This window comes from Mercurialis annua, linkage group LG7 (assembly GCF_937616625.2).
Source record: "Mercurialis annua linkage group LG7, ddMerAnnu1.2, whole genome shotgun sequence".
In the NCBI taxonomy this organism is placed as follows: domain Eukaryota; kingdom Viridiplantae; phylum Streptophyta; class Magnoliopsida; order Malpighiales; family Euphorbiaceae; genus Mercurialis; species Mercurialis annua.
In genome coordinates this window covers 8,326,803-8,470,981 of record NC_065576.1, presented here as the reverse complement: position 1 = coordinate 8,470,981, position 144,179 = coordinate 8,326,803, and the positions used below count along the sequence as shown (strand labels likewise).

At 32.3% G+C, this 144,179-nt stretch overlaps 12 protein-coding genes, 2 long non-coding RNA genes and 3 other non-coding genes across 21 annotated transcripts; 9 read left to right on the top strand and 8 right to left on the bottom strand.

The window, feature by feature from the left end:
- The first annotated feature begins 779 nt into the window (after window positions 1-779).
- Window positions 780-1,057, top strand: LOC126656722 (uncharacterized). Its single transcript, XM_050351326.2, has one exon. The coding sequence runs from the start codon at window positions 782-784 to the stop codon at window positions 1,055-1,057; it is 276 nt and encodes a 91-aa protein (XP_050207283.1). The 5' UTR covers window positions 780-781.
- Window positions 1,058-14,519: 13,462 nt separating this feature from the next.
- On the bottom strand, window positions 14,520-22,908 carry LOC126655154 (probable LRR receptor-like serine/threonine-protein kinase At5g10290). Of its 4 annotated transcripts, none has more exons than XM_050349172.2 (12): window positions 22,651-22,908; window positions 21,479-21,683; window positions 19,509-19,638; window positions 19,304-19,375; window positions 18,810-18,953; window positions 18,632-18,703; window positions 17,790-17,855; window positions 17,552-17,622; window positions 17,333-17,476; window positions 16,484-16,825; window positions 15,520-15,914; window positions 14,520-15,093 (listed from the first exon to the last, which is right to left on the bottom strand). In XM_050349172.2, the coding sequence occupies exons 2-12, from the start codon at window positions 21,555-21,557 to the stop codon at window positions 14,779-14,781; spliced, it is 1,830 nt and encodes a 609-aa protein (XP_050205129.1). In that variant the 5' UTR covers window positions 21,558-21,683; window positions 22,651-22,908; the 3' UTR covers window positions 14,520-14,778. The 4 variants fall into 4 exon arrangements, with proteins under 4 accessions (XP_050205129.1, XP_050205128.1, XP_050205127.1 ...); XM_050349171.2 differs by having other exon boundaries at window positions 21,479-21,613; XM_050349170.2 differs by lacking the exon at window positions 22,651-22,908 and adding an exon at window positions 22,225-22,341 and having other exon boundaries at window positions 21,479-21,613.
- Window positions 22,909-39,320: 16,412 nt separating this feature from the next.
- LOC126655155 (uncharacterized) lies at window positions 39,321-44,230 on the bottom strand. Of its 2 annotated transcripts, none has more exons than XR_008789582.1 (4): window positions 43,744-44,230; window positions 42,859-42,993; window positions 41,325-42,268; window positions 39,321-39,510 (listed from the first exon to the last, which is right to left on the bottom strand). It is a non-coding gene; the product is annotated as an uncharacterized LOC126655155 (long non-coding RNA). The 2 variants fall into 2 exon arrangements; XR_008789581.1 differs by having other exon boundaries at window positions 41,339-42,268; window positions 43,744-44,229.
- LOC126658973 (U11 spliceosomal RNA) lies at window positions 44,073-44,203 on the top strand. Its single transcript, XR_007634537.1, has one exon. It is a non-coding gene; the product is annotated as a U11 spliceosomal RNA (small nuclear RNA).
- Window positions 44,231-52,538: 8,308 nt separating the features above from the next.
- On the top strand, window positions 52,539-54,616 carry LOC126656720 (exopolygalacturonase-like). The gene is made up of 3 exons (XM_050351325.1): window positions 52,539-52,979; window positions 53,153-53,668; window positions 54,315-54,616. The coding sequence occupies exons 1-3, from the start codon at window positions 52,539-52,541 to the stop codon at window positions 54,531-54,533; spliced, it is 1,176 nt and encodes a 391-aa protein (XP_050207282.1). The 3' UTR covers window positions 54,534-54,616.
- A 4,620-nt stretch (window positions 54,617-59,236) lies between these two features.
- Window positions 59,237-61,656, top strand: LOC126657592 (uncharacterized). The gene is made up of 4 exons (XM_050352300.2): window positions 59,237-59,911; window positions 60,686-60,778; window positions 60,907-60,974; window positions 61,180-61,656. Exons 1-4 carry the CDS (start codon window positions 59,288-59,290, stop codon window positions 61,334-61,336), a joined length of 942 nt encoding a protein of 313 aa, XP_050208257.1. The 5' UTR covers window positions 59,237-59,287; the 3' UTR covers window positions 61,337-61,656.
- An 11,113-nt stretch (window positions 61,657-72,769) lies between these two features.
- Window positions 72,770-72,854, bottom strand: TRNAM-CAU (transfer RNA methionine (anticodon CAU)). Its single transcript is given in 2 exon segments — window positions 72,770-72,805; window positions 72,817-72,854. It is a non-coding gene; the product is annotated as a tRNA-Met (tRNA).
- Window positions 72,855-75,828: 2,974 nt separating this feature from the next.
- LOC126655843 (linamarin synthase 1-like) lies at window positions 75,829-81,389 on the top strand. Its single transcript, XM_050350173.2, has 2 exons — window positions 75,829-76,414; window positions 80,247-81,389. The coding sequence occupies exons 1-2, from the start codon at window positions 75,901-75,903 to the stop codon at window positions 81,218-81,220; spliced, it is 1,488 nt and encodes a 495-aa protein (XP_050206130.1). The 5' UTR covers window positions 75,829-75,900; the 3' UTR covers window positions 81,221-81,389.
- Window positions 81,390-81,610: 221 nt separating this feature from the next.
- LOC130014794 (multiple organellar RNA editing factor 2, chloroplastic) lies at window positions 81,611-85,900 on the bottom strand. Its single transcript, XM_056103714.1, has 4 exons — window positions 85,423-85,900; window positions 85,240-85,337; window positions 85,096-85,161; window positions 81,611-81,990 (listed from the first exon to the last, which is right to left on the bottom strand). Exons 1-4 carry the CDS (start codon window positions 85,536-85,538, stop codon window positions 81,848-81,850), a joined length of 423 nt encoding a protein of 140 aa, XP_055959689.1. The 5' UTR covers window positions 85,539-85,900; the 3' UTR covers window positions 81,611-81,847.
- On the top strand, window positions 85,867-85,997 carry LOC126658972 (U11 spliceosomal RNA). The gene has a single exon (XR_007634536.1). It is a non-coding gene; the product is annotated as a U11 spliceosomal RNA (small nuclear RNA).
- Window positions 85,998-87,684: 1,687 nt separating this feature from the next.
- On the top strand, window positions 87,685-90,282 carry LOC130014807 (uncharacterized). The gene is made up of 4 exons (XM_056103740.1): window positions 87,685-87,970; window positions 88,073-88,870; window positions 88,944-89,378; window positions 89,456-90,282. Exons 1-4 carry the CDS (start codon window positions 87,685-87,687, stop codon window positions 90,280-90,282), a joined length of 2,346 nt encoding a protein of 781 aa, XP_055959715.1.
- Window positions 90,283-92,510: 2,228 nt separating this feature from the next.
- LOC130014806 (uncharacterized) lies at window positions 92,511-93,125 on the top strand. Its single transcript, XM_056103739.1, has one exon. It carries the CDS (start codon window positions 92,511-92,513, stop codon window positions 93,123-93,125), a length of 615 nt encoding a protein of 204 aa, XP_055959714.1.
- Window positions 93,126-95,440: 2,315 nt separating this feature from the next.
- On the bottom strand, window positions 95,441-98,024 carry LOC126655849 (uncharacterized). The gene is made up of 3 exons (XR_007633107.2): window positions 97,754-98,024; window positions 96,631-96,716; window positions 95,441-95,787 (listed from the first exon to the last, which is right to left on the bottom strand). It is a non-coding gene; the product is annotated as an uncharacterized LOC126655849 (long non-coding RNA).
- A 14,584-nt stretch (window positions 98,025-112,608) lies between these two features.
- LOC126655845 (uncharacterized) lies at window positions 112,609-115,077 on the bottom strand. Its single transcript, XM_050350175.2, has 4 exons — window positions 114,395-115,077; window positions 113,476-113,568; window positions 113,317-113,384; window positions 112,609-113,103 (listed from the first exon to the last, which is right to left on the bottom strand). The coding sequence occupies exons 1-4, from the start codon at window positions 115,016-115,018 to the stop codon at window positions 112,947-112,949; spliced, it is 942 nt and encodes a 313-aa protein (XP_050206132.1). The 5' UTR covers window positions 115,019-115,077; the 3' UTR covers window positions 112,609-112,946.
- Window positions 115,078-119,334: 4,257 nt separating this feature from the next.
- LOC130014805 (zinc finger BED domain-containing protein RICESLEEPER 4-like) lies at window positions 119,335-123,160 on the bottom strand. Its single transcript, XM_056103738.1, has 6 exons — window positions 123,133-123,160; window positions 122,417-122,547; window positions 120,933-121,734; window positions 120,781-120,891; window positions 119,608-120,723; window positions 119,335-119,522 (listed from the first exon to the last, which is right to left on the bottom strand). Exons 1-6 carry the CDS (start codon window positions 123,158-123,160, stop codon window positions 119,335-119,337), a joined length of 2,376 nt encoding a protein of 791 aa, XP_055959713.1.
- An 8,735-nt stretch (window positions 123,161-131,895) lies between these two features.
- LOC126655846 (uncharacterized) lies at window positions 131,896-134,784 on the top strand. The gene is made up of 5 exons (XM_056106486.1): window positions 131,896-133,121; window positions 133,328-133,603; window positions 133,840-133,962; window positions 134,042-134,143; window positions 134,544-134,784. The coding sequence occupies exons 2-5, from the start codon at window positions 133,516-133,518 to the stop codon at window positions 134,546-134,548; spliced, it is 318 nt and encodes a 105-aa protein (XP_055962461.1). The 5' UTR covers window positions 131,896-133,121; window positions 133,328-133,515; the 3' UTR covers window positions 134,549-134,784.
- Window positions 134,785-135,664: 880 nt separating this feature from the next.
- On the bottom strand, window positions 135,665-138,736 carry LOC126655842 (uncharacterized). Its single transcript, XM_050350171.2, has 2 exons — window positions 138,097-138,736; window positions 135,665-137,493 (listed from the first exon to the last, which is right to left on the bottom strand). Exons 1-2 carry the CDS (start codon window positions 138,694-138,696, stop codon window positions 136,009-136,011), a joined length of 2,085 nt encoding a protein of 694 aa, XP_050206128.1. The 5' UTR covers window positions 138,697-138,736; the 3' UTR covers window positions 135,665-136,008.
- Between the last annotated feature and the right edge of the window lie 5,443 nt (window positions 138,737-144,179).

Here is a 144,179-nt window from a genome sequence, read left to right as displayed (position 1 = left end):
TTCAATTTTATAGGATATAAAATTTGAATCTAGTGGGTTTATTATTTTTTCTATTCTTCTACTCCTTTTGTCATTATTTTCTTTTAATTGTTTTATTTCACTCCTTTTTTTTGCACTCACCAATCACAGAAATTCTTATGTAGACTCGGTTTACCACGTTATCCGTGGACTAAATCAATCATATCATAACACCTCATTAAAATGAGGGTATTCTTGTAATTTCTTTTGTTATTTGCATACACTTTTGAATGATGATATTACAAGAATACCCTCATTTTAATGAAGTGTTATGATATGATTGGCTTAGTCCACAGATGACGTGGTAGACCAAGTCTATCTAAGAATTTCTCAATCAACTATATCATCTTCAATTCATCAAAAACAAAAAACTATATCCTCTTCTCTTACTTTTTTAATCATCTTCCTATTTTCTTGTTCGTCACTCCTTCATGTGTGATGACTACGTACGTACCAACCAATTTAGAATTTATAAGTTATAACAGTTGACGGTCCAAATATAGAACGATGATCACGAGAACATTGCTTCTCTCAATAACAATATGCATAAAACTTAAAATGTTCATCTCTTAATTTAAATGGCTAAATTCATGAATTGAATCTTCTATTTGCATGACTTGAAAAGTAATAACACCCGTGAGTGTACGTACATCATCTTGTACTTGTCATACCATAATCAAACTTGTCATCCTGCATGCAGGATCTCACTATAAATAGAATTTAGTTCATTATCATCATTACTTTAAAGATCAAAACGGAAACAATGTCGGTTTCATTCGAAGCTTTAGCAATGGCCGGTGTAGATCATCTCGAATGGGGAATGGACTTCGATGAATGGGAGCGGAACGAGTTAGACGAACCACCTCCGCCTCATTTACTTCTTGATGATGAAGATGATGAGATTACTAAAGATTTCCAGAAGGAAGTGATGCAAATCAGAAATGTTGAGAAGCATATACCACAATGGTTTAGGGTTGTTCTATTAATGGTGAAAGTTATTGTTAATCTTTTGATAATTACAGAGGTGGATTTTGTCTAGAAATAAGAGTCAAGTGTGTAATATGAGTGTTTTTTCTTTACGTTTTAAATTTATTTAGTCAAAAATTCTTTCGTTCATTTAATTTTGTAGTAAAGAATATACATGTAATTATATATTCAATATATACAATAGTTTAAGATAATTACTTGCCTAGAGTATGGTATGTTTTCTTGAATGTTTTATATTTTGGCATTAGATTGACTTATAAATATGCCAATCATTAATAAAAACTACTAAAATATATCCAGTCTTTAGTGTAACTGACAAATTAATAGTGAATTTATTATAAAATAGACCTTAATATTTCAAAGGAAACAAACTATTTGTCTGATCCAACAAACAGTATTGAGATATATTAGGAGTATATCTTAGAGTTTTATTTTATTTAGTAATTTACTTTGATTTTAAAAATATTTGAGTTCAGACGATCTGGTTCATTGTGAGCGATACTTCCATATTATTGTGATTTGTTTTATTATGGGAGATAATTGTACTTCACATACTGATGAGAAAAAATTCGTTTTAAGAAAAGCATGTAATATATGTGACTCGAATAGATTCCGTTTGTATTCTTAATTTTCAATTTAATTTTATTATTAATTATTAATTCTGCTCATTTAAATATATTTATGTACATATATTTTATAATTTTTTCCTAACACAAATACTGCCTTTTGAAATCATCACCCCGACTGATTCAAATCGAGCCGTTAGAACTTTTATTTTATTTTATTTTGGTAAATCGGCAGAACTTATTATAGCATAGAATTTTTAGAGTTGCTCTATATTCAGAATATAAATTTAAAACTTCTAGTTAATGAAAATGAAATCCTTATAATTATATGTCAGCTACCGTCGGTTTATTTTATTTTTAATTCAACTATAGTGTCCGTACATGATGATTAACTAGTTAGAATTGATAGTAGTCGACGGTCAAATTTGAGGAAGATCATCACGAGTTCACCGTTTCTTTCAATAACATATTAACAATATGCATAAACTTAATTAGAATATCTCTCACATATTAAAAAAAAAAAAACTAAATTCATGAATGGAATCTTCTACTTTGATTTGTAAAAGGCTTAATATATAGTTTGACCCCTAAACTTTTATTCTTTTACCCATCTAACCCCTAAATTTACGTCTCAGCTATCGAACTTTTGAATTTATTAAATAATCCGATTTGACCTCTGAACTTGATAAATACGTACGTAAACATTAAATCTTTCCGTGTCCACCTGACACTTAAAATATTCTAAAAAAATTTATATACGTAAGGGTTCAATGTTTACGTATTTATTAGATTCAGAGGTCCAATCGGATTATTTAAGAAGTTCATATGTTCGATAGATGAGGCATTAAATTTAGAGATTATAAAGATGAAATAGTTCAAGTTCAGAGGTTAAACTATGTATTTAACCATTTATAAAATTTAATACCCGTGAATTTTACTAAGAAAAAGAAAACCGTACATGACCATGTTGTACTTGTCATAGCATAATCAAATCAGGATCTCATTATAAATATAATTAGGAGAAATTCTTATTATTTTGTCTTAATTCGTTATTATTACATTAAACTGAAGAATTGCCAATCTATTACACCTCCTAATCCTTATAGGACTTGAACACATATATTTACTTGTAGTTAACTCACTCTAACTATATATACAAATCATATTGCAAATTATCATTATCAACTACAAATTATTACTACAATTAGTTATTCCATTGAAGATCAAAACTGAAACAATGTCCGTTTCATTAGAAGCGTTAGCAATGGCGGGTGTCGACTATCACGAATGGGGAATGGATGTCGACGAATGGGAGCGGAAAGAGATCGACGAACCTCCTCCGCCTTATCTATTACTTGACGATGAAGATAATAAGATTACTAACGAATTGCGTAAGGAAGATAAACAAATTACAAAAGTTGAGAAGCAGATGCCACATTGGTTCGATGTTCAATTAATGGTGGAGGTTACTGTAAATTGTTTTATGGGTGGATTTTGTTCAGAAACAAGTGTCAAGTGGGATCATTATTTTCAAAATTAATGTTTCTTTTAATACTTTTAGGGTTTTTTAGTCCTTGGAAAATAAATATTATTTCACTTAATTCGGAGCGCAAATATATAAATGTAATCATAAAATTCCAGTATAATGATAGTTTGGGGTAATTACTTGCCAATGAATATATTACGTACCGATCATTATTTATTTCTATGAAAAAAATATTGCTCAATTTCAAATTTTTTATGTGTTTACATGTCGTGAAATTTATACGTGCAGTAAAACGGTAGCAATAACATTTTCCGAAAGATAAAAAAAATTTGTAAAATATATTTTGAACAAGTTCAGCAATTTCCTTATGTTTTCAAACATCAGCATAGAGTTTCTATTTATATCAAATCAAAGATTGCAGAACCTAATCCTAAAGCACATGTGAGTTGATAAGACGTTTTTTTGATTTAATTGATGTTGTGGATTCAAACCGTATTCATGTATGCAGATGTTTAAAACGTGAGTTATTACAGATTACATATCCTGCTGTGTTCATGCTGCTGTGTTCATGCTTCTTCCTCTCTTCTGTTGCTTAGTCAGCAAGCTATCTGTTTGCTCATTGGTTGACTTCAGCTCACACGGATTCCTCCTTGCTCATTGGTTGACATCAGCTCACATTGGATTCCTCCAGCTATCCATCCAGCTGTATCCAGCTGTATCCAGTTGTCAGCATGTGTAGTGTGTGTTGTTAGTTAGTGAGATAGAGATTAGTGTGTTAGTTAGTTAAAATGAAGAGTAGCAGTTATCATTGTCTATATAAAGTGATAACCGCTTAATCTTCTAGGTTGTAATCAAGATTTTGTGATTAATAAAGATTTACTTTCTCTCTCAATTTTCATCATGAGTCAGAATTTTCCTCCCGTAAGGGACCTACAATAAAAATAGAGTCTCAATGCCCCCGAGTAAAATAATAAATAAAAACAAATCTTATTCGGAAAAGACCAAAAAATCTGTACCGACCCTGACCTGACCTCCAAACCGGATCTCTAAGTAGAATTAATTGTAGATCCGATTCCTTTTCGTCCAAAACAGGAGCATGATCTTATTTGTTATAGTCAAAATTGTGCAAATGAAATAGAAGTTAACAAATTGTAGACCCAATTATGATCACGAGCATCTTATTTGCATTTTATTATTCAAAACGTTTACCAATTCTTTTCTCTTTTCAAACCCATCACATGCCTCACATTTTAATTTCTCTCTATATAATGGCAAATCTTGCATAATTGGTATCTTAAAACTACATTTCTTAGAACCAAAAAAACTCGCAGGATCATATAATATTTACACTTCCGGAAAATCATGTCAGCATCTATAGATGCATTAGCTATGGCGGGAGCGGATTATCATGACGTACCGCATGATAGAAATGCCGAAGATTCAGATGATGCGGATTCGGAGCTACCTCCGCCGCACTTGCTAGCTGAAGGGGAGGAACAAGAGGTATTTCTGCTGGGAGATGCCAATTTTAACTACACCTTACATCTAACTACTAGTTGTTCAGAATAAGGAATATTTGGAAAGTTGCCAAAGACCATGATTGCGATTATGGAGATGTTAGGATCAATATGTCAGGGTTGCTCCAAGAGACTTGCACTTAACTTGAGAACAGCGGCACAGTTGGGAAAATTTCGTCGCAAGGACAGACTGTAAAAGAAGAAATTTTAGTCGACGATTTATTCATATCAATAAAATTTAGAATCGAAAAAGATTTTGCGTCTCCGACTAAAACAGAATACAGATCTGCCTGTAAATAGTTTCGCCACTGCTTAAGGTGAAGCTCAGAATCAAGGACAAAAGATGATTGTGCTACAAATAGCCATTAATTAGTTATCTACAATTATTTATTTATGTATTTATAAAAATAAGATAAGTCGGGATAGTATCTGTTGTTCATGAGTCTAGGTATATGTTAAAATTTTAAAATAATAATTAAAAAATTAATTTTTTAAAAAATAAAAATATTTTTTAATTTGAAATTATCTTAATTTAATTAAAATATTATTCTAGGAAGATCATGGCTTCAATTTCTCCACAAACGCTCTCCCTCCATAATTAAATAAAACTAAAGCATTTATTTTATCAAAATAGTTTTTGTATGTATATTATTAATTTCCTTTAACATATTAAAATTTTAAAATTCATTCAAAAAATCAATTTTAATAGAATTTAAAATAGATATAACAAATTTTATTTATTTAAAAAATAAAATATATGAAATTTTATGAATCATTATTTTTTTATAACTGAAGAGGAGGAACACTTTTGAAAAAATTTAAACACACGACCTTAACAAGTGTTGTCCAACACTTATACCATTTGAGTTATAACTTGTTGTTGTGAATCATTACTATATATTAGATGATGTTAACGAAGCAACACATATATGATCAAGATGCACAAATGTTGCAGTCACTAAACCAATAAAATTTTAACATTATAAACTTAGACATCGATTATATCAAAATTAAAATAAATAAAATTGTAGGAGACTTTTTATTTATAATGAATGTAAATTAAAAAATTTATAATACATGTAACATGTTCGATAAAATACTCAAGAGGCTATTTGAACTTAATTTGGTGCTTTGAATATATATTTGAATTATTCATTAAATCTCTCAAATCTTAAATTTTGTTAAAAGATAACAGAAAAAATATCCAGAAACTAGATATTGCACATTCTAGAAAATAAAAATTTCATGATATCTTAAATTACAATTTCTTAAATAGTATTTTTTGGTTTAATGTTTAGTTGATCGTTAGTTGATTTAGTTGCTCATTATTTTTTGTTACTTTTTAGTAGCTCATTAGTTGTTTTTCAGTTGAACATTGGTAGTGCCTCCTCTATACGGTATGGAAAATTTTTAGTGTTTGATTCTGAATGAAAGATTTAAATTCTTTTTAGCGGAATTAAGAACTTAAAGAGAGTTTAAGAGATTAAAAGATTGACATAAGAATTTAAAATGGTTCGTATCATAACTCAATCCTACTCCACTATCCAATTAAAAATTGAAATTTAAAATCCACTAATCAAGATTCACGAAGAGTATTCTAAACTAACTCTAAACTTAGTGTTTTAAAGTTAAGCACCAACTATGAGATTTTCTAAATCTAATATTTAACTTACAAGAGTTGATTTTTCTAAAAACTAACTCTAACTTACAATGATTAGGAGCTTACAAGCTCATTTCAAAACTATAACAAATTAGGATAATTTAAAATTGAGAGTTTATTGTTTTAAGGTTTGTAAATCATTAACATGGAAACATTCCAAATGAATTTATATTTATAACCAAAGCAAAAGCCAAGAAAAGCACAAAAAACTAAAAAAACTTTTGATGGCAAACAGAGTGTCACGAGCGCGTACGCGACCCTTGCTCCAAGACAAAACCTTCAACGGCTAATATCACATGTTATCGCTTCATTGGGGCTTCTGAAATGTATTTGTTGGATCTTCAATGGTCATGAATGTTGCGCCCCTGATCATCAATGAAATACTTAAGGTTTGATCACCACTGATGTCGCAACCGTGATAGAGGGATCCACGCCCATGACTTGTCTGTCACGCCCGTGACACACTTCTATCATGGACGCGAAAAACCATTGTTTCTTCAAAATAAAAAATCTCGTTTTTTCGCTTGAAGGCTCTGAATTAACATCTGAACTTAGTGTAAGGACATTTTATTTGTCCCCCACTCATACATTCAATATATTGTATAGGAAAATTGACAAACTCCTCAACATGGTTAAGAAAATCTACTTGTAACAGACCATTCTTAATTCTCCCTCTATACATTCAAATTTGATTTGGCGCATTTTTGTACAACATACAATTAGGTGATTTAAATACTTAATAATTGCCAATTCAATTAAATTGACTGCTGAAAGGTAGGGCTCTATCCCATTTGCAAAACTGGTGTCTAGCACTCGATCACAATATATGCATGCTACATAGAAAAATATTTGGTAGCATTTCGGCGTAGTTGTCCAAGTGCATTATATTATATGTATTGAATAACGCTAATTATTCTGAAAGGAAATAGCATTATGCAACATATATTAAATAAGCATCTAGAGAACATACCTCAAAAAGCTATCAAATATTTTTCTACCATATGTATCGATATATGGTATCTATGATCAAATTACGTAGTCATCGGCTTGCAAACTGTACACACGTACAATCTAACGTCGTTCAATCTCTTGAAGACACAAGACATATTTTTTGTTGTACACACGCTAATTTTTTAACTCTTTATTGTTACACTCATTAATTTAGAGAAATTGACTCTTTTAGAGAGTTAATTGGGGATGCTCTAACCTAATTAATAATAAATTAACCTTAAACTAACAAATTAAATTAAAGTGAATTAACCTTAAACTAACAAATTAAACTAACTAATTAATTAAACTAATAAAAATATTTAATTAAACTAATTAAATTAATCTACACTAATTTAAGCTGCCTCATTAAATATACTAATTTAAACTAAACTAATTAAATTAACCTAAACTAATTAAACTAACCCTAATTAAAATTAACAAACTAATTTAGTATTTTGATTATTGATAAAATCAATTAACTTAATAAATTAATCCTCATTAAATAATAATCACAACAATTAAAATTAACTAAATAAATATGTTGTGAAGGAGGCCGACATCGGCAAGAGAGGACGGCGGCGGAGGAATGATTGGAGAATGGGAGAGGACTGGCTGGAGAACGGCGGAGGATTGGCTGGAGGACGGTAACGAACGGAGGCTATTGGACTAGCATGTCCGAGGGGTCATTAGAGAAAGAAGATCCAGCGAGAACAGATCTGAACGCCGAGAAGAAAAAAAGAAAAATATGTTCGGCCAAAAGAAGAACTGAATCAGTTATTAAGTGAGCTATTTAGCGACGTAATTCTAACCGTCGCTAAATTAATGAATTGTTTCATTAAGTGAGCTATTTAGCGACGTAATCAACAATCTATGCTAAATAACTCACTTTAGCGTGGGATCTAAATATTCTTCTCTAAATTAAACTCTAAATTAGCGATAGATAGCTATGTTCGTTGCTATTTTTTGGTAAATAAAAAAGGCGACACTTTTTCGCCAATTTACTGATGTTTGTCTATCGGCAATCCGTCGCTAAATTAAGGTGCCAAGGTTTCGCCTTCTTTAGCAATGGAATCTGTCATTAAACCGTAGGTAATTATCCGTCGCTAAACCCATCAGAAAATGGTCCATCACTAAAATCCATCGCTAATTCATTGTTTTCTAGGGCTAATAATCACCCATCCCCCTCGACCTTTATCCTAAACTTTCCTAAATCCCCTATACTTTCAAAAGCTTCCCTAAACCTCCCGGACTTTATGGCGTCGCTCATTCACGGTACTTATAGACGAAATTACCCTTACAAAAAATATTTGGAGGCGCAAAAATTCAAAAACATTTGATGGCGCCACGTCATCATAAATCCAAAAATATTTTAAAATCTCAAAACACCCTTGATTTAACCATATCAAAATTAAACCCAACTTAATCTAATCAAACAAAAATTAAACCCAATTTGATCTAATCAAACCACAACCAAACCAAAATTAAATCCAACCACAATCTAATCGCCCGCCGCCGCCTGCCACCTACCGCGCAGTCGCCGGAGACCCGCGGCCATCTGTTCTTTAGAACAAATGTGAATCTATTCAAGAACAGATTCACATCTGTTCTAAGAACATATCTGTCTTCTCAAACGAACTCAGTTTTCTCAGTTCGTCTAAGAAGACTGAGATCTGTGATCTGTTCTAAGAACAGATCTCATTTGTTCTTGAAGAACATATCTCATCTGTTCTTGAAAACAGATGGTCGCCGGAGTGACCACCGGCGGCGGACGGATCTGAGAAGACGAGCAGTGGTGACCGGATTAAGGTTGGATGGTTTGATTAAATTTTGTTTAGTAAAATTTTGGTTTGGTTGGATTGAATGTGGTTGAGTTTTGGTTTGATTGGCTTATTTCAGGGGTATTTTGGGTAGTTCAATTTTTTTGAATTTTTTACGACATGACAGATAACATGGCGCAGCCAGCCGCCAATTTTTTTATAGGGGTAATTTTATCTATAAGGATCGTGGGTGGAGCCGTCATAAAGTCCGGAGGGATTAGGGAAGCTTTTGAAAGTATAGGGAGTTTAGGGAAGTTTAAGATAAAAATCGAGGAAGATTGGTGATTATTAGCCGTTTTTTAGAAACATACTAATTGCGTTCTTTTAATTGTATAAAATATTAAGGTGGCCAACTATATTCTGGAGGTGGCGGAGGAAGTATATAATTGATTGAAAAAATTATAAAACACAATCGTTGCGCTATGTAATTCGTGCATCAAACCAATAGTGCGTTAGTCATTTGAAAAATTAAATGATAAATGAATAAGTAATAATTAAAAAATCCTCTATCGCAAAAGGTCATTAATTTGTTGTAAAAATGACGTGACGCAACGGTTGTATGGGATAAACACTCAATTGATTGTCATCTCATGTATCTATTACAAACTAATTAACATCCAGTGACTCGATCTTCCTCATTATATAATGGTAATTTAAATGCTACTTAAAATAACATTATCATATTAGTGCAAGATTTTAACAGATTTTTGGTCCTTACAATGTACTCTAACTTTATACACCTACCTTATCTAAACATATCACAAGAATTCATAAGTGTCACATGTAACTTTCCAAATCATAGAAGAAATTTTTATTTTTATTTTTTGATGAAAAGAAGTAAGTTAATAGTACTGAAGTAATTACTTTAATCATCATCACATGTATGCAATAAACTCCATTGCTTCTCTTGGAGAATATCAATGAATTCTACATGTTTATCGGCCACCTGTCAATAGTCGTCTTTGATTATCTTTTACCCCTTTCAATATTATTTTCTTTTTAATCTCACACTATCTTTTCAGTGACCAGCCATATTTTTCTCTAACCTCTTGCTATTCCGGACAATTTTAAGTATATATTTAAAGACGTATTTGGTTCATGGAATGTAATACAATAAAATGGAATAACTATTCATACAAATTGAAATAATTATTTCTTACTTTTCAAAAAATAGAACACTTTTTTTTATGAATAAAATAGAAAACTTATTTCATAAGATTATAAAATTTTAATTATTATTCATGAACTAATTTGAATTAAGTAATAGTCATTATATTAGCTATTCTATCCCTTATATATTTCATAAATCAAACATAAAATTAGGATTAGATTAACAATGGAGATTGTGTTGGTTAACGTCTTCAGCCTTTAAAGAGATAATAAGTCAATAAATTAATAAATGGAGGAGTTGTCAGTCGTAGCAACTGATAATTTCTTAATAAAATCACGGCTGTGCTAAATGTAATGAAATTCACATAAGTTATAATTCAAATAATTAAATGTTAACAAACTGTTAGGTCGTGGGTTTGATTCTTTCCATAAACACTATCTCTCTTCAATTATCGAAAAAACAAAATAGCCTCAGACAAAGAGGGTCTTAGGGTCCTAGACCTGAGGTGCTCCTGTTTTGGAAAAAGGGCACATAAAAAATACTCCCTCCGTCCCATAAAGATAGAAAAAGTACTCATTTTACAAGAATTAAGAAAGTAGTTATTTATAGGTAACTTGTGATAATTTGTCTAAATTACCCTTAATAATCAATTAGTTATGGACATTTCCCAAAGCCACTCTACTAATTATAGCACTTGCAACTCATTTATTTATCTTTTTAAAATATGCATTTAATGTTTTATTATAAACATGTAGGGGTATTTTGATAATTTTTGACTTAACTAACTCCACTTTTTCTATTTTTATGGGACAAAAAAAGGTGGTACTTTTTCTATCTTTACGGGACGGAGGGAGTATTATTATAATATATATATTATAGAATCATGACATTTTGAAGAGAAAAGAATGACAACTGCTGCTCTAAATTTTTTTTTCTATTTTTGCTTCGGCACACATATTTAAATAGAGTTTAAATTTTAATGTTGTTAGATCAAATTACTTTCAAATAGTTGCTGCCTTTCTGGCTTTTTAGAGTTCTATTTCATTAAAGATCGTATAGTAGTGACTAGGTCAATATCAGAATTTAGTTAATTTAAATTACTAAGACACGACATGTAACCCGCGCTTGATCAGCGCCTTGCCTCATGGCGGAGGCGCGCACCTCAGGAATGTCGATGGCGGAAGAGGTACCTCGGCCATCGTACGTACGTTTGAGAGGCCTGGCGCCTCTAACCATTATAACTATTCTTTAATTTTTAAGATGAATTCTTATTACGTAATACCAATACTAGATAATCACTAGACATGCCATGAATTAAAATAAGATTTGCTATGAACTAAAATTAATTACTGTAGAGAGATAGACATGACTTGTTATTTGTCCTTGTCATATAGAAGTGTCTACAAAATGCATGAAAGTGATAAAGCTAAAATAGTGTTGCCTTTTGTTCATAGGCTACGTAGCCAAAAGAAGAAATAATAAAGAGATAAAGCTCACGGATATAATTATACAAACTCCTTATATAGAAATGCAACCAAACAATTAATTACTATCTCATTTTACCATAAACATCTTACCTTATATTACATCTTGTAAGCAACAAGAAGACTAAAAAAACATTGAGCAATAATGCCGTCGATCGAAGCTCTAGCAATGGCCGGTGTGGACTACGGTTCGTGCGGGATCAATCTTGCGGAAAGGGAACGTAGAAACACGGAAAATACACCGCAATACCTTCTGGCGGAGGATGAAGAACCAGGCAAAGCATTAGGGCAGATTCATGCGAAGGCTAGGCTATCGATCAAGATGGAACTTTGGGCTAAAGCTGCTGCTCGTAATGTCAATGCCAAAGGACCAACGATAAAGCTGTAACGTTTAATCATCTAAAAATACTTCATTTTCTTATTTTTTTTGTTTATGATCCGAACTTTCAAAATCGCTAATTTTAATGTATTTCTTAATTTTCAATTTCAATTGTAGCTATCTGTTTAAACTAGAGTGGAAAAAAATTCAAACATATTTTTCATATTGTTTTTATTGTTTCAATTTGCCTTTTTACGATCAAGAACTTCAAATTCAAAGCGCATATTTAAATTTCTTTCCACTTTTATTTAAACAAATAGCTATAATTAGAACTGAAGATTGAAAAATTAGTTAAAATTGACGGTTTTGAAATTTAGACCATAAATGAAAAAATAGAAAAGATGGAATATTTTTAAATGATTAAGCCAATTAATTATATGGGACTTCTTAATTTCTGTTTGTTTCCCTAGAAAATTAGTGTCTGGAGATGAATAAGTGAATTTGCTAAAGAAAACTTTGTTAGTTATAATTATACGTCTATATGTACGCATGTAATTATATATGTTTGAAGATTTCTGATTTTATCTTGGTGTTTATGTAATTATGTTTGATCGATGTTGAAATGAAAATACTGCTACTACAATAAAATATGACATATTTAACCAATAAGTAAAAAAAAGTAAGCACTCTATACTTTGATATATGCATGTAATTAGGATGTTGAGCTACGTATATATGTACATGCATCGGCCGAAGGTAAGGTGGTTGGCCATCCAATTATTAAGGGTGAGCAAAAATTTAATTAATTAGAATGAGTTAATCAACTATTTTAGTTAATTTTATCAAATGTTTTTGACTAAATTGATCACTTTGATTGGTTCGGTTTCATTAATGAAAGGCTTAATCACCAAAAAAAAACTCTACCTTTTAGCCCCTTTTCAAATGCACCATGACGTTGCAATTTTGTCAGTTGCATCCTAATTCGCACCTTTGGTTTTCAATTTCACCCTCAAGTACTAAATTGATCTCTTTTTCATTTGAAAAAAATTAAAATAAATCATCCATTTTTAACCTTTTATGTGGAAAAGAGTTCAAACGAATACTTTATAAGGGTTTTTATAAAAAAAATTCAGAGTGAAAAAAGTCCAATTTGATTTTGTGGGTGAAATTGAAACCCAAAGGTGCGAATTAAGGTGCAACTGACAAAATTGCAACGTCAGGGTGCAACTGAAAAAGAGCTAAAAGGTGAAGGGTTTTCTGGTGATTAAACCTTAATGAAAAAATCCAGTTCCATTATGGCTAAAAGTTTTTAAAAAAATTATTAACCAAATATTCTTTTACTTGTATATATATTTAAGTATATTTTTATCGGTTTAACTGAATTAACTCGGTTTAATTTGGTTTTGCTAATTCGCTTAGTTCGGTTAAAGAGATAAACAATTTAATTAATTTAAATTTAAATCGGTTTTGTTTTTTACTTTTTATATACATTTATATTTTTATCGGTTTAACTGAATTAACTTTAATTTCTTTCATATTATTATTTATTTTTTAAATAGTATCAATTAAGTTTTTTAATCTATTTAATCTCTTTCTGAGAAATATTGATATGTTAATTAGGAAAATAATGTTATTATAATTGTATATGGACATGTTTAGTTCAACAGTATGCAATTTAATAGCTGACAACAACTCTATTCTAGAATTTTTACATTTCAACTGTTTGAATATATATAAAAAAAGTATTCAATAAATTCCGTTCATAATAGTTTGAAACTATCTATATTTCTATACTATATATAAAAGTACGGATGAGTAAGAGGGGGGACAAACAAATTTACTGAATAATCCTTTTTAGTTTGTTACTAAATAAAAATTTTATAGTCATTAACTGATTAATTATTTACGATTCAGTTTTGAAAAGTGAAAAAAATAATCAGGTTACTTTTGATGCAAATCAAACTGAAAAAAATGAATCGAACAAAAACAATAGTAGACCAAACCAACTAGTTTGATTCAATTATGTTTGAAATATTTAAAATTAATTCGATTAGATTTTATATATAAAAAAAAAATTCTAGTTTGGTTAGTTCTATAACACCACCCACATTAACAAAAAAAAAAAAAAATTGTTGCACGGAAATAAAAATACTAGTGCAAGTACCTACAAGAAGCTGGGAGAACAAACATCCGGATAAGTAAACCTGATTTTTTTCATTCAGTCATTAAACTTTAATTTTTTTCCTTTTTAACTACTGAACTTTGATTTTTTTTCACTTTAGTTTTTCCGGTCAAAAATGCCTAGGTAGCAATCGGAATTTGACATGTATCAACTGGATTTTGCTAGCTTTGTTTTGAAAATGTATCAATTATGCGTAATTTTAGTTTGAAAATGAGTTTTTAGGCCAAATTATACATGTATATGACAAGTTTTTAGGTAAATAGATAAATTCCGGCTGCCACCTAAGCATTTTTTGCCGGAAAACTAAAATGAAAAAGAATAAAAGCTTAGTAAATAAAAAGAAAAAAATTAAATTTAGTGAATGAAATGAAAAAGTTAAAAGTTCACCCAATTATCCTTTTCCTTAGGTTAATAAAGAAAAGCTATATATGAAGAACTTACAGATCATCATCACATTTGGTGGTAAAACTTGCAGATATCCACCATGTATCATACAAAAAAGGGAAATAAAAAATGGAATAAAAGATGAAAGAAAAATAACACTATGAAGCAATATTTTCTTTCTTTTTCAAGCCATATATTGTACACTGAATAAATATTTCAAACCTAGCCTAAGAAATGGATAAGGGAAGTATGTCACCTTATCTTCCACCAGATAGCTCGATAGCATCATGGTTATAAAGAGAATCTTCTCCCCAGTCAAATCTTCTCTGCAGTCTTTCATATTCTTGCCTCCGCGTCACCTCAACGTGCTGCCATTCTTCCCATCTCTCGGCCAAACCCTCTCCTTCTAGCATCCGTACCACCTCCGACATTAATGGACGTTCCTCCGGTGATGATTGCGTGCATAGTAATGCAACTTTTATCATCATCTCCACTTCTTGAATGTTATAATTTTTAGTAAGGTTGCGATCTACAATTGCGTCCAGTCGTTTTTCTCTCTCCAGCTTTTTGACCTTCATAGGAGCATAATTTAAGAGAATGAATAGAAGAGTCAGCAAGCAACAACTCAAAGAGGGCATGAAACATGAAAACTAAAATAACTAGATACGAGGAAACTATGTTGTACAGAAACTTGTCAAGTCCTTTGTTTCGGAACTTCATTTTCATTTCCGCAAACACTTATAAAACACCAAAAATTTATTTTTATAACCTGCTTTTATAAAATATACCATTTTGTCGTTTTCCATTTCAATGTATCCAGTTTTAGCGTTTCCGTTCCTGTGCAACATAGCCCAGCTAATGACATACCATTTCGAAAACCACACACGGGCGTGTTCTTATTTGGTTTAGAAATGTTTTATGAATGACTATTTTATATCTGTGAAGCAGATAAAGTACGTGAAAGGAAACCAAAACAATGTGTGTTTATGAAATCTCACATGGTCAAGCAATAAGACATCATCCTCCTCTTCCAATCGTGAAAAATCAATTGCTCGTTGGCCCGTCACAAGTTCTAGAAGCATGATTCCGTATCCAAAAACATCTGTCCTTTCAGATGACTTCCCAGTGGATAAGTACTCAGGTGCAATGTGGCCCATTGTCCCTCGAACTTGAGTTGTTACATTAGTCTTTCTGACATCCACCAACTTTGCCAGGCCAAAGTCACCAACAACTGCTTCAAAATCTTCATCCAGTAACACATTAGCAGCCTTTACATCCCGATGAATGATCTTAGGATTACAATGTTCATGAAGATATTCCAGCCCACGTGCTGCACCTAATGCCACTCTTTTTCTTGTTGCCCAAATTAAAACAGGTTCCTCAGGTTTACGTTCTGCATCCAAGATCAAAATAAGACAGACTTAATCAAAGACGCATGAAGTACAAACCAAAAAGAATATCTGTCACTAAACATTAGGTGTTCAAGAAGTGCGCAAATTCCAATAGAGCTATAGAGGCATCAGATTGATAAGAGTATATGAATCCTGCTGCCTAAAATGAAAACAGAGAAGTATAGGATGCATAAAAGGGCTTGTTAATTATTTCTTTTAAGTATCGACTAGTTTAAAAATATGAGCAAAGGGTCATCGCGGTCCCTGATCTCCGCTTGTAATCCACTAAGTCTTATCAACATGTTTATTTAGATGTGATAGCTTTTTTTCTGACTTGCTACCAACATCATACAATTATTATGAGCATTCTGCAAAGCCAAATTGACAGGGAATACACGGCCCACTCAGAATCTACATTTCAGCAGCCACTTATGTAAACTGAAAGATTTGTGACATGGCATGCTAACATTGAGATAGACTAATACCGAACTGAACACAGTCTTTGCTACACAGTTTGACAGGTTCTTTTATCAAATTGAAATTTTTCATGAGTGGAATGAGTGAGTAATACCTCTTAAACGATATGCCACACTTAAATTTGGCATGAATGGATACACCAAAAGACGTTCTGAAGGTGTTGTGCAAAAACCTATCAACCGCAATAGATTTCTGTGAACTGCTACACTAATCATCTCAACTTCACGTTGGAAAGCTGCGTCTCCTCCTGGACTTTCAAAATCAGTTAAACGCTTCACGGCAACTTTTGTACCATCTTGAAGCACTCCTTTATAAACCTTTCCAAAACCTCCTTGTCCAAGGATATTTTTCTCACTGAAATTTTCTGTGGACAGCTGCAATTCTCGATATGAGAATCTTTTCAATTGACCAAATGCAATTCTTCGGTCAACTTCACCTGAACACGAGGTAAGAAAGAATTTCAAAGACGCATTAGACAATCACGCATATTAAGAAAGATTTTCAAAGTTAAACAATTCTTGACAAAAGGCAATCCAAGTTTTATGTTAAACTTTCCTACATCTTTGCATGTAATGCTGATTGCGAAGATAGAAATCCAAATTGAGTCTAGCTGAAATGATCATAATAATCTAATATGCCAAACTCCAAATACAAGGTAAATCCAATCCACAGGTTATTGCATATACATGCAAAGTTTATGAAATGATTTAAATTTCCCCCAAAATCTCAGAGTTCTTTTTCTTTTTTGTCAAGGCATGTAGTTAAATGGACGAGGCTGAGCTGTCAAATTTGGTTTTATTTCTCACTTATAGGTCCCTTATCAATGTATAAATAAAAGATGTAAGGACTTAGTAGGCTTTTTCCATAAATAATTCAGCTAAGGATGTCATTCCTTATCTATCATCAATACAATCTAAATAAGTAGCTGAACCTTAACACAAACCTGCAACATCGACAAATACTTCACGTTTGTAACCTTTGTTTCTACTCTTGCAAACAAAGAAAAGCAGACCTCCAAATAGAAGTAGTATTGTAACTCCTCCAACAATCCCAATTATTATACCAATCTTTGGCTTATTTGAAGAACCTATCAACGGATTTACATAAGCATTAGATGCTCAAAGGAAAAAATCTCTGATGGACTAAAGTTTACTCCAATTACCTGAAGCAGTACTATCAGATTCGCAGCGCTGATGAAAAATTGAACCACAATTTAGGTGATTGCCAGTAAAACTGTAATAAGTGAATCCACATTAAATTTATACAGTTGATGCCACAAAGATAGAACCATTAATCCAGGAGAGAAAATATAAAAGCAATTAGCAATTCACATGCAGTGACATTGTGCTAGTGTGAAAAAAAAGGAGGCGGCAGAAATTAATATTGTTACTGTTTCATACTTGTATTTTGGAATCCGGAATAGATGCTCAGGAATTTGGCCACTGAGATTATTTGAATCCAGTAGACTGTAAAGGAAAGTTCAACAATGACATCAAAAATTTGTAAAGCTATTAAAGACTACTAATATAAACTACTGACACTCTACTAGTGTAATAAAGATGTTAAAATGATCTTCTAAAGCTGCTCTTGAGTATTAGAAGCAAGTCATACACCAAGCGACTTCACCTTGAATTAGGGGTGAGCAAAAACCGAACCAAACCATTAATCCGATCCAAACCAACCCGAAATTAATTTTGGTTTGGTTAAAATGGTTAAAATGGATTGATTTGGTTTCAAATTATATAAAAGTATGGTTTTTGGTTTTGGTTTGGTTTCAACTAGTGGTTAACCGAACAGACCGAAAAACCGAAGTTTACAATAATATTATTTTTATTAATATTTATATATGTTTAAATAAATATAAAATTTATTTATTAAAATATTTATATAAAAATATAATATGTGTGTATAGATACATATATGAAAATAAAACATATAAACTAATACACACATATAAGTAAAAATTACTATGCATAATTTTGATTATTACGTATAATTATATATAATTTTTATCTAAATCTATATTAACCAAACCGAACCAAACCGATGCTAAAGTTCGGTTAACCGGACCGAAATTTTACATAAATATTTGGCGTGGTTTGGTTTTTATATTTTTCCTTAAAATATGGTTTGGTTTTGGAGTTTACTAAACCAAACCAAACCAAACCGAACCATGCTCACCCCTACCTTGAATCATCAAGAAGCCATAGATGATAGAGCATATTATGAATTTATTACTTACATGTTGATCAAATTTTGAAGACCAGAAAGTGATTCAGGGATGCCTCCAGTAAGATTGTTTTGGCTCAATGTCCTGAGAGCATAATAAGAAAATCAAATTTATAACTTCAACTTGCAAATAACAAAAAGATATACCACAAAGGTCAAAGTTAAAATGCAGCACAGATTATGTCACTTACAAAAACTGTAGGTTTTTAAGATTGCCGAGGGAAGATGGTATTTCACCAATTAAACGGTTATTTCCCAAATCCAAGCTTGATAAACTAGTTAGATTTCCAAACTCTTTTGGTACCTCACCATTTATGCCATTTCCTTTCAGTGTTCTGCCAAATGAAAGCATCAAATAAGTATCTGGGCTTATTTACCAAAAACCAGCACATTCTTAGATTATTTTTCAATTACAAGCCAACACAGAGTCATGCAACTCAAGTCTCTATGGAACTTAAAGAAAATAGCAGGTCAACTAAACCAGTGGCTACTGCATATGTGTAGGACAAAAATTCACATGGGAATTATGAGTCATGGAAAGCTTCAAGTTTCAGCAAGATAACAGTTTCCATGCCGGTAACATTTGGAGTTGGAAAATCAAGTCCTTCTCGTATGTGTGTGTAACCTTAAGAAAGAAAAAGCAACAGATTATCTGCTTAATATTGGAAAAATACTGCATACGTACAATGTCTTAAGATTCTTCAGAACTCCTATTTTAGGAGACAAAGTTCCAGAACAGTTCATGCCAGACAATGTTCTGCAAACAAGTAAAAGATATAAGCAGATACACCTTAGGTAAAAAAAATACAGAATTAAAGAACATGAAAGTGTGTCCATTCTCATCCACAATCCACATATTCGGAATAAAGAAATTGCATAAAAAGACTCACACAGATGTGACATGATCATTGTCACAGATGACATTCGACCAAGTGCATGGGTTAACTTGATTTTGATTCCAATCTGTTAACTGACTCGCTGGAACATCCAATGAAACCTTCAATGCATATAATGCATCTCCTAAAACCACAAAATTGAAAAATCATCATTTAATAAAGCAATCATCCTACCTTTATTTAACTAGCACCACAAACATAAAATTTTGAAAGAAAAAAGCTAGTGACAAAAACAGTTATTAAAAAGGGGAATAGCTATTAATACATTCTCGTTACATCAATTTATTTAGAGAAAATTACTATGAGATCCCCCATATATATCATAAATAACAGTTTGATACCCTTGAAAATCCTACTTAATGGTCCCTCACTTTCAATTCCACTAACTATTAGCCCTTCTGTTAATTTGGGGTATCAAATCGTTAACGAAATTAAAAATGACGTACCAAACCGTTTGAAATCGAGGTACCAAATCGTTAACAAAATTAAAAGTGAGGGACCAAATCGGTACGAAATTGAAAATGGAAAACCATATCGTTTGAAAGCAAGTGCCGAATTTAACGGAAGAGCCTAATAGTTAACAGAATTGAAAGTGAAGGACCATTAAGTAAGATTTTGAAACAAAGAGTATCAAAGTGTTAATTATGGTAAGTGGGGGGTCGTACAATAATTTGCTCATTTATTTACTAGTTAAGAATATCATCTTATTGTTTTTGTCATATCAACAGAGAGAAGGTTCGGAGGAAGGAGTAGGTTGGAAATGTGCCAATCACATAATCATGTGAGAGGTGATAGTTAACTAATCACCATGCTATATCTCAGCTAAGAAATAATCCACAATTAGTTTGAAACACTCAAAAAGAGAACTGCAAATCAATGCGAGTGATTAAATTAAAGAGTGATAAGAGGTGATAGTTAATGTAAAGTAAATAAAGTATCAAATCACTCTTCTGCAAGCTTTAAGGTATGTCTAGTAAGATTGATGACTTTGCAACTGCTTGCCACTTTTACTCTTATAAATAGGAACTAGAATGGTTTTTTGTCACTCATCAATCATCTGATTCATCTCTTCTGTTTGTAGAATTCTTTGACCAGCATTTCATTGAATCATACCATCACACCTTTACAAAAACTCCCCAACTTCTACAAAAGTTTCATTGGGATGACTCATGCATTGTATTTTTCATATACCCTTCATTTCAAACATGTATACATCCAACATAAACGTTCTTTATGTAATCATTTCAAGTCCCCATGGTACCATGAATTTCTTTAAAGGTGGTTCTCTCTCCTACACTTCACCTATTGAGATCAATGGTTTATGTCTCAAATTTTAAACACAAGTTTTTTTCGGTCAGAATAGACATAGCTCAGTTCTTCACATCGTTTAGGATTTCACAGCTAGTACAAGCCATCTATAAATGAGTTTCAATAATCCAGTGTGATAAAACTTGTTCCTACATTATAAATTTATGATGGACCATGTTGGAAGAGTACTACTACCAACTAATTGTAATGTCAAGACTGTTCAAAGGAAAATTGCAAACCCCATGCATTTGACTTGATACCCTCTCTGGCCCATCCTTAATCTAAAATTTAACAGTTCAGTTCCCAAATTGTATAAAAATCAACATTTTGTCCGTTTAACTGCAAAAGAAGACCAAATTGTTGAACTTTAAGAAACGAGCAAATAATTTGTTATTAAGAACATCTTTTAGTTTTCCGGATTTCTCATTTATCATTTTGCACACTAAGACAGACAGTGACCCAAAATTAAATACCAGATGAATATGTGCTATTAACAGAATCAGATTCAAGTTACTTTGCAGAAAATCGGTAGCGGTTAACATTGACCATTCAGATCAACTTTGTCTTTAACTAGCTATTTCCTTCCAAGCAAAATTAAACATTAAGTTACCATTATATGTGAGCATTATATTTTGTACATGGGCGGACAAACATACCTTGCAAATCAGAAAATGCAACAGAAAGCAAGCAAGCAAGTAGTAGAGCTCCAAACACCAGTTCCATCTTCATTAACATCAAGTAATTATTCTTTTTAGCAGAGGAACCTGATTGCAGATACGAGAGAAGTCCATCTGCACATAAAAGTTGGACCGTGAATAACAAAGGTTTTTGCCAACAGAAACAAAACTAAGGATCATCCGGCTGCAAGAGAGATAAGAACGGACAGAGTGTAACCTGGTAAAATTGCCTATTAGTATTAACAATTAATTTGAATGACTTTGTTGAAATGGATAAACTTGAGAACAGTATTATTCTTCCAGACTATGCTAAGATGGAATGATGTGATAAACTAAATTAAACATGAGTTTTCTATTCAAATTGTACAAATTGTCACACACTAAGAAGCAGGACAAAACATGCTGATACCAAGTAATGTAGAGCATGATCGAATCAGGCATTTGCAATCAGTTTTCAAGATCCTCGAACAATTTTTTTTCCACGCATGATCTCAAAGTTGCATTCAGAAACAAGCTGATATAAGATATATTGATAAAGTAAGGAATTTCAAATCTCATTTTAAGTAACTGAAACTAAAAAAAAAAGCTTTCTTCTAGTATCACTATCAGCTGACAGTTTACATAAACATTCAAATTATAAAACAATAACTAAGTCAATGACATCAGTTCAGTTTAGCCTAATTTACAACTACATTAGAGGTCAGCTTACAAAGTCTATAGCTTACGTTTATTCTTCCATGCAATCATTACCATTAGAGTGAAAAGCTAAAGAATTTCACCAAAGAATTGAATCCAAGTCAATTCAAGAATATAAAATTAGAGTTGACTAAGCATATAAGTCAATGATTTTTCTTTTCTCTAGTTCAAAACACATCACTAGCTGCAAAAAAACAAGTCCATTCAAAATCAAAATACTTGCCCTCAAAACATGCAAGTCTTAATATATCATACAAGTACTCCAAATCACTCCGTTAAAACTAAATAAAAGAGCTGAAAATACAAAATTTCCAAATTTTCTCAGGAACCAAACACTAATTTTCACTTCCAACAAGATTGAAAACAAAATCAAAGACCCAGATGAAAGAAAAAGTAGAAAACTCAAAAAACAAAGTAAAAATTCAACCAGAATCTAAAACGAATGAAAAGGGTACCTTTATTTCTTGGAAAAGCATGCAAATGGAGAAGAAAGAGTGGGGATTTCCATGGGGAGAAAATAAAAGGATTAATTTTGATTGGAGAATTGGAGAGAGCAAATCAAAATTGGGGCTTTAATGATGTGGTTAGCTAAAGAAGTTAAACTTTGAAAAAGTTTTTGATTTCACTTTGTCTCCATTTTTTGTGATCTTTTTACAGACAAATTTTCTAAAATAGAACCTTCTGTCTGTATACTGTACACTCTACTACTCCTATCTTTCTTGCTTATGTTTTTCAGTAGAGGATCAACTCGAAATAATTCACTTTCAAACATTTTGATTATTTAAAAATAAAAAGTTTATTTTTAAATTGATTAAAAATAAAATAATTTTATATTAATTTAGGTATTAAAATGACCGGATTATATTTTTAATCAATTTAAAAATATAAAATTATCATCAATTGATTTAATATAAAAATATTATTTTTAATTAATTAAAATGGAAAATATACTATTTAAACTCTGATTATAAATTTTTTTTAAAAAAATTATCTTTACTCAAAAATATTATCCTTTCATTAGTGATTTTATACTTTAACTACAAGCAAACTTATTACTAGTATTATTATTAGTAATTAGTATAATTATTATTCGTGTCTTTTTCTCTACAATCTCAATCCACTTGGAAGAAAGGATTGCTCTTATTGGGTAGTCACAATCTTTGCTTTATAAATTACCAATTTGAAGATTATTTTTAGTCTTCTTTAAGTTATTTTATTGAAGATAATAAAATATAGTTATTTTATACAATTATAGATAAAATATATACTTAGGTTATTATTTGAATTGGATTCCTTCTCTGTAATTTGTATATGTTAAGTCCGTACGCTTTTAATTCTGAAGACATTAGGCTCATCCGTTATAAAAAAATTGTTAACAGTATCAAATTAGACCGACGAAAAAAATTGATTAAGAGACTTACTTTTATTAAAAAAATGCAGGGATTCAATTCAAAAAAATTAATTTAAGAATAAATCCAGTTGCACTAACGGCCAATAAAGTACATGCATTTCATTTCCGTTATGAAGGAGCCTACTGCCTATAGAATTAAAAATTTAGACACTTAATCCTGACAAATAAAAGTAAAAGGATTCCAATTTAAAAAATTGCAGTATATTTAAATCTAAGTATGTGTTTCGCTTAAATAGTTTTTAATTGTGATATTATATATAAATCTAAGTATGTGTTTTGTCTAAATTATATTACATATCAAGTGAATTTATTTTAATTAATTATTTTTGTCTTTTTGTTATCCGGCATATATAATACTTATATGGTTTTATTTAAAAACATTTGGTTTGCTTTTTTATTTTTATAAAATATGTCCGTATTGTTTTTTTTTTTTTTGACGAATGTCTGTATTGTTAATAATTCTATGAATAATACTATAGTCTGTATGTGGATAAAAAGTAAAACAGAAGAATAGGCAAAGAAAAATAAACAATTTAAATAAAAAATATTAAAAATACTTTTACGGTAAATTAAATATCACTTGCATAAGATTGATAAATAGAAAACTAAATAATATTAATTCGCACATGTTGTATGAGAAAAAAATAAATCTTAAACTACTATATGGAATTATGATAATTTACTAAACTATGTGTGGAACACATTCACTGAATAATTAATTTTCCATTAATTTAATGGTCCAATGAGCCGTTTATTCTTTTGACAGCGAATGGAGCAATGAACTTGTCACGCCAATTCAACACAGTATAATGATTTAATGAAATCTTAATTAAATCTTGAGAAGATTAGGATAATACTCTATTTTTTAAAATAATTTGATTTCCTACCTCTATAAGGAAAAGATAGAGAAAATACCTCATCATTCTAATACTTTTATTTTTTTACTCTAAAGCATGTTTATATTATGATTATACCTACTTTTTATTGATTTTTTACTTTAAGTATATATTTTTACTCTAACCATATGACAACTGTCATATTTTTATATTTCTTTCTTTTTTCTTTCTCTCTCCTCTCTCCTCTCTCCTCTCTCTTCTTCTTCTTCTTCTTCTGTTCTTCGTCAATTTTTTCTTCTTTTTTATTTCTTCTTTTCTTCTCCATTTTTTTCTTTCTTCTTTATCGTTCCTTCATCGCTCCGCCGCCCTTTCTTCATCGCTCCACCGTCGCTCCACTGTTCTTTTTTTTTATTTTAGCGAACTTTTCTTTAATTCATGGCGATTATTGCGATTTTTTAACATTCAGATATAAATAAATTATTCTTGATTTTTTTTTCAATTTTAGATCTAAAAATCTGCATGAAAAAACAATATTATGATGAAAAAAACGATTTTCTGCACAAAAAACGATTTTCTGCAAAAAAGCAGCATCTGATTATCATATGATTATCATAACACTGCATAAAAAATGATTTTTTATATAAAAAAAAATCTCAGATTATCATATGAGTATCACTTTATTATCATAATGTTATCATAACACTGCATAAAGAAAGATTTTCTACAAAAAAAATTGATTATCATGTTGTTATCACTGTATTATCATCTCGTAATCATAATATAATCATATGATACCGGGATGATAATGTATTATTGTACCTAAATGATAATGTTATGACAACGACATAATAATAAAATTATGATAACAGTATGATAATATGATACCTATAAGAAAAAAATTACATAAAAAATATGATAACGAGATGATAATGTGAAGAAAATAGTATTACAATGAAGTATAATAAGGTCATGTTATCATACTATTATCGTCACCTTGTCATCTTATAATCATAATTTTTTTGTAATTGTTTTTTTCATACATGTATAATATTATCATACTGTTATCATACTGTTATCTTCACATTATCATCTCGTTATCATAATTTTTTTGTAATTATTTTTTTCATACAGATATCATATTATCATACTATTATCTTTACATTATCATCTCATTATCATAATTTTTATGTGATGTGTTTACATATAGGTATCATATTATCATACTATTATCATAACTTTATTATTTTATTATCATCTGGTTATCATACTGGTGTCATGATGTAATACCCCGTAAGTTCTGGTGCCGTTTAGTACAACGTGTTCGGTAGAGAAGGACCGGAGTTACAGAAATAAAGATATTGGATATTAAAGAAAAGGATAATATGGAGTAGGACGTAATTGTTTATGGATTGGAATAAGAAAATAAGGAAAAATATCAAGAAAAGTCACAAACTAGAGTTCAGGGACTAAAGTGGTAATTTAACCAGTTAAATCCGAAAATAGAATTATTTCGCCAAGGTCCGCGAAATGTTTAATAGTATTGGTGGTAAAAGTTTCAGGTCAATCGGAGACCTTTTAAAATTTGGACGCGGATTCATTTTGGGCTAAATTGTCAATTTTGAAGAATTCAAGGACCAAAGTGCAAATTAGCCAATTTAGCCTCGAGAATAGAAATTGGAAGATTATCGACGGAAATAATTATTTTTGGAGTAGTATTATTTATTGGGATATAAATAATACGTAGATATTCGAGTTTAAATGAATAAATAACCGTTTAGTTAAAATTGAAAGTTTAAAAGAGAAATGGTTTGAGTTAAAGAAATGAAGGACTAAAGTGGCTAATTAGCCAATCTATATAAAGAAAAGGAAAGAGATCAGAGGGAAGAAGAAGAAGAAGCGTACAGAAGGTTTAAGGCGATCGATTCGTTCCGCCGCGGTTTCGCCGTTTCTCGTCCAAATCGCGAGTTCTTTATATCGATTCGTCCAGAATTCAATTCTCTATCATCGTTAAGCTTCAAACCGAGGTAAGCTTGACGTTTTTATTGTGAGAATTGGAAATTAGGGTTATATCGTTTTAACGAATTAAACGAATTGTAATCGCGTTTCTATAGTAGTATTTGGTGAGATTCGAATTGGGTTATATGTTAAAACGCAGCGGAAGCATGTCGGGAGTTCCGGAAAGCGGCGCAGCGCCCGGAAAATGACTTTTCCGGGGGCTGTCAAGGGTGTGCGTTCGCACACATTGAGTGTGCGATCGCACACTCCTTGAATTTTGGGGTGTGCGTTCGCACACTCATTGTGTGCGTTCGCACACTACCTAAATGTTGCCAGATTGAGAAACCCTACGGTCAGTTTATAGATTTACCTCTTAGGAACGCCTCTGTCCAATTTTATCTCGATCCAACGGTTCAATTGGGAGAGATCGTCGTTTTACTAAACAGTGTCAGTGCGCAGGCAGCACCTGCGCATTGTCCTGAAAACTACTTGAAACTTCAGCGGAATGAAACTAAACCCTAAAGTTTAAAGGTATCATACGTATTGGAATACGATTAAGAGATATAACAAGTATCTCGACTAAGTATTAGAATACGATCAAGGTTAAAAGTCGTATTTGAACTACGATTATATTAACCTAAGTTTATAACTTAGAGTTTTAGTATTAAGTTTACGTTTATAAATTAAACGTACGTATGATTTGAATAGGAAATGGATACATCGACGAGGTACGAGATCGACGAGCTGGAATAGTTAAAAGAGTGAATGACGCGTGGAGCTTACGTTTGGATATAAGGAATAGCGATCGTAGTGAGTTAAACTTTACTTTGAGTATTATTACGCAATAGATAGTTTTTATATTATAAATATAATATTAAACTACATCGCATGCTATAGTATTTTATCGATAGAAATGAATTTGTGCATCGTATTATCGAATATATATAGATTGTGAAAACTAGTATATGATCCGGGGGAAACAAGCTACCTATTGGGTGTCAATAGGCTGTGTGATCACCAGCGTCCGGGTAAGTCATAGATAGAGATTTCATGGGTCGTCTATCATACTTGTTTGTGCATGCGATACAGAGCCTATCTGGTTGAACTATCCCGGGGCCTGTATCTGCGAGTCGGCTGGTTGAACTATCCCGGACTCATATCGATCGATCGTTAGATGTTGTGATAATGTTCATTATGCATACTAAGATATTAGGGTTTCGATCGGATCAAATGCTTGAAGTATAATATGTTTGTATATATGTGTTTTGTTTTAAATGCGATGTTATTTTCTATAAGACCTTAGTAATGTGTTATCTCACTCAGTATTTCCCCAAATACTGACCCCTCACATTGATGTTTTCCAGGTGTATAGAGTCGGATCAGACAAACCGTCTTTGGTGTGCTGGGTACAAGACCCCTTGGTGCTGCAGTAGTATACGTGTGACGAGTCTTAGCCTAGTATAGTTAGGTCTTATAGGTTGTGTACGTGTTTAATGTTTGTTTGATGTGACATCTTTTGGTTGTCAGTTTTTGTATTGATCGATAGATGGGCTAGTACGTACCAGTTACGGAAGTGAAATGCCCACTATGATTGTATCGATGATGTGTCTATATATGATGTTATGTTATGATTGTAAACGTGTCTTTCTTATTATATGTCTATAGGATAGTTGTGTTTGCGTTTCCGCGAAAAAGTTAGAGTGGTTTTAGGCTTGCTACGGGTTTCGGAGCTACCACTCCCATTCCCTAGCGCCGGTCTCGGCTCAATAATTTGGGTCGTGACAAAGTTGGTATCAGAGCAGTTGGTCCAGTTACCTCTGCTAATATATGATTTGAGTGCAGTTAGTCCATGATACCACTGCGAGTCTGTGATTGATGTTTGTTTGTTCCTAGGTATTAAGTCATTAGATTAAGCTAGGAACTACTGCAGCTATAGAATTGAGCCATGTCTGATCCAAGTCGTTTGTAATATTTGTTTTAAGATCGAACTGATTGATTGTGAATTTTTGATTGATTGAGAATTCTTGTTTGTTTCATTATGATAAGTATGATCGATGGATTGTGAAATTCTTGTTTGTTTCATTATGATAAGTATGATCGATGGATTGTGAAATTCTTGCTGACAAGTATGATCGATGGATTGTGAAACCTTTGTTTGTTTCTTTGCGAAATACGTATATGACGTATAGATGGTATCGAAATCGAATTATCGAAATCGATCGAAGGGTTAAGATGTGCATGAAGAAAAAGTATGAAGTTACAGAAGTGGAAGAACTTATCGTGAACAGAGTTTAAAGGTCTAGAGAACTTACAAAACTCGAAGTTTAAAACTTTTTGAAAGTTGTTTGTTTAAACGATTTTGAAAACATAATTGTGCCTAGACCCGCGATAGTCATCGATAGGTGCCACGACATTGATAGAAATGCATCACTACACATATCTGTACATACATCAATAGGACATGCATCATATGCATTATGTTCGGACGAAGAGGTGAGATGTGGCAACTCTTTGGGGATGAGAGACGTCATCACCCTAGTGCACAATTTTGCTAAAATGAAAATGAAATTTAATTTAAAGTTCAAGATGAATTGTTTTATCGAAAGAGTTTTGAAAGAGTTTTGTTTTCATGTAAGTATACCTAGACCAGAACTCTGTGACGGAAGTGAAGTGCTCGCGAGCAAGCTGCGGTCAAGACCAAGAGGCGAATGAATACGTATCGTTGCGAAAACATAGACGTTATGCTTCTAGGATATGAACATAGTTTCGAGTTAACGAGCTAGAATATAGCTAAGACCGTGAATACGTTGGACAGTGATATGTATCCGATTAGTGGTAAGTTAGAAAGTAAGTATCTCTTTGACGGGATGTCAAAGATTTTAAATGACGATATAAGAGAAGAAGTGAATAATAGATGTGTGTGAATAGCGGAATGAAAATGATTGGACGGTGAACTAGGACGTTCATACTGTATGATATAAGTATGAAAATGGGATAGTCGAGTATAGAAATCAACTTATAGTTATGCTTTGAAGATAGAAGATTACCTTTATGATAAGATGATGTGAATATTGCGTGATATTAGAAAATCGTCAATGATGGAATGACGATACGATTATACATTTTGGAGCTAAAGATGTTAACGATTTAAGATAAATTAAAAGGTAGTATGAAAATTCGAGGACGAATTTTTATAAGGGGGGAAGAATGTAATACCCCGTAAGTTCTGGTGCCGTTTAGTACAACGTGTTCGGTAGAGAAGGACCGGAGTTACAGAAATAAAGATATTGGATATTAAAGAAAAGGATAATATGGAGTAGGACGTAATTGTTTATGGATTGGAATAAGAAAATAAGGAAAAATATCAAGAAAAGTCACAAACTAGAGTTCAGGGACTAAAGTGGTAATTTAACCAGTTAAATCCGAAAATAGAATTATTTCGCCAAGGTCCGCGAAATGTTTAATAGTATTGGTGGTAAAAGTTTCAGGTCAATCGGAGACCTTTTAAAATTTGGACGCGGATTCATTTTGGGCTAAATTGTCAATTTTGAAGAATTCAAGGACCAAAGTGCAAATTAGCCAATTTAGCCTCGAGAATAGAAATTGGAAGATTATCGACGGAAATAATTATTTTTGGAGTAGTATTATTTATTGGGATATAAATAATACGTAGATATTCGAGTTTAAATGAATAAATAACCGTTTAGTTAAAATTGAAAGTTTAAAAGAGAAATGGTTTGAGTTAAAGAAATGAAGGACTAAAGTGGCTAATTAGCCAATCTATATAAAGAAAAGGAAAGAGATCAGAGGGAAGAAGAAGAAGAAGCGTACAGAAGGTTTAAGGCGATCGATTCGTTCCGCCGCGGTTTCGCCGTTTCTCGTCCAAATCGCGAGTTCTTTATATCGATTCGTCCAGAATTCAATTCTCTATCATCGTTAAGCTTCAAACCGAGGTAAGCTTGACGTTTTTATTGTGAGAATTGGAAATTAGGGTTATATCGTTTTAACGAATTAAACGAATTGTAATCGCGTTTCTATAGTAGTATTTGGTGAGATTCGAATTGGGTTATATGTTAAAACGCAGCGGAAGCATGTCGGGAGTTCCGGAAAGCGGCGCAGCGCCCGGAAAATGACTTTTCCGGGGGCTGTCAAGGGTGTGCGTTCGCACACATTGAGTGTGCGATCGCACACTCCTTGAATTTTGGGGTGTGCGTTCGCACACTCATTGTGTGCGTTCGCACACTACCTAAATGTTGCCAGATTGAGAAACCCTACGGTCAGTTTATAGATTTACCTCTTAGGAACGCCTCTGTCCAATTTTATCTCGATCCAACGGTTCAATTGGGAGAGATCATCGTTTTACTAAACAGTGTCAGTGCGCAGGCAGCACCTGCGCATTGTCCTGAAAACTACTTGAAACTTCAGCGGAATGAAACTAAACCCTAAAGTTTAAAGGTATCATACGTATTGGAATACGATTAAGAGATATAACAAGTATCTCGACTAAGTATTAGAATACGATCAAGGTTAAAAGTCGTATTTGAACTACGATTATATTAACCTAAGTTTATAACTTAGAGTTTTAGTATTAAGTTTACGTTTATAAATTAAACGTACGTATGATTTGAATAGGAAATGGATACATCGACGAGGTACGAGATCGACGAGCTGGAATAGTTAAAAGAGTGAATGACGCGTGGAGCTTACGTTTGGATATAAGGAATAGCGATCGTAGTGAGTTAAACTTTACTTTGAGTATTATTACGCAATAGATAGTTTTTATATTATAAATATAATATTAAACTACATCGCATGCTATAGTATTTTATCGATAGAAATGAATTTGTGCATCGTATTATCGAATATATATAGATTGTGAAAACTAGTATATGATCCGGGGGAAACAAGCTACCTATTGGGTGTCAATAGGCTGTGTGATCACCAGCGTCCGGGTAAGTCATAGATAGAGATTTCATGGGTCGTCTATCATACTTGTTTGTGCATGCGATACAGAGCCTATCTGGTTGAACTATCCCGGGGCCTGTATCTGCGAGTCGGCTGGTTGAACTATCCCGGACTCATATCGATCGATCGTTAGATGTTGTGATAATGTTCATTATGCATACTAAGATATTAGGGTTTCGATCGGATCAAATGCTTGAAGTATAATATGTTTGTATATATGTGTTTTGTTTTAAATGCGATGTTATTTTCTATAACACCTTAGTAATGTGTTATCTCACTCAGTATTTCCCCAAATACTGACCCCTCACATTGATGTTTTCCAGGTGTATAGAGTCGGATCAGACAAACCGTCTTTGGTGTGCTGGGTACAAGACCCCTTGGTGCTGCAGTAGTATACGTGTGACGAGTCTTAGCCTAGTATAGTTAGGTCTTATAGGTTGTGTACGTGTTTAATGTTTGTTTGATGTGACATCTTTTGGTTGTCAGTTTTTGTATTGATCGATAGATGGGCTAGTACGTACCAGTTACGGAAGTGAAATGCCCACTATGATTGTATCGATGATGTGTCTATATATGATGTTATGTTATGATTGTAAACGTGTCTTTCTTATTATATGTCTATAGGATAGTTGTGTTTGCGTTTCCGCGAAAAAGTTAGAGTGGTTTTAGGCTTGCTACGGGTTTCGGAGCTACCACTCCCATTCCCTAGCGCCGGTCTCGGCTCAATAATTTGGGTCGTGACACATGAATCTTTTTGTAATTCTATTTTCACGTACGTTATCATCCAGTTATCATAAGCTTACCATAATTCATTATCATCTAATTATCATACTCCAGTGTTATGATAACGACATGATAATCAGAAACTATTTTATCATACATTATCATAGATATTATCATATATGTACCATAAATATTATCATCTCGTTATCATATGATAAAACATTATCATATGACACTATTTCTGTAAAAAAAAATCCATGTAAGTATCATATTATCATACTATATAAGCTTATCATTATATTATCATAAAAACATTATTGTACTATTATCATTATCGTACATTTCTATTATCATAACCTTATCATAATCATATAATGTTATGATAACGATATATTAATACAGTGTTATTCATATGATAATCAGACACTGTTTTTTTAGTAAAAAATCAATTTTCTCTGCAGTGTTATGATACTTACATGATAATGCAGTAATGATACTCATATGATAATCAGAAGCTGTTTTTTTTGCAAAAATCGTTTTTTTTGTGCAGAAAATTGTTTTTAATACAGATTTTTAGATTTAGAATTGGAAAAATTTAAGAGTAATTTATGTAGATCTGAAAGTTAAAAAAAATCGTATTAATCACCACGAGTTGAGAAAAATCGCTAAAATCAAATATGAAAAACGGCGGAGCGACGTCGGGATGATGGCGGAACAACGACGGAGCGATGAATTAACGATGAAGAAGAAGAGAATAAAAATGAAGAAGAAATAAAGATAAAGAAGAAGAAGAAAATTAAAAAAAAAATGGCGGAAAAAAAGAACAGAGAAGAAGAAAGGCAATGGAGAGGAAAGAGAGAAAGAGAAAAAGAGAGAGAAAAAAGGAAAAAAAATGACAGTTGTCACTTACAAATCCCTAATAATATAGTTAGAGTAAAATAATAATAATGAATAGGTATAATTATAATATAAATAGGTGTTAGAGTAAAAAAGTTAATATATTAAAATAGTGAGGTATTTTTTCTATCTTTTCCTTTTTGAGGTAGAAAATCATATTATTTTTAAAAAGAGAGTATTTTTCCTAATTTTCTCTTAAATCTTTAACCATTTTATTATCATTACCTTTATGAATCTTTGTTTTATATTTAATAAATTCTTGATTCAGTGCATTGTGCGCCCTCCCCTCTATAAAAATAAAAGGATAAATTATACCACCGATATCTAATCTTTTCTTAATGTTGTATTTTTATGTTTGAACTTTTTTTTCTTTGGTACAAGTGTTTCAACATTTTTAAAATTATATTAGTTAAGTGTTTTATCCATTTTTAATCACTAGACTACTCACAAACTCAAAAATTAATTTTAGACTTGCTGATATAATTTGTCATTTTAATTCTATATATATAAGTGTATCGTTGCATACACAATCATTATTTCTTTTACTAATATGACGCATAAATTTAAGTAAAAATGGGAGTTACTATTTGTCATTTATATATAAGTGTATTATTGTATTCATAACTATTTTTTTATTTACTAATATGATGTATAAATTTAAATAAAAACAAAAAATATTTTATAATTAGTCTTTTAGTACATTGGTGATAGGCAAACAGTTAAAACCATTTATTTGATAAGTATATTTTAAAATCTCCAAACCGTACCGAAAAATAAAATCTCCAAACCGAACCGAAACAATTATTGGTACGGATCCGGAGATCCAATTTTTGATATCCCCGACTTTTGGTTTGGTTCTAGAGATTTGTTAATCCCCGGATTCCCCCGAACCGTGCTCACCCCTATAAACTAGTTAGATTTCCACACTCTTTTGGTACCTCACCATTAGGACTGTGCATCGGTCGGTTCGGTTCGGTTCGGTTTTGAATATTAAGAAACCAATGATACCGAATTACAGGAGTGAAACAAACCAAATTGCACATTTTTTAAACGATAACCGAAATATTTTTAACCGATATTAGTCGGTCGGTTTCGGTTCGGTTCAATTCGGTATATCGGTTTGGGCTTCCACATGGGCCTCCATATGGGCCTTTTGCAATTTAAAATATTTATCAAAATACAATGAAAGGCATTCAAATGACATGCCCTAAATACAAAATATAATCACTAAGTACTATTTCCCATAGTTTAATTCCCTTCTTTACAAATTTACAAGTATAATATATGCAAAAAAATTACATCTCAAATTATCAAAAAATATAATCTTGCAATTTGCAAGTTACAACCAAATATTCAGAACAGAAACTCAGCAAGCATTCAAATAATGATCCTTCTTTTCACTGCATAATTCACATCAGGAATAGGAAATGACTGAGTTCAGTTGACAGTTGAGCATGAAAGCAGCAGAAGGATGAGAAGCTGGCAGCTTCAAGCTGCTGGAAAATCCAATCAGAAACAAAGCTTTCAAATAACTGTAAAACTAGAAGTAGTTTAAAAGCTTTCAAATAGGATTAAAACTTTGAAATATTTAAAGTTAGGGGCTCAGAAATAAATTCTTCCTTTCATTTGTAATGCGATCACATCACATATAATATGGTGGCTCTAATATGTGCCATTGCATCATATCATATCAATGAAGGCATTACAATATCTGTTTTGGTGGAAGCTTCATCATAGCCCAAATTAAGTATAAAAAGCATAGAATAGAAGTACAGTAGATAAAACTTTGAAATATTAAAATTTAGGGGCTCAGAAATAGATTATTCTTTTCATTTGTAGTACAATCATATCACATATGAATGGTGGCTCTAAAATGTGCCATTACTTCATTTCATATCAATGAATGCATACCAATATAAATCTGTGGTGGAAGCTTCATCATAGCCCAAAGAAATGAAGTTTAAAATGCAAACGGTTTTGAAAACATTAATATGAAAGAGTGAAGTAAAAAGACAGTTTAACAAGCATAGAATAGAAATAAAAGGACAGTTTAAAAGCATAGAATAGACTAGTTTAAAAGCATTAAACCAGTTAGAAGTTGAAACATTCTCAAGAAGAAGTTAAAAAAACAAGTAGCTTACATTAGTCTGCTTCCACCACAGAATTTTGCTCAATTGAGATGTTTCAAAAGGGACATTTAGCAGATCAGATTTGCATCAGAAGGGACAGGGACATGGGCATTTCTGTTGGGCATAGGCTTCCACCTCATAGTCCATAGCCAGCCAGAATGCAACACAGTCTTGTGTAACTGTGTTTCCAAAAGCAAAAAACCAACATATGCTTCCAGGTACTAACAAGCAGGAGTGCAAACATTTGGCAATCCTGGTTAATCCACAAAAGAAAAAAGTTCAGAACAAGATATAAAGCATAAATTGGAAATTAAGATAAAAATAGAGTTGAGACTAAGACAGAATGCATAACCTTGCTCAAATGTCTCCAACTCTTCAATACTTTCTTCAACCACCAAAGGAGTAATGGAAGCTCTCAACCAATTTTGTGTACAAATAAGTGCTTCCACCAGTTTAGGAGTTAAAGAACTCCTGAAGCAATCCAGAACCCTTCCACCAGTGCTGAAGGCAGACTCAGACGCCACGGTAGAAATGGGAACAGCAAGTATGTCTCGGGCCATTCTGGATAGAACTGGAAACCGTACAGAATTGAACTTCCACCACATTAGCACATCAATTTGATCCTCATCATCCAACAAGGCCTCATCCAGATAGATTTCTAATTCAGTCCTTCGACAGCTTGAAGTTCCCATTTCCTTCCTATGTTGCTTGAATCTAGCTTTCATAACTGATGGAGGCTTTCTAGTTTTACAACCACCAGCAACAGAAAAAGGGACAGGGACATTGGCTGGGTTACAGCCTCCATCAAGTTGAGTCAAATTTGGTTGAGAGCCTATCTCACAAACATTGCTCCCACCACCAATAGATTCATAAAGAGTTTTGTACTCATTAAACAGAAGGGTTAGCTCATCAAAAACAGATTTATATAAACAAACACCTTTAACTTGTCCAAACATGGTAATCAATGAATACTCCATGCCTGCCAATTTAACACTTGGATCAAACACATAAGCAAAAAAAATCAGCTTATTCATCTTCTCAGGATCCCCCCAGTACTTATCAAACTTTACCTTCATTCTCTCACCCAAAGACTTAACCTCAACATCCTCACTTTCCATCATATCACATAACACAACATTAAGATCACATATTTCCTGAAAATGCATGTCAGCAGTAACATATAAAGACCCAGAAATACGCAGAGTGACAGTGTAGAAATGAGACAGACAATCAGCAAATTTCCTGACCACCTCCCAGTCCTTGCCATCAGGAATAGCACCATTCAAATCTATCTTAAATGAGGATTCATCCTCATCATATTTCTCAAAAGCCTTTTCAAATAAACATGCAGTGGTAAGCATAAGGTAAGTTGAGTTCCAGCGTGTAGGTACATCTAGGCATAGGCATTTTTTTGATTCAATTTCAAGAAAATCAGCAGCTTCTTTAAACTTTTTTAACCTAGCAGGACTGTTTCTAATGTACCTAACACACTCTCTAACTTTTTTAACAGACACATTCACATCTTTAAGACCATCACTTACCACTAAATTCAGAATGTGAGCAATGCACCTCATGTGCAAATACTTCCCCTTAGCAACCCCAGTTCCCCAAGAAATCAGTTTCCTCCTAAAGACATTTACTGCTACATCATTGCTACTGGCATTGTCCATAGTGATAGAGAAAACATTTTTCAGACCCCAATCAAGCATACAACTCTCCAAGGACTTAGCAATGTACTCACCCTTATGACCACTAACAGGAATAAAAGATATGATACGTTTATTTAGCTTCCACAAATCATCAATCCAGTGGCAGGTGACACACATATAATTTATTCTTTGAATGCTAGTCCATGTATCAGTAGTGATGCTAACCCTCTGACTGTGTTCTTTCAAAACAGACTTAAGTTTTGACTTTTCATTTGCAAACATATCAATGCAATCTCTAGACACAGTCCACCTAGAAGGAATTCTAAACCTAGGACATGCAGTACTCATCAGTTTCTTAAACCCCATTCCATCTACAAACCGTAAGGGCAACTCATCTACAATTATCATGTAAGCTAATGACTCCCTAACAGCTTCTTGACTAAACTTCCATGCCCCTAAATTAAATCTATCCCCATCACCAGCAGGTTCAATATTATTAACAGTTAAGAGAGTCTGCCTTGTGTGCTTACTGTGAGGATTCTTTAGACAAGCAAGCATATGGGCTCTAAGAGTTGAGGTCCCATTCAGTTTACTATGACATTGATACTCTTTCGCACAATATAAGCATTTAGCACTAACCACTCTGCCCATTTCATCGTTTATGCGTTCATAATGGTCCCAGACAGCAGACCTTTTGGACATTGGCTTCCTCTTTTTTGGATTATTCCTGGCTGCCTCAGGTTGAGGTTGAGGCTGTGTTGAGCCCTCAATAACAGCATCAGTAGTATTAACAGGTGCACAAGGACTGGAAGCAACATTGCCCCCAGTCCCAATTTGCTCAGCTGTTAGCATCTGGAATAAAAAATAAGAACACTAGGTCAGTTCAAACTTTAAAAACTACTTAAACAAAACTAATTAAACAAAACAGAAATCAAATAAACCAAAAGGGCATTTTTAACTTACAATTGAATCGGGTTCCATCAGAAAGTGAAATGGGACTCAAGCTTCCACCACCACAAGAATCAAGATGTCTCAAACTGTCAAACAAAGAGAGCTCAGAGATCGCAGGCTTCCACCACTTCAGTTCTCGACAAAACAAAGAAAACAAACAATTAGTAAACGGCAGAAATTACAAAATAAAAATCAAAATAAAATAAAAATGTGTATCAAGAACAGATCTACCTTTTAAGTTTGTGATTGACAGTGAAACTTCTGTGAAATGATCCAGTCCATCCATTTTCAAAAAAACAAACACAAACAAGTGAACAAGAATAGATATCAGTGATAAAGATCTGAGAAGAAATGATGAGTAATCAAAAATCAATTTAAAAACCGTAGAACACTCACCATATCATATGTTCTTTAACTATTGTTTTCTTCGTTATTAACAGATTGTTAATAAAGTTTGAAACTTTGAAACTTGAAAGGATGTTGTTTTTGTTCATACAAAACACACTGAGAGAGTGAGAACCGAAGAACAGAAGCAAGCAGCCATGGATTTAGTTTAAGTTAAGCATGTAATCAGAGAGGAACCATTGATTATGCGGGGAACAGAGGAGCGAGAGAGGCACAGAGATGACTTAGGGTTTCAATTTTTAGGGGTTTCAGTTTCAGAGTTGAGAGAAACTCTCAGAGAATTAGAAAATGAAGGAGTTGAATCGATGAAAATCTGAGAGGTGCTAGGGTTTGTGTTTTAAATGTGGAATATATACAAACACCAAAACTCAGCGTTTTGTGTTTGTTAAACACAAACCCTTCGCACATGCACAAGGTCTGGAAGGTTCCCTCGCATGTGTGAGGTTTCTGGCAAAACGACGTCGTTTCTGCATATCGGTTTTTTCGGTTAAATCGGTTAACCGATGCCCTAAACCGAATTGAATATCAAATATCTAATAACCTCATTATCTCACACCAAACTGCACCGTTTTGTCGAAATTACCGAATCAAACCTGGAATTTCGGTTCGGTTCGATTCGGTTAATTCGGACAATTCGGTTTCTGCACACCCCTACTCACCATTTATGCCATTTCCTACAATGTTCTGCCAAATGAAAAAAAAAAGCATCAAATAAGTATCTATACTTATTTACCAAAACCAGCACATTCTTAGGGGCCGTTTGGTTCAAAGTCCGGAATGGGAATGGGAATGGGAATGGGAATGAGTGGGAATGGGAATGGGAATGGGAATTTTGCTATGTTGTTTGGTTCCACAAAGGAATGGGAATGATTCCATTAGTATGTGTTTGTTTGCCAATAATTTAAAATGGGAATGGGAATGAGAATGAGAATCAATTTTATTTTTTAACTCTATTATTAATTATGTCTAAAAAATTACGCAAAAATTAATAGATAATTATAATACACAATTTTTATAAATTGTAATTAAATGTTCATTAGAAATGTATGTCTAGAATAATTTATTTATAACACAAACATCAACGTTTTAATCAACATCGTTCTAATCTATAAACTACAATTAATTATGTCTCCGAAAATTTAAAAATTAAACAAAAATAAAAGATAATTAAAATACATAATTGTTATAAATTGCAATTAAATCATTCATTAGAAATATGTCTAGAATAATTTGTTTATAACACAAACATCGACGTTTTAATCAACATCGTTCTAATCCATAAACTAAAAAAATACATGATAATTTTGAATTTAAAACACTCCAAAACACTGTCAATAGCCTTGGAGTAATCAACCTGCAAATACAATTAAATTAAAATGAGTCAAATTACAAAATATATAAGATAATGAAACCAACAGAGTCGACATATTATCAAGCATTCAAACAAAGTAAATACATGATATGAGCCAAGATGGTAAGGTAACTCAAGCCAACTCCATTCAATAAACTTTAATCTCAAGATTGTTGGATTATGCTACACAAATTCATTTTCTAGCACATTACTTGGACGATAAAATCAAATACTAGCTAATTTTCTTAATTACTAATGTAAAAATCTCATTTTAGAGGGTTCAGAAATGAACTTGAGTGGTTTAACAACTCAATTATGTCTGCTTTATGAGAGTCTCACCTTGATTGAATTAGTATGCTAAAATCTATCAAAACCATTAAAATTTACGCAACTAACATGACAAAAAAAATATACAGCACATTAATTAGCATTATCATCATGGCAGTTAGAGACCAACTTAACTAAATCAGGAAATATAGATCAATCAAAAATTGAACAACACTATACGAGGAATATCAACATCATATACAACCATAATCACAATTACGACATTCTTGAAATTAAGATAGTTCAAAAAGTAATAGGAGATGAAGTAGGAAATAAATAATCACATTAACCATTTTGAAATCCTACATGCTATGAAAATCCAAACTTACAGCAATAAATATATTCAAGTTTCAAAGCATTTCAAATAAATAACAAAACACAAAACTATGTCAGGTTGGTTGTCAATAATTTATCATGTGTAGTGTTTGAAAGTCGTTACAGATGGCTATGACAAAGACTTCGTTCATACAACATCTTGATTCCTGTTATGCTTTTTTATTATCAAGTTATCAGAGACTCTACCTAACAGGATGCTTACTGTAACTTGGAACATTTGAATCAAAAACTTACTGATTCCTACGCTTTTATTAGGTTAATTGTTTAAAGAACAAGTAAGCTTTTGATATACTATCAATTGATTTGAGATGGTAGACAAAAATGCAAAAGAGGGGACAACTAATATATGATGGAGAGCAAAACGATTGATTGACAATAGTATTTTATACCCTAAGCAGTTAAAAAGATCTTTGAAATATCAACATAACCTCCCACAAGAGATGAAACAATTCAGAAAAACTCACTAAATACAACCATAATCACAATTACGACATATCAGCAACCAGAGAACAAAATTGCTATATTGTATAAATCTAGCAACAATTATAACATATAGTAAGCAGTACCCTTATTCAAAAGAATGTCAAATTCAAAGAAATATGACTAAATGGTGATCGACAATGAGACTACACGGAAAAATAAATAAAAATAAGAGAAACAAAAATCTGAATTACCTGACACCATTCCTCAAAAACAGATTTTTCACATTGAACCATTTTTGTTGAATCATCCCAAGCAAACCATGTGTACTCAAATATCTTAACCAATTCTAACAACTTCAAATTGATACCAATTTTACTTCAGTAAAGTCTCCAGCCAAAAAGTTCAGTCAAGTTTCAATTCTGGTTATAAATGTACTAATCAAGCAGAGGGACACGAGCAAGATTAATAACCAACTTCAATTATCAGTAACCAACCAATTTCAATTATCAGTAACCAATTTCAATTATCAGTAACCAAATTCAAATTTTCATTAAAAAAAAGAACAAACCACAGAGTAATCCTATCATATTATCAATGAAAACAAAAAAAAAGACATTTATGAGCATGTTTATGATATCAAATATCACATTATCAGTTTAATTTTTCAATAAAATTTCTCCATCAGTCACAAACCAACAAAATAAGGAAGTCTGAGTAAAAGAATAACATACATGCACGTCCTTACCTGAGAAAGAGCAGCGGCGGTGGAAGTGGAGCGCCAGCGAGACTAAAGAAGTGGAGGGACACGAGCAGCAGGATTAGAGCAGCGACGATGGAAGTAGAGCGCTGGCGAGACTGAAGCAGCGGAGGGACATGAGCAGCGGAGGGACACGAGCAGCAAGATTAGAGCAGCGACGGTGGAAGTGGAGCGCTGGCGAGACTGAAGCAAGCAGAGGGACACGAGCAGCGGAGGGAAATGATTAGAGCATCGATGGTGGTTGATCAGCGACGGTGGAGGAGCAGCGACGGTGGAGGAGCAGCGACGGTGGTGGCGTAGTAGTGGAAACGACGATGAGCAGTCGAGGTGCAGAGGAGAGAAATGATATCGCTTATTTTTTCAAAATCACAAATTAGGTCAGGAATGGGAATGATTGACCTGGGTCTGATAGGGAATGGGCCATTCCCATTCCGTGGGGTTTAGAATTCCCATTCCGGGCCTTTTTTTATGAAACAAACAGATTCAATGGGAATGGGTCATTCCCATTCCCATTCCTGGCCTTTTTTTGGTCCAACCAAACACCCCCTTAGATTATTTTTCATTTATAGGCCAACACAGAGTCATGCAACTCAAGTCTCTATGGAACTTGAAGAAAATAGCAGGTCAATGAAACCAGTGGCTACTGCATATGTGTAGGACAAAAATTCACATGAGAATTATGAGTCATGGAAAGCTTCAAGTTTCAGCAAGATAGCAGTCACCATGCCGGTAACATTCAGAATTGGAAAATCAAGTCCTTCGGCTTCAGGTATGTGTGTGTGTAACCTTAAGAAAGAAAAAGCAACAGATTATCTGCTTAATATTGGACAAAGACTGCATACATACAATGTCTTAAGATTCTTCCGAACTCCTATTTTAGGAGACAAAGTTCCAGAACAGTTCATGCCAGACAAAGTTCTGCAAACAAGTAAAAGATATAAGCAGATACACCACAGGTAATAAATTTGCAGAATTATAGAATTCTTTGTCCAGCAGTTCATTGAATCATTCCATCACCTCTCTCTAAAAACTCCCCACATTCTATAAAAGTTCCGTTGGGATGACTCGTGTAATTTTCATATACCCTTCCCTTTAGACATTCATACATCCGACATAATCCTTCTTGAAGTACTCGTTTAGTCATTTCCAATCCCCATGGTACCTTGGAATTCTTTAAAGGTCCGTTCTTTCCCCTACACTTCACCTATTGATGATATATGATTTATGTCTCAAATTTAAACACAAGCTCATTTCTTCAAATTCTATATAGGTTATTTCTTCAAAATGGACCATGTTCGAAGAGTACTAACTAATTATAAAGTCAGGACTGTTCAAAGGAAATTCGTAAACTCAGAATGAAGTTAGTTTGAAGAAAATCAGAAGCGCTTGACATTGACCATTCAAATCAACTTAGTCTTAGCTAGCTAATTCCTTCCTAGCAAAATTAAACATCAAATGACCACTATATGTGAGCATTATATTTTGTACATACACGAGGAAAAGCATACCTTGCAAATCAGAACATGCAATAGAAAGCAAGCAAGCAAGTACTAGAGCTCCAAACACCAGTTCCATCTTCATTAACATCAAGTAATTATGCTTTTTAACAGAGGAACCTCATTGCCGATACAAGAGAAGAGCATCTGTACATAAAAGTTTGAGTGTGAATCACAAAGGTTTTTAGCAACAGAAGTAAAATAAAATCTCGTGCGGCGCAAGGGAGAGATGAGAGAAACAGATGTTTAGAGTGTAACCTGATAACATTCCCTATTAGAATTAATTTATGTTAAGATGGAATAATGTGATTAACTGAATTGAATTTGAGTTTTCAATACAAATCGTAACTCGCTAAGAAACGGAAAGAACATGATGAAACCAAGTAATGTAGAGCATGATTGAAGATCCTCAAACAATAAATAAGTCAATGAAACCAGTTCAGTCTAGGCTATTTTACAACTACATTAGAGGTCAGCTTACAAAGACTACAGCTTATGTTTATTCTTCCATGTTTACCTAATTGTTATATTTCCATGCAATCAATTACCATTAGAATTGAATCCAAGTCAATTCAAGAATATAAAATTACAGTTGACTAAGCATAAAGTCAATGATTTTTCTTTGCTCTAGCTCATAACACATCACTAGCTGGAAAAAATAAAATAAAATTTGCCCTCAAATTTCCTATTGAAAATAGTAAGCAAAGGAACAAACTTGGAAAAAACATGAAACTAATCCAAATCATTATGTCAAGCATATAAAACTAAATAAAAGAGCTGAAAATCAAAAAGTCCCACATTTTCTCAGCAACCAAACACTAATTCTCATTTCCAACAAGATTCAAAATAAACCTAAAAAAACAAAGTAAAATTTCAATTAGAATCTTAAAAGGGTACCTTTATCTGTTGGAGAAGAATGAAAATGGAGAAGAAATTTCCATGGGAACAAAACAAAAGGGTTTTGAAAAGGATTAATTTTGATTGGAGAGGATTTGAGAGAGCAAATCAAAAAATTGGGGCTTTAATGATAAGACTGTGCTGGCTCAGCTAAACTTGAAAAAGTTCATTTTGTTTCCATTTTTTGTGATCTTTGAACAGCTTAAGAAGCTTCTGTCTGTACTGTACACTCTAGTCTGGAATAACATAAATCCCACACCGGAAAGATGGGTGCAAGAGAGCAGAGCAGTTGCAATATATATACCGTATCTTGACCCTCGGCTAAATCTTAAAAGGGTCGGTTGGCTAATTATGCCACACTCTCCCTCGTCTGGTGAGTGCCGTATGGCTATCAAGACATATGGCCGACATAATTTATGGAACCTTATAGGGTTGGCTCGCTTGGCTAACCCTCCTATTTTTAGTTTTAACTGACAGTCGACTTCCCCTATGTTGACCAAGCGAGCTAATTCTGTTAAATTTCATAAATTATGTCGGTCATATTTTGATAGCCATGCGACACTTACTCGACGAGGAAGTGTGGCATAATTAGCCATCGAGGTACTATATATATTCTGATGTAAGATTTTTGTTATCCCATCTTTTATCTCCTTTTCTATAGTTCCCTTTTCTTGCATGAATAAGTATTTTTGAATAGAAAGTTAATTCGGTTTTTGAATTTAAAATTAAATAGTTCACTTTTAGATATTTTAAAATAAGTTTTACTAATATTGATTGAACATAAAATAATTTTATTCAGAGATTAAAATGACCGATTTTCATCCTTGATTAATTTAAAATACTATATTTAATTAATTAAAATGGCCGAAAATAAACTATTTAACTTAAATCACAAAATAAGAAATTTGGTGACCTTTTACTCTAATTTTTAATCCTTTCATTGGTAATTTTATACTTTAACTTCAAGCAAACTTATTACTAGTATTATTATTAGCAATTAGTATAGTTATTGTTCATGTCTTTTCTCTGCAATATCAATCCACTTGGAATAAAGGATTGCTCTTATTGGGTAGTCACGCTCTTTGCTTTATCAATTACCGGTTTTGAAAATTATTTTTAGTCTTCTCTAAGTGATTTTGTTGAATATTATAAAGACTTCATCGCAGAAATATTTCATCTTTTAAATTTTTTTATTTATAGCCATATTTTTTAAAAATTTTAATTTTAGCCCGTTTTTTAATTTTCATTTTCAATTATAGCCAATTGTCCAATTGAAATGGAAAAGTATTTAAATATGTTGTTTATATTACGTCATTTTATTTCAATTTACATTTCTATCATAATAAAATTTAAAAATGAAGTAATATGAGAGGTTTATTTGAGCTTTTTCCGCTCTAATTTGGACAATTGGTTACGATTGAAAGTGAAAAATGGGCTAAAATTGAAGATTTTAAAAGATGTGGTCATAAACGAAAAAAATCGAAAAGATTTAGTATTTTTTAGTATTAAGTCCATATACTTGTAATTTTAACAGCATAGGTATATATAATATATACTATAGTTTGTATGTATTAAGTCCATATACTTGTAATTTTAACAGCATTAGGTTCATCCGTTATAAAAAAAAAGTATTAACGATGTCAAGTTGGACACACAAAAATTGATGAAACACTTATTTTTAATCAACATAAAAATACATAAATAAAAATATATATATAAAAAACAATTCAGTTACACTAATTGGCTAGTGGAATACATATATTTAATTTTCATTATGAAGGGGTATAAAATTAAAACTTTAGAGACTCAATCCTACAAATGAAAGTAAAAGGATTTTATTCAAAAAATTGTAATTGCATATATACATTTAGACTTTTTATATGAAATACTGTTTTTTCTTCGATATTTACTTTTTACTATTTCTTTTAGATCTTAACATTCCGTACTAATTTTGTTTATTTATACTATATTTTTTAAATTTTACTTTTTATACTAACTCTCATTTTTTAACATTTTTTCATTATCTTTTTTAAAAAATTCAACATTATATTTTGCACTTAACATTTATCATATATTTAAATTTTAAATTTTTTGTTATTTTGACTTTTTTTGAATTTTGACACTTTTTTGACTGTTGACATTTTCGTCAGTTTAAAAGCAAACATGAAATCAAATAAAATCAACATCATGTAATAAACTAACTAATTTAATTTTTTAATTTTTTTTACACTAATTTTTATTTTTTTTATTTTATTTCACGTACAATGTGGTCTTTTTTGCTATTGTTAAAATCAATCACATAACAACATAATATCAACACAGTATCACCTCAATATCAACACAAAATCAACATTGTAATATTACAGTAATTCAACATCATTATTGTCTTCTTCACTAATGATAAAATCAACAAATTATCAACAGGATATCAACACTATAACATTATAATAATTTAACATCATTCTTTGTCTTCTTTTCCAATGCTAACATATCATTATCCAGTCCTAGTTTATTTTTTATTTTTTTAGTTTATTTCACGGAAATTATAATTTTATTTGCAATGTTAATCAAACAAATATCAACTGATTATCAACACAAATCAACATAAAATCAATAACACTGCAACATTACAACAATTTAACAATCAAGCATCATCAACAAATCGTGCTGCAGAATAAAAAAACATAGAAATACAACAAAACACAGTAAAAATGCATAAATTACATAATTGTATCCCATAAAATCACAATTTGTTTTTATGTAACTTGAAAAGTAATATGATATTCTTTAAAGATGATATTTATACATGTTTAATAGTGAAAAATCACTGTTATATAAAAACAGTAAATAAAAAAACAAATTGTAGATATGGAGAATAAAAAGAAAAAGAACCATAAATTTTTTTCCTCAGAATCTAATCGTATGCCTTCAAGAAATTTCTTAAAGCTTGATTCACTTCTCTCTTGTTCGTGCTATTCATATCAGATTTTAAAAAAAAAGCACGGAGGCAACCGACCAGCGACGGCACAACGGAACGATGAAGAAGACGGTATCAGAGCGGCACTGAGTTTTGATAAAGGGCGGCGGCGATGAAAAAAGATGGAGGGCAACGACAGAAGAGAATGGAGTGTGGTAGAAAGAGAAATCTCATTGTTAAGTGACAAAGAGAAGAGAATAGCAAAGAGAAAATTAAAATAAATTAGTTAGGGTTTTTGATTTTATGTGTACATTTATAGTGGTAGTATAAATGAATTAATTGTTTATGTGTACCGTATTTTCGCAATATGAAATTATTAATATTTTTGTAAAACAAATGAGAATCATAGTTATTTTTATAAAAACCCCCCTATAAATTTAAGTATGTGTTTCATCTCAAGTGAATTTTTTTTAATTAATTTTTTGAGTAAATCACAAAAATACAACAAAATTGACATGCATTTACACAAATTATCACTTATATCACCTATTTATCATTCTTACCATAAAACACAAAAAGTTTTCATTAGCACCATTCCATTAAAATAGAGACACGTGTATTATTAAAGATTCCCTCTTCTTTCTCTACAATAATAAATAGAACCTATCCACTATTGACACATGGACTTTTTTTCTAACTATATATTTTTTTATTAAAAAACCTATTCCTAAAAGAACTGACGCGCGTCAGGTTTGATGTGGGTCTGACCTGACGCGCGTCAGGCCATGTAGGGCTGACACATAGGTCAGCCCTACTAAGTCATGCATCAGTACTAAACTGATGCATGAGTGCTTTTTTAAATAATTGTTTTTTATTTTAATAAATGTTTATTTAAATATGAAATATTTATGTTAAATTATATTTAAAATTTATTTTATTTATTATATATAATATAAATTTTAATTTTAATATTAAAAATGTAAATATATTGAATAAAATAATTAAATTTTAAAATATAAATATAAATATATTTTAAAAAAATAATCAAATTTTAAAAATATAAAAATACAAAATAAAATAATTAAAAATTTGTATTAACAATGCATCTATTTTATATATTTTAAAAATATATTTATCATGTATAAAATATGTATCAGCAATGTATCTATTAAATATATTTTTTAAAAAAATATACAGTATATAAATTTAGGAAAAATGTATCTATCATGTATTTATTTAAATACATTTAAAAATATATCTATCGTGTATAAATTATGTATTAGCGATGTATCTATTGTGTATCTGAGTTGTATCAAATATTTATCGAATATTTTGCACTTCTACTCGTTTTTTTTCTTTCTTACACCTTGGACTTCCGGTGAAATCATGAAAACCAACCGATCAAATATATACAAAATCATAAATATAATAATACTAATTAAAATGAACTAATTAGTTCATTTTAATTAGTATTTACATATATGTTTATAAGATTTTCTAAATATAAAAACGAACCAATCAGATTAATTAGTTAATTCAATTAATGTATCAAATATGTATCTATCATGTATAAATTGTGTAGTAAAAATGTATTTATCATGTATAAACTATGTATCTATGATGTATCTATAAAATACATATAAATAAATGTATATATCATGTATAAATTATGTATCAAACCGATCAAATTTGTCGATTGATTTAATTAAATTGATAAAGAACAGATAATAATTAACAAAATTAATTGATTCGGTTAATTAAACTTCAATTTTACTACATCTCATTCACTTTCTCAATTCAAAATTTTGAAAAAGAGAAATTAACATACCTAGGCGTCGTTTAACTATTTTCTTTAAAAATTATAAATCAATATTATCTAATATATTTGAAATGTATCAAATATGTATTAAAACACAAGAAAAAGTGTTTGAACGATCATATATCAAACATGTGTCGGAGATGAATAAAATATGTATTAAAAATGAATCAAAGATGTATCAGATATGTATCGAAAATATGTATGGAAACTGTATCAAATATGTATCGGAAATGTATCCATCATATAAATAAAAAGAATTAGATTACAATTAAAGTCAAAAAATAAAATACATGGGGATTGCTTGGCTGTTGAGATAATTATGGAAATATGGTAGAAAAGTTTAAATTTTGGTATCATGGGTGTTTTTATTTTTAATTTCAAATATTTGAAGATGGACCAATTTTTGATATATATCGCATATGTATCTGGGATGTATCGTATATGTATCGGAGATGTATCAAATATATATATCGACAATGTATCATATATTTATCACTGATGTATCAAATATGTATCAGCAATGTATCAAATTATATGTTTGATAATTTTTTCAATTTCCAACGTAATTTGACAATAGTATATTTTAATATATAGTTTACAAATTGAAAATTAAATTTTTTATAAATTTTATGTAGAATAAATTATTTTTGATTCGTTCTATAATTAAAATATATAAATAAATTATAATAATTTGAGTTTTTTAAAAAACATTAATATAAATATTTAACATTTAATTAAATAATCATTTTGGAAAGAAAAAGAATTGAGTGTCATAATTAGCAGTCCCAAAAAAATTGAGTGTCATAATTAGTAGCTCCAAACCAAACCGTGAAATTATTCACCAAAATCAAAAACTAAAAACATCCATTAAATCTTAAATTAAAATTTTTGAATTGAACAATTAGCAACTGAAACATAAATTCAAGTGCTATATGTACACCATTAAATCAAGAAGAAGAATTACAAATTAAAAAAAATAAAATATCATTTTCTTTTTCTAATTTCATATAATTCCTAAATAGCCATGGAAATACATATCCTAAATCTTCTAGTGAAAACCTTCTACTGTAGGCATCAATAGAACAATACGAAGCTTTTTCGCCGGATGTAGACTCATAACCTGTTGATATATACACAAATACAAACAGGAATTTATTCAAGTGGTGGTGGTTGAACTCCGGCAAAAAAGTCAGCTGTGAACTCTGGCCAAGCAAAGAGATGAAGGTCAAAAGCACGGTGGCATGAACCGTAATATATGAAAGGAATTAGAAAGATAGAGGATAAATTCGTTGGACACGTGTAACCTTGAAGATCAAGTGGTGGTGGTTGAAAATAGATGAAGAATGTTGGTGTTTATGAAAACAAAGTGGTAACAGTAAAAACATTATAAGTTAAATTATAATTAGTGAAAAGAGAAAGACTTTTGTTGGGTTTTTTGTTATTTTCTCTAATTTTTTTTGATGAATAATAATTATATTAAAAGTCACAAAATGTGGCGAAATATCTTATCTCAAAGCTTTCGCACAAGAAGTGGTACACGATAGGTGACACACTAGAGACTACGATTAAGAGAAAAAACTAAGAAAATAAAATTAAAAACCTGAGAACAATATACAATAAAAATTCTTAAAAAAATCCTTATTTATATAGTTTTGTTATCCCACATATGTATTACTTACATAATGTTACAAACATTTGGTTTGCTAGTTTATTTTATAATCCGTAATGACAATAATTATGAATAATACTATAGTCTGGATGTAGATAAAAAGTAAGATAGAAGAATAGGCAAATAAAAATAAATAATTGAAATAATAAATAATAAATATTCTTATGCTAAATTTACATAATAATTTTCTAACCTCTAATTTTTTGCCTCTAATAAATTTTTTATTTTTTTTTCTCTTTTAAAATTACATGTCAATTAGCCCGGGCTGAAATAAAATTCTAGATCCGCCACTGGGTGAGAACGTTTTGCTTGTTATGCTCATTGATGTGCCTCTACGTTGAATTGGCGGGGAGTGTAACGAACGTAGTTGCAGTGAAGGTTTTTTGAAGATGCCAGATGTCATCACAAATATCCTGAACGTATGCCAAAGTGCAGTTCCGTAAGTTGATTGTCGAGGATACTTGGAGAGTATCACCTTCAAAGATAACATTGTTCCATCCTTTGGAGATTGTCCAATTCATCGCTTCACGAAGTGCCAGAAATTCAAGCGTTCTTGGATCCCATATAAATCGAAACAGAGCCGGGAATCTGCCCACTATACAATTGTCAGCATCCTTTGCCCACGCAACCCTATTGTTTTTGTTTATCTACTGCTGCATCGTAATTTATCTTCATAAAATTCATAGGGATAGATGTATCATTTGAGTCCTGTTGTTTCGCTGTGGGTTTCGCTGGTTGTTATGAATAATTTCCGTTTTCTAATTTTTGGTGAATATTTTATGTTATTCCAATTTAGTGAATGTTTTCCGTTTCTAAATTTAGCGAATACTTTTAATTTCTGCTTTTAATTTTTGTTCCTCAAATACGAACTGTTGCGTTTTCTATAAACCATTGCATATAGTACTATCCAAATCGTTGCCTTATGAAAAAAAAAATATTGCCTAAAGTACTATCTAAATCGTTGCCTCATAAAAATAAATGTTGTATTATAAAAACAAATGTTGCGTGAAGTACTATAAAAATCGTTGCCTAATAAAAATAGATGTTGCCTAAAATACATTATAAAATCGTTACAGTAGATGTTTGAAACCGTTGCTTTTGCTATTAATTGCAACAGTTTTATTTCTATTACAATAGTATAAAATTACTGTTGCAATAGCTATCAAAGCCTATTGCAGCGGCCGCAAATGTAGCTGATTGAAAAGTGTTGCAATAGGTCTAAGGCAATGGTTTTTATACATATATCAACACTTATCCAGTATTGCTGAAAGTGACTTATGTGGTTGTGTAATTAGGTTGATGATGCCTCTGAGCTTGTCCAAATTCCATCTTGTTTCGAATGCTATTTGAGATTATCACTTCTGGAGTTTCTTATGCATTCTTGAAAATGAAATTGTTTCGAGATTTCCAAATATGGCATAGGAGAAACCAAAATTGCTCAGATGCAGAGGCAGTAGGATTCAAATCTTTGAGTTGTTTATTAATCTAACCGTTGAGGTTATTTTTTACAATTTTCCTATATTTTAACTTTATAATAAAAATAAATTACAAAATTTGCATTATTTTTAAATACACATGTTTAAATATACGTTGACATGAACAATGTATCTAATTGTATTTTGTTTTATTTTCAAAAGATATGTAGATAAATAGAGTGGATACGAACAATGTTTAGGATTACACACATAATAATAAAAACTTTTTATATAAAGAATCAAATTTGAAGACCACTTTTTTTATTTGAAGGAATTTGAAGACCACTTTTAAAGAGTATATTTTACAGACTTTCTATTTAATTTATTAAAACTGTTTAAGTAAATAAATTATAATTATAATTAATTAATAACATGTTCATCAAAAAAAAAATTAATAACATTTATTTTAAATTTCATAAACATGCCGAGCATTATAAGCAACGCTCAAAAATAAAATAAGTTACTCTAGTTGTGAGTAACAAATAGATTAAGGTTGTCCAATAGTTTCACCATCAATCCTTTTTATATGTTTATGAAACAAATAATAATTTATAGAAAGAATTGTTTAACTTTTAATTCCAAAAAAAAAAACAAGCAAATCACAAGAAATTGAGTGATGCAAGTTCCATTACTTTCAGTTACATATATGCAGGCTATATCTTGCTTGATAAATGAGTGACAATAATATTATAGAGTGCAAAACTGTATAAATTGATTCTAAATTTAGAAAAATTAAAATGGATGTAAATAAAGATGATTGAGGTTGGTTATCTAGCTAAAATTAGTTAAATGAGTGCTCTATAAATCAAGAACTAAGAAATTAAAAAGATGAACTCATGCATATTAGCAAGTGAGAATTTTAATTAGCCAAAACGCAAAGAAAACAAATTAAGAGAGAGCGATTTGATTAGCAAGATGATGAGGATCTATGGCTTAACAATAGTATTTCTTTTATTTAGTTCAACCTTCCGAGTATCCGAAGCTACCGGTACGTTCGATGTTACGAAATACGGTGCGAAAGCTAACGGAGAAGCCGATATTAGCAAGGCTTTATTAAGTGCATGGGAAGAAGCATGTGACTCGGTGGGTGTAAGCACAGTTTTGATACCGAAAGGCAAATATGCATTACGCCAAGTGGATATCTCCGGTCCATGTAAGGGCTCAATGGTGCTTCGGCTCGAAGGAACGGTAGAGGCGCCGGTCGATCCTAATGAACTCAAGGGAGATTTTTGGATTGCTTTCAGTCACATCGATCATTTTACAGTCACCGGCGGAGGAACTTTTGATGGACAAGGTGAAATGACATGGAAAAAATATAATTGTATGGAGAAAAAAGGGTGCAAGGCACTCCCTATTGTAAGTCTAATTAATTTATCCTTTATAAATCTTTTTCGGTACAAGTACATGAATTACACTACTAGAAATCACTAAATTACCACATACATTTCCACTAGTATCACATCAATTTTGTAGTGATATAAATTTTTTATGATTACTTATGACATAATTAAATTTTTTGTATGTTTCAGAGTTTGAGGTTCAATTTTATCGATAATGCCATAATCAAAGACATAACATCCCTCGATAGCAAGAATTTTCACGTTAATGTCATGGGCTGTAAAAATATCACTTTCCAACGATTTAACGTCGTTGCACCAGGGCACAGCCTGAATACGGACGGGATTCATATCGGACGTTGTAACGGTGTCAAGATTCTCGACAGCTCATTCGGTACTGGTGACGATTGTATCTCCATCGGCGATGCTAGCCAGCAAATAACAGTGAAAGGAGTGACATGCGGACCTGGACATGGCATTAGTATTGGAAGTTTGGGAAAATATCCAAATGAAGGACCTGTGTCCGGTGTTTTTATCTCAAATTGCACCATTTTTAATACTGATAATGGTCTTAGAATCAAATCTTGGCCAGCTTTGGAAAATGGCATGGCTTCTAATTTGCGATTTGAGGATATTATAATGAAGAATGTCTCCAACCCTATTCTCATTGATCAAATGTATTGTCCATGGAATCGGTGCAACAAAAATGTAAGTCTTTAAACATCATTTACCACTCAAATTTGTTCTTCATTTGATAAATATATCATGATTTTAAAATTTTGCCAGTTTGGTCAACCATCTTTTTAAATGTTGCAAAATTTATTCATAGTCAGTTTGTAGTGGATGTTGCACTATGTTGTATGTGCCAAGCAGGATAAGTTCTATACACGTGGATGTATAATATTACGTCAAGTCAACTTCAAAGCGGTGGTGGGTATATTCGGCAAATGTCGAAAATGATAAAACCAAACTGATAAAATTTTAAATTTATAGCACATTTAACAAACAGAATATATTTATGGATAGATAAATATATTTTGCGTTAAATTAATACCATTTACCATAACTCAATTATTAGCCATCGTGTCGATTTTAGAACTACAAAGTCTCATATTTGAGTTTCAGCCAAAATCTATTTCAATTAGCACTAAATTGTTTTTGAAACAGTTTAAAGCGAACTAATTAATAGAAGAAAAAATTACTTTAAGGCCCTCCACATATGTTATAATTCTTATTTTCGTCTGTCCTATTTGAAGAATCATATGATATGGTGCTCCGTTTTTATTTCCGTCAACAATTTAGTCCCTCTGTCCAATTCTGATGTTACTAATTCATTATTCTTTTGAATTTTCAGGGTCATTCAAAAGTTAAGATAAGCGATGTTAGCTTTAAAAACATAAGAGGCACTTCTACAACGCCTATTGCAGTCCAACTAATTTGCAGCAAAGGAATTCCTTGTGAGAATGTAAAACTCAGTAATATTGATCTCAAATTGATCGGCGGAGGTGCCACCAAATCTCAATGTTCTAATGTCAAACCTGTAATTACTGGAGTAGTACCTGCTGGATGTTAATGCGGAAGAGTTGCACTTATATCTTGGTTTAATTTCTCCATATTTTTGTATCATTATGCCTCAAATTTTCAATTTGATGTGTATTATTTTCATTTTTGTAATTATAAATATTTATATATGTAATGGAATGTTACCAAATAATTATTCTCAAGTGTTTTTTCCTTCATCTTAACAAACTCTTAGATTTTACAAAATGCTCGATCTCTTGAATGTTTACTGTGAGTTTGGGATCCAAAATGAAATAAAATTAAACTAATAAATTCAGCCAAAATTTTATATTTTGTAAGATTTAAATTATATATATCACTCACTCAAAAGTCCCTTAAGAAAGGCTCCATTCAATAACAAGCATTGTAAATCCATTCAAAACAATAGTATAAATCAATTCACCAACTTTATACGCGCGTGGTCGCACACACACACTTAAAATAAGAATCCATTCAATAACAATAATGTAAATCAATTCACCAAAACAATACGCATTGTAAACCCAGTATAAAAGAATTTATAAATTTAAAAAGTATCAATATAATTCAGTTTAAATTTTGAAGTATATTTTATATCAAATATCATGCAAAATAATTATATTATACCTTGTAGTAATAAATTAAAGTTAGGTCTGTAACTAGGAATACAACAATCTAATGAATTTATAAATATCTAACCTTTGAAGATTAAATATTGATAGTTTGCAAGCAATAATTTTTCCATGAACGTTTGATGTCCTAATGCTTTTACTACAATCAAAAATCATTTGGAAACTAAAACATGAAAATGATTTTATTTTTATAAATATTTTAAGGGTTTCAATTTTCAGTCGAAGGAGAAAAGGAGAGGAGGAGTAATTTAGTGATGAGTTTGTTGTTTAAAAAAGTGATGTTGGTTTGTGTTCAAAAAGTTCTAATTAAAAAGATAGATTTTATTTTAGTATTTAAATTATTTTTGACATAAGTAAAATTAAAAATTATATTTTTATGAAATTTAAATTATGAAATAAATGTCAATTTTTTTTTAACTTAAATTTCTTTAGACTTTTAACTTTTCTTACTTTGTAAAACTATTTGTTTTTGAAAAAAAAAAACTAAAAAATTCATTTGTTTAAAAAAAAAAACTCAAAAACTCAAAAAATTAATAAATATAAAAATTAAATTAAGTTAAATGTATTAAGACATAAAGTCTCATAGGCTAAAACTTTCTTTTCTGGCACTTTTCTCTCCCTCTTCCTCTAAATGGAAAATTCTAACCTCGAGATTTTTTTTTCTTTTCGGCTACCGTCAATAGAGTACTCTTGCCGCTGGCGGTAGCCATCTATTTTTTATTGCATTATTTATCTAAAATAAAATAAATAGCCGATTAATTTTTATCTGTTTTTGTTTTTTGTTGGTAAATTTATCGACGAGACGCATAAATTTCAACATATATACGAATTAAGAATTAGAATTAAATCACGACTTTTTAAAACTGAAGATAAAATCGTTTAAAGTTTACACTAGTTTTGTTTTGATACTTTTTATTACTGTAATTGTCATTTTTTATTTTTTATGTAAGTTTTGTTGTTCTTTCTATATGAAGGGTTTGTTTGTCTCCTTTTTATATAGAGTTCGTGAGTCTTCTGTTAGACAACAAAAAATTAAACTCTTATTATGGTAGAGCAATTATGTAATTTTGATTTTTATTTTGTAAGGAATTCTGCGAATAAAGTCTTATATATTTTTCTATGTCAAGTTGCTAGAAACAAATAGTGGCGGAACTACGTTTAGGCTTGGCTGTGCTTCAGCCCGAGCTGTCTTATGATCGATTCCTGTATTCGTTATATCATCCTTATTATTCTACTTTTTTTCTAAAAGTAAGTAAATTCATCACTTTTTATTTTTTGCTTTTATAAGGAAAAGTTGTCAATGAATTACATCTAGCCCCTTTAATTTAAGATAATTAAAAAATTAATTTTATATTTTCATAAAAATATTATTAGTGTGAAACAATCCAGAATTAACAAGACTCAAGTTTTCCTTTTTTTTTATCCAAAATCACGAACTTAAACTCTTTTTTTTATTTTTTTATTTAAATTTGAGGAGCGAAATAATTTGTATTGAAATTATTTTAAAATTATAAATATGTACATATTTACGTTAAAATTATTTATCTTTATTAGCCCGAGCTGAAAGAAAATTCTAGTTACGCCACTGGAAACAGTTATATATTCTTTTTAAATTTTTACACTTGTAACTACTTGACATTAATGAAACATTATTTCTTAAGTCGAATTCAATCTCATCAAAATGATAATTTTTATTTGCACTTGTGTTAAAAATAAATTTAATTCTATTAATTAAGTACTTTGACTTAGTTAAAAAATATACTTTGTAAAATATTAATAAATAACCAATATCGTTTGATTTTCAAATAAAAAAGATGAAATTATAGATTATAATAAAGGTTATTGGTAAAACAAATTCCAACGTTTCATCTTTTTAGCGATTTAAACCTAATGTTTAAAACGTTACGAAACAAATCCTAACCTTTTCAATTTTTACATTTTGTAACCTTATCTCGAATTCTAGCAATTTTGTCACCTTTTTTAAGCTATAGAGTGCAAAGATGCGAAACATTAGAATTATTGCAAAATTTTAAAACGTTGAGATTTAATATGCTAATAATATGACTGCTAAGCATACAAATAAGGGCCGGAAAATTATTTGAGCTGTAAAATATAAAAATTAAAAAGGTTAGAATATATTTCGTAATATTTTAAACATTAACTTTTAATTGTCAAAAAATTGAAATGTTACGTTTTGTTTTGCTAATACTCCTATAATAAATATTAGGATTGTAAGAGTAATTTGTACATTAAATGAGTAAATGACTGAATATATCACTAAAAATAAACAGCAATGTTCTTGGAATTTATGAGAAACAGCAAGACTTTTTTATAATTGGCCGGTTAACAGTAATATACCCCTTTTTAAGCTACATGCCTTCTCTCCATAGGCCAGCTTCACCCGACACCGAAGAAGCAAAAACAACCAATCATCCAAACAAAATCATAATATCCTTTCACGTCTTTAAAACATGCTCTATCTATCTTATTTCAAAATAAATCCTTTTTTATTTTGGATAATTCATTTTAAATGTCTAATTTTTAATTTAGTAACATATTAAATTAAATTGAATATTATCCTCTAATTTGTTTTTAAATAAATAAAATATATTCTAAACACAATTATAAGATAATATTAGAAAATTTATCAAAAATATAAAAAAATTAGGCCTAATCACTCAAAAACCCCCGACCTTTAATGTTTTTTTCAATTCTACCCTGACGTTGCAAATTTGTCAATTTTACCCACTTTTGAATTTTCCGTTTTCAATTGTACCCCAATTTTTTAACTTTTATTAATTTTTTTACTTAAATGATGAAATCATTCAATTAACTAAGTATAAAGATGAAATTAAATTCTTTTGTATTCAAAAAAGTACAAATAAGTCCTTTATTTTTAAAAACTAATTAAAAACCATAATCAAATTAACACTAATTTAAATTCCTAATTAATTTAACAAAATTTAAATAAATTTTAAAAACATGCAATTAATATATATTAGACGTGGAGAATGTTTTTAAATTTTTTTCAAATAAAAAAGGCATTAATTTAATATTTTAGGGTACAATTGAAACACAAAAATGCAAAATAGGGTAAAATTGACAAATTTACAACGTCAGGGTATGATTGAAAAGGGGCTAAAAGGTCGGGGTTTTTTAAGGTATTAGGCCAAAAAATTATAAGAGTTAAAAATAACTTAATCTTTTGAAAAATATTAAAGTGATTTGAAATTATTTCAACAAAATTTATTTCGCCTCTTAAATTTGATATAAAAAAATCTGATGAAATTAAATTCATTATTTTATAAGAAAAACTATCAATTTCAATATTTAGATTTGTTTTTTCTACAATTTTAAATTATTCAATAGACTTTTGTCGATTCAGCTCCAATTTACAATATTTTAATAATCTTTATCACCTCATTTGATCTAAGAAACACGGAAATTTTGACAAAGTTGCATTTTCCGTTTCGGAAACGTTGCGGAAACCGGAAACTCTTGGACACCCATACAAAACGTTTCGGGCCGTTTCCGTAAATAATAAAAATTAAAAATTTGTATAAAAATTAAAATTCTTACCCACAAATAAAAAAATCTAACTAGTTATCCATGAATTTTACATTCGTATTGCCCACAATACATCAAATATACTTATTTGTGTTGAATTGTATTATATTTTTATATATATTTATAAAATTTTAAATATTCAGTATATTAAAATGAATTATTTTGTTAATTATCATAAATATTTAGATAATATTTTTATAAATATATCCCTGCATTTTTATTATTTACACGTTTTCCCCACGTTTAGTGTCCTTCATTTTGAAAAACTTTCGTTTCCCCGTATCTGTTTCGTATCGTTTCTGTTTCCCATTTCCGTGCTATCTAGCATATGAACGAATAAACAATTTAAAATATTAAATTTAAAAATATCTTTTTAAAAATAATAATAATTTGATCTTTTATACTAAATTCGAAAGACAAATTGAATTTTATATTTTAATAACAAGTATTTTTGATAACAACAATGATAATGACTTATTTATTTTTCTTTTTTGTAGTTTACCAAACAAAACAACATAATACCTAATTATCATAAATAAACATGCTAACATAACAGCACGTACCAAACAGATACAGACACAAACACAAAATGGCCAAGTGTTTTAGCTTCACGGCGTCAAGAGATTCTTGTTACCGTTACTCCTTTAACAGAGCCGGTCTGAAATCATGCACCACCGATCTCAACGACGGCACAATAATCCACTGCTGGACTCCAAAATCCCACAGCCAAACAAAGCCTAATTTACTCTTAATCCACGGCTTTGGCGCCAACGCAATGTGGCAGTTTAACGACGTTATCCCGCCGTTAAAATCCAAATTCAACGTCTACGTACCCGACCTGCTCTTCTTCGGCGATTCCTACACGACCCGACCCGAACGGACCGAGGAGTTTCAGGCGCAGTGCCTGATGGCGGTTATGGAGAGGTTTAAGGTTGAGAAAATGGACGTTTTGGGGCTGAGCTATGGAGGTTTTGTGGCGTATAGTATGGCGGCGCAGTTTAAGGAGAGAGTGGGGCGCGTGGTGCTAGGGTGCGCTGGGGTGTGTTTGGAGGAGAAGGATGTGGAGGATGGGATGTTTAAAGTGAAGAGTGTGGAGGAAGCTGCTGATCTTTTGCTGCCGCGAAATCCGGAGAAAGTTAGAGAGCTGTTGAAGTTGTCGTTTTATAAGCCGCCGCCGTCTGCTCCGTCGTGTTTTTTAAGTGATTTTATTGAGGTTAGATTTGGGTTTAATTCTTTAATTTTAGTTTTTTTTTTTTAATTTAATTCAGTTCAGTTCATTGCCCCCCCCCCCCCCCCCCCCCCTCTTTTAAATTAGTAATACTGAACTCTATTTTTTGAATTGTGAGTTCTTGAATTTAAAATATCAATGGGAGATTAAATGAGTGATTTAAAGCATTAATGCGGATCATGATCAATTAGTTTTAAAATTAACGTTGTTAATCGACTATATGTATCATAAATAGGGGCGGGTTCAGACTTTTTTCAGCCCGAGATTATTTTTTAATTCACCTCCGGGTTTAAATTTCCTCTAGCCCTGAATTCGCTATAAATCTACCTCAATTTTTTAAAAATTTCGAATTTCAGCACGGATTGGAGCCTATCCTAGCCGAAGGATAGTTCTGCCCCTGGCCATATGTTTAGGAATCAAATTGATTTCGAAATAAATTTAATTCTTCATTGTACCTTTGTGTGATTCAAATAAATTACACAAAATTTTAAGATTTTTTTGTAAATGAATATAATATGTACTTGATTTAAATAAAAGTTCATTGGGGAATTTTATTTTCTAAATTTTATAGAATTTGATACGATGAAGTTATAGAATGAATGAAGTTTGGAATTGAATTAAACAAAGGTAATTGAACAATATTTCTCAGTATCTGCAAATTGAAGTTCATGTGCTGTATTTTTGTTATGAAGAATTGAAATGGAATTAACATAATTGCTCAGTTTTGATAGTTGTCGTTAATTTTGGCGATATGGGCAGGTGATGTGCACAGAATATCGTGAAGAAAAGAAAGAACTGATAGATGCGTTACACAAGGATAGAAAGCTTTCTAATCTTCCTAAAATAACCCAGGTATTAATCAATACCAAATGATATGATTTCGAATTGAACACCGATACCATACGATATGATTTCGGATTGAACTTGTATTGTTTTTCTGATTAGCTTCTCAAGATGGTAGAAATTTCCTTTTTATGCAGCCTACACTTATAGTTTGGGGAGAATACGACCAGATTTTTCCTTTGGAATTAGGACATAGATTAAAAAAGTAAGTCTAATGATACTTCAATTACTTCCGTCTTCAACATAATATATACATAAAACCCTGAACTATACGATATGAAATAGCTCATTCTCTTATGAGACTAGAACTCGAGATTTTTATGAATTTCTTTTAGTGAATACCAATTAAGCCCACTTGGCGAATGTATAGGCAACTTTAGTATGCTCATTTCGATATCATTTTCTCTTAGGCATATCGGTGAGAATGCTAAACTAGTGATAATAAAGAACGTTGGCCACGCGCTCAATGCAGAGAGACCCAAGGAATGGTTTACGCACATAAAGTCTTTCCTCTTTGATACTCCTTCTAAGCAAGGAAACCACACAAACGGTCACAAAACAGATTGAAAATGTCCTTCTGCTGCATAATGTGTTTTCTGGAATCATCGGTATCTTATTTGAACCTAGATTTTGCTTACATGATTAAGATTTGAGAAATAATTGAGTTAAATTCAAGGGATATAAGCTATTAATTCCCCATTATTTGTCGATCTTCAATCTGACGAGCTGAAACCTTGATTTGAAGTTCTACATTGAACCGTTTTTGTATTGCTGCTAGTTTAATTATGTTATCAGCTCATGATGAAGGGCCCTGTTGTTGTATTATTTGTTTTTGTACATTAGATATGTGTTAATAATTATATTGGGAGTCTAATTTCCACTTGAAAGAGTTGTAAATTTTTGTATTTCGGGAGTATGATATTTTTGGCTGCTATGGATACTTATTCATAAACTCTACTTGTAGGTACAAATTGTATAATTTCTGTTTTTTGGGACTTGAAAAATATTTTAATGAATTTGTTTTTATTTAAAAAATATTGTTTTTTTAATTGGATTTTGGAAATCGTGCCTGCAAAGAGATGATGGTTTTCTAAAAATCAACACACATGCAAACAGAACAGTCAATCAGATGGGGCTTTTACCCTTGACTTATTATAAGTTCATTTCTTTTGAGAATTCCTATAATCATGTTTTACATCTGTTTACCAAAAGCAATAAAACTTTACAATAATATTTTAGTTTATATGTTGTAAATTACTATAAAAATGTAATTATATAAAATAAAAAAGAAATAAAGATTTAAATTACTCATATTTATTATATAACTTAATAGAAATAATATACTCCCTCCGTCCCAATAGAGTTGTCCACTTTGCCTTTATCACACAGTTTAAGAAAAGCAATTATTGTTCATAGATTTTATAAAATTTTTCTTACTTTTCTTTTCATACCCCTATTTAATATAGGGTCCACTTTCAATTTACTTATTAGTGGATTTTAAATAGGGGTAATATAGAAAAATTGAATGTAAAAATTAGTTACTTTTTGAAAGTGGACAAGTATTTTGAGACAATTTTTTTTCTCAAAGTGGACAACTCTATTGGGACGGAGGGAGTAATATTTAATATTGATTCGATAAATATAACTACAGAAATAAAGTAACAGAATAAATAAAACTTCAACATATTGTTGAGGTATAGCGATATACACGAACATAATATCGTCTATTGAAATCTAGTTGTCTTTTTTATCTCATTCAGAATCATGAACAAAAATGAACTTTGAAATAGTTTTTGTTCACATCATCTTCTTCAAACTCAATTACAAATTTATAGTTCTTTGAATCATATGAAAGTACATCAAGACTCACTTCATGCATAGTTCTGTAAGACAAAGTGTATCAAAATGAAAGAGTGAAGAATATTTTGAGTTTGGGTCATTTTGATTATTGGTAATAGTATCAAACTATTAATTTCTCTTAAAAATAATAATAGAGAATGAATATAGTAAAATGAAATGAATATAGTTATTTGGTTTCCCCCAACATTTTAATAACTGTTATTCTCAAAATTGTGTTTGAAACACATCATATTTATTTTTACATTTCAAGAACATTAATAAGAATAATGAAATTTCTTTTCCTAAACAGCTATATAACATATAAATATCATATAATAACCATGCTATAGTCATGTAATAAGACTGTAGCTAATACATGTTAATTTTATTCCACTTATAACAAGTAGGTATTTCCCCACTCTAACCATCTGATTCCATTCTTTTAATTGAATTAATTTCGCATCACCTGTTACACATGGCTCGTAACGTAATTCGTCAATTTATATATTAATTAAATTTATTATAATTATATTAATTTATTTTATTTATAATTAATTTTAAATTAGTTAGAGTTTTTGTTAAAAAATAAATATAATACTTCAATTTATTATTATTAATTAACATCAATAACATTTATTTATAATTTGTTGTATAAATTTAATATAATTATACCAACATATTGTATATATAATTAATATTAAATTAGCTAGTATTTTTTTGGATTAGAAAATATATTTATGAGTTGGATTAAGACTATTAATTATATTGATTAATTATACTGATAATTAAAGTAGTAGTAAATATAATATTATACTAATTAAATAATTAAAATATTAATTTATTCTGATTAAATTATAAGTATAAATATCAATTAGTTTAATAATTTAAATTTTAGTAGATAATTGAAGAGTTTTATAGATAAATTCTTTTAATTTTTTTAGAGGAAATTACACCATTTACCAAAAAAAATGAAAATAATTACAAAACTACATGTTGACTTTTTTCATTTACAAAAATATTAATAATATTTACAAAAATACAAAAAAATAAAAAATAATATCAAACATACGGTGTATACTGTGCGTATAATGTTAGTATACTAATAAACTAACATTATATCAATATTATACCAAAATTATACATACTGAGATTTTATTAATATTAAATAAAAATTTACAAAAATTACATCAAATCGTTTACTAAAAATTAAATTAATAATATACCAAAATTATACCAACAGTATACCAAGAGTGTACACATCAAAATATATTGAAATTTATTATTACATCAACATTACACCACATCGCATACTAAATATTAACCTAACGATATACTAATGTTATACCAACAATATACAAATTCTCTAGTTCATTACCAACTATAGTGAAAAATACATATAAAATAAATATACATGTTATCAACTAGAAAATATATATAAAAATTTATAATTGATATACCGAAAATATGCTGAAATTATACCAATAATAAACCATATATTATTTTTAAATTATCTTATTTATAGTTTTAATATTCTAAAATTATACCATAATTATACCGACATTATACAAATCGTACTTTTGTAATTAATTTTCATTTTTGGTACTTTTGTAATTAATTTTAAATCAGTCGTATTTTTGTAAATAAAAAAAGTTTACAGGTACTTTTGTAAATATTTTTAAAATTTTAGATACTTTTGTCATCGTCCCATTTTTTTATCCTATTTTAATATTGAATATTATTTTAGTGAAATGTGACAAAAAAACTCTATTTTAGCGAAATTAAATCGTTGGTTATAATAAAGGAAAAATAAAGCGATTTTTTTTAAACCTTAGCCTTTGTTGTTGTTTGGACTTTAGCTATTGCAGCAGCACCGCAAGAGGAAGCTCACTATATAAAAACATACCTAACTAATAAATGAAATTAGGGTTGATACTTCGTTGTTGACTTTAAGCTCATTATAGGATGGTGGATTAACTCAACCGTAAAACTTAAAAACTTAAGAATAGGAATTTAAATATTACATATTGAAGTTCATGTGCTGCATTTTTTTTATGAAGAATTTAAATTTTTCTCAGTAGCTGCAAATTTAAGTCCATGTGCTGCATTTACCCTATAAAATAGGTCATTCTCTTATGAGACTGGAACTCAATGTTTTTTTTTAATGAGAATACCAATCAGACCACTCGACGACTGTATAGGCAACTTTAGTATGCTGATTTCAGTATCATTTTCTCTTAGGCATATCGGGGAGAATGCAAAACTAGAGATAATAAAGAACGTCGGCCACACGCTCAATGTAGAGAGACCCAAGGAATGGTTCACGCACGTAAATTCCCCGTTTATTTGTCGGTCTTGAATCTGAAGGAGCTGAAACCTTGATTTGAAGTTTTACATTGAGCCATTAGACATGTAATCATAATTATATTGGGAGTCTAATATTTACTTGAAAGAGTTGTAAAATTTTATATTTGTAGAGTATGATATTCTTACACTGATATGGACCCTCATTCATAAATTTTAATTGAAAGTAATGCACAAATTGTATAATTTCTACTCTTTTTGGAACTTGAATAATATTTTAATTTGTGATTTTGTTTGAATTGGATTCAGGAAATTTGTGCTAGCGAGAATTTTGGTAAATGATTTTTGAATGCAGTCGAGTTAAAAGGTAATAGTTTTTTAAAAGAAATCAACTCATATGCAAATAGGCAATCGGATTTGGCTTTTACCCTTGACTTACAAGTTCATTTATTTGAAAAAGCCCTATAATCATGTTTTACATCTTTAATTTTTCCATGTTATAAATTACTAAAAATAATAATTATATAGAGTAAAAAGGAAAGAAAGACTATACATAGATATATTTTTCGACAATTCAGAATTGAATAAATATAATAATTAGATTTACTCATGTTTATTATAAAATTAAATATGATAATATAATTTTAAATACCGATTCAATAAATTTAACTATAAAATAAAGTAAGAATAAAACTTTAACACATTGTTAAGGCGATAGCGTATATACACGAGCATAGTATCGTCCATCGCGATGTGAGTCATCGTAATATATTTTTTTACGATCGCAATAATGTCAAAAATGACGATTTGGTCTCGGAATCCTTATTTAAATGATAATCCTATGTGATAAGACTCTTGACTTTTATTTTTGCTGCATCTAATTCTCAGTTTATATTTCATCTCATTCAGAGCCATGAATAAAAATGTACTCCGAGGTAGCCTTTTCATATCATCTCTTTGGAACTCAATCTAGTGTTCACATCATCTTCTTCAATCCATGGATTAAATTTGTAAAATAAAAATATATCAAAATAGAATAGTGTGAAGAAAAAATTGATGTCCAATCATTTTCATTGTTAATAAAACAATCCAATTAGTATAATTTTTTCTCTTGAAAATAGTAAAACAAAATGGATGTAGTAAAATAAAATGAATATAGTTGTTTGGTTTCCTCCAATATTTTAGTAACTTTCATTCTCAAAATGTGATTAAACACATCATATTTATTTTTACATCTCAAGAACATTAATAAGAATAATGAAATTTCTTCCGAAACAACCGTATAACATAAAAAATATCATATCATTACCATGCTATAGTCATGTAATAGGACTGTAGCTAAAGCATGTTTGTTTTATTCCACTTATAATAAGTAGGAATATCCCCACTCTAACTATCGATAATCTCATTCCATTCATTTAATTAGACAAATATATCCTTCAAATTATAATCTATATAGATCTAAAAATTTATAAGGCTGTGCATATATTTTAACTTTTATTTATAGTTTTTCTTTGTGTGAAAAAGACCCATCGTTTTTAAAATAATAGTTTACTTATGAGTTTGTAATATATTATGTTGATTGGAAGCAATTATGAAAATATTATATTTTTTAAAGCGATCTGCAAAAATACAATTTGCACCACAGTCATAGTGAAGAGATAAACTTTTATGTCTGGCACCACGGTTTTGCAAACATTGGTGGAAGATATATAATTTGTAGCCGAATAAAGGATCAATTCACCCCCTCAACTTGGCATGAAATATCAAATGAGTCATTTTATAGGGTTTTAGACCAAATTAATCCACATTTGTGTTCTCGTATCAAAAACACCCAAAGAAAATGGAGATATCACCCCCCTAAATTTGATAAAACCAAATCAATTCACCCCTGATTTTTTCATCTGAAACCGCTTCATTCCACCGCATTCACCAGAAACAACCGTGAGGTTTTTTTATTTTCATCAGATTTTTTTGAATGAATTTTTTTTCCGTTAAATCGCCATATACCTAGATGGGTCTGCTCCATGATGAAGAGCAGTGCTCTTCGTTGAGAGCAGATCTGCTCCTCAGGCGAGAAGCGGATATGCTCCTCGTGCCGAAGGAGCTGAGGAGGATCAGTTGGTCCTCCTCAAAATTTAATTTTTTTCTTCATATTTTAGGTATTAATTTGTAATTTTTTAAAATAATAGGAACTATTTTAGACTTTTAACTAGGAGGGTGTGTTTCAAATGCGGGTTGAGAGTGGGAAAAAAATGAGAGAGGGGCTGATTTGATGTATTTTTATATAGTTGCGGGTTTATTTGACCTAAAACCTTTCAAGATGATGGCTGTTTTGATATTTCGTGCCAAGTTGAGGGGGTGAATTGACCCTTCATCCATTGTAGCTATATGATAGGTTGTAAAATGTGGAAGATCTAAATTTATTTTCTATTTATTTTTAGTACTATAAACTCGTAGTATACTAATTTGGTTAGTGAAACTTTTATAGTAAATTATAAACTTAAATGTATCAATATTCACCAATTTTCGCGTGTTTTTGGTATTTAACGCAATTTTTTAATTTTGATATATTTAAAATGAACTTTTCAATTTTTTACAATTAAGACCACGTGTTTTTCTTTAAAAAATAGTGTCATTTTACATCTAAAATGATGCCGTTTTAATCCAAAACGGTGCCGTTTTACATCCAAAACGATGTCGGCATCCTTAATTGTAAACTTTTGAAAATGTGTATATTGTTTTGCCAAAATTAAAAGATTATAGTTAAATACCAAAAACACACGAAACCTGGTGATTTTTGGTGAATTTAAACCTAAATTGTATATTAAATTGAAGTCTAATGAAAATATTATTATCTTTAGATTACTTATGGTATATACTTTTATTTACTTTCAATATTATAGACGTTTTAATAAATAAATGTCCAAATTATGACTATCTTTAATTTACTTTAAAAAAAAATATAATCAAGTTTATTTTCAATAGACAGTATATATATATATATATATATATATATATATATATATATATATATATATATATATATATATATATATATATATATATATATATATATATATATATATATATATATATATATATATATATATATATACTAGTGTCGTTTTACGTGTTTCACATGTGGCTCGTAGTGTGACTCGTCAAATATTAAATAATAATTAAAAAAATAGTTAATTAGAAATAATCTATTTTACTCATAAAAAATATAAATATCAAATATCAAATATAAAATAATAATTAAAATATTAATTTATTAGAAGTAGTTTACCTTAATTAGAATTCTAGATGATCAAATAATAATTAAAATAGTAATAATTAATTATTTAAAGTGGTCTGTTATATTTAATATTCTAAATAATTAGGTTTTTTTTAGAATAATAAAAATTTCATTAATAGAGAAATAAAAATATAACTTGATCAAATATTGAATAAATCAACACATTCAAGAAGTACAATAATAAGACATCAGTAAAATAACAGAAAATCATATTTAATTTCTTCAATCGCATTGACGGAGCTCTTTGAATATGCAACTCGGCGATCCGTCCGCTCCACTCGAAGGTTATTTTAAACCACAAATCGACTCTTTGGTCTATGAATGAATCCGATTGAAAGAATATTAAAAATAAGATTTTTACTGATAGCACTTCAGATCTACGCTCCGTAGATAATTTCATCAAGTAAATAGCAAAACCATTAAAATACAACATAGTTACCAAATTTGTATGCCGATAAACGGTTTTGAGCGAACCAGATTATCCAACATGTAACCCAAAACAATTTGATAGCATCCTTATCCCACCCCTTCATGTATAACTTAGACCACTCTAAAAAACCTCTATTCGAAAGTCTTTCAATGTCCATACCCAACACACTAGCAAACCACACTCCCTTCACCACAGGCAAAATCTGAAAACATGATCTTGTAATTCCCTCTCACCACATTTGCAGTAAAGTCTGTCCCCAATACTAGTTCTATGGCTGAGGGCTCACTTTGTTGGTAAACTATTCCTAACAAGTCTCCACACAAAATGCTTAACTTTTGGGGGAATATCCATCTTCCAAATTTGATTCCAGGAAAGAGTATTCTGCATCGCATTATTTGTTGAAGCACCCGCTGCACTACAAGCCTCTCTATCCAAATGGTAAGTTGCTCTAACGGAGAAGAAACCGTTCTTGGAATAGTGCGAAATTCTTCTATCTCTTACACCAGACACACGCCAAGGAATAGATTTGATATATTGAGCATCCCCATTAGAACACACTTCATCTATCTTGCTAAGATTCCAGCTCACACCGTCATCATTGAGGAGATCCCTAACCGGAAAATCTTCATTAACACTCTGCCCTTTAGGGTGAAAGTAAAACATGTCATTCCTCGGAAGCCACGGGTCATTGAACACCCTAATCACATTACCCTGACCAACATTCCAGCGAATTCCTTTTTTAAGAAGAGGAATGGCGCGATGACTACTTCTCCAAGTATAGCTCGATCCCGGACCCGCTCTAGCTTCTAAAAAATCATGACGGGGTAGTATTTTGCCTTTAAAACCTTTGCAACTAGAGACTCTTCATTATGGATCAACCGCCAACCTTGTTTCGCCAACATCGCTCTATTAAAACTTTCAAAATTCCGGAACCCCAATCCACCTTTATTCTTTGCCGTGCACATCTTTTCCCACCCAATCCAAGCCATTCATTTGCCACTATCTCCATTTTTCCACCAGAAACCTGACATTAAAAATTAAATATAACAAAAACACGCGAAAGTTGGTGATTTTTGGTGTTGGTGAAGGGAGTGTGGTTTTGGACTTTTGTGAAATTTACAAGCACTCATGATAGGTTTTGCCAAGATGGTGTGCATTTCATCATGCCATAGCGATTTCTAGTGCTCCAGTATTCTCAGGCATGAAAAATAATTTTACTAATAAAATAATTACTTCTTTTAGCCCGTTTAAAAGAATACATATTTTATTTTTAAATATTACATTTTAAAAGTTTATGTGTAACTTTTATATTATTTTAGATGTAATTTTTTTTACTTTTTTTCTATTATTAAAATTAATGGCCAAATGACTAAAAACGGCAAAACCTTTCATAAAAGTTTCACAAAAGTCTAAATTTTTCAATTTTATTCAATTTGTTTTGAAACGCATAATTTCGTTTCAATTTTGTTCAACTACACAATTTTGCTTATGTGGCGTTGATGTATGGCAATGCCACATCAGTGCCATATGAGCAAAATTATATAATTGGATAAAATTGAAATGAAATCATGCAATTGGATAAAATTGAAATGAAATCATGCGTTTCAGGATAATTTGAATAAAATTGAAAATTTTGGACTTCTGTGAAATTTTTATGAAAGGTTTGGTATTTTATGATCATTTGGCCAAAATTAATTATGAGTTACTCTATTATAAATTAGAAGACCGCTATTAACAAAAATCAAATTATATAATAGTAATTATTGTTTTTTAATTTATGTGTAAAACTATTTATCCTTTTGAAAGGAAATAGAGAGAGTATATTCTAAAAAATTGTGAAATACTTAAAAATAAGTATGCTTGTCTAGTCAGTGGCATAACAATAAAGCTGTAGAGAGTAGAAGCATATATGATATATTCGAGTCGTTCTCCGTCTCCATAATTGCGCATCGGATGCAAAATTGTAAATATTTAATGTTAGTGGACACTTTTTGCAAATTAAGGCACTAATATTTTATTTTATTTTCAATAAATTATATATAAAATTATCATTTTTAAAACAATTTTCAAAAATAACTCGACTTTTAAAATGCAAACTCGACTTTTAGTGGCATTTTAATGACGTGGCACGACACGTGGCAAACCCATCGGATGTCCAAAATTAACAAAATTTTACCTAAAAATATGCCTATGTTGTTTTTGAAAAGAAAAAAAAAAGTAAATTGACACGTTTTAAAAATCGTGTAAAGGTGATGATTTTATATAGGCTTAATTGCATAAAAAATCGCAAACTTTCGCGTGTTTTTGGTATTTAACATAATTTTTTTTTCTTGGCATAAAAAATCACCAACTTTCATTTTTTAGCATATTTGTCCACGGGATGTGAAACGTCGCCGTTTTGCGCTAAAACGGCGCCGTTTTACACTTAATTTTTCAAAGAAAACGGTTATGTGGACAAATATGCCAAAAAATGAAAGTTGATGATTTTTTTATGCCAAGAAAAAAAGATTATGCTAAATACCAAAAACACGCGAAAGTTTGTGATTTTTGGTGCAATTAAGGCTTTATATATAATTAACCCTTTTATTTTTATAATAGAAAGAAGAACGTTTGAAAAAAATTTAATACAATTGAACGATTTTCTGTCCAGTTTTTATACTGTTTGAGCCATATTAAATAAGCATTAGTATGAAGTTTTAGTTTAATTATACTATCTATTTATTTATAAACAAAATGTCTTAAACAACACGCCTTTTTAGCCTTTTTAAATTATATCTCTAACTTTATAAACTCGCTAATTTTATCCAAATATGCCTTTTTCACTTTTAATTGTAACTATAAATATTAAATTAATATTATTTTATTTAAAAAAATTTAAATAAGTCATTTATTTTTTATTTTTTGAGCGAAAAAAATTTAAAATGATTTTTTTCGAATAGAAAAGAGTCCAATTTCAAATGTTGGGTACAATTAAAAATAAAAGGTGATCTTACTTTTATCATAATAAAAAATATGGTTAATAGATAATTTTTTAGGATCCCAATTAGAATAAGCCACATGTAATAGATAATTCATAAATGATTTTCTATCAAAGGAGAACTCTTTTAAATTTTCAATTTGAGAAGAAAAAAAAGGCAACATCATAGGCTTTGAATTTTGAATAACTGGCTATAATAATACATGATTATAATTGGATTAGAATCCTCTCAAGTTAATCGAACATGATCTATCATGTTCAATCAATCTACATCATTTATTATAAAATAAATATTATAAATTAACTTAATATATTTTAAATTTTTTCAATCTACACCATTTGTTTTGTAAAGAATTATGTAGATTGATTGAACATGATAGGTCATATTCAATCAATTTGAGAGGATTTTGATCCATCATAATTTTCTTAAATTTCAATTTGAATAGACAAACTGTAATAGATAAGCATTTTAAATTTAATTTTTTATAATAAAAATTAATGATCAACTTTTATTTTTGACTATGCGAGTAACAAGCTTTGAAAAATATACCAGCCAATCATATAACAATACGTGGTGGTATATTAGAATATCCACGTCAGTGTTTTTTTAGATCGGTGTACCAATTTGCCAGAAAATGAAAGTTGGTTACTGATATTGACAAATTTTAAAATTCGTGTGAATTGCAAATTAGGGTAAATGTTTGCTTGAATAAAGTTGATGAAAAATGAATTATATCAAAAATAATAAGGTTTAGTGTTTTAAAAATATTAACAATTTACGGGTGAAGTTATTATTAACCAATATTTTTTATAATTGCGTTATTTATGATCAATTTAAAAAATGTTTAAAATTTACCACATGCTAGCCATGTCAAAATTGAATTAATATATTTTAATTACAAAATGCTGACATTTCACCTAAAAATCGAACTGAATCATTAGTCACCTAAAAATCGAACTGAATTATTAGTCACCTAAAAAACCAGTTAGTCACTTTTATATTTAAATTAAAAGCCACAACTTGATATGATAAATGTAAATCGGATTAATTATAAAAAAATTAAAATATTTGTTTAAATTGACTTAATCCGCAAAAATAAGACATTAACCAAATAACAATAAGAAAACATTTTTGACAGAAAAAACAAAAACTGGGGTGAGAGAGGCTCGAACTCTCGACCTCAGGATAACTCAGAAGCTATGAGACCTACGCGCTAGCCAACTGCGCCACCACCCCATTCTGTACAAATAATAAATATATAGACTTACAGACAGGCGATTATGCTAGGCCAAACATATTTTTAAGACCTTATATTTTTATTCGTTCGTTTTATTAGACTCTTATACTTTAATTTCACTCAATTAAACTCTTTTACTTTTATTCATATCACATTAAACCTTATGTATTTTTCTTTTATTTCATTAAGAGTTTATTTGACTATTTGTCCCTTCAATTTATATACAATGACAAACTAATATATATAAAGTAGTTATGAACTTGGTAATTATAGTCAATTAATCTCATTTTGGCAAATTATCTTACAAGTTGAGGGAGTAAATTGTTAAAATGGAGTTAATTGATCATAATCACCAAATTTTTATGTGATTTACCCAAAAAAATTAATTTATATTATTGTATATTATTTACAAGTTGAGAAAATAAATTACTATTTAAGTTCTTATTTGCCAAACGTATGACACCTCTATTATATAGGAGTGTAGTAGTGTAAAGCAACTTAAAGGAGTTCATGCTTCCCTGGAGGTTGGGTTTGAACAAGGTTATTTTGGAGGTGGATAGTAAGTTGGTGGTGGACAAGATTAAAAGCCGATCGGATGCAGCAATTTTCTCAAATATTGTTACTGCTATCCGTGAGTTGATTAATCGAGATTGAATTGTTGATATCCGACATATTTACAGGGAAGCAAATTTGCTGAGGATCACCTCGCCTCGCTGAGTGAAGATCATCTGATTGGGACAGTTTTTCATGACAGTCCTCCCTCTAGTTTAATCCCTTGGATCATGCATGATTTGTATGGGGTCTCGTATGCTAGGAACGTTGTGTCTTAGTCTGGTTTAGGATTTGCCTCTTCTCCTTGTACCAAAAAAAAATAGTATTTTGAACAAAACAATAATATATATCACATAAATGAATCAAATGTCGAAAACAAAAATTATTGGCAGAGCGCCAAATGCTTTTAGTAGTCTTTGTTGGTGCGAAAGAGTAATAATAATAGGGTTATTTGTAAATACATTCACCAATAACCTAATTTACAAGTACAACATAAACTTTCAATATTGACAATGTCATCAACGAACATTTTGGCCAATCAATATATTGATATTTTTCGGGATATTTTGGCTGAGTTGGAAGCCGGAATTTCCATGTATATTAACACAGTGAATTTTAGTATTTTCCATGTAATTTGACACGTTGTAAATTAAATTACGAATTTAAGCGTAATTTGCAATTACAACACTAATTTTAAATTTTTGGCAAAACAGGCATCAACTTTTACTTTTTGAAAAATCGAAAAATCGTTTATTTTTCAATGTGTCAACCTACATGGAAATACCGCCTTCCAAATCAGCATATTTGTATCGGAAAATGAACGGTGTTTTGATTTACCAAAAAGTCAAAGTTGGTATCCGACATTGCCAAATTTTAAAATATATGTTATGATTACAAATTACGCTAAAGTTCTTGATTTAATTTAACCCAAATTATGATCTTTATTGGCATCAATTAAGTATATTTTATTATAATATATATATTTTATTATAAAAATTGAATATTTGCATCAGAAAATAATGACATTTTCAATTAAAAAGTAAAAGTTGAAACGACCCAGGGGTCAATTCTCCGACCTCGGTAGAAGTTTCCGGCGGCCACTACGGTTTTCGGCGGCGACAGTGGAGGTATTCGGTATATTAAAAACAATATATTTAAAATTTCATTTAAATATTATAAATTTAAATTTATAAATAATTATTATTTGTATCAAAAATAATAATTATTAAGTTTTATAATTTTTGAAAAGAAGAGTTTTTTGTTTTAAATGTAACATTAAGCACTATTTAGTATATATGTTAAAATATAAAATATTGATTTGAACATTTTAATTTCAATTGAAAAGAGGTCAATTTGATGCTTGAAGGTGCAATTGAAACCGAAAGATCATAATTTGGGTAAAATTGGTGATTTTACAACGTCAAAACACAAATGAACTAGAGCTAAAAGATGAGGGGTATTCAAAGGATTCAGTCGCTAAACGTATTAGCGACGGATTTTGGTCATAAAAATCTGTCGCTAAATGACAAAATTTTAGTAGTGTTTCAATTGAAAAGAGGTCAATTTGATGTTTGAAGGTGCAATTGAAACCGAAAAGTCATAATTTGGATAAAATTGGTAATTTTACAACGTCAAAATGCAAATGAATTAGAGTTAAAAGATGAGGGGTTTTCAAAGGATTAGTCTTTTTATTTTTGGTTAATTATATAAAAAATCACGACGAGCTTTGCATGTAGTTTCATTAATCATGACTTTTAAAAAATGGCTTTTAAAGGCAAATTTTAATTCATCATTTCAATTGTATTTTTGTTGACTAAATTCTTCACTAAATTATTAATTAAAGACCCAAATTATAAATCGCATCAAATCTTCTTAACTTCCAGTTAGAGTATGTAGAATTATGAATGTTTTAGTCATAAAAAATACATCGGATTTTGTTTTGATGATAGATTTGAAATAAAATTAAATTTGGTGTACATAAATATCAATTTTAAAAAATTATGATTAAAATGAATCTAAGTGTTAAGGTCGTGATTTTTTTTATATAATTAAACCTTTTATTTTTAAACTTAATAAAAATTTATTGTGAATGGTCTTAAGTAGTGGAGTTTCTTAGCTACTTCTCGCGATTTTAATAGAAATTGTGTTCATAAAAAAGAAAAGCTTCATCAATACATTTGAAGAATATAAATCTAAATTATCATGACTTATTTAATATTCTCTTTTTCTACTTTTCAAATATGCTTTTTCACTTATTCTTTGACCAAATTGCAATTTTATTTATCCATTAATAAAATATTTATTATTATAAACAAAACTAGCTATATTTATATCAAATTTCAAATTACGTAACATCTATCCAAAAATATTTTTATTTTCTAAAAACTTATATATTACATCGGTTATATATATAGACAGCATATTTATAATTATATGATCACATAACCAAAGCTCTGTACAAACAATACTGTGAAAGCTCTTTAACATCTTATAATGTCAAGCCAATCTCTAGTCCAAAAAAAAGGCCATATTGTGCTAGTTCCATTTCCAGCACAGGGCCATATTAACCCCTTTATGCAGCTAGCCAAGCTCTTACACTCAACAGGCTTCTACGTAACTTTCGTCAACACCGAATTTAACCATGCTCGTCTCCTCCGGTCTAAAGGCCCGGATTTCTTCACCGACTTGTCGGACTTTCGGTTTGAGGCTATACCCGATGGGCTACCGCCATCAGACCGGGATGCCACCCAAGAAGCTTGGGCCCTATGTGATTCGCTCCGGAACAATTGCTTTGATCCTTTTAGAAATTTATTGGCTAAGCTGAATTTAAACCCGGAATTGGGTCGAGTTAGTTGTATAATCTCGGATGGAGTTATGAGTTTTGCAATGAAGATTGCACAAGAGTTTGGGATTCCTGATGTTCAATTTTGGACTGCCTCAGCTTGTGGTTTCATGGGGTACTTGCAGTATAGTGAACTCATCCATAGAGGCATAGTTCCTTTCAAAGGTACATTTTTTTAAAATTTCCTTTTTTACATCCTTAAATTAATAACCTCAACTTATTCTTAGGAGAAATTATTCTATGTAATTGTTATGTCATTTCATATAACAAATAATTCAATAAGTGTAAATTCGGATTGACCCTTTACTTTTTAAAGTATTAGAGTATGTTTAATTCAGTTGTTACTGATAGCCAAAAATGATATATCTATATTTTTACATATTATTATGATATAAATAAATTAAACATTATTAACTAAAATATAAATTAAAAATATAATATATATATATATATAAAAACAATAGTATAAAAGTGAACCCAATGGGTTCAATTACTTAGAAACTATTTTCTTTATAAACAATTACAATAAAACCAATAGAACATAATAGTTTTTATTGCCCTTTTCTGTAAGTTCACAGCAAATCACTTAAGAAAAACCAACTTTTCATATTTAATTACAAAAAAACCAAAATAGTTGTACTTTTTTTGTTTGTTTTATCCTTTTATACATCTGACATTTACTATAAAAGCCCTGTTTCTTTTCATTATTTTCAAAAGAAAAAGGACATATCTAAATACTTTAAAGTCTATTTTAGTAAAACCATAATTGTCGCCTAATAAACACCCATCATCTAGCATAAAAAATAGGGAAAAGGGTCATTTATACCCCTATGGTTTATTTCCAGAATCAATTAAGCCCTCAACGTCTGGAAAGGTTCAAATATGCCCCTAACGTCTTAAAATGTTAACAACCAGGCCCCTACTTTTGACGCATAAATGAAACGTTAGGGGCCTGTTTGTCCAAATCGGGGGCCTGATTGTTCATTTTCTAAGACGTTAAGGGCACATTTGAACCTTTTTGTACGTTGAGGGCTTATTTGATCCTAATGCCAAACCTTAAGGGCATAAATGACCCTTTTCCCTAAAAAATAAAGTTATGTATCTTAATTTTAGGTATGCAACAAACAATTTTACCAGTATAGTATATTTGTGCATGAAGCTTAACTTCAAATTTAAGTCTGATAAATAAAAAAATAATATCAAAATCAATTTAAATTGTATAAAAACATTTTAAAAAACAAAATTAATAATAATTTTTTTAGTAGATTAAACTATGTATATGGCATGAGAAATATAATTAAATTAATAATTTATATTTCAAAGGAGTGAATAAGAAATTAAGAAAGTTTTGAACTTAAATTTTATATTATCTTAATTATTATCTTAGCTTATTTAATTTTGGGCTTACTATTTTTAACATCTAAACTTTTGTGTTTTTTTATTAATTGCCATCAGTTTTTTTAATTATGTCAAATTTAAAATTTTTTATTATAATTATGACCAATACTTTAATAGATTCAAATTTTCGTTTTTTTACCAGTTGCGGCCAAACATTCATATTAATTGATTTTAGAAGTATTTTGAAAATTTGTTTGTAATTGATAAAGGAGGCAAAGATTTGATTTTGAAAAAATATATTTAAAATTTTGGTCACAATTGTAAAAAAAAAATGATTTAAAAACTAAAAAAAAATTGATTGTAATTGATTAAAAAATATATATAGTACTTAAATAAAATTATTTTTGTGACACTTAGTATTTTACGGATAAACTATATATATATATAGACACACACATACACTATATATCAATTTTTGTCTTTGAATTTAAGTTTAAAATTTAATTTAATTTTAATTTTAATTCCGAAGTGAAACGAGGGTTATTTTACTAGTATATATATAAAAACAAATTGTATAAACTTGAAAAAATATTTGATATATAAAATTAACTAAATTATAACTACTGCAATATAATTATTTAAATTTTTATAATGTCATTTAAAATAATTTAAATAATATATATATTAAAAATTAATATATTTTGGTATTGTCTAAATTAATTAAAATTATATGCACATATGTTGCATGACGTAAGAAGTAAATGACAATTTGCATATTCTGATGAAAACAAGAAGCAAAAGGTTTTATGAGTTTTAAAGCTATTATAACAACAACAAAATTAGAGTAAAGGATAAATTCATAAAATTTTTTGTTTTTTCTGTGGATGATATATATATATATATATATATATATATATATATATATATATATATATATATATATATATATATATATATATATATATAGGTCATCTCTTGTTTGGTGGTGGTCTTGAATTTGATGCAGCATTTGTCCACAAAATGACATGAACTTAGATGAGTGCCAAAGTTTATTAGCAAATTTTTGGCATATATGTTAATTAATAAAATATTTATTAACGAGTAAATATTTAAAATATAAAATAAATATTATTATCAACATTTTCATTTAGTATAATATATAATAATTATGAAATAAAATCTACATTAACAAGTAAAATATATAAAATACAAAATAATTTTTTCATAAAAAATTTATTTGGTAAATATATAGAAAATGAAATAGAATTTATATTGACGGTTAAAAATTTATTTTTTTATCTTGTATGTTGAAAGTAAATATTTTTATTTTTTTGGTATTTTTACAAAAAAAAAGTTAATTTTAATTTTTTAATAAGTCAATTTCTTATTTTAACAAATACTTTTTAAGTTTTTCAAATAATAATATAAAATATTATTATTATTATTAAAGAATATATACTAATTTAAATTAAAAGAAAATAATAATTAATAAAATAAAATTTTATATGTAATTATAAATAATTTTTAAAAAAAGTTTAGTTTTTATAATTTTAAATTTTTATGAAAAATTAAATTTAATAATTAAAATTTATTTATTTTTACAATTTAATTTTTGACCAAGTCAACTAACACTTTTAACTGATAGGAGAGGTTGTTAGTGAATTTAGGCAAACATTAAGAGAAATATTTTGTATTTTAAAATGTGAGGGACACTTTCTCGAGGGATTTTTAATATAATTATCTCTAAATCTTTTTTTTTCTCCTCTTTAATTTAAAAAAGATAGTAAATTGTAGAATGAAGTTTCAAGCCTGTGACGAATGGTATGATGGAAACGTTCATCCATAAAGCCGAGGAAGATGATTGTTTCGTGTTATCGGATTTTTCATATACTGGTTACCGACTGAATAGAATTAAAATTTTAATTTTTTCGGTTTGATTTTCAGCTAGCCAAAAAAATCGATTGGTTTTGATTTTCAGGTCCGAACAGACCTATGCACACCCATAGTTGGGATTGAAATTTCTCCAAGTTCATTTCAAAATGATGGGTCAAGTTTAACAAATCCACGTCATTTTTTACAAATTGAATGGTGTAATTAATTAAAATATGAAACTTTTTATATACACCATCACTTTATAAGGAATGGTAAAAATTCTTCGAATTTAACTCCTCAAATTGAAATAAACTTGAGGAAATTTTAATCCTTGTTTCATTTAATAAAATGAAATTAAATTAAGGTGTAATCACTCAAAATATTTAATCTTTTTGATTACTTTTATATATATGCCAACTTTTTAAAAGTACTAATTTTAGTAATTTTTATAAGTACATTTTAATTGTAGTTAATTAAGCAGAAATATTTAGAAATGCCAATTTCTTTTATCAAATATCTTAATTTCTTCAATTGTAGTCTAATTTTGATAAGCATCTTTCGATTGAAAAAACAAAAGTTAGATTTGAAATGAAAAGAAATAATAAACAAATGGTTGTTTTTATAAATATACCTGATTTGCTGTAACTGAAATGTACTTATCAAAAATTGATTAAAATTAGTAATTTTTTTAAAAAATAATTATAAATCAAAATGAATTTTAAATATTTGTGAGTGACTAAGCATTAACTTATAAAATTTTATTTGTACTAAAATTTTTGCAACTCAGATACAAACTTTACAAATGATGGCACTCTTGAAACTCCAATTGATTGGATTGAAGGTATGAGCAACATGAGACTCAAAGACATTCCATCCTTCATCAGAACGACCAATGGCGACGATATTTTGTTAAATTATTTGAAAGACGAAGCCGAAAACTGCTTAAAAGCTTCAACAATCATCATCAACACATTTGAAGAACTTGAACATGAAGTTTTAAACGCAAGTAGGGCGCAATTCCCTGATATATATACCATAGGACCACTTTGCTTGCTAGAAAATCACTTTCCTTCTTCTTCACGCAAAGAACCGGTTTCGAATCTGAAGTTAAATTTATGGAAAGAAGATTTCAGATGTCTTGATTGGCTTGACCGAAGAAACCCTAGTTCGGTTATCTACGTAAATTACGGCTGTATAACAGTAATGTCAGAGGAGGATTTCAAAGAGTTTGCATGGGGTCTTGCTAATAGCAACCATCCATTCTTGTGGATAGTGAGGCCGGACGGAGTGGTCGGCGATTCTGATATCCTGCCGGAGGAGTATTATGAGGAGATTGAAGAAAGAGGATTTATAGCAGATTGGTGTCGTCAAGATCAAGTACTGTCTCACCCTTCGGTCGGAGCTTTTCTAACGCACTGTGGATGGAATTCGACATTGGAAAGCTTATGTAATGGCGTTCCTCTTCTCTGCTGGCCGTTCTTTGCTGAGCAACAGACGAATTGTCGATATTCATGCACGACATGGGGGATTGGCATAGAAATCATTGGAGGCGTCAAGCGCGGTGAAATTGAGAACCTTGTTAAGGAAATAATGGAATCGGAGAAAGGAAAGGTGGTGAAGGAAAATGCTTTGGAATGGAAGAAGAAAGCAGAAATAGCAACTAAAATTGGAGGATCGTCGTATGAAGATTTTAATGGACTTATCCAGGAGGTTCTGCTTCGAAAACAACCATGTAAGGCCAGTAATGAAGTTGAGAGTTGAACTGATAATTGTACCCTTAATAATGACTAGTTTCTAGTTGCAAATTTACAGTTTGTAATCTCATAATATTGGTGGTTTGTAATCTTGGTGTCCCCTGGGTCAGTACCAACTGGTTGTAGTCAGTAAACAAATTTATTCTCTGCGTCGTTTTATTTAGTTCATTTTAGTATGTTTTTCTTTTGAGTAGTAAAAAACCTAATTTCTCCGACTTGAGAGGTTCTTCCCTAACAAAACCTAAATTAGATTCCATCTAATTTGAAAAAACAAAATAGTCAAAAGATTACTATATTTTTAAATTTAATTATTTTAGTTATTTAATAAGAAGATTTAATAAGTCAAATATTTTTGCTCATTATCAATTACAATCAAAAAGATTAAATAATCTTACACTAATGAAAAATTCAGGCATGTTATTCAACAAAAGAGTATACAATAGTGAGATAATTATCAGACATCGGAATTTTACGTCTTACATTCATTGCCATGTCTACAAAATGCTCGCACACAATTATCTTACTAGTTCAACCATCTTCCGAGCATTTAAACCCTAATAATAATCATAACCAAGCAGAAAGAACACGAGCCTCAGGGCCACAATCTATACAACTAGTTGTTCCGCTTGGAATTTTACCGCATATTTTCTCTGCGACGCACATATCTGGTTCTGTCATTGTATCGGGGTCTGTCATTAGCTCTCTGTGGCTGTGGTTCCACCCTTCTCTGCCTTTCAGGTGATCTTTGAACTATCTCTCCATTCACAAACAACTCAGCTGCAAGATGAGAGTAATCCTATTAGCTGGAATCTTGAGAAATGATGAGCATCTGTGACAGTTAATGTCACACAAACACCCCCAACACATTAAGCCTTAAATCACAAGGCACCTATACTATAGGAAGTTTGTTTTCCACCTAATACATAGACCGAATTGAATAACAAATGACATTAATGACCAAGTGACGGCACTTCTAAAACTTATGGAGTTTTAACACCAGTACAGGACCAGTATTAAATTTAATAATTACACTGAACTCTGTCTCATCTCCAAAAGTAATCCATATGCAATTACTAGCCTTGCCAAGTTGAATTAATTTAGAACTGATAATGGAGCCAGCAATAAGGCAGTGAAACGGCCTCGATAACATGAAGTCTCGCTAAACCAAGCAAACAAGGGAACCGGACTCATAGTGATCCTCGCAACCGATCTATCAAAAGGAAGAACCTAGAAACCGAGTTGCAGCCCAGTCATCTCGGAATCTGACACCATGGCCTCAAGGTGAACAAAACTCGTTAGGCAACCGTTCACCGAGATAACGTCCTTTGTGATAACAGACTCCTAACAAAATCTGACATATAGAAGGTTCCAAACACCGCATATCTTACTCGATAAACGAGATGCAACGGGAGTAAAACACGTCAGCTAACCGATTCTGTGGGGACCAAAAAGGAGCAGTAATCCACTGCGGGACACACGTACTAGACAAAACTATATAAACCACCTTAGAAGAAAACCCTAAAAGGTATCTCTTTTTTCTCACTCTACACTCTTTTCTCTTCTTTTCTCTTCTTCTTTCTTCTTCTTCAAGTAAATACTGACTTGATCGTCGGAGCGAATTACCGGTGACCTCCACCGGTTTTTCGTCTGACTTTCTGGGTTCTTGTTCTTTCAGGTTCATCTGACCGGTCCAGGCGTTTGGTGTTTTATCAAGAACAAATCAGTTAGTAAAAAAACAATTCCAGCATAGAGTATGAAATGAATGAATCTTTACCAAAACAGTAGATACGTTACCCTAATCATACAAATCCAGAGTATGAACATAGAAACCATATTGATAAATTTAGATGCAAGTAAGCCTTCTACAGAGTTAACTCAGCCACAATAAATTACAAACATGTGGGGAAAAAATTAAAAACCAACCAGAATATAAACTTAAAGGCATTATAAATTATGTATCATCTCCAATGAATCTGCAGCTCCATTGAGGAGAAAAATGCAGAATAGGTTAGGACAGAATTTTGATGTAAGTCCATTAGCATTCAAAGCTAGTCATTATCAACTTGAGATTATTAGCTTTGCCAAGATGGACTATCAAGACATATGTGTGGGGAAAAAATTTAAAAACCAACCAGAATATAAAGTTAAAGGAATTACAAATAATGTATAATCTCCAGTGAATCTGCAGAGCTCCATTGAGGAGAAAAAAGCAGAATATATTAGGATAGACTTTTGATGTAAGTCCATTAGCATTCAAAGCTAGTCATTGTCCGCTTGAGATTATTAGCTTTGCCAAGATGGACTGTTATGACATACATTGGTTAACAAATAAAAAATGTTAAAAGGAAAGACAGTGGCAGCCACGGGATATGCATGTATAGCAGTGGAGGGCACATTTATACACCAATGATTTTTTGTCATACGAGTTTGTTTTAGATCTCAATATATAAACAAATATAGAACATACAGATTTAAGCTCATGCAAATCAGTTAACAAAAATGGCCATCAGGACTTTTAAAAAGAGAGAGATAATTTTCTACTATAGATTAAACGTAGCATCGTCATAATTTTGTTTCAAAACAGGAGTATAACTGCACAATCGACATGGTAGGCACATCTCAACTAGTCATAATGATGTTTCATTACTATTGATCTGCAGCTTCACAAGGAGCCCAAAATTGTTAAGACTTAAAGAATGAAAGTTGAATTTAAGTCCATTAGCATTCAAAGCTAAACATTGTCAGTAAGACTAATTTAGTTTTGCCAAGATGGACTGTATATCAGACAAACACAGTTTCAAAATTCATAATTTGACAAAAGTAGCATCGTCATCATTTTGTTTCAAACCAGGAGTATAACTGCACACTTGATATAGTAGTACATCTTAACTAGTCATAATGATGTTTCATTACTATTGATCTTCACCTTCACAAGGAGCCCAGAATTGTTAAGACTTAAAGAATGAAAGTTCAATTTAAGTCCATTAGCATTCAAAGCTAAACATTGTCAGTAAGACTAATTTAGTTTAGCCAAGATGGACTGTATATAAGACAAACACAGTTTCAAAATTCATAATTAAATAACAGTAGCATCGTCATAATTATGTTTCACAATCTGCATGATCCATATAGTGGCAGGTAACATCATGATTAATACAGTAGCACATCTCAACTTGTCATAATTATGTTTCATTACTATTGATCTGTGGCTTCACGAGAAGCCCAGAATTGTTAAGAGTGAAAGTTCAATTTAAGTCCATTAGCATTCAAAATCTAAACATCGTCTGTAAGACTACTTTAGTTTTGCCAAGATGGACTGTATATCAGAGACACACAATTTCATATTTATAATTTGACCAAAACTAGCATCGCACACTCTTAACAAGGTCATTTATGCTAATTAACTTCCTAAATCTTCAGATAGCAGACCATTGTAATTCTACATGTTTATTATAGACGCAAATTTATATGAAAATACATTAGTTTGGTTTAAGAATGAAATGCACCTAATAATGCTACCACTCAAAATATTACTGCATGATTCATCTTTAAATACAAAAAAATATTGTTTCAATCCTACTGATCTGAAGCTTCACATGAAGCACGGAATTGTTAAGAGCAAACATTTGATACAAGTCCATTAGCATTCAAAGCTAAGATTGTCTACAACTCCTTTAGCTTTGCCAAGATGGACTACGCATTAATAGGATAATCAGATTGCACTTGAGACATAATTTTTGCAATTAACATTTCACAAAGCACCACTGCACCCTATTGTTAATATCAGTATTCACTATCAAAAGTGACAAATTCATCTATATAACAAATTAATCTAGGAATTCGCTACATAACAAACACACTTCTAGGAAGTCAAACGCTTACCACCATAGTCCTTGTTTTCGGGATCGACATAAGAATCAGGTAGAACGAAAAGAACACCGGGCAAACCTGTTAGCCAACGCAATCAAATTAAAGCACATTTCAGAGAAAGAAAATCATACTAAATCAACTTTTAAAGCAAAGGACCTTCAAGCTTGTTTGATGTCTCCTCATCAATCTCACAGCCAAATCCAAAATATCTCTCACAAGACACATTATAAATCTTCTTCTTGGCTTCCTCCTCACTAAAACCAACCAAAAAAAAACATAACTTAACAAACATAGTTACAAAAATAATCTCAAATCAGTAAAAATAAATCAATTTTATACCTGCCAACAACTTTAGCTAAAGTTTGAATATAACAATCAATCATTTGCTGTTTAGCAGCTCCTTCACCGCCAGGCTTATCCATAACAATAAGCCAATGCGGAAAAAGCGGGGCCATTTCATTTGGCGGACGGTCACTGAAATTTGACCCTGAGTTCAATGGGGAGTAGGTAGAGTTGCCGGAACGGTTGACCCGGCATCGGATGGAAGTGAAACGGGTCGGTTTGATTGAAGGGACGGCATGAGAAAGTGGAAGCAGTGAGCGGCGAGAAAGGAAAAGGGACTGAGGAGAAGGTGTACACTCTAGCCTATCTACACTATTTTTTGTGATCTTTTAACAGCTTCTGTCTAGTCTGGGATAGCATAAATCCCACACCGGAAAGATGTGGGCAAGAGAGCAGAGCAGTTGCAATATATATATCGTATCTTGACCAACAGTTAAAACTTAAAAGGGTCGGTTGGCTAATTATGCCACACTCTCCCTCGTTTGGTGAGTGCCGTATGGCTATCAAGACATATGGCCGACATAATTTATGGAATCTTATAGGGTTGGCTCGCTTGGCCGACCCTCCTATTTTTAGTTTTAACTAACAATCACCAAGCGAGCTAATTCTCTTTAAATTATTAACATTTTCTTTTCTTTCGTGAATAAGTATTTTTGAATAGAAAGAAGGTTAATTCAGTTTTTGAATTTATAATTTAAAATTAAATAGTTCACTTTTAGATATTTTCAAATAAATTTTACTAATATTAATTGAAAATAAAATAATTTTTTTCAGAGATTAAATGACCGAATTTCATCCTTAATTATATTTAATTTATATCTATACTATATATAAAAGCACGGATGGGGGACAGACAAATTCTATATCTATACTATATATAAAAGCACGGATGGGGGAACAGACAAATTTACCGAATAGTTCTTTTCAGTTTATTAGTAAATAAAAGTTTTATAGTCATTAACTAATTAGTTATTTAATTAATCAATATTGTAATTAAAGTCCTAATTAGAATAGCTAGTTAAATTATTTCCAATTTAGTTTTTAGTATGTAAAAATAACTAAATTGTCTTCAAATTAGTAGAAATACCTATCTTTTACTTTGATTTAATTACAAAATTAAAATACTGTATTTGGTCAATATATTATTATTTAAATTTCTATCTTATTACTTTTTAAAGATATTATTGGGTTAATGACGTTTTTATTTACAAAATTAAAAACATTTCTAAAATTAGCCCGAGATTAACTATTTTTCCTTATTTGTGCCATACAGACCGCGGAACACTTCCGCGGTTTGTTGTAAACCGCGGAAGTGTTCCGCGGTCTGCACACGTGGCTCCACCTGGACGCAGGTGGAACCACGTGGCTGTAAACCGCGGAAGCTTTCCGCGGTTTACAGAGGGAATTTATTCCCCCTGACAGGGAATAAATTCCCTTGACCAGAGTGGTTGTAGACCGCGGAACATTTCCGCGGTCTACACCACTATATAAGGGGGAAATCATTCCCCCTTAACACAACACATTTTGAAAGAAAAAATAGGTTAGAGAGAGAGAGAGTTAGAGGGGATATTTTTTTGGAGAAAATTTTACGGAGCCTATTTCCGGAAAGTGATATTATTATTCGTGGCGGATATTATTTTGCGTGGCGGATATTATTTTTCGGCGCGGAATATTATTTTTTGGCGCGGAATTATCGGGTGAGTCTTTAAAATTTATAGATATATTAATTTTTAATAATTGAATATAGTTAGATTTAAATGATGTTTACTTAGATTAAAATAATATTTCAAACGTAGTTAGTTAATATTATAGTTAGATTTAGTTAAAAATTCTAAAAAATATGTATTATAAAATAAATTAGATTAATGTGTAAATTTAATTAGATTAATGTGTAAATGTAATTAGATTAAAATAATGTTTGAAATATAGTTAGTTAATAATATAGTTAGATTTAGTTAAAAAATTTAAAAAATATGTATTATAAAATAAATTAGATTTATGTGTAAATGAAATTAGAATAATGTGTATAAAATTTATAGAAACGAATAGAGTATATTAAAATTAGAAAATCGAATATATGAAATTTTTAAAATATTTTTAAATTAGGTTGAAATTAGTGAAAATATGAAAATTTATGTTTTATATTATATATATAGATTCAGAATTTACATTTAATGTAAAAAATTTGAATTTACATTTAATGTAGGAATTAGTGAAAATATTAAAATGTAGTTAAAATTATATTTTTTTAATGTAGTAATGACGACAAATGAGCTGCCAGCCCTAAAAATTTATTGGGATGGTACAATATTATCGACTCCGGGTGGAGTTGATTATGTTTCCGGTAAATCAGAACTGGTTGAGCTGACGAGTGTAGTGAATTTTGCACAACTACAAGTCGCAATTAGAAGGGTAATTGGGCTGAACAATGCTGACGAGATAGTGAAGATTTATCTAAGAGTGCCTCGGTTCGATGAACATGGAAGATTTCAAAAATATGATGGTTTTCCTATGGAGACAGATGTTCACATGGAAGCAATGTGGCGTAATATTTCGCGGACGCCACAAATGAGGGTACTTGAGTTTTATATTGTGTACAATCCGTTATCTCAAGTACGTGCGGATGTAGACGACTGTGCGGATGTAGACGACTGTGCGGATGTAGACGATGGTGATGATTTTAGTGATGAAGATGAGGAAGAAGAACACTTCTACGGGGCCGTTGCTGATGACAACGAGGATGATGATGATGATGATGACATCGGTGGTGACAATGGAGATGGCACCCATGGTGAGAATGTCGGTGGTGGGTCGGAACAAAATACAGATCATTTTGAGTCGCGCCTTCCTCATGAGTACACACATCAGAATGTTGACGACATGTGTGTCAATATGAATCTGTGGCCTAAAGAAAATGCAATATGGGAAGCAGGCAAAGAGTTTGAATTGGGGATGGTTTTTAGTTCGAGGTATGCTGTCCAGACATGCGCGGCGAGTTATCACATTGCAGCTAATAAAGAATACAAGAGCAGTGTAACAACTGGTAAAACAATAGTTCTTGTGTGTGTGAACAATGACACTTGCAATTGGAGGTTGCGTGCGTCGCTTTTAAAAGGCGAGTCGGACTGGATAATAACAAGATATAACGGCCCCCACCAATGCAGCGGCCAATCAATGAACCAAGACCATCGCAATTTAAGAGCGCGACAGATAGCTGAACACATCGACACGCAATTGCATCTGCAACGTGACATTAGGATTAAAACGCTTCAAGAGGGCATTTTTCAAAAATTGCGAGTTAGGCCCGGATACAAAAAAACATGGTATGCCAAGGAAAAGGCCATTGCAAACAGGTTCGGACAATGGGACGACTCTTTCAAAGAGATTTGCCATTTTATAACGAATGTCACCGTTGCTAATCCCAGGACAGTCTGGCATGCTACCGGTAATTTTTTTAAAAATTTCGAGTATTAAAAATATGTTCGATTTAATAATTACTAATAACGGTGTATGCACAGGTACACCAATTGAAAACAATCCACAATTCAGAACTTTCAAGCATATGTTTTGGACTTACGAGCCAGTGGTGAAGGGTTTTCAGTATTGCAAGCCTGTGGTGTACATCGACGGCACCCACACATATGGAAAATACGAAATGACTTTGTTGATTGCTTCTGCAATTGAAGGGAACAATCACATCATGCCGATAGCTTTTGCCATTGTGAAGTCGGAAACTGCCGCATCCTGGAGGTATTTCATGAGGATGTTGAAGAGGTATGTTTTGGGTGAGCGAAAGGTGTGTATCATATCTGATCGCGGCTCCGGTATTATGAGTGCCATGGAGGGGCCTGAGTGGGCGGGTGATACCCACAAGTGGTGTATTAGACACCTAATGAGCAACTTCCACAACACCTTCAAGAAAAAATATCTCAAAAAGCTTGCTGAAAAAGCTGGTAATTTTCTTGTCATTTAATATAATACATAAATTTTTGGTTGATGGGAAAATATTGACGGTTTAATCGATGTGTAGGACGCGCATACCAAGAGCATAAAAGAGATCGGTACATGTCATTGATAGAGGCGGATTCACCTGAGGGTTATGCGTATCTTGACCGCCTTGATGTTAGAAAATGGAGCATGAGTGGCGACACGTCTGGAATGCGGCATGGTGTGATGACAACAAACTACGCTGAGTCGGTCAACGCGATGTTAAAGAATATTCGGGGGCTCCCTATCACAGCCATGTTGGAAGCAATATTTAACAAGGTCAACTCCGTATTCATTAAGCATGTGAACGACTACAAAATGTGGTTGGCATCCGGTTTCGTGTGGACTCCAGTCTGTGCACACAGAATTGAGACTTGGGAAAATAAGTCAAAGACGCATACGGCTTCACAGTTCAACGTGGCACAGAAGGTATTCAATGTATTGACCCAGTGCGACAATGTAAGACAAAAGGGTGGCAATACACAGCAAGTTCGTCTACTGGACGGGACATGCACCTGTGGAAAATTTCAACAGTGGAAAATTCCGTGCTCCCATGCGATAGCTGCCTGCAACCAATACGGAGAGAACTACCGTGACTACATTTCATGGTACTACAAATGCGAGTATGGAATCTTAGCGTGGAGCTCTGTTTCATTTGAACACTTATGGAATCGAAATCGTTGGATCAAGTCCACTGAAATTCCATTTGTTCCTAACAGACAGTGGATGAGGAAGAAGGGTAGGCCGGTTGAGAGTAGGCGTAGGAATGAAATGGACCAGACATTTAGGGACAGGCGGAATAGCAACTACTGTAGAAGATGTCTTACATATGGTCATAACCTTAGTTCATGTCCTTTTAGAGTTCAGTGATGTGAGAATTTCTGTTTCCATTTATCATGTACTAAGGATGTTGTAATTCCATTTGTGTTCTATTAAAATTGAAAATCTGGCAGCTCATTCTATTTTGTGTTTGTTTAGTTATTTAGTTTAAATAACAAACTCTTGTAACACTTTTACTTGACCGTTTAATTGATGAAGTTATTTTTATTTAATTGTTTCATATTATTTGTGAACAAGTGTTTGATATTATTTATGATTTAATTGTTTAATAATTTGTATTGAACAAATTACAGCCATGGCAGCTGCTCACGATCACATGCAGCCGGGTCCTGAAAGACCGGTGCTACTTTTTTTACAGCATGACCATATCTCTCAGGATGTCTGGGATGGCACGGTAACTTACGTTTGCATCTTATTTTTTGTCAACAGTTACGTTTGCAACTTAATTAAATTTTTGAACTAACTTACTGTTTATTTTTTTCAGGGATCTGACGAGGGATTTCTGTCTCGCACTAGCTGTACGACTAAAAGGAGCGCTGTTTTGCCGTTCGCTAGGTTGGACCACCGTATTCGGTCGATGATCGAGCCTACTGGATTTGCAGGCTGTTTTGCTATGCGTCACTACAGCGTCGACATGCAGCTGATCACAGCCCTTGTGGAGAGGTGGAGGCCGGAGACCCACACTTTTCACTTACCCGGCGGAGAGTGCACGGTTACACTACAGGACGTGGCCATTCAGACCGGACTACCAGTAGACGGTCATGCTGTTACAGGAGGTATTGTACATGATTGGGCTGCAGTGGCAGAGAGGGTTTTGGGGATTTCTGCGGGCAGATGTCCTAAAAAGCCTGCAAATTCCACAGTCCGGACTTCTTGGATCCTAGAGAGTTTCCCCGACTTCGGTGCATTACCAGACCAGGCGACTGACGAGCTTGTCCATCGGTACACACGGGCGTATCTCTTGCTCGCTGTCACAGGATTGTGCTTCACTGACCTCGGTAGTGGAAAGACTTCGTTACAGATTCTTCCACTTTTAGAGGACTTGGCGGCAGTTCGGACCTACAGCTGGGGATCGGCGACACTGGCTTACTTATGTCACGAGCTGTGCTCATGTTCGTTGCGGTCTGCGAATCGCCGCAACATGGGCGGGCCGTTGTGGATACTGCAGTTGTGGGCATTGGACCGACTTAGAGTTATTGCTCCCGCTCTTGCCGATCCCACTATTTCACCACATCTACCACTGGGCGACATGTGTGTTTTACTGTTATTTAATATTTTTTAATTTTATTCTATTTCTTAAATATTGACGGATTAATGTGTTGTTGTTCTTGAATAACAGATGGGGAGGCCGGAGAAACGCCAGCCGTGCGGCTCGACACTCGCTGCCTGACATCCGTGTTCGGCTTGACACATCTCGCTACGAAGATGTAAGAAATTATGTTTCGGTTTTATTATCTCGTATGTTAAATAGCTCATTGTGGGAATGTTTTAATACTAAATGTCTTATATTTTATACATGCAGTTTATCTGGCAGCCGTACACTGATGATATGCTGGACACTATCCCAGCGTATTGTTTAGATGGGCGCGCTTTTTGGCGGGCCACGGTTCCACTTATTTATTTTCATATTGTGGAGTGGCACCAGGCAGACAGAGTTCTGCAGCAGTTCGGACTGCAACAGGGTATTCCAGACGCCCCACTTCAGGACCACTCACTACACTCCCTTACCCTGAAGAGCAGCTCATCTTGGATCCAGACACACTCTCACTACATTCGTGTGTGGGACGACCGGCTCCGGTTTGTAATTTCAGGACAGCCCCTCCAGGACCCACCTCATTATCATTCCGAGTATATGGATTGGTTTCGGTATGTCACGCGTCGCTGGATCACACGACAGGGCGCTGAGCTCGGAGCACGGGTATTTTTTTAAATTATATGTTTTTCAATTAATTAATCAATAAATTGTGGGTTAATTTTCTACTTTTTTTAACGTATTATATCTTTATTTGCAGGCCGATTTTGTGGAGCGTGTACGTAGGGATGCTCCTGTTGACACTGAGCTTCAGCGGTTCGCAGCCAGCACACAGAGAGGCACTAGAGAGGACCGCCGTGATGTTACGTCGCCCTCTATCGAGCCTTCTATACCGCCGCATCGACTACCAGTCATACCTGACGCGCCGATAGATCCGACTACACTGCGACATCGACGGCGAGAGCGGCGTCACCCCCCTGCACCACCTCAGCGTCCGACCGATCCTATGCCTCCCCCAGTGGTTTTTCATCCTTTCAGAGGGCATTACTATTACGCGGGGTCCAGCTCTGCACCGCCACCCTTTTCATCGGGTCCTCCTTCTTCTTCTGGCCAGTTTTACGGGGATTCGGCACATCACTATTTTCAGGGGTCGTGTTCATATCCAGTGCCACCAGGACCTTCTTCGCCTTTTGTTCCACCGCCGCCTGCTTATGTACCACCTACGGTGCCTCCTTTTCAGGTGCAGTGGGATCAGCCTACACAAGGTACACAGGACTTTTCAGCTTCACAGGGACTTCCACAGACACCTGGGACTACAAACTTTCTGTCATATGGTAACAGTTGGTTAGGTCTAGACAGCATGGAGGCGATGATGTTCCGCCAACAAGGAGAATTTGTTACCCCGCCACCAGCAACGACGAGTACGGCCATTCCCCAGGACCAGCAGGGTGACGACGGAGCCGACGACGAGGACGCCGATTCAGGAGAGGGAGATGGTGATGGTCGCCCAGGTCGACGTTACCTCACCATCAGTACAGGCCGTCGGGCGAACCGTAACAGAAACAACTTGCGCTCGAACCTCCCGGTCACTAGCAGATATGACGATAGGACTCCTAGGTGATTTCTTTTTTGTACTTTGTACATTATTATCTGATGTAGTAATCTTTTTTAATTTGTAATTTTTAGTTTATTAAATATGTTATTGTTATGAAGTATAAATTATATTTCAATATTTGTTAATATAATTATTTTGTAGTATTTTATAAATTTATTTTTGTAGAATGTTATAAAAATTAACTAATTCAAACGTTTTAAATTTAATAAATTCAACAATTAAAACGTAATTTTTTTTATTTTTAAATAAATATTTTAAATAAATATTTTATTTATTTAAATTTTTTTAAAATGATTACATTAAAATGATTGGGAGAATTTTTCTCCCAATCAGTGCAGTCAGGGAATTTATTCCCTGACTGCACAAAGTAAACCGCGTAACAGTTACGCGGTTTGCCACGTTGGAAAAGCAAACCGCGTAACTGTTACGCGGTTTACTTTTCCTATGTGGCTCCTCCAGCGAGGAGCCACGTAGGACAGACCGCGGAACTGTTCCTCTGAATTTGCACATCGGAGCAAAACCACATATATAGCGGAAGAAGTTATAGAAGAAAATATAGTCAAGACACTAAAGAACATCAAAACTGAAGAACTCGACCTGGACGACGTGAAACTGAAGTGCTCACCCCTATCAACGCAACAAAAGGAAGAACGAAAACGGCCCAAGAGGCGAAAAACGAAGACATGATCTAAAAAACGGACATAAATACCCTTTGAGATCGGTGTATTTGTGAGGGAGCTTGAAGGAAAATATACAAATTCCACGAAGAATGCGATCAAGAAAAGAAAAAAAAAGACAAACAATTAACGGAAGCAAATAACTCAGATCTAATGATTACAAAAACAAGAAAAATCCAGAAAAGGGAAATAAAGCGAGAGATGGTGGCAACAGAACTCCGACAAGGAGTAAAAGAATATAAAGACATAACAAAAATCCGTGGCAAGAAAAGAAAAAATAAATATAAAGGCCGAAAGAAGAGAAGAAATAAGAAATCAAATGAATTTTACCCAGAATAATAATGAAGATGGAGAAAGAAATCAATAAAGAGAACACCACTTGAGATCATGAAGAACCAAGCGATGTAAAAATGAAGGAAAAGACCTCGGGCAAAACGAATGAATAAACCAAAAAGGCTCTGCCAAAAAAGAATAAGACAAGACTTAACCAAGAAGAGACTCGCCTTAATAAGGCTCGGTCAAAAAGAATAAACAAAGAAGGCTCCGCCAAAGAAGAATAAGCTAAAGTTTAAACAAGAAGAGACTCGCCTTAATAAGGCTCGGTCAAAAAGAATAAACAAAGAAGGCTCCGCCAAAGAAGAATAAGCCAAAGCTTAAACAAGAAGAGACTCGCCTAATAAGGCTCGGTCAAAAAGAAAACAACAAAAAAGAAAATAAAGCTTGACAAAGATGAATCATCCAAAGAAGACTCATCCAAAGGAAAACCCCAAGAGGGATAAAGAAGATAGATTCGTTTGAACCTTGAAGAAAATCCCAAGAGGGAAAGAAGGATGAATAAGATAGAAGTCAAAAGGCCCATCATCAAGTATAGACTTTTAGTCATACCCGATGGTGTCAATCGCCCGTCGTCAAGCATAGATCTTTTGTCATACCTGACAGTGCCAATCGCCCATTGTCAAGTATAGACGTTTGTCATACCCAATGGTGCGAACTATCTTTAATTCATACAACGCAGCAAAGCAGACAGGAATCAGAATAAATAAAGGCAAAACGCCGAAAACCCAGAGTATAGATTTACTCTAAAATAAAGGCAAAACGCCCAAAAAACCAGAGTATAGATTTACTCTAAAATAAAGGTGAAACGCCCAAAAACCAGAGTATAGATTTACTCTAAAAATAAAGCAAAACGCCAAAAACAGAGTTTAGATTAACTCTAAAAGCGAAACATCAAAGATCAAAATCAACTCGAAGCAAAATAAAGCGAAAGGCGAATCAACTAAATAAAGCAAAATAAAGTGAAAGAGAAAAACGCCGAAAAATAAGAGAAATGCGAAAGAAAGGCAAAATGCCAATCAAAAGGAATGCAAAAGATCTCAAAACAGAAAACCGAGTCTAAAATGATTCGGGTAAAAATAAGGCCAAGTGCCAAAATAAGGAGACTCACTCAAATCAAAAGAATCACAGACAACTCGCCCAAATCAGAGGAACAAATTTTAAAAAGGAAGGCTGTCACGACCCAAAATCGAGGGCCGCGACCGGCGCTAGGGAATGGGAATTTTAGTTCCGAAACCCGTAGCTAGCCTGAAATTCACTAAAACTTTTTTCGCAAACATTAATCACATAACGACCTTACAAACGGAAGCATTTAACAAGACACATTTATTTGCACTGGTAAAACATTACAACTTGCTCGGGTCTATCGTTTCCGTACCTTGTACGTACTAACCCGGCATATACTACTAGTGTCAAAGTTACATCACGGGAATCTACCTCCGTGGTACAAAGTATAACTATCGTGGCCAAACAAATATATACATACTGACAGCAACTATAAACCATATAAAATTTCACTGCTGTAATAGGCCACGACACTGGTCAGACATCACACTACTGCAGCATCTACGGAAGTCGGGGCTATACATAGCCAAAGGAACTTCCGGTTAAAGACGGACTTCTAGCCAAGTTCAGAATCTAGGTACCTGAAAAACACACTATTGGGGGGTCAGCTGTTAAGCTGAGTGAGTTATACTTTACTTACTATATTATCCAAATAAGCATCGCATTTTAAAAACATTTTTAAAATATATATATACAATCATGTTTTTAAGCAATTACAACATATACAAACACAGCAAATGCAAGCAATTCATTTAATACAAGTATTCGATCCGATCGAAACCTTAATCTTAAACTCCTTAACCTCCCCTAATCCATATTATATTCGAATCATATCGTCCGAGTGGTCGGGTCCCGAGATAGTTCGACCGAGTTACCCGCTACCACGTGGCATAGTCCCGAGATAGTTCAACCGAGTTACATCATGCCACTACTTAATCCCAAGTTGTGGGTCCCGAGATAGTTCGACCGAGTTACCCACCAGATACGGGTCCCGAGATAGTTCGACCGAGTTACCTCGTATCTGCCACAATTATAATCCTCCTTTCCGATACCCAAACATATTCCATTTCATAATCATAAATATGATCAACATTTAATGAGCTCATATCAAACGTTTTAATGTACGAATATCTAGACTCTTATAAACACCGGTGATCACACGGCCTATTGACGCCCAATAGGTAGCTCGTTTCTTCGGATCGTATACAAATTCACATTCGCAAATAATCGACAAGTCATGAGCAAAGTAATACAATTCATATATCAAACAAGTCAATCCATAAACAAACAAGTTGAATATAATTCAATCATATACCAACAATCCAAATCAAACAATTCAACTCAAATAACTAATGCGATGCATTTAATAATAATAATATATAGTATATATAAAATAGTTTTTAATACGATAATAAGAGTGAGTAAAATATACTCACCGCTTGCTATCCATAAACTTTGATAATAGCACAGGGACGCCGCGTCCTTTACGTTCCAAGTCCCGTTGGTATTCGCCTCACCGAGTCTACGTAAATTCGATAATAGCTCGAATTAATAAAAAATCTAACTATAGCTAATTAATCCAAAACTAGGTTTCTAGCCAACTTTGGCTATTGAAACCGTTTACTTAAAACAATCCGACTCCTAAACAAAATTGACATTCTTAATGTTCAGAATGTCGCCTACAACTTTTGTTTAGGTCTCGGACTGAGATTAGCACCCGAAGGTGTCGGAATTTGGTTCTGAAGTTAATAGCTTGGGGCTGTCCAAATTTCAGAGCTGCTATACGCAACATAATGTTCTAAATTATTTGAGCCATTTAGAGGCCAAACTAGCAGAAACTTAAACTTAGACATTTATAGACAACATCCTTAAGTTTCCGTACCAATAAACGGAACTTAATTTGGAGCTATATAGCTCGAGATATTGCCCTGGCAATATGGCTGTTCCGCAGCACAATAATTCCAGCAACATCGTCAAATTCTTAAGTTATCTCTTTAACGTTTTTGTTGATTTAACCAACCTATAAACTTAACATTATAGCATATTTTCAGCCTCTAATCATGCTATGATTGTCAACTTAAACTCATTAAAGCATTAACTCCAATTCCATTTCAAAACTTTTTTTTTTTTACATTTCAATCGAAACTAGTTCGCGTAGCTTGACGTTTAACACGAAACTAACCGTAAAGGACCTCGGGGAAGGGGTGGCTTCGGCCCCTTCCTCTACTCGCTGCCCTCCCCTTTAACAAGGGGAGGGACTGCTCATGGCCAATCCTTGTTGCTCACAACAATTATACATTAATCAATCAAAACCAATTAATTACAAATTCTATATTCCATTTTGTTTTCAACTTCTAATCAAACATACCAAACCCTATGGCAAAACATTATATTTCAGCCAACTCTCCATCCTCACCATAACAATCATCAAACTTAGCTTAACTCATTTAATTACTAACCATAAACACCAATTTAAACATTAAAATCATCATCACCATCATATCTCAAAAATCCCGAAATATACATGCTGAAACCCTAAATGGAAAACGTGATTTATACCTTGATTTTCTGAGCTTAATTGATAGAGGACCTCGCGCTTGTTCCGTGGCCGCAAGAATCGTCCAATTTCGTTGAGAAACGAATGAGATATGGCCATTTGAAGATTTTTGCATATGAGGGTTTTAAATTGAACAAGATGAAGTTTGGTGTTGCTGAACTCAAATGATATTTGCTGATCTTAAAATTAAATCACTTAGCTATATATAATTAGGGTAAATGTCTCACTTTAATCCCTCACTTTGCCACCTCCTCACTCTTTGGTTTCACACTTTCCTTTAGTCCAATTTAGTCCATTTAATCACATAATCTTTTGATCTCGATAAATTGTATATTATTTATATCCAAATAAATAATATCACCTTAATACCTCATAATTCTATTTCCGATAATTTATTTTAGAAATTTTTGGCTAAAAACGCTCAAATTCTAATTTGAGCTAAAATGCACTTTTTCCTACTTTTTCGTCCAAATCTCATTTTAATAAATAACACTAACCAACTTATCGATATTATTTTTATGAATACTAATTCCCGTAAATAATCTATTAAATTTCTATTTTCCGGTAATTAAAGGCTTACTTCTTAATTTTCGAGCTTAAGTGCACTTTATCCACTTTTACATATTTTTCTTTTTAAGTCTAATTCCATTTTTTTTATGGAATACTTGATATTGAAATTTTCTTATTAAAATCTCAATATCGACCTACTCGAGTCCTCTTTTATTTAATCATTTCCCGATAATTCCCTTTTTGGTCGTTTTAACTGTTTAAATTTGGACACGTTGCCTGCCTTAGCAACGTCAGACATACGGGGTATTACAAAGGCAGTCCGCCCGAAAAGAATTAAAATCAAGGAAAATCGACGAAATAAATTGAATGACCTGATCTCAAAACGGGCATAAATACCCTATGAGATCAGTGTATTTGTGGAGGAGCTTGAAGAACTCATATTTGTCCAAAGAAGAAAACAAAACTCTCAAAATAAAAAAGAATTGCAAACAAGAAGAGTCACCTCGAAGAAACAATTACTCATTAAAAGAGTAAACATCAGCTGGAATAAAAGACTTCGAGCAATGAAGATAAAGACAAGCAAAAAGAACACAGAAATGTTGAAATCCGAAAACCAAGAAAAGAAGAATGAACATCAAGAATAAAGAGGAATAAACGACTTAAAATCACAACCAACGACGATCAAACATAGAAAAACAAATGGAAAATAAGGAGTAATGCAGCAGTAAAGAAGAATACATAGGAAAAACGAAAAAGACTCGACCGAGTTCTAAACAAAAAAGGTTCAAAACCCTGAAATAAAAAGAATAAAGGTTTCACACACAAAAGAGGGTTCGCCAGATAAGGGTTCCACCCCAAAGAAGAATGAAGGTTCTCCCAAGATAAAGGAACACCCAAAGATAAAAGGCTCGCCCAGAACAAGGGCTCCGCCCACTAATGAAGATTCATATAGTATAAAAGCTTCGCCAAATGATGAGGAGTCGCCACATGAATTTTGCCTATAAAAATATTTAAAAGAAGACAATAAGTCTCGCCAAGAGAATGAGCTTCGCCATAAAGAATCGTCGAGAAGGATCTCAACAAAGAGGAAAAGGATAAACAAATAAAAATTCAAAAGGCTGATGGATCGAATCACAAAATTGATTGGAAATTAGAAGACAATTGAAGAAATTTAAAAGAACATAAAAACAATCAAAACATGAACAAAGGAATACCTGGAGATAAGGCATCAAAATAAATCAACGAGATTCGCCACGAGTCTCACCAAAAGAAGAAATCAAACACGAGAATTAAAAGATTGAAGATGAGGCAAAACTACTTTCAAACAACCAAAAGTAAAAGATGAAAAATGAAATAAAAACAACAGTTTAAAGACAAAGGAAGATAGAACGATAGGACACGAATGGACACATGTCCTACCTTCAAAAAATAACGAATAGATGAACGGCACATGGCGAAAAAGGATAAAAACTGGAATCTTGCTCGAGAAGCAAAAAGGAACGCCGAAATACAAAACGACTCGCCTCAAATAGAGCTGAAATACTCCAAGGCATAAAATACCATGACTTCAGCTCACTTACGGGGGGGCTAATGATGGATACCGAATCCTATTCTACTTATAATGGAGCCGAGTTGCAGGAGATCTATTCTCAGACGACACCAGACTCCCGCCCAAAGGGCTGAATCCACCGGATCCGCCTTGACTGGAATACATCATTCGACATCATAAAGACCGAATCCCTGAGGACTCGGACAAAGCACGTCGACCCCGGGATTCGGATAAGATCTCCAAGATCTACGCATATTCGGAGTATCTGTCCTATTTGGATACAAATTCCAACTTAGGAAGATAGCCTCCAACTTAGGAAGACGAGACTGTTTAGGAATATCTTCCTAAATAGGACTCCTGTCTGAATAAGGAAGGACACTCCTAATCAGGGTCAAACCCTACTAAATAGGAATCACTTTCCTACTACAACTCTGCAAGGTATACATTCGACTACTATAGAAGGAGCTTGAGGTATGCCTAAACACACAACTTATAATAAATACAAATATTCTCCCTTAAGCCTAAACTGACTTAAGCATCGGAGAGCTAATCGGACAAATCGTCCGATTAGCCATCTACATTGTTTTGCAGGATTAGTGCCGTCGAGATGCCGGAATCCATCAATTGGCGCCGTCTGTGGGAAAATCTTGAAAACTTCAAACTAGAAGGAGCTTTTCCGAACTCAAATAAATTCTTATTGAAGGATGGCATCCGACGGGACTAATTCAAAATAATAATTTCGAAAGAGTCAAATTCATCAAGAATTATTATCGATCAACTCTAATTGATTGGCCAAGAAAAAAGAAAACGGGTGACAAAATATTAAAGCTAAGGCTAGAAGCAGATCCCTGGAACATGGAGCATAATCGGCCAAAATAAAAAAAAGAAGAAACAAGGTCACAATATTTGGCCACATTCAAAGAATAAAAGAGTCACAGAAATTGATTAAGCCAAGAAACAAGGAAGCAGGTGATAATGGCAAAACAAGCAGGTTATATAATTATTGTCCAAATTCAAAGGGAAAGCGAGAGAAGATTTTCTGTAATCAACAAGACCACGTTCGGAATAGACAAATCAAAAATATTATTTTATTATCGACAAGCGATGAATCACGATAAGTTCTCAAACTCATTAAATATTTTATTACATGTGAAGTTAATTGCTCGTGTCATGATTTCAGCATGTTGCCCATCTCGCATGATTTTTTCTAAATTGATCGATTAATCATGCCTATAATTTGCAATTATTTTTGCATTAATCGAAATTACAATATAATATCTATCAAAATATATATTTTGTCTTAATATAATATTTGAGATCTTTACTTATTAGGAAAGATTTATACATGAATAAATTTACAATGCTTTAACTAAGCACATACGTATGACTATATGAGATTTTTTCTTTTTAGGAAAGATATATACATGAATAACTTGACAATATTTTAGCATATGAGTACAAATATCTATATATATATGAGATCTTTGCTAATTAGGAAATCATATAAAAAGAATATTGCATTACTACAAAAGACTAATTAGCTAAGAAGGAAATAATCAAATATAGCATATGGAATCATTAATTTCCTTTATCAAGTAATAGATTTACTACTTGAATATAAAATATCTTTATGAAGAAGAAAACCGTTTAATAAAAATTTATAATGTAAGGATGGACTATATCCTACATAATTTATATAAGATCGCTTGCTATCTTGAATACAACTCTATATGATAAATTTATATTATATCGTGAAGTTTATTACTGGACCAGTCAAAATTTATAAAAAATACAGACATAGAAGATGAAGAAAATAAAATAAGAAATGCTAGAAAATATACTGAAAGAAGAGACGAGATGTCCTAAATACCAGAAAACTAGGCGAACAACGCCCAACACAAAATAAAGAACGAAATGAATTGAGAGGCGAAAAGTGAAGCGGCCCAAGAGGCAAAGAGAGAGATGGTTCGAAAGACAAACCGAAGGCGAAACAAACATATGATGAAGAGGGAGTTCCAATCAGGAGCGAAAGAGGGAAAAAAATAGCAAAAATTGCAAAGTCAAGAAACCTTCGCCAAGAAAAATAAAGACAAACAAGACCTAATCAAGAAAGCAAGAGAAGCGAAAAACCTACAGGTTGTAAGAAGAGAAGAAAAAACCAGAAATCAATAGAGGAAACACCACTGGAAAAATAAAGAAGAAGGGTGTAATACCTAAAAATAACGAAGCAAGCGAGAATCACAAAGATACCATTCGAAGCGGTGAAAACTTAAACTAAACCATGAGCGGACCAAATTCAAGAAGAGAAAAACAAAAAAAGCAACAGACAGGAAAGAGCAAAAGTAAAAAGAGCCCCACAGAGTCAATCCAAAAAGAAAAATTAGAAAGACAAAGACGAATCCTCTGAATTTGCACATCGGAGCAAAACCACATATATAGCGGAAGAAGTTATAGAAGAAAATATAGTCAAGACACTAAAGAACATCAAAACTGAAGAACTCGACCTGGACGACGTGAAACTGAAGTGCTCACCCCTATCAACGCAACAAAAGGAAGAACGAAAACGGCCCAAGAGGCGAAAAACGAAGACATGATCTAAAAAACGGGCATAAATACCCTTTGAGATCGGTGTATTTGTGAGGGAGCTTGAAGGAAAATATACAAATTCCACGAAGAATGCGATCAAGAAAAGAAAAAAAAAGACAAACAATTAACGGAAGCAAATAACTCAGATCTAATGATTACAAAAACAAGAAAAATCCAGAAAAGGGAAATAAAGCGAGAGATGGTGGCAACAGAACTCCGACAAGGAGTAAAAGAATATAAAGACATAACAAAAATCCGTGGCAAGAAAAGAAAAAATAAATATAAAGGCCGAAAGAAGAGAAGAAATAAGAAATCAAATGAATTTTACCCAGAATAATAATGAAGATGGAGAAAGAAATCAATAAAGAGAACACCACTTGAGATCATGAAGAACCAAGCGATGTAAAAATGAAGGAAAAGACCTCGGGCAAAACGAATGAATAAACCAAAAAGGCTCTGCCAAAGAAGAATAAGACAAGACTTAACCAAGAAGAGACTCGCCTTAATAAGGCTCGGTCAAAAAGAATAAACAAAGAAGGCTCCGCCAAAGAAGAATAAGCTAAAGTTTAAACAAGAAGAGACTCGCCTTAATAAGGCTCGGTCAAAAAGAATAAACAAAGAAGGCTCCGCCAAAGAAGAATAAGCCAAAGTTTAAACAAGAAGAGACTCGCCTAATAAGGCTCGGTCAAAAAGAAAACAACAAAAAAGAAAATAAAGCTTGACAAAGATGAATCATCCAAAGAAGACTCATCCAAAGGAAAACCCCAAGAGGGATAAAGAAGATAGATTCGTTTGAACCTTGAAGAAAACCCCAAGAGGGAAAGAAGGATGAATAAGATAGAAGTCAAAAGGCCCATCATCAAGTATAGACTTTTAGTCATACCCGATGGTGTCAATCGCCCGTCGTCAAGCATAGATCTTTTGTCATACCTGACAGTGCCAATCGCCCATTGTCAAGTATAGACGTTTGTCATACCCAATGGTGCGAACTATCTTTAATTCATACAACGCAGCAAAGCAGACAGGAATAAGAATAAATAAAGGCAAAACGCCGAAAAACCAGAGTATAGATTTACTCTAAAATAAAGGCAAAACGCCCAAAAAACCAGAGTATAGATTTACTCTAAAATAAAGGTGAAACGCCCAAAAACCAGAGTATAGATTTACTCTAAAAATAAAGCAAAACGCCAAAAACAGAGTTTAGATTAACTCTAAAAGCGAAACATCAAAGATCAAAATCAACTCGAAGCAAAATAAAGCGAAAGGCGAATCAACTAAATAAAGCAAAATAAAGTGAAAGAGAAAAACGCCGAAAAATAAGAGAAATGCGAAAGAAAGGCAAAATGCCAATCAAAAGGAATGCGAAAGATCTCAAAACAGAAAACCGCGTCTAAAATGATTCGGGTAAAAATAAGGCCAAGTGCCAAAATAAGGAGACTCACTCAAATCAAAAGAATCACAGACAACTCGCCCAAATCAGAGGAACAAATTTTAAAAAGGAAGGCAGTCCGCCCGAAAAGAATTAAAATCAAGGAAAATCGACGAAATAAATTGAATGACCTGATCTCAAAACGGGCATAAATACCCTATGAGATCAGTGTATTTGTGGAGGAGCTTGAAGAACTCATATTTGTCCAAAGAAGAAAACAAAACTCTCAAAATAAAAAAGAATTGCAAACAAGAAGAGTCACCTCGAAGAAACAATTACTCATTAAAAGAGTAAACATCAGCTGGAATAAAAGACTTCGAGCAATGAAGATAAAGACAAGCAAAAAGAACACAGAAATGTTGAAATCCGAAAACCAAGAAAAGAAGAATGAACATCAAGAATAAAGAGGAATAAACGACTTAAAATCACAACCAACGAAGATCAAACATAGAAAAACAAATGGAAAATAAGGAGTAATGCAGCAGTAAAGAAGAATACATAGGAAAAACGAAAAAGACTCGACCGAGTTCTAAACAAAAAAGGTTCAAAACCCTGAAATAAAAAGAATAAAGGTTTCACACACAAAAGAGGGTTCGCCAGATAAGGGTTCCACCCCAAAGAAGAATGAAGGTTCTCCCAAGATAAAGGAACACCCAAAGATAAAAGGCTCGCCCAGAACAAGGGCTCCGCCCACTAATGAAGATTCATATAGTATAAAAGCTTCGCCAAATGATGAGGAGTCGCCACATAAATTTTGCCTATAAAAATATTTAAAAGAAGACAATAAGTCTCGCCAAGAGAATGAGCTTCGCCATAAAGAATCGTCGAGAAGGATCTCAACAAAGAGGAAAAGGATAAACAAATAAAAATTCAAAAGGCCGATGGATCGAATCACAAAATTGATTGGAAATTAGAAGACAATTGAAGAAATTTAAAAGAACATAAAAACAATCAAAACATGAACAAAGGAATACCTGGAGATAAGGCATCAAAATAAATCAACGAGATTCGCCACGAGTCTCACCAAAAGAAGAAATCAAACACGAGAATTAAAAGATTGAAGATGAGGCAAAACTACTTTCAAACAACCAAAAGTAAAAGATGAAAAATGAAATAAAAACAACAGTTTAAAGACAAAGGAAGATAGAACGAATGGACACATGTCCTACCTTCAAAAAATAATGAATAGATGAACGGCACATGGCGAAAAAGGATAAAAACTGGAATCTTGCTCGAGAAGCAAAAAGGAACGCCGAAATACAAAACGACTCGCCTCAAATAGAGCTGAAATACTCCAAGGCATAAAATACCATGACTTCAGCTCACTTACGGGGGGGCTAATGATGGATACCGAATCCTATTCTACTTATAATGGAGCCGAGTTGCAGGAGATCTATTCTCAGACGACACCAGACTCCCGCCCAAAGGGCTGAATCCACCGGATCCGCCTTGACTGGAATACATCATTCGACATCATAAAGACTGAATCCCTGAGGACTCAGACAAAGCACGTCGACCCCGGGATTCGGATAAGATCTCCAAGATCTACGCATATTCGGAGTATCTGTCCTATTTGGATACAAATTCCAACTTAGGAAGATAGCCTCCAACTTAGGAAGACGAGACTGTTTAGGAATATCTTCCTAAATAGGACTCCTGTCTGAATAAGGAAGGACACTCCTAATCAGGGTCAAACCCTACTAAATAGGAATCACTTTCCTACTACAACTCTGCAAGGTATACATTCGACTACTATAAAAGGAGCTTGAGGTATGCATAAAAACACAACTTATAATAAATACAAATATTCTCCCTTAAGCCTAAACTGACTTAAGCATCGGAGAGCTAATCGGACAAATCGTCCGATTAGCCATCTACACTGTTTTGCAGGATTAGTGCCGTCGAGATGCCGAAATCCATCACTTATATATATATTATCTATTTAAAATAAACTTAGTTTTGATTATATATATATTTTTTAAAAGTAATTTAAAGATAGTCATAATTTTGACATTTATTTATTAAAACGTCTATAATATTGAAACTAAATAAAAGTATATACCATAAGTAAATTAAAGATAGTAATATTTTCATTAGACTTCAATTTAATATGTTAAATGTACCAAAAATAACCAAATTTCGCGTGTTTTTTGGTATTTAACATAATCTTTTAATTTTCACAAAAAAGTACATGAACTTTCAAAATGTTGCAATTAAAGACGCCGACCGTTTTGGATGTAAAACGACATTGTTTTAGATTAAAACGGCATCATTTTTGGATGTAAAATGACACCATTTTTCAAAGAAAAACATACGTGGTCTTAATTGCAAACAATTGGAAAGTTCATGTTAAATATGCCAAAATTAAAAGATGATGTTAAATACTAAAAACACGCAAATCTAGTGATTTTTTGGTACATTTAAGTTTATAATTTACTATAAAAGTTTCACTAACCAAATTAGTTTACTATGAGTTTATAATATCAAAAATATATACAAAATAAATTTAGATCTTGCACATTTTACAAATAAATAAAGAGTCAATTCACCCCTCAATTTGGCACGAAATATCAAAAAAATCATGTTGCAGGGTTTTGGGTCAAACAAACCTACAACTATATCAAAGTGCGTGAAATAAGCTCTTATCTCATTTTTTTTTCACTTTCAGCCCGCATTTGAAATACACTCTCCTAATTAAAAGTTTAAAATAATCCCTATTATTTTAAAAATTACAAATTAATATCTCAAATTTATTTATTTTTTGTTTTTGAACTGCTCCTCCTTAGCTCCTCCGGCGAGGAGCATATTTGCTCCTCGCCGGAGGAGCTGTTGCTCCTCGTTGAGAAGCAGATCTGCTCCTCAATCTGGATCTGAGCAGACCCTGGGTCTGCTTCGGCGATATAATGGAAAAAGAATTTTATTCGGAAAAAAATCTAGTGAAAAAAAACTGACGGCGGTTTCCGGTGAATGCGGTGGAATGAAGCAGTTTCCAGTGAAAAATGGAGTGAATTGATTTGGTTTTATAAAGTTTAGAGGAAGTGATATCCCCACTTTTTTGGGTGTTTTTGATACGAAAACATAAATTGTGGGTTAGTTTGATCCAAAACACTCTAAAATGACTCATTTGATATTTCATACCAAGTTGAGGGGTGAATCCATCCTTTGTTCGGCTACAAATTATATATCTTCCACTAATGTTTGCAAAACCGTGGTGCCAGACAAAAATATTTATCACTTTATTATGACTGTGGTGCAAACTGTATTTTTGCAAATCGCTTTAAAAAAATATAATATTTTTATAATTATTTTCAATCAACATAATATATCACAAACTCATTAGGAAACTATTATTTTTGCAATATTATTTTAAAAACGATGGGTCTTTTTCATACAAAGAAAAACTATAAATAAAAGTTAAAATATATGCACAGCCTTTAAAATTTTTAGATCTATATAGATTATAAGTTGAAGGATATATATGTATAATTAAATGAATGGGATGAGATTATCAATAGTTAGAGTGGGGATATTCCTACTTATTATAAGTGGAATAAAACAAACATGCTTTAGCTACAGTCCTATTACATGACTATAGCATGGTAATGATATGATATTTTTTATGTTATACAGTTGTTTAGGAAGAAATTTCATTATTCTTATTAATGTTCTTGAGATGTAAAAATAAATATTATGTGTTTAATCACATTTTGAGAATAAAAGTTACTAAAATATTGGAGGAAACCAAACAACTATATTCATTTTATTTTGGCTTAATTTCTTAAAAAAACCCCACCTTGCATTTTTTTTCGTTTATACCCTGACCTTGTAAAAACACCATTTGTACCCAATTTTGAGTTTTTATGTTTCATCTCTACCCAAAAGCATTAAATTGTACTCTTTTCATTTGAAAAAAAGTTTAAAACAATTCTTCATTTTTAACTTATATACGAATTAGATATTAATGTTATTAATAGTACAAAAATACCATCTTTTTCAAAAATTAAAAATAATAATAATTTTTTTTTAGTTTTTTTAAAAAATATTTCGAATTTTTTTTAATTTTTTCAACTTTTTAAAAAATATTTCCGACAAAAAAAATTAAAAATAATAAATTTTTTTTATTTTTTTTAAAAAATATTTCGAATCTTTTTTAATTTTTTCAACTTTTTTAAAAATATTTCCGACAAAAAAAATTAAAAATAATAATAATTTTTTTTTATTTTTTTTTATTTTATCAAATTAAAAAAATTAATTAATTATTTGGATGTATTTGATTGTTTTTTAAGTTTAAGGATTTATTTGTATATTTTAAAATAGAAAAAAGTATGTTTTAAACTCTTTTCCAAATGAAAAAAGTACAATTTAATGCTTTTGGGTAGAGATGAAACATAAAAACCCAAAATTGGGTACAAATGGTGTTTTTATAAGGTTATGATATAAACGAAAAAAAAGTGCAAGGTGGGGTTTTTTTAAAGAATTAAGCCTTTTATTTTACTACATTCATTTTGTTTTACTATTTTTAAGAGAAGAAATTATAACTGGACTGTTTTATTAACAATGAAAATGATTGGAAATCAAATTTTTCTTCACACTATTCTATTTTGATATATTTTTATTTTACAAATTTAATACATGTATTGAGTGTTGATATTCTCTCGTATTATTCAAAAAAACCGTAAACTGAGTTCGAAGAAGATGATGTGAACACTAAGATTGAGTTCCAAAGAGATGATATGAAAAGGCTACCTCGGAATACATTTTTATTCATGGCTCTGAATGAGATGAAATATAAACTGAAAATTAGATGCAGTAAAAATAAAAGTCAAGAGTTTTATCACATAGGATTATCATCTAAATAAGGAGTAACTTTTTACCGAGACCAAATCGCCAATTTTGACATTATTGCGATCGTAAAAAAATAAATATTACGATGACTCACATAGCGATGGACGATACTATGCTCGTGTATGTACACTATAGCCTCAACAATGTGTTAAAATTTTATTCTTACTTTATTTTATAGTTAAATTTATTGAATCAGTATTTAAAATTATATTATTCATATTTGATTTTATAATAATTATTAGTAAATCTAATAATTATATTTATTCAATTATGAATTATCAAAAAATATATCTATGTATAGTCTTTCTTTCCTTTTTACTCTATATAATTATTATTTTTAGTAATTTATAACATGGAAAAATTAAAGATAATTGTAAAGTTTATTTATTTTTAGCAATGTATAGATGTAAAACATGATTATATGGCTTTTTCAAAGAAATGAACTTGTAAGTTAAGGGTAAAAGCCAAATCTGATTGCCTATTTGCATATGAGTTGATTTCTTTTAAAAAAACCCATTACCTTTTAGCTCGATTGCATTCAAAAGTAATTTACCAAAATGCTCGCTAGCACAAATTTCCAAAATCCAATTCAAATAAAATTACAAATTAAAATATCATTCAAGTTCCAAAACGAACAGAAATTATACAATTTGTGCATTACTTTCAAGTAAAATTTATGAATGAGGGTCTATATCAGTGTAAGAATATCATACACTACAAATATAAAATATTACAACTCTTTCAAGTAAATATTAGACTCCCAGTATAATTATAATTATGATTACATGTCTAATGGCTCAATATAAAACTTCAAATCAAGGTTTCAGCTCCTCCAGATTGAAGACCGACAAATAAACGGGGAATTTCTAGCTCACATCCCTTGAATTTAACTCGAGCATTTTCCGAATCTTAATTTTAAAAGAAAAATCTATGCTCAAATAACATATTGTATGCATTGCAGAAGGACATTTTTAATTTGTTTTGTAACCGTTTGTGTGGTTTTCTTTCTTAGAGGGTGAATTAGTATCAAGGAGGAAAGACTTTAGTTTTGCATTCTCCCCGATATGCCTAAGAGAAAATGATACTGAAATTAGTATTACTAAAGTTGCCTATACAGTCGTCAAGTGGTCTAATTGGTATTCTCATTAAAAAAAATATATGAAAATATCGAGTTCCAGTCACATAAGAGAATGAACTATTTTATATTGTATAGTTCATGGTTTTATGTATATATTATGGGGAAGACGGAAATAATGGAAGTATCACTAAACGACTAGACTTACCTTTTTAATCTATGTGCTAATTCCAAAGGAAAAATCTGGTCGTATTCTCCCCAAACTTCAAGTGTAGGCTGCATAAAAATGAAATTTCTACCATCTTAAGAAGCTAATCAGAAAAACAATATAAGCTCAATCCGAAATCATATGATATGGTATTGGTTTTCAGTTCGAAATCATATCATATGGTATCGATATACTTGTGTTTTTTTAAGGTTTAAAAATATCGCTTTATTTTTCTTTACTATCCAATGCTTTAAAATCCAAATCAATGTCCGAACCGGTATATGGCCACCGGTTCGACCGGTTCAATATTTTAAAATAGCATAAGCATTAAAATAGCATAAACATTTTAAACTTTATAACGATTATTTAATTCGCTAAAATAGAGTGTTTTTTTGTCCCATTTCACTAAATAATATTCAACATTTTAAAATAGCATAGGCATTAAAAGACTTTATCTATAATTAAAACTCTTTAATTATCTACTAAAAATTATATTATTAAATTAATTGATTTAGAATATTAATTAAACTAAATTACTTATAATATAATTAAAATTAATTAATATTCTAATTATTTAATTAGTATAATATTATATTTACTACTACTACTTTAATTATCAGTGTAATTAATAAATATAATTAATAGTCTTAATCCAACTCATAAATATATTTTATAATCCAATAAAAATTCTAATTTGCAACTTGGTCCTTGAAACTTTTCAAAAGTTTCAATTTAGTCCAAAATCTATTCGCGTCCAAATTTTAAACGATCTCCGATTGACTCGAAACTTTTATGACTAATACTATATATTATTTCGCGGATTTTGGCGAAATAATTATCGTTACGGGATTTATAATTTATTTTATATTAATTTCCAAAGTTAAATCCTTAGATCCTGTTAATTAACTTATTAAAATTATTCTAAATTTTTGATATAATTAAATTAAATTCTTCTTAATTTAATTTATCAGAAATCTCGACACGTGGCACGACTTAATTACCTTAAAATATTTTGGGGTATTACATTACGTTACAAGCCATGCGTAACATGTGATGCGAAACTAGTTCAATTAAAAAAATGGAATCAGATAGTTAGAGTGGGGAAATACCTACTTGTAATAAGTGGAATAAAATTAACATGCATTAGCTACAGTCCTATTACATGACTATATCATAGTTATTACATGATATTTATATGTTATATAGCTGTTTAAGAAAAGAAATTTCATTATTTTTATTAATGTTCTTGAAATGTAAAAATAAATATGATGTGTTTCAAACACATTTTGAGAATGACAATTATTAAAATATAGGGGGAAACCAAATAACTATATTCATTTCATTTTACTATATTCATTCTCTATTATTTTTTTAAGAGAAATTAATAGTCTGAGAATATTACCAATAATCAAAATGACCCAAACTCAAAATGTTCTTCACTCTTTCATTTTGATACACTTTGTCTTACAGAACTATGCATGAAGTGAGTCTTGATGTACTTTCATATCATTCAAAGAACTTTAAATTTGTAATTGAGTTTGAAAAAGATAGATGTGAACAAAAGCTATTTCAGAGTTCATTTTTGTTCATGGTCCTGAATGAGATAAAAAAAACAACTAGATTTCGATGGACTCGTGTATATGCACTATACCTCAACAATATGTTGAAGTTTTATTTGTTCTTTTATTTATTTCTATAGTTATATTTATCGAATCAATATTAAATATTATATTATTTATATTAAATTATATAATAAATATATATAAATATGAGTATTTAAATTTTTTATTTCTTTTACTTTATATAATTATATTTTATAGTAATTTACGACATATAAAATAAAAGATTATTGTAAAATTTTATTGTTTTTAGCATGGTTGTCAAACCCGAACCGGACCGGACGGTTCGACCAAAAAACCCACGAACCGGTCAGATTATCGGTTCGGGCAACACCAATTACCCTCAAATTAAGAGAACCGGTGTTTTTATGTTAAACCGGCCGGTTAACCGTCAATTTAGAACGGTTAAACCGGAAAATCCGATACCGGTTTGGCCGGTTAATTCAAAAGCTGGTCAAATTTAGCCTACTGGGATTCAAACCCTGCTCAATTACTCCTGCTTGCAACCTAAGGAACCATCAGACTACTTTATATTTTATGTACAAGCTTTATATTTATATTATATACTGAGTTTTGCTGTCTTTATAATTTCTTTTTCCTAAAATACGAATGTATAATCAAATATAAATACTATTTAATTTACTTTTAGTACGGGTTTAGTTCCGGTTGAATTCCGGTTGAACTTTAAATTCTTAATCCTCTATCGTCACTGGGTCGGTTTTGACAACATTGGTTTTTAGTGAACAAATGTAAAAGATGATAGGAATTTTTAAAAGAAATGAATTTATAAGTCAAGGGTAGAAGCCAAATCTGATTGCCTATTTGCATGTGTGTTGTTGATTTTTAGAAAATCATCATCTCTTTACTGGCACGAATTCCAAAATCCAATTCAAACAAAAATTCGATGTTTTTTAAATAAAATCAAATTCATTAAAATATTTTTCAAATCCAAAAAACAGAAATTATACAATTTGTACCTTCAAGTAGAGTTCATGAATAAGGATCTATAGCAGTCCAAGAATATCATACTCCAAAATACAAAAATTTACAACTCTTTTAAGTAAAAATTAGGCTCCCAATAATAATTATTAACATACCTAATGTACAAAAACAAATAGTACAACAACAGGACCCTTCATCATGAGCTGATAACAGAAATAAACTAGCAGCAATACAAAAATGGCTCAATGTAAAACTTCAAATCAAGGTTTTAGCTCGCGATTGAAGATCGAAAAATAAATGGGGAATGAATAGTTTATATCCCTTGAATTTAACTCAAGCATTTTTCGAATCTTACTCATGAAAGGAAAATCTAGGCTCGAATAAGATAATGATGATTCCAAAAAACACAGTATGCATCGTAGAAGGACATTTTTAATCTGTTTTGTGACCATTTGTGTGGTTTCCTTGTGTAGGAGGAGTATCAAGGAGGAAAGACTTTACGTGCGTGAACCATTCCTTGGGTCTCTCTGCATTGAGCGCGTGGCCGACGTTCTTTATTATCTCTAGTTTTGCATTTTCACCAATATGCCTAATAGAAAATGATATTGAAATCAGCATACTAAAGTTGCCTATACAGTCGCCAAGAGGTCTAATTGGTATTCATTAAGAAAACAATTTTGAACATCTCGAGTTCCAGTCTCATAAGAGAATGAACTATTTCATATCGTATAGTTCAGGGTTTTATGTATATGTTATGGTAAAGACGGAAATAATGGAAGTATCAGTAAACGATCAAACTTGCCTTTTTAATCTATGTGCTAATTCCAAAGGGAAAATCTGGTCGTATTCTCCCCAAACTATAAGTGTAGGCTGCATAAAAAGGAAATTTCTACCATCTTGAGAAGCTAATCAGAAAATACAAGTTCAATCCGAAATCATATCATATGGTATCGATCAATACCTGGGTTATCTTAGGAAGATTAGAAAGCTTTCTATCCTTGTGTAACGCCTCTATCAGTTCTTTCTTTTCTTCACGATATTCTGTGCACATCACCTGTCAATATCGCCAAATTCACGACAACTTTCAAAACCGTGCAATTATATTAATTCCATTTTAATTCTTCATAACAAAAATGCAGCACATGAACTTCAATTTGCAGCTACTAAGAAAAATTGTTCATTTACCTTTGTTTGATTCAATTCCAAACTTCATTCATTCTATAACTTCATCGTATCAAATTCTATAAAATGTAGAAAATAAAATTCCCGAATGAACTTTTATTTAAATACGGAGGTGAATTAAAAATTAATTTCGGGCTGAAAAAAATCTGAACCCGCCCCTATTTATGGGGAAATTTTTAGCTAGACTCAGTCCACCATGTCATCCGTGAACTAAGACTATCACATTATTACACGTCATTAAAATGATGGCCATTTTGTGCTATTTATGATACATATAGTCGAGAAATTCTTATGTAAACTCGGTCTACCACGTCATCCGTAGACTAACCTATCACATTATGACACGTCATTAAAATGATGGCAATTTTGTAAATTCGTTTTTTACTTATTTACACCTTTGAATAGTAATATTACAATATTACAAAATGACGTGGTAGACCGAGTCTACCTAAGAATTTTTCCATATAGTCAATTAACAACGGTAATTTTGAAACTAATTGATCATGATCCGCATTGATGCTTTAAATCACTCATTCAATCTCCCATTGAAATTGAAATTTAAGACTAAATTCAAGAACTCACAATTCAAAAGATAGAGTTCAGTATTACTAATTTAAAGGGCAAAAAAAAAATGAACTGAACTGAATTGAATTCAAAGAAAAAAAAACTAAAATTAAATAATTAAACCCAAATCTAACCTCAATAAAATCACTTAAAAAACACGACGGAGCAGACGGCGGCGGCTTATAAAACGATAACTTCAACAGCTCTCTAACTTTCTCCGGATTTCGCGGCAGCAAAAGATCAGCAGCTTCCTCCACACTATTCACTTTAAACATCCCATCCTCCACATCCTTCTCCTCCAAACACACCCCAGCACACCCTAGCACCACGCGCCCCACTCGCTCCTTAAACTGCGCCGCCATACTATACGCCACAAAACCTCCATAGCTCAGCCCCAAAACATCCATTTTCTCAACCTTAAACCTCTCCATAACCGCCATCACGCACTGCGCCTGAAACTCCTCGGTCCGTTCGGGTCGGGTCGTGTAGGAATCCCCGAAGAAGAGCAGGTCGGGTACGTAGACGTTGAATTTGGATTTTAACGGCGGGATAACGTCGTTAAACTGCCACATTGCGTTGGCGCCAAAGCCGTGGATTAAGAGTAAATTAGGCTTTGTTTGGCTGTGGGATTTTGGAGTCCAGCAGTGGATTATTGTGCCGTCGTTGAGATCGGTGGTGCATGATTTCAGACCGGCTCTGTTAAAGGAGTAACGGTAACAAGAATCTCTTGACGCCGTGAAGCTAAAACACTTGGCCATTTTGTTTTTGTTTGTGTATCTGTTTGGTACGTGCTGTTATGTTAGCATGTTTATTTATGATAATTAGGTATTATGTTGTTTTGTTTGGTAAACTACAAAAGAGAAAAATAAATTAGTCATTATCGTTGTTGTTTTCAAAAATACTTATTATTAAAAATACCTGTTGAATTTATAATTTTTTGAAAAAGATACTTTTAAATTTAGTAGTACTATTTAAATTGTTTTATTCATTCAAATGAGGTGACAAAGATTTATTAAAGTAATTTCAAAAAAAAAAAGATTTATTAAAGTAAGAGTTCACAAAAATCTATTGAATAATTTAAAATTGTAGGAGTAAAGCAATTACAAATATTAAATTTGATGGTGTTTATTTTTTATAAAGCTACAAAATTAATTGCATTAAATATTTCTATGTCAAATTTAAGAAACGCAATAAATTTTTGTTGAAATAGTTTCAAATCACTTTAATTTATACATACTTATTTTTAAAAAATATTAAATTATTTTAACTCTTATAAAAAATTATATCTTTTGATAAATATTTTATTATTATCTTATAACTGTGTTTAAAATATTATTTTATTTATTTAAAAAATAAATTAGAGAATAAAATTTATTTAATTTAATATGTTACTAAATTAAAAACTAGACATTTAAAATGAATTATCCAAAAAACAAAAAAGATTTATTTTCAAATAAGATAGGTAGAGCATGTTTTAAAGACGTGAAAGGATATTATGAGTTTGTTTGGATGATTGGTTGTTTTTCCTTCTTCGGTGTCGGGTGAAGCTGGCCAATGGAGAGAAGGCATGTAGCTTAAAAAGGGGTATATTATTGTTAACCGGCCAATTATACTTATTTTTTGCAATAAAAAAATAAATTATGGGATTATCTAACCCAAAAATGAAGAGTTTTGGGGTTAGTTGCTCAAACAAATTAAAAGTGGGTTAAATGACTCTGTGTCACAAACTCAGGGGGCGCATTGACCCTTTGTTCAAATAATTTTTCGGCCCTTATTTGTATACTTAGCAGTCATATTATTAGCATATTAAATTTGAACGATTTAAAATTTTGCAACTAATCCTAATATTTCGCATTTTTGCACTCAATAGCTTAAAAAAGGTGACAAAATGGCCGGAAATCGAGATAAGGTTATAAAATGTAAATATTAAAAAGGTTAGAATTTGTTTCTTAACGTTTTAAACGTTAGGTTTAAATCGCTAAAAAGGTGAAACGTTTGGATTTGTTTGACCAATAACCTTAATTGTACAAAGTATATTTTTTAAATAAGTCAAAATACTTAACTAATCGAATTAAATTTATTTTTAACACAACTATAAATAAAAATTATCATATTTATGAAATTGAATTCGACTTAAGAAATAATCTTTCATTAATATCAAATAGTGACAAATGTAAGAATTTAAAAAGAGTATATAACTGTTTCTAGCAACTTGACATAAAAAAAAGATGTAAGACTTTGTTCGCAGATCGTCTAATAAGATAAATCAATATTGCATAATTGTTCTACCATAATAAAAGTTTACTTTTTCGTTGTCTAACAGAAAAGTCATGAACTCTATATAAAAAGGGAACAAATAAACCCTTCATATAAAAAGGACCAAAAAACTTATATAAAATAAAAATAAAAAAGACAATCATCATAATAAAAAGTATCAAAACAAAACTAGTACTCCTTCCGTCCCACAAAGATAGGCCACCTTCTATTTTTGGTTAGTAATTTAAAACTAAAGGTCTTAGTTACCCCTAATAATATACATTGTTATCTTCAACTTAATTAATTTCTCCATGTTTCAATGTGGAGTAAATGTCAATTTTTAATACCAATGCAAAATACACAAATACAAAAATTAGTCATCAATATATTATTTATTTATTTAAAAATTAATTAAAAGCTAAAAATAAAAAAATGCATAAAAAAACTAATTTTAACTAATCTAACTATATTTTTCTTAATTCCCGTATTTGTCCGAATGGCCTATTTTTGTGGGACGGAGGGGGTATAAATTTTAAACGATTTTATCTTCAGTTTTAAAAGATCTTGATCTCTTTCTGATTCTTAATGCGTATATATGTTGAAATTTATGCGTCTCGTCGATAAATTTACCAACAAAAAACAAAAAAAAAGATATGAATCGACTATTTATTTTATTCTAGGTAAATAATGCGATAAAGAAGATGGCTACCGCCAACGACAAAAGTAGGGGTGAGCAAAGTTTTGAAAAAATCGACCGAATCGATGAATTTCGGTCGGTTTGGTTCGGTGATAAATTTTCATTCGGTCGGTTCGGATAAAAAATATAAATTTTCGGTTATCGGTTAACGGTTCGGTTAAAAAAGAACCGACCAAATACTTATAATTTTGAATGCTTATTATGAAAAGTAGGGTGATATCTTTTTTGAATTTAATCCTTGCTATGATATATTGTTTGGATTTGTGAGAAAATGTTTGATTTCTTTCTAATTTTCATAGAATTCAATTATTTGAGTTTGTGAAAAAAAAATTAATTGATCTTTAAAGCATATGTAATTGAAAAACCCATAAAAGCCCATAAATTAATTGATCTTTTTCTCATGAATACCGAGATCTCCGAGCTTTTACTGCTCCTAGTCGGATCAGACGATAAAAAATTAGCCTTTAAATTTGAACACATCCCGGAAGGGGATGATCATGTTGGACCAAGTCCTATTTATCCTAATTTTTACTTTGACAATCAATTTAAAGGTTCTAATATTGTTTACTACTATGTATGAATCTATAAAAACCATAGTGGATCAATTTAGAGTCTTCTAGCGAGAATTGAAATTTCCGGAATTCGTAAAAACAACAAGGTTTCTGCGCCCGTGACATATGGGAGTCGCGGGCGCGATACATCTATCATGGGTGTGACTCAGCCCTTTCACGGGCGCGATCCAAAGCATGGGAAGGCATATGAGTTGGGCTTGATCTTCGCGGAAGAAACACCCCTATGTCACGAGTGTTACATAGGTTACCGTTGGGGGTCCAACATTTACTTTTAGAGAAAATTGACAATATCGCGGCGTGACATGGCTAGAATCTGCAAAACATTTTGTCATAACTTGAATGAAATGTAGGAGAGTTGTTGGGTATTATAAATACCCTTCAACCACCACATTTATATTGTTAAACATTCATACAACTAGGGGTGAGCACGGTTCGGTTCGGTGTGCAAACCCTCATAACCGAACCAAACCACACCCCCTAACTTAGAAACCAAACTTTGCTAGTTTGGTTTGCAGTTTCTTCAGTTCGGTGAACCGAAACTTCGGTTATTTATGGTTTGGTTTGGTCGGTTCACCATTCAAAAAATCAATACAAAAACCAACTTTGAATCTAAAAATATTCACTTGTATTAATGGCAACTATCAAAAGCCTAATAGGCCAAATTTACCAAGTTTTTCCCCAAAAATTACAGCCTATGTTCTATATTTAGTTACAATACCAAAGTTCACTAATTTAGTATTACAAATTTACAGTTCATAAATTGTATAGGCTATGCAAAAAATGTACCACTCTAACTGATTTAGGCATCCAAAAAATTGCTGTAAATCATTCAAAAAAATACTATAAACAGTTGAGCTCTGTCATGAATCATGCTACCATCTTCAGAAGCTTCTGCTTTCCAAAAAGCCTCTATAGATCAGTCGAACAAAAATGAATGTAATCTCCTGCAAAACAGATTACAAAACAGGAAAAAAGTAATAAGTTTTTACAAATATACAAAAGTTGACCTAGTTAGATAGCTAAATAATAAAATGTAAGGCTCAGAATTCATAGATTGTAAGTCACATAATGACTCAACTCTTTTAAAAGGCAACAGAAATGTCGCACAGTTAATGGTCAAGTCATATTTAGACTTCAATTTGTGGAAGCTTCATCATTGCCTCAACTCAAACATAATAATGATAGATTAGCACAAGACAAATATCAGAAGCATAACAGAATGAATCTACCAAAAATAGGTAAACCAAGATCTTAACATTGTCGTATGCTTAAAGGCTCAGATATGAACTTATTTCAAGCAAAACACTAAAAGGTCATTAAAGGTGGCAACAAACAAGTGCCTCAACAGTTACAACCTATAGCATTAAACTCAATAATTGTGGAAGCATCAACATTGCCAATAAGCCAAAATGACAGAGAAATCAAACACCAAACCACAAAGCATCAGATGAACAAAGGGACAAACAATCAGGCAGCAAAAAGACAGAGATATCATATTATCTATGCTAATCTATCATTACTAGTAGGCAGCAACATAAATTATAGAGCATCAGATTTCAGAAATGTATCCAATAAACAACAGAAGCAGCAAAGGCTTCCACCAGGCCCAGAAATCAGAGGAAGACATGGACAAACATCCACCAGCAGCATGCCCAGAAGAAATAAACATCAAGTAAATAAAACAGGGACATAAGGACAAACAGTTATCATTCATAGCATTAGTTGGGTCTTGAAAACCTGAAAAGAAAACCAATGTAAGCAGTTAATACTTGAAGGATTATGAAGAAATAAGCAAAACTAGTAAAAAAAAATAAGAGATCACCTTCTTCAAATTTCTCTAGCTCCTCCAATGTTTCCTCAACTAAAACAGGTTTGGATTGGTCTCTCAGCCAGTCCTGAGTACATATTAATGCCTCCACAATTCTAGGAGTCAGACAAGATCTGAAATCATCAAGCACTCTTCCACCAGTGCTAAATGTTGATTTTGAAGCAACTGTGGAAACTGGTACTGCAAGTATATCACGAGCCATTCTAGAGAGGACAGGAAATCTCTCAGAATTAAACTTCCACCATTTCAGAATATCAAATTTCAAATCATTTGCAACTACTGCCTCACTAAGGTATATATCCAATTCAGATTTCTTGCTTCCACTTACACCACCACTCTCCATCATTTGCTGCAGAAATCTCTCCTTTAAAACAGAATTTGCTTGGGAGGATTGGCCAAGAGTTTCTGGTGAGACAGTATTCTGACCACTAATAGCCAGTTCTTTCTTATAAACCACATCATAGTCATTAAACAGCTCAAGCAAATCCTCCATCAAACAATTATACAACCATTTACCATCATGAGAACCATACATTTGAGTCAAAGTATATTCCATGTAGACAATTCTATCACGAGGATCTAAAATATTAGCAAAGAATATCAGCTTATTCATTACTAATGGCTCACCCCAATACTTATCAAATTTTGATTTCATTCTAATCGCCATAGACCTTACTGACTCATCACTAGAACCCACCCAGTCTTGCAAAATGGTAGACAAGTCAGAAATCTGATTTAAATGGTTATTAGAAGTGACATACAGAGAACCAGAAATTCTCAAGGTCATTTTGTAAAAACATTCTAACATGGTATATAATTGCCTAACATTTTCCCAATCAAGTGAATTTGGCACATTATCACCCAAATCTTTTCTGTAACATGCTTCCACAGCATCAAATTCTTCAAATACTTTTTGATACATACAAGCAGTATTTAACATCAAGTATGTTGAATTCCATCTAGTTGGGACATCAAGACATAAAGAAACCTTACATTGATTATCAACTGTCTCTTTGCATTCTTTAAATTTGCTTAGCCTAAGAGGTGCGTTCTTTATATATCTAACAACCTTTCTAACCTTCTCAAAAGATGGACCAGACTCTTTCAAACCTTCAGACACAGTCAGATTTAGAATATGTGAAATACATCTCATGTGCGCATACTTACGTCTAATTGGTGTAGTGCCCCAACTCAACATCTTTTTCATAAAAAACACCATAGCAGCAGTATTATTTTCAACATTGTCAAAGTAATAGAGAAAACATTCTTTAGGCCCCACTCTTGCAAACAAGTTTCCAAAGACTTAGACAAATACTCACCCTTATGCCTAGAACAAGGAACAAAAGAAATAATCCTTTTATGTAACTTCCAGTCATTGTCAATAAAATGAGCAGTAATGCACATGTAATTCAATCTCTGATTAGATGTCCATGAATCACTTGTAAAACTAACCCTTTGAGAATTTGTTTTAAAAAATTGTTTCAGCTTTAATTTCTCCTCAACAAACAGGCTATAACAGTCCCTATTAACAGTCCACCTAGAGGGCATTTTGAACATAGGACAAGCAAGACTCATTAATCGCCTAAACCCCTGTTTCTCAACAAACTTAAAAGGCAATTCATCGACAATTATCATGTATGCAACAACTTTCTTAGTAAGTTCTTGGTCAAACTTCCATGCAGCAACAGAAAACATTTCATGACCAGCAGATCCAGCTTCCACATTTACAGGTTGAAAAGATAACAAAGCATGCCTAGTTTTTATACTATGTGGGTGCTTAGTGCATCTAATCAAATGACTTCTAAGTGTAGAAGTACTATTCTTTTTAGCATGGCAATTATATATGCGAGCACAGTAGCGACACTTCGCTTGAATAATGATACCTTTGCTGTCTTTAATTGTGTCAAAATGCTCCCATACCACTGATCTTTGTTGCCCTTCTTTCCTTTTTTTAATATTTGCTTCCACATTAGTCGTTGGTACAGCAACAGGGTCATTATTTCCTTCCACTTCCACATCCACAGGTTGTCCATCACGGACAGGAGAAGCTCCTTGGAAAACGATGGGTTGACCATCATCTCCTGCCTTTTGGACAACCATTTGTTCTACATCAGGGTCCATCTGAACACAACATAGAATGGAAATCATCATTCAAAACTCAATAAGATTCAACAATCAATAACACAGTTAACCTTAACACATATATACAGGCAACATATTACCTGTTTGGGTCGGTTTTAAAGCTTCCACACACAAGAGCTTTTGCAAATAACCACCACCACCAATAGTTCATGAAAAATAAGAATCAAACAGAGAAATGATATTAACAAATGGAAAACCCAGAACCAAAAGGTCTTAGCAGAACTCAAAGTATAGTATTGATCAAATATTTACCTTATAGTCAAGTCTCTTTGTAAAGGGTTACTAAATCTGCATCAGACAAAAGAGAAACCAAAAAATATGTTAGAAATATGAAACAGAAATCAATACTGAATAAAAAACGTTTAAAATCCTTAGATAAGTCACACTTTATCTTAGAGTTTCTTCGATTGAACCCCTGTGAATCAGAAAATTAAACAACTTTGCTGGAATAGAGTTAAACAGAACAGAAATCGAAGAACTTCAAGACTTAGAAACGTTCACAGAGACTTCAATCAAGACTTAGAATCATTTACAGAGACATATAGAGCCATCAATAGAAAGACGAATCGTTTAAGACTTAGAATCGTTTGTGGAGATTCATCGCTGGAAATCAAAGAAGTTTAGGCTTAGAATCGTTTAGAGAGAAAGATAAGAGACAGACAGCCATGGAATTCGAGAGGAAGTGGGAGCATTTTAGGGTTTCAAGAGCAAACGAGTGAGGAGATAAATCAGAGAGCATAGAAAATTGGGAGCGTTTTAGGGTTTCTGGAAAGTAACGAGTGAGGGAGGCGGCTGATAAGTGAGAAAAATATTAGGGTAAGGTTTATAATGGAGGTTTTTATAGTATTTTTACATATTTACAAAACGACGTCGTTTTGACGTCGGTTTTCGGTTCGGTTCGGTTAACCGGGGGCAGAAACCAAATCACCTCCATTAACCGAGATTTTTCAGATTTCTATACCAAACCTCTCCACATAAACCATTTTAACCACTCTACCTTCATTATTAGTTTGGTTTGGTTTGGTTCGGTTTTATGGTCTGGGTCGGTTTTTGCTCACTCCTACATACAACAACTCTACTCTCTTGAAATCAATTCCATATCTCTCTAATTTATGGTGCATCAACTTAATTGATTGCTTTTGTTGTTGTTGTCGTTGATAATCAATCTTTGATTAATTATTTAGTATTTGTAGGTTCGTGATTAGCCTTGTGAAATCACTTTATGAATTTGTGTTTAGCTCTGGAAAAACACTCTTTGCCTTATTTTGATGTTAAACTCAAAACATCCCCATTAGTGGATTAAAAAAAATCTCAATCTTTCATTGAGTGGTGGAGTAGAATCGGTTTGTGGATTACATCATGGTGAAACACATTTACTAGTCCTGATATTCGTTGATGATCTCATTGTTGCGGGAAATAAGAAACACATCATTGTCAATCTGAAATCCTATTTGAGTAAATGTTTCATATGAAACGTTTAGGTGTCTTAAAACATTTCTTGGGTGTGGAAGTAGCATGGAATGCGAATGTAATTTTTTTATGTCATTGTAAGTATGCATTGGACATTATTAATGACACTGGCTTGTTAGGTGCTAAGCCCTCTAAATCACCCATGGAACAGAACCATCATCTTGTCTTAGCAAAAGGTAAATTGCTAGATGAACCAGAGAAGTTTCAAAGATTAGAATGGAGATTGATATACTTCACTCGACCTGAATTGGCATATGGAGTACACATGTTATTTCAATTTATGTAGCAACCTCGGAAGGAACATTGGGAGGCAAAAATATGAATTTTTTGTTACTTAAAGGGCAGTCCCGGACAAGACATTTTCCTTTTGTCAAAATTCAATCTTCAACTTTATGAACATCTGCAACCAATTATCCTAAAGGTACGTAGTTGTTGTTATTGCATCATTCCGTATCCTCTCCATGACTTTACTTTGCTCCTATCTGACTATAAAGCAATGTGGTGCCAGATGAAAGAAGAAGGCCGCTTTCAGTTAGTGTTCATTGCTGAGTGATCGCTCTTTCACCTGAAAGTTCTTGCTCAGGTATCAGGTAATTGACTACTAAGATGCCCCATGTCCACTAACGCTCCTGTCCAGAGCGAAGAGAAGGCGAAAAAGCGCCTTATTGTGATTTTGATTGGGGTGGTTGTCCATCAACTAGGCGATCACTTACAGGGTATATAATTTTTCTAGGTATCACGCTCGTCAGTAGAAGCCAAATATTGTGTTATGGCTACCATTGTGTGTAAAATTAATTGCTTAAAGGATTGTTATTGTTACTAGGAGTTCCTCATGGTGTCTCGGTACCATTGTTTTGTGACAGTTAAGCAGTGATGCATATTGCCACTAATCCAGTCTTCCATGAACATAGAAAACATAACTAAGTTGATTGTCACTTTTGTATGGGACCAGATACAACGTGGCTTGAAAAATACCATATATATTCGAAGTAGTGAGCAACTATATACCAGCCATATTCACTAACGCTTTTGGGAGAGAACGATTTGAATTTTTCCTTCGTACATTAGGCATTCGTAATCTTCATGCTCCAACTTGAGGGAGAGTATTAAAAAATTTGAAAAGTTTATATATATTGTTCAAATGGATATTAATGTTAGAGTTATTAGATAGAGATTAAGGAATGACTTTTGGTTATTTTAATCCTTTGGTATATTTTTAGTTTGTATATAAATAGGCCGATTCGGTTGTAAATACATACAATAATAACATATCAAGTCTTTTCAAAAACCATTAAATATTTAATATATCATCATTATATTAAGATGATTTAGATGTTTTTTTGGGTAAAGATTGAGTAGTAAAAATGTATTTGATTATATAGGTTAGACTTAGGGGTGTTAAAATGGATTGGTGGATCAATTTGATTCCCCCATGTTGATACTACTAGGATTAACACGAACACGGCGCATTCAATTATCTTATAAAAACTTTCGAACTTTAACAAGACACAAATTTAAAAAGGGGAACACAACAATGATAAAACTAACATGTAAAAATTTGTTAGACTAGATGTGTCAGTAAGTTAATAAAAATCACAAGACATGACTAATATGTTAGACTACGTATATACGAGTGTGAAAATGAGTTGGCAAATAGTGCTTGTACCGTGTAATTTGTCCATAGAAGGATCACATATGCACAAAACAGATAGTTAAAAGGCTATTTAAATATAATATTTACTAAAAGATAAAGTGAAATAAAAGCTAACTGTATGAGAACTTTAAAACAAATAATAGCCTTAATATTTAGCGAAGTTACTCAATTTTGATTACACGCTTCAAATTTTACCCACATAAAAACTATGAAAGGCCTAATCACTCAAAAACCCCCACCTTTATCCCCTTTTGTAAATATACCCCGACGTAGAATTTTTTTCAATTTTACCCTAATTTGCCCTTGTATGTTTCAATTGTACCCTAAGTCATTGAATTGACATTTTTTCACTTGAAAAAAAGTTTAAAATAATTCCCCATTTTTAGCCTATATTTCAATTAGACTCTAATATTATTAAAAAAAATAAATAAAAAAGATTATTTTAAATTTTTTTATAAGTGAAAAGAGGTCAATTTAATGTTTTGGGGTACAATTAAAACATAAAAGGCCAAATTAGGATAAAATTGGAGAAATTCCTAGTTCAGGGTTATTTGCAAAAGAGGATAAATGTGAGAGGGTTTTGAGTGATTAAGCCACCATGAAAATACAACATAGTTACTTAAAGATATGCAAAATATTCGTTAAATATTAAGTGAAACGAAAATTATAGTACAAGCACGTCATGATGGATTTAGCCAAGATAGTGTGCATTTCATCATGCCATAGCGATTTCCACTGCTCCAGTAATCTCATGCATGAAAAATAATTTCACTAATAAAAAAATTATTTCTTTTAACCCGTTTTAAAAAAGACATATATTTTTAACTATCACATTTTAAAAGTTTATGTGTAATTTTTTTATTTTTTTATATGTAATTTTTTTACTTCTATTTTCTTTTGTTAAAATTAATAATGAGTTACACTATTTATAAATTAGAAGACGCTATTAATAAAAATAAAATAATATAATAGTAATAGTAATTATTATTTTTTAATTTATATGTAAAATTATCTATCCTTTTGAAAGGAACTATAGAGAGTATATTCTAAGAAATTGTGAAATACTTAAAAATAAGGCAAAAAGTACAAAAAACCTCCAAGTTTATCCAAAAGTATAAGAGAGTACTTTAACTTATTTTTGGCACAAATAAACCCTCACAGTTTTAAAATCGAACAAAAACACCCTCACAGTTCTAAAATTGAACAAAAAAACATCTACGTCCATGAATTTAACTAACAGACGTTAAATTGAAGACGTGACACTAGAAAAAAATTCAAAAATATCCTTAATTTTTAAAATACTTACTAAATTCATATTTCAATTTTTTTTCTTATTATTTCACCCTCATAAAAAGTTCAAAAATACCTTTAATTTTTAAAACACTTACCAAAATAATACTTATATATCTTTTTGACAAAAAATTAAATTAATCATTTCCGGCGCCGCCGTCGCCGTCCTCTCCCAGCAATGAGCCGCTCGTCTTCTATGGAAGACGAGCATGGAAGACGATGGATGACCAGCAGCTGTTGGTCTTCCTTTTTATTGGGGGAAGACACCCATGGAAGACCAGCACATGGGGGAAGACAAATCGTCTTCCCCAAGAACCAATTATGGGGGAAGACAAATCGTCTTCCCCAAAACCAACCATGGGGGAAGACAGGTCGTCTTCCCCAAACCCAACCATGGAAGACCAGCAACAGATGTTGGTCTTCCATGGGGAAGACAAATCGTCTTCCCCAAAACCCAACCATGGGGAAGACGATCTGTCTTCCCCCATGGAAGACCACCACCGGCAGCTGCTGGTCTTCCATGGGAAAGACAGATCGTGTTCCCCAAAACCTTCGGGGAACACCACTGGCTGCTGGTCTTCCTTTGGGGAAGACAAATCTGTCTTTCCCATGAGAAGACCAGCAGGTGTTGGTCTTCCGATGACGGATTGTGGCAGGTGCCGGAAAATATGATTTTTTTTTTGTTTTTTTTAAATTAGTGGATAAGAGGGTTTGGTTGAATGTATTTTAAGTTAAGGGTATTTTTGGATCTTTTATGAAGGTGAAATAATAAAATAAAAATTGAAAAATGAATTTGGGAAGTATTTTAAAAATTAAGGGTGTTTTAGAACTATTTTTTTCTAGTTTCACGCAACAAATTTAATGTCTGTTTGTCGAAGTCATGGACGGAGGAGGTTTTTTGTTTGATTTTAGAACTGTGAGAGTTTATTTGTGCCAGAAATAAGTTAAGGGGCTGTATTGTATTTTTGGATAAACTTGGAGAATTTTTTTGTACCTTTTACCTAAAAATAAATATTCTGTCTGGTCATTGGCAATTTGGCATAACCATAAAGCTGTGAAGAGTAGAAGCATACTCCCTCCGTCCCGTTTAAAAAGTTCCATATTCTATTTTGGGATGTCCCATTTAAAAAGTCACATTACTATTTTTAGAATGTTTTTCTATTGAATACCCTATTTTACCCCCTCTTTTAGTTATCTTAAAATAGTTCTATGTAAAATTCCACTATCATTAATAGGGGCAAAACATGAAAAAACATGAAAAGACAAAGATAATTAATGTTTTCTTAAGTAAAGTCAAATGAGACTTCTAAAATGGGACAGAGGGAGTATATTCCACAGTTATTTGTCTCCGTCTCCATAAATGCGCATCGGATGCAAAATTGTAAATATATTTAATGTTAGTGGACACTTTTTGCAAATTAAGGCACTAACATTTTATTTTATTTTCATAATAGAAAGAAAAGCGTTCGTGGAAAATTTTAAACCTATAATTTAACAGTTTACTGTCCAGTTTTTATAGTGTTTGAGCCATATTAAATAAGCATTATTATGGAGTTTTAATTAAAACATATTATCTATTTACTTTTAAGTAAAATGTCTTAAACAACAAGTCTCTTTTAGCGTCTTTAAATTGTATCTCTAACCTTATAAACTCACTAATTTTTTCTAGCTATGCATTTTTCATTGTAACAACAAATACTAAATTGATATATTTTTACTGTAAAAAAAATTTAAATAAATCATTCATTCTTTATTTTTTGATTAATAAAATTCAAATTAATTATTTATAATTTTTTTTCGAGTAGAAAAGAGTCCAATTTAAAATGTTAGGTACAATTAAAAGTAAAAAATGCAAATTTAGATAAAGTTATAATTTTATAAAGTCGAAATATAATTAGAAGGGACTACAAGATAGATGTTTTTCGTACATTTTTATCTTACTTTTGTTATAATAAAAGTTATTGTTAATAGACAATCTTTGAAGACCCCAATTAGAATAAGCTACATGTAATAGATAATTCATATATGACTTTCTATTGAGGGAGAACCTTTTTTAAAGAAAATGCTATTTAACCCATTATTTTGTACAATCTTCGTTATCCCTCCTTACGTGGCAGCATTTAATTCGTCAAATCCACCTGCAAAAGTGTATATTTTAAATTTCAATTTTTAATTGATCCACTCTTTTAATGTCACATAAGATGAGTTAAAGAAGGTGGGTTAAAAAGGAGGGTTATATAGTATTATTATTTTTTAAATTTTCAATTTGAGAAAAAAAAGGGGCAACATCATAGGCTTTGAATTTTGAATAACTCCTGGCTATAATAAATAATCATAATTCTCTTAAATTTTCAATTTGAAATAGACAAACTGTAATAGATAAGAATTTTAAATTTAACTTTTTATAATAAAAATTAGTAACCAATTTTTATTTTTTGGCAAATTAATACACCGGCCAATCATACAACGACACGTGGCGATACAGTACAATATCCACATCAGTGTGTTTTTTAAATTTGTGTGCCAATTTGTCAAAAAAATAAAAGTTGGTTACTAATATGCAAATTTTTAAATTCGTATTGTAATTACAAATTAGGGTAAAGTTCATGATTTAATTTACAATTAATCCTAAATTAAAAGCATTAATCAAGAGAAAATGTTTGCTTGAATAAAGTTGATGAAAAATGAGTTATACCAAAAATAATAGGTTTAATGTTTTAAAAATATTGACAATTTACGGGTGAAATTATTAACTAATATTTTTATAATTGCGTTATTTACGATCATTTTAAAAAATATTTAAAATTTACCACATGTTAGCCATGTCATAATTGAGTCAATATATTTTAATTACAAATGGTAACTTTTCATCTAAAAATTGAACTGAATTATTAGTCACCTAAAAAACTACTCCCTCCGTCCCACTTTAGAAGTCTCATTTGACTTTACACACAGATTAAGAAAACATTAATTATTCTTGTTTTTTCATGTTTTATCCCTATTAATGATAGTGAAATTTTTCATAGAACTCTTTCAAGATAACTAAAATAAGGGTAAAATAGGGTATTCAATGGAAAAAATTCTAAAAATAGTAATGTGATTTTTTAAATGGGACGTCCCAAAATGGAATATGGGACTTCTTAAACGGGACGGAGGGAGTAGTTAGTTACATTTATTTTTAAATTAAAAGCCACAACTTGATATGGTAAATGTAAAATTGGATTAAATATAAAAAAATTGAAAATATTTGTTTAAATTGACTTAATCCGCAAAAATAAGACATTAACCAAATAACAATAAAAAAATATTTTTGGCAGAAAAAACACAAACTGGGGTGAGAGAGGCTCGAACTCTCGACCTCAGGATAACTCAGAAGCTATGAGACATACGCGCTAGCCAACTGCGCCACCACCCCGCTGTAAACACAGAACAGTTAACAAATATCTATATTATGACCAAGCAGATATGCTAGGCTAAACATATTTTAAGACCTTATATTTTTATTCGTTTGTTTTATTGGACTCGACTCTTATACTTTAATTTCACTCAATTAAACTCTTTTTACTTTTATTCATATCACATTAAACCTTATGCATTTTTCTTTTATTTCATTAAGAGTTTATTTGACTATTTAAGTAGCAATTTGCCCCTACAATTTATAAACAATGGCAAATTAATATATATAAATTTATTTTATGGACAAATCAGTTATGAATTTGATAATTATAGTCAATTAATCTCATTTTGGCAAATTATCTTACAAGTTGAGGGAGTAAATTGTTAAAATGGAGTTAATTGATCATAATCACCAATTTTTTGTGTGATTTATCCAGAAAATTAATTTATATGACTGTCCATTATTTACAAATTGAAAAAATAAATTGCTATTTAAGTCCTTATTTGCCAAACATATGACACCTCTATTATATAGGAGTATAGTAGTGTAAAGCAATTTAAAGGAGTTCATGATCTAATTTGCACACTTTATTTTACGAGCTCCTTTCATACTATATTAATTAAATACTAGTATTTTTGAACAAAACAATAATATATACTCCCTCCGTTTCAATAGAATTGTCCACTTTACCTTTATCACAGTGTTTAAGAAAACAATTATTATTATGGAATTTATAATTTTTCCATTACTTTTCTTGTCATATCCTTATTTAATATAAAGTCCACTTATAATTTATTTTTACTAGTAAATTTTAAATAGGGATAATATAGGAAAATTGCGTGTAAAAGTTGTTACTTTTTGAAAGTGAACAAGAGTTGGGACAAAAAGAATTTTTAAAGTGGACAACTCTATTGGGACGGAGGGAGTATCACATAAATGAATCAAATATCGAAAACAAAAATTATTGACAGAGCGCCAAATGCTTTTAGTAGTCTTTGTTGGTACGAAAGAGTAATAATGATAGGGTTAATTGTAAATAAAATAACTAATATTGACCTAATTTGCAAGTATAACATAAACTTTCAATCTTGACAATGTCATCAACGAACATTTTGGCCAATCAATATATTGATATTATTTGGAACATTTTTGCTGAGTGGGAAGCTGGAATTGCCATGTATACTAACACAGTTGTTACTGGCGTTTTGCGTTTGTAACAACAAGCGTGTGAAATGCGGGCGTGCCAGGAAGCGGATTCCAATTTGTAAAAACTTGACTTCTTAAACAAGCAATTGAGGTCTGGTTAACCTTATTACAAGTACTCCAACGAGTAATGCTAAGAACTTAAATAGAAAATATGAAATTCAACAGTAAATGTGTTTACTAATTGAATGAAATGAAAGTACAGGTGTTTGTGTAGAAATTGCAGAAGTTCAATCGTAAAGTTCTTTACTGATTGAAGAAAATTGAAATGCTAAGTGTTGAGTGTTTTTGCCTTTGGGCTGGTTTTTGTTGGATTTGATCGGGGGTTGCAAATTGGCTGCTCTTCTCTTATTTATAGCTTTTTCCTTTGAAAACTACTGCTTCATGTTTCAACTGCACACGTTCTTCCCCACTTTCAAAAACTGTCAATCGTGTTTTGTTTCTGCTGCACGTGCTTTTTAACTTCTTTTCTTCTGGAATGGACTTCTTGGGCTTATGGGCTATTTAAGTTAATATTTAATGGCCATCTTAAATTTGGGCTTAATCTTCTGCAAATGGACTTGGACTTTTTGAATCTGTTAGGAATAACTAACCAACCTCTGGAAATCACCTTCTAGAAGTCAACCTCTAAAAATCAACCTCTGGAAGTCACCTTCTAGAACTCAACCTCTAAAATCAACCTCTAGAGTAAAAATTAGTCAACCTCTAGAGACCAACCTTTGGAGACCAACATCTGAAGTCAAAATTAGTCAACCTCTAGAAATTAACCTTTGAAAATCAACCTCCGAAGTCAATTATTCACAGTACTCTTTTATCTTTTTAAAGAAATATGGGCTTTTATGGCCTTTTAGCCATATTTTTAATTTTGGTGCAAACAATGCCCCCTATATAATTGGCTTTTGAGGGATAAAGCCATTTATATATATTTCTTTTAGCCAAAATTTAAAAATTTTAGCTTTCACCATGGTGGGTCTAAAAATTAAAATTCTAAAAATTCACGGCATGTTTCCTTTTAGCCGTTAGAATTTCAAAAATTCTATGCATTTCAAAAATTCTAATAATCAAGATCTAAAAAAAAATGTAAAATAGAATTTCAAAGAAATTGGGCCTTAAAATAATAAAAACCCAACCACTTTTAAACTTCTTTTTACAAAGTTTATTAGAACCCTAAAGTTTAGATCTTTCAAAATAAAAATTTACCAGTGGCCGTCATTTTATATATCAGCAGAACCAACAAGATTTCACCTTCCTTAATTCACATTTTTCCTTTTATCCATGTGGCACTCTTGGATATAATTGAGCTGCTTTTATAATTTGGCCTCCATAAGCACATATTTTGCCTTATTAATTACCACCTCTGCATTACCTTTTTTTTTATCGCAAAATTAAGGCAACAAGTTCAGTTTCAATGTGCAGATGGCGTTCCTCATCTTCCATTAGCCCCCACCTAACAAACTTTGCCAAATATTATGGCAAGAAGTGGCCAAGCCAGCTGCTTCCTTTTTCTTTTTATTTTAAATGTTACGGTGGTTTTACCTCTTCCGGCTACAACTCTAGCAGGTCCGGCCACGGTGATCACTGCTCCAAACCCGACGGGTTTTGCTTCTTCAAACGGGACAGCAACTCAAGGCTCCCACAAACCGGCAATTTTTCTTCAAGAGGAAATGTCGCTCCTCATCTTCTGGCCACGGTGAAAGCGGGTCTTCCCCGTTCGGCGGCAGTAACAGCAGATCCTCCTCATCCGGCGACAACAATAGCTCTTCCCATCTCTACAACGGCAGCAGCAGCTTCTAGAGACTAAACGGCAGCTGGTCTTCTTTTCTCCACGCCGGCGGTGGAAGCGGCTCTTCTTTGTTCGGCGACAACAGCTCCTACCTCTCAGAAACACCACAGCGGCAGGTCCTCCACAAGCAGTGTGCCACCTCCAGCGGCCTTCACGCCCAGCAGCTCTCACACCCGGCAATCCATCCAGCTTCTCACCAGCAGGCGGTTCTCCTTCAACGGCGACAGCAGGTCGCTCTTCGCCAAACAGCAGCTCCACGGCGGCAGCGATGGCGGACAACACCCCTTGGCAACGACGAAGACGGACGGCAGCTCATTTGTCGTGTTCAGCAGCGAAGACGGTCGTTCCCAGCAGCGGCGGCCCGTCAGCTCCTCTTTTTCTGCCGGCAACTCCTCTGCTCGTCGGCTTCAACACGCTGGCGAATGAGCCCAACGGCTCCTCCAGCTGTAGCACGCCAATCAAACCAGCCGACTCATCTCCAGCAGTTGCGGTGTCCCTCGCAAGCCAGCAGCGTTCCAGCGGCAGCCATCAGCTGAACGGTGGCCGCTCTACTCCGGCGACTGCAGCAGGTAAGTTTTCTCCCCTCCCTCTTTTGTTTTCTAATTAATTATTTTTAATTAATTTATCAACAGAGAAATTTGAAACATGGGATTTGAATAATTTTGGGTGATTTCCTATTTTTCCTTTATTAGTTGTAACTAGAAATTAGAATCTATTTTCTGAATTTCATTACCAATAATGCCTGTAGGTTCTGACGTAGTGTCGTCAATTTCAGGATTTCCTACGGCGATTTCGTCATTCCCCGATGGCGTTTTTTTCATTGCCAATCACGGTATCAGGTAAAATTCACCTAACACCATTCAAATTCTTGAATTTTAGCATGTTGTGATTTTGACTTTGTTTGCTACTTTCTTTGTAGCTGGCGATTTGCCAACCGGTTTGGTGGCGGAAATTGTAGCTATTATGCCTGCTTTTAGCTTTAAGACACCAACTTCTAGCTTGGCGATTCCAAAGGCAATAACTTCTGGCTTTCCGGTAACCAATAATTCAAGTAAGTTCTGAATTGGAACTTCTAAAATTTTAGTTTTTGCCACGTGATTTTGAATTAGTTAGTTTACCTAAGGTTATGATTATTCCTTATGCATTTCAATTCCATCTCCAACAATTGAATTTAATTATTCAACATTTAATTTGATGCTAGAACAATTAAGTCCAATTATTCAAAATTTAACTTAGTGCCAAGAACCATTGAGTTCAATTGCTAATAGTGTTTGGCATCAATTTCAGACCTTGCTTCGGCTTCTAAAGAGCCGTTGGTCCTTTATCTTGTTGATGGTACCTTATTTACACCACCCTTCCAACCCAATATAGTGATTAAACCTTTGCAACAAACTGTAACCCTGTCAATGGGTAAGAGTTTGATTTTTAGGACTTTAGATGCATTTTGTCTTTTGGATGGTTGAATACATTTGTATCTTGATATTTGCAGGTTCTCCTAAGTTGGTAGCTACTACTTTCTCTGACTTCGCGGCTCAAAAGCCGGCTTTCAACTCCTTTGCTATACCATCCACCTCTTCTCCTCCAGGCAAAGGTAAACCACTATATTTCCTGCTTTTGTGAGTGGATTGGTTGGAGCGAATTTTGATGTAGGTTTTATCTCAATGGTTTAGGATATCAATAATACTACTAGGAATTTGTAAATTCTTCAGGCTATAGATTTAGATAGAATGTTCTAAGCCTTTAGAAGTTGCAAATTTCTAGGTGGTTAAGTTTAATCAACACTTAAGGCCCTATGACTTTTTAGGCCTAAATTTTGATATTCCACTTGAACCATGTTTGTTTTGTCTTTACTTCAACCATTTAGAACTCGAATTGGCTAAGTGATTGGTTTATGTTTATTTACTTTGAGAATTTGCAAAAGATCAATTTCTTTTGCTTTTGTTTTAGCCAATTTCGAAAATGCATATGAAAGTTCAAATTTGTACTTACAGGGTGAAGTAAATGGCATTGTTGACTCCAGACATACTCCCTTTTCAAATTTTCAGCCTTTGCATGCCGCCATCCGAGAGAAACATCACTACATGAATTTGTAAGCCGTTTGTTCAGAATTTGTGAAAGTGAAGTCTGTTTTCCGATAAGAATGAGATAAGCTGAAGTGTAGCTTCTCTTTTCAATTTTCCTCCATCTCACTTGTCGCACACTGCTCAGAACTCCTCCACCAACTTTGATATTATTTAGCAATATTTGTATATAGAAGTAGTCAAGTAGTTGGTAGTTGTGATGATTTAGCACCTTCAAAAGTTGTTGGATGATGTTCCTTCTATTTATCTCATAGGACATGTTTCTCACACGGCCATTTGGCCATTATTTGCTCCGTGACACGTACACCTGCACCTTTACACTTGTACATGCATTGCATTACAGAGACGCCATTCAGGTACTTTCTGAACTTCAAATGTCTTGGTGTGAAGATGGCTCTCCGGCCATTTGTTTGCTTGTTGTGTTCCACACCAAGATTCACTTACAGGTACAGCCATGCATTGCATTTTCACTATGTGTTTATGTTCCTGGTATGAAGATGGCTTTTGCCATATACTTGTGTAGTGATGTGATGTCCATACCAGGACTTGTTTCACGAACAAATCACATATGTCACTTACAGCCATGCATTGCATTACAGGGCCGTTTTTGTTTGCTGTTGAATGTTGTTGAATTTTCTTTTTATCCCTTTAGCTTAGTTAGCCAAAGTTTAAGAAGTCTTAGCAGAATAGAGACCTTATAAACATAGTAGGAGTTTGACTTTCCACCTTTGACAGTCAACTCTTAACATCAACTTCTAGAGACTGACCAGTCAACTTGAACTTCTAGGAATCAACATTTAGAAATCAACTCCTAGAACAAACTTCTGGAATTAATTTTTAGGAGTCCACTTTTAGAAGTCAGCTTCTAGAACTTCTAGGAATCAACTTTTAGAAATCAACTCCTAGAACAAACTTCTGGAATTAATTTTTAGGAGTCCACTTTTAGAAGTCAGCTTCTAGAACTTCTAGGAATCAACTTTTAGAAATCAACTCCTAGAACAAACTTCTGGAATTAATTTTTTGGAGTCCACTTTTAGAAGTCAGCTTCTAGAACTTCTAGGAATCAACTTTTAGGAGTCGACTTCTAGAACCAACTTCTGGAATTAATTTTCTATAGTCGATTAATTATAGCCTCACCAATTTAGCTAAAGTAGCCAAATTTAGAATTTTAATTATCAAAAATGGCTAAAAGCCATTACATTACATCTTGTGCCAAAATCCATAAGTTAATGAAAAAGTACAGGTTTAGCCAAAATAGCCAAACTACTAAAAATCTGATAATACACTCGGCTAAAAAGCCACAATGTTCCGACTCATGTACTGATATTGCTAAAACAAGTTACATAATCTGCAGTACATGTATGGCTAAAAGCCATTAAGTCATTTCTAAGTTGTATTTCTCCCAGATGGTGGGAGTGTATTTCTTCAAGTACTTTCCATTAATAAATTTTCTATGAGGCTCACCCTCTAAACTTGATAGCCAGTACGCATTCCCCTTCATCACCTTGTGGACTAAGAATGGCCCTTCCCAATTAGTAGACCATTTCCCATATTCTCTATCTTTAGTACCAGGGGGTAAGATCAACTTCCATACTAGCTCATCTTCTTGAAATGTCTTAGGTCTAACTTTCTTGTTGTAGCTTCTGGAGACTTTTTTCTTCTGTATTATCATATTGTTTAAAGCCTGAAGTCTCCCTTCTTCTAGATTTTCTAACTCCATCATCATGGTTTCATTGTAATCTTCTGGAGTCAAATGATTCTGCTTAGCTACTCTCAATGACCTCACCACCACCTCCATGGGTAACACTGCATCATGACCATAGGTTAGCATAAATGGACTTACTCCTGTAGCATTTCGCCTAGAGGTGCGATATGCCCAGAGTGCTTCTGATAAAATCCGATGCCAATCCTTTGGATTTTCTTCCAACATTTTTTGAACTATGTTGATGATAATTTTATTAGAAGATTCAGCTTGGCCATTGGCCTGAGCATAATAAGGTGTAGAGGTCAATAATTTTATTCCATAATCAGTGGCAAATTCTTGCATCTCCTTACCAGTGAACATTGTGCCCTGGTCAGTAGTTACTGATTGTGGAATTCCAAATTGATGAATAATTTCCTCTTTAATAAATTTAATAACATCTTTTTGCTCTGTCTTTACCAATGGCTTAGCGACTACCCATTTGGTAAAGTAATCAGTAGCTACAATTATGAAACTGTGATTTTTAGAAGATGGAGGATATATTTTACCTATCAAATCTATGGCCCAACCTCTGAATGGCCATGGTTTGATGACAGACTTCAACTCAGCAGCTGGAAGTCTTTGTATGTTTCCATACCTTTGGCACGATTGACAACCCTTTGCAAAAGTCATGCAATCTTTTAGGATTGATGGCCAGAAGTAACCATGTCTTCGGATCAGCCATCTCATTTTCACTCCGGATTGATGTGCTCCACAAACTCCTTCATGAGTTTGTTTCATGACCTCTAGTGCCTCTGTAGTTCCAAGGCATCTTAGCAATAGGTTGTCGAATCCTCTTCTGTATAAAACATCTTCTATGAGCACGTAGTTAACAGCTCTCACTCTTACTTTATACATCATCTTCTTGCTAGGATTCTCCAGGTACTTTTTAATGTCTCTCCTCCAATCCTGTACTAAGTTATCATCAATATTGAAAATATCTAGTTGTACTCCTCTTTTAAAAATTGAAGGGTGAGTTTTTCTTTGTACCATTACTAGTCGGTGAGTTAACTCCTCCGACAGACGTAGGCCAGATGCTAGCTGTGATAATTCATCGGCCTCCCAATTTTCCTCTCTAGGAACATGTACTAATTCAACCTCTTCAAAACTCTCTATTAACTGTATAGCAATAGCATAATAAGAAGTTAAAGAGTAACTCATACATTTATATTCGCCAGACACTTGTCTAATAACCAATTGAGAATCTCCAATTATTTTGACCTTTTTAGCACCTAGATCTAGGAGGATTTCTAATCCAATAATCAAAGCCTCATACTCAGATTGATTATTTGTACATTCAAAGTCAAGATTAAAAGACAAGGAGGTCTTAGCTCCAGAAGGTGATACTATTATGATTCCAGCACCCGCAGACCTATCTGTACTAGACCCATCAAATTTAAGCATCCAAGGTCTATGTTCATTCATAAAAACCGGTAAGTCAAATTTACTTTCATCTCCTAGGTTTATACATGGATGGTCGGCTAGGAAATCTGCTAGAGCCTGACCTTTGACCGACTTCTGGGGATGATAAATCAAATGAAAGTCTGCCAAACTTAATAACCACTTTCCAATATTTCCTGATAAAACAGGTTTGTTTAGCATATATTTCATCAAGTCGGTTTGAGACACCACATAGACTCTATTATTAAGCAGATAGTGTCTTAACTTAGTGCAGGCAAAAAACAAAGCCAGACACAATTTCATGATAGGAGTGTATCTAACCTCTGTAGATGTCATCGAACGGCTCAAATAATAAATAGCCTGTTCATGTCCATCTTGGTTGCTCTGGGCTAGCAGACACCCAATTGAACCTTCGGCTGCTGAAATGTACAACCTCAGAGGTATACCCTTTTTGGGAGGCATCAATACAGGAGGCTTCATTAGATAATCTTTAATTTCATCAAAAGCCTCTTGATGGATGGTTTCCCATCTGAAGACATCCTCCTTTTTTAATTTCAACAGTTCTGAGAACACTTTTGTTTTTCCTGCAAGATTAGATATAAATCTCCTTAAGTAATTAACCTGCCCAAGAAACCTCTGAAGTTCTGTTTTATTTCTAGGCGGTTTAGCTTCTCGAATAGCTTTGGTTTTGTTTTGGTCCACTTCAATGCCTCTTTCATGGACCAAAAACCCCAAAAAATTTCCAGCTTTTACACCAAAGGCGCATTTCAGAGGATTGAGTTTTAAACAGTGAACTCTCATCCTCCTAAATGCTTCCTCTAGATTTTTCAAATGATCTTTCATTAGTTTTGATTTTACAACAACATCATCAATATAAACCTCCATAGTTTTACCTAAGAGGTCGTGGAAGATGGCATTCATAGCCCTCTGATATGTTGCACCAGCATTACGTAAACCAAACGGCATGACCATCCATTCAAATGTCCCAATAGATCCTGGACATCTAAATGCCGTTTTGGAGATGTCTTCTTTAGCCACCATAATCTGGTTATATCCAGCAAAACAATCCATAAAAGACAAAAGAGAATGATTAGCTGTAGCATCAATAAGAGTGTCAGCAATTGGCATGGCATAAATATCTTTAGGAGTTGCTTCATTTAAGTCCCTAAAGTCTATGCATATTCTAAGTTTTCCATTCTTTTTAACCACTGGAACAACATTTGCTAACCAATTACTATATTTAGCAGGCCTAATAAAGCCTGCTTTACACAATTTTTCAATTTCCTCTTTTACCTTTAATTCAACTTCTTTTGACACTCTTCTTGGAGGTTGGCGGTATGGCTGAAACTCGGGCTTAATAGGAAGCCGATGTTCTACCAATGTCCTGCTTAACCCCGGCATATCAGAATATTGCCATGCAAAGCAATCTTTGTATTCATGCAAGAGTACAGTTAATTTTGTTTTTAAACCAACCTCTAGGTTTTTACTAACAAAAGTTACCTGAGGTTCCTCAGAGGTTCCAAGATTCACTTCTTCTAACTCCTCTCTAACATGGATGGCTTCATCATCTATCCAAGGAGGTGCTTGTTCTAGCTCCTCCAAGCCAATCTCATGATCTTCAGAAACTTCTTCTTCTTCATAAACCACTTCAGCATCTAGAACCTCTGCCAAGTTGTTTTCCTCCATAATTCCTTCCATAATGTACTGCATACGTTCTTTTAAGATAGCAGATGCAGCTGCTGCAAACTCACTAGAGGTGAGCTTAATCATTAATTTCTTCAATGGTGATGGAGGAACACGGCTTGTTGTATGGAATAATAGCCGTTGATCCAAGTATCTCAGTTGCTTTTCTTTTGACCTCTTCATGCACATTCAGAGGTTTGTCGGATTTCTCTTTCTTCTGCCCTTTTTTACTTTTCCCAGTAAATTGGATGGGGCCAACACATGAGTCATAATAACGGGCTTCTACCATGTTGGTGGCAGTGGTAAATGGCTTTGTGTCTGCCCATACCACCTCCACCTCATTTCCCTTCCAAAAGAGCAGAAACTGGTGTAAGGATGAAGGAACGCACCAATTGGCATGAATCCAATCTCGTCCCAAAAGAGCTTGGTAGCTGGCTGATGAATTTACAACAAAGAACGCCGATAGGGAAGTTTTGCTCCCTACAATTACCTCTACTGGGAGAACACCAATAGTTTTTGTGAGCTCTCCAGTAAAGGCAGACACACTAACCTCTGTAGAGATGAGATCTTCTGTAGTTTTTCCTAGAGGTTGTAGCATGTTGAATGGCATAATATTCACGGCAGAACCATTATCAATCAAGACTCTGGAGGTTGGTCTGCCATTGAAGTGAGCCTTTATGTACAAAGGCTTAATATGTTTGGTCATTGCCTCTGCAGGTTTGTCAAAAATCACCCTCTTTGGTCCACCATTTGCAGCTTCTTGTATGGTGACCTGGCTGCGACACTCATCTTTTGGAGGTTTGGATACCTCCTCTCTCTGAATTTCTTCTACTTCCTCAGAGTTGTCAGGACCTTTGAAATCACTTGGAAGAATCAAGGAGAAAGCATTACAAGTGAGGGGAATCTCAATTTGACCCACTCTGATGGATCTCTTCTTATCACCTTCTGTGTCTGATTCTGAGTCGCCATTCTCCAGAGACCTCCTCTGAAATTTGCCGCTTTCCTTAACGGGTGGAGTATCATCAGTATCCTCTTTCAAGAGGTCGTTTAGTCTCATGCCCTCCTTTAGGATTTCCTCATCCACGAGATCATCCAACTCCATGTCGTCTTCTAGGAGATCATCTAAGTTCATGCCATCTCCTGCAAATTCTCCTTCAAGAAAAGCTTCCAACTCCATATCCGAAATTTCCTTCTTCGAAGGCACGTGGGAAGTTTTATTTTTCACTTCCACTGCCTCTGAAGATTTTTGGCTTCCAGATTGCTCTTTCTCAATTAAGATCTTCTTTGACCCCTTTTCCTCAACAACTTTTCTAGGATCTTCCAAGTGTCTGGACTGCCACTCGTTTCTTGCAGCAGCCCTCAACCTCTGGCGCCTCCTTTTCTGAGTTCTTGTTAGTGGAGGCGGAAACTTCTTGTGATAATTGGTATGCCACCTTGGACTAGGTGAGACCAATGGTGGTACCACGAATCTTTGTTCTTTTCTTCGGTTTTCAAAGGTAGAAGGAACCTCTGACTGTTTTTCTTTAAGTGCCAAATGATCTTTTGGCTTTTCCTCCCTAGGTGCCAAAGGAGCTTTTGGCTGTTCCTCCCTCTTCCACACGAAAGATCGCCTCTCCGGGAAGACATGCCTTTCTGGCCTCCTTTGATAGTAAGAGGCCCTGTTTTGTTTTTTCAAAAGAGGGCGGTTAGTAGAAACAAAATTATTAGAGTTTCTAGATACCTGCCTTCTTTCTCCTCTGTAATCCCGCTTTACCTCTGCTCTCCTTTCCCGTTCGAATTGCTCTCCCCTGACTCTTTGGTCATTTTGCTCCCTGATTCTGAGCTTTCTTTTTATATCTAATAACAACCTCAAGTCAAGTTCCGAGAGATCACTGGCATTCACAGACGCCACAGCCGGAAAAGGATCTTCATCTATTACCAGTGCCTCCTTTTTTTCTGGGAATTTTAAAACTCCCTTGGCAATCCTATCCTGTATAATATTTTTGAACCCCCAACATGAATTGGTTGAGTGGTTCCAGGAGTTGTGGAACTTACAATACTCTCTGCCTTTCAACTCATCTTTTGAAGGCATTTTATGATCCGGAGGCAAAGTAATGAACTTCTCCTTTAACAGAAAATCAAAAATTTCTTCTGTTTTTGAAACCTCAAAAGTATACAGAGGTTGGGCATTGGAATTCTGTTTCTTCCACCCATCAGGTGCTTTTTTGATCAACATAGGGCAGGTACATGAACCGGTGGCCGTGAGGTCGGCTACCGCGGTTTCATATGCTCCCACCTCCTGATAGTAAGTGCCCATTGCCACCTTCTTCTTGTGGCTTTCTTCTCTTAGGAGTTCTTCATATTCAGAGACTTTAGCAGCTAACTCATAGAAGTCCCTGAATTCCATCCCCTGGAACTTTTTCCGGAGCTCAATGTCCAAGCCCCTCTGAGCCATTTTTACATACTCAGTTTCTGGTAGAACAATTTTACACCTGCTCCTCATTCTTTTGAAGCGGTGTATATACATGTCGGCATCCTCTCCCGACCTTTGAGAAACTCTTGACAATTCTGCTATGCAAACCTCTGGCTCTGCACGGTAAAATTGAGTATGGAAAAGCCTCTCCATCTCCTGCCATGTGAGCACTGAGTTCCTGGGCAAAGTAGCATACCAAGTAAAGGCAGTACCTGTTAAAGAATTTGGAAATAATCTCAGCTTGAAATTTGCAATGTTATCTAGGTTGGCCAAGACCCCACATTGAATTGTGAATTTTGCCACATGTTCAATGGTGGAGTGGCCATCCTCTCCAGAGAATAAAGAGAAGTTAGGAATCTTATAGCCTCTAGGGTAAGGATTCTCCCTGTCAATGACATCTGGATAAGGCTTGTGAAATTGCGGTCGGTCAATCTGCCTTAGACCTGGACCATACAACTCCTGAATTGCTTCTCTTACAGCCTCCATGTCTAGTTGCCTTCCCAAAGGTTGGGGTGGCACCTGAGGCTGATTTCTCTCTTGGGGCATGTAATTGCCCCCCGTGCCCAGAGGTTGAGGAAAATTTTGATTAACCTCTAGGTCGTCCGAAGTCGGACAATTAGCACCTGCATTAAACGGCCTGGAATTCCGGCCAGTTTGATTATTAGTTTTAAAAGAATTAAAATACACAGGTTCATCTCTTTTGTGAGGAGGAACGTACCTTTCTTCAGAGGGCGGGTTTAAGATTGGCACATGACTAGTGCTCCCAATCTCCTGGATTCCTCCAGATGGCTGCCCCCCGTGTCCCTTAGGATCTTGTTTGGCCGTGTTAACAGCCTCTGGTACATCACCACCATGAGATGACACTTTGACAGCTACTATCAATTCTGCCAAATAGCGTTCCATTTCGAACTGCTTCTTATCCATCACCTCATGTTTCTTGGTCAACTCGGCTTTTGCTTGGTTAAAGCTAGCCTGAGTCTGTTTCATGTCTAACATGGCTTTTGACAGCATGTCTAAAGCCTCTACCAATCTTGGCTCAGAATTTCGCCGAGTTGGTGTCTGTTGCTCTCCAAAGCCAGGAGGCACATCATCACTCGCCTCCCCTAGAGGCAAATTTTCTTTTTCAATGCTTCTGACCATGTGAGCCACATAGTCTCCATGTCCTACATTTGTAGTAGTAGGATCATCCACTGTATCCTGGGATACAATAACATCTTTTCCTTTTTCACTTCGAGTTCTAGCCATAACTCTTAGTGTCCCACTGGGCGTGCCAAAAATTGTTACTGGCGTTTTGCGTTTGTAACAACAAGCGTGTGAAATGCGGGCGTGCCAGGAAGCGGATTCCAATTTGTAAAAACTTGACTTCTTAAACAAGCAATTGAGGTCTGGTTAACCTTATTACAAGTACTCCAACGAGTAATGCTAAGAACTTAAATAGAAAATATGAAATTCAACAGTAAATGTGTTTACTAATTGAATGAAATGAAAGTACAGGTGTTTGTGTAGAAATTGCAGAAGTTCAATCGTAAAGTTCTTTACTGATTGAAGAAAATTGAAATGCTAAGTGTTGAGTGTTTTTGCCTTTGGGCTGGTTTTTGTTGGATTTGATCGGGGGTTGCAAATTGGCTGCTCTTCTCTTATTTATAGCTTTTTCCTTTGAAAACTACTGCTTCATGTTTCAACTGCACACGTTCTTCCCCACTTTCAAAAACTGTCAATCGTGTTTTGTTTCTGCTGCACGTGCTTTTTAACTTCTTTTCTTCTGGAATGGACTTCTTGGGCTTATGGGCTATTTAAGTTAATATTTAATGGCCATCTTAAATTTGGGCTTAATCTTCTGCAAATGGACTTGGACTTTTTGAATCTGTTAGGAATAACTAACCAACCTCTGGAAATCACCTTCTAGAAGTCAACCTCTAAAAATCAACCTCTGGAAGTCACCTTCTAGAACTCAACCTCTAAAATCAACCTCTAGAGTAAAAATTAGTCAACCTCTAGAGACCAACCTTTGGAGACCAACATCTGAAGTCAAAATTAGTCAACCTCTAGAAATTAACCTTTGAAAATCAACCTCCGAAGTCAATTATTCACAGTACTCTTTTATCTTTTTAAAGAAATATGGGCTTTTATGGCCTTTTAGCCATATTTTTAATTTTGGTGCAAACAACAGTGACTTTTAGTATTTTCCACGTAATTTGATACGTTGTAAATTAAATCACAAATTTAAGCGTAATTTGTAATTATAACACTAATTTTAAATTTTTGGCAA

Excerpts from the sequence above, each read along its gene's own strand:
- LOC130014805 (XM_056103738.1), bottom strand. The coding sequence starts at position 123,160 with ATGAGATCATCAACGAATATCAGGACTA. Across the intron at positions 122,548-123,132 it reads ATCAACGAATATCAGGACTA|CCGCCTCCCTCACTCGTTAC; the intron begins GTAAATGTGTTT and ends CTCACTTATCAG. Across the intron at positions 121,735-122,416 it reads TCCTCTCGAATTCCATGGCT|ATGGACCCTGATGTAGAACA; the intron begins GTCTGTCTCTTA and ends TGTTGTGTTCAG.
- LOC126656722 (XM_050351326.2), top strand. The coding sequence starts at position 782 with ATGTCGGTTTCATTCGAAGCTTTAGCAATGGCCGGTGTAGATCATCTC.
- LOC130014794 (XM_056103714.1), bottom strand. The coding sequence starts at position 85,538 with ATGGCCCCGCTTTTTCCGCATTGGCTTATTGTTATGGATAAGCCTGGC. Across the intron at positions 85,338-85,422 it reads TTAGCTAAAGTTGTTGGCAG|TGAGGAGGAAGCCAAGAAGA; the intron begins GTATAAAATTGA and ends GGTTGGTTTTAG. Across the intron at positions 85,162-85,239 it reads GACATCAAACAAGCTTGAAG|GTTTGCCCGGTGTTCTTTTC; the intron begins GTCCTTTGCTTT and ends GTTGGCTAACAG.
- LOC126657592 (XM_050352300.2), top strand. The coding sequence starts at position 59,288 with ATGGCCAAGTGTTTTAGCTTCACGGCGTCAAGAGATTCTTGTTACCGT. Across the intron at positions 59,912-60,685 it reads TTTTAAGTGATTTTATTGAG|GTGATGTGCACAGAATATCG; the intron begins GTTAGATTTGGG and ends CGATATGGGCAG. Across the intron at positions 60,779-60,906 it reads ATCTTCCTAAAATAACCCAG|CCTACACTTATAGTTTGGGG; the intron begins GTATTAATCAAT and ends CTTTTTATGCAG.
- LOC126655842 (XM_050350171.2), bottom strand. The coding sequence starts at position 138,696 with ATGAATGCCATCTTCCACGACCTCTTAGGTAAAACTATGGAGGTTTAT. Across the intron at positions 137,494-138,096 it reads GTTCGATGACATCTACAGAG|TTAATAGAGAGTTTTGAAGA; the intron begins GTTAGATACACT and ends ATTGCTATACAG.
- LOC126655846 (XM_056106486.1), top strand. The coding sequence starts at position 133,516 with ATGCCTGCTTTTAGCTTTAAGACACCAACTTCTAGCTTGGCGATTCCA. Across the intron at positions 133,604-133,839 it reads TCCGGTAACCAATAATTCAA|ACCTTGCTTCGGCTTCTAAA; the intron begins GTAAGTTCTGAA and ends CATCAATTTCAG. Across the intron at positions 133,963-134,041 it reads AACTGTAACCCTGTCAATGG|GTTCTCCTAAGTTGGTAGCT; the intron begins GTAAGAGTTTGA and ends TGATATTTGCAG.
- LOC126655843 (XM_050350173.2), top strand. The coding sequence starts at position 75,901 with ATGTCAAGCCAATCTCTAGTCCAAAAAAAAGGCCATATTGTGCTAGTT. Across the intron at positions 76,415-80,246 it reads AGGCATAGTTCCTTTCAAAG|ATACAAACTTTACAAATGAT; the intron begins GTACATTTTTTT and ends TTTGCAACTCAG.
- LOC126655154 (XM_050349170.2), bottom strand. The coding sequence starts at position 22,252 with ATGGTAATGATTGCATGGAAGAATAAAC. Across the intron at positions 19,376-19,508 it reads AATGATCATGTCACATCTGT|AACATTGTCTGGCATGAACT; the intron begins GTGAGTCTTTTT and ends ACTTGTTTGCAG. Across the intron at positions 18,704-18,809 it reads CTTAAAAACCTACAGTTTTT|GACATTGAGCCAAAACAATC; the intron begins GTAAGTGACATA and ends TTATGCTCTCAG.
- LOC126656720 (XM_050351325.1), top strand. The coding sequence starts at position 52,539 with ATGATGAGGATCTATGGCTTAACAATAGTATTTCTTTTATTTAGTTCA. Across the intron at positions 52,980-53,152 it reads GGTGCAAGGCACTCCCTATT|AGTTTGAGGTTCAATTTTAT; the intron begins GTAAGTCTAATT and ends TGTATGTTTCAG. Across the intron at positions 53,669-54,314 it reads GGAATCGGTGCAACAAAAAT|GGTCATTCAAAAGTTAAGAT; the intron begins GTAAGTCTTTAA and ends TTGAATTTTCAG.
- LOC126655845 (XM_050350175.2), bottom strand. The coding sequence starts at position 115,018 with ATGGCCAAGTGTTTTAGCTTCACGGCGTCAAGAGATTCTTGTTACCGT. Across the intron at positions 113,569-114,394 it reads TTTTAAGTGATTTTATTGAG|GTGATGTGCACAGAATATCG; the intron begins GTTAGATTTGGG and ends CGATATTGACAG. Across the intron at positions 113,104-113,316 it reads TTAGCACATAGATTAAAAAG|GCATATTGGTGAAAATGCAA; the intron begins GCAAGTTTGATC and ends ATTTTCTATTAG.
- LOC130014807 (XM_056103740.1), top strand. The coding sequence starts at position 87,685 with ATGACGACAAATGAGCTGCCAGCCCTAAAAATTTATTGGGATGGTACA. Across the intron at positions 87,971-88,072 it reads TCACATGGAAGCAATGTGGC|ACGACTGTGCGGATGTAGAC; the intron begins GTAATATTTCGC and ends GTGCGGATGTAG. Across the intron at positions 89,379-89,455 it reads AAAGCTTGCTGAAAAAGCTG|GACGCGCATACCAAGAGCAT; the intron begins GTAATTTTCTTG and ends ATCGATGTGTAG.
- LOC130014806 (XM_056103739.1), top strand. The coding sequence starts at position 92,511 with ATGCCTCCCCCAGTGGTTTTTCATCCTTTCAGAGGGCATTACTATTAC.